Here is a 121896-nt window from a genome sequence, read left to right as displayed (position 1 = left end):
GGATAAAAAAAAAGAAGAAAATGAGAACGGTGATGCCGATTTGGAGTTGGAAACTGAAGATTGCTAAATAAGTTTATTATATATTATTAGTAGTACAGGATACATTCCGGACACCCTGTATTATACTTGTTTCTACAATTAATACGTGCACAACGAAAATACGATTTTTTTGTGATATATGATAATTTTAGAAACGAAAATTTATAATTTTGTTCTCTGAGGTTGGCAACTCTGGCCAGACTTAAAATAATTTGCCAATTGCTAGTCTATTAACAAATCTTTAAAAAATAATATGATTGATTGAATGCCATAGGGCAGGTAGTATAGAGTTAGAAATTCACTTTTATAGGCTTTACATGAAGAAAACCAATTTATTACAACAATATATAACAAAGTGCATATAAGATAAACCATTACCAAAAGAGCTTATTAAATGAATGATATTTACAAGATAATTGAAGGGTTCACATTCTCGTCTTACATGTCAGGACTGTCTATGTGTATTTTTCACCAGAGTCACTAACAGAGCTCTATGCGAGCGTACTTACAGTGCCTTTACGTCCATTGCCATCAGTAACAGAACTACTCCTTCCCAATGTCACTTTTCTACGAAGCAAGAGTGGTAACTAGGAGGTTGATAGATTCTTCTGCACACCTAGACTGAATTGTCTACGGTTTTTATAATACTTTCATTTCACGGAACTGGAATTGTTTTTGTTTTCACTTTCCTAAATTCGTCCGCGTTACCTACAAACGTGCTGTTAGTTCTATTTAAAAATGTTTTCACTCTGCTATATTGTTCTAGAAACTTAGAGTTGATCCGTTAACTGTGTACTTCTATATTATTATTTTTAAACCTCAAAATGAGGAATGTCTTAATCCTCGGTAGTATAGTGGTTAGTATCCCCGCCTGTCACGCGGGAGACCGGGGTTCGATTCCCCGCCGGGGAGCCATAACAAATCTTTAAAAAATAATATGATTGATTGAATGCCATAGGGCAGGTAGTATAGAGTTAGAAATTCACTTTTATAGGCTTTACATGAAGAAAACCAATTTATTACAACAATATATAACAAAGTGCATATAAGATAAACCATTACCAAAAGAGCTTATTAAATGAATGATATTTACAAGATAATTGAAGGGTTCACATTCTCGTCTTACATGTCAGGACTGTCTATGTGTATTTTTCACCAGAGTCACTAACAGAGCTCTATGCGAGCGTACTTACAGTGCCTTTACGTCCATTGCCATCAGTAACAGAACTACTCCTTCCCAATGTCACTTTTCTACGAAGCAAGAGTGGTAACTAAGAGGTTGATAGATTCTTCTGCACACCTAGACTGAATTGTCTACGGTTTTTATAATACTTTCATTTCACGGAACTGGAATTGTTTTTGTTTTCACTTTCCTAAATTCGTCCGCGTTACCTACAAACGTGCTGTTAGTTCTATTTAAAAATGTTTTCACTCTGCTATATTGTTCTAGAAACTTAGAGTTGATCCGTTAACTGTGTACTTCTATATTATTATTTTTAAACCTCAAAATGAGGAATGTCTTACTATATATTAAAATGCTAGGTTTATATGTTTGTCCCCAATCCTTTTGACAACAAGATCTCGAAAACCATACTAGCAATTCACTTCCTTTCTGAATCTACTATCTTTTACTTGTGTGAGTAAGGAAACATGCACAGTGGGAAGGAGATTCATGGTCATAATAGAACGATGTGCTGAGTAGACAGCGCAGGTTCAGCTAGTCTATATATTAAAATGCTAGGTTTATATGTTTGTCTCCAATTCTTTCGACAATGAGATCTTCAAAATCACATGTGCTAGAAACGTGCTGTTGTGGCAGGTCGATTCCAAATTTTGTGTACATTGTCCAGTTCTAATTGAATATTTAAAAAAAAAAACATGACCATTATTTCTTTATTACATTTTTTAGGGTACACTGGAAGTGTTGAAATTTTTAAAAAGCATAATATCCTATGTTATATATTCCACCACAACAAAGTTGTAAACATGGGTTGCATATCTCGTAGACATTTGTTTCATGGTCAAATGATCATGAAAACCAAAGGATATGCATTTCTGCAGGCTAAGATGAATCTATGAATTTATTGTTTGGAGTGTTTTGCTCAATGAACACCATATATCACTGACATTATAATTAATATTGTATGTAATGTATTTGCTTATTACATACAGCATGCAAGAGGAAAGAAAACACTGATCATACATGAATTAGAAACTCCAAGTGGAAGTATGCTCAATCTTATCAACGGTGCGAGATATTGAAAAAATAATCGAAAAAGATCTTCCCTTTATGGTATCCCTTGCCGATTTTTATCAAGATGTCCTGCACTTGTGTCTGTAAAGGAACATGTACAGATGTTGTGAAGAATGACAAGGAGATTCATGCTCATATGTGAACGATGCGCTGTGTAGAGAGCACAGATTCAGCTAGTTTGAAGCTTAAAATATATAAAACGATAATCATGTCCGTTGTTATGTATGGTTACGAAACATGGTCGTTTACTCTGAGGGAAGAACGTAGACTGAAATTATTTGAAAACAAGATCATGAGACGAATATTCGGACCCAAGAGGAATGGGAATTAGGAATGGCGGAAACTTCATAACGAAGAACTGCATAATTTGTACCGTTTACCAAACATCGTAAGGGCCATCAAATATAGGAGGCTTAGTTGGGCAAGTCATGGCCAGAATGGAAGAAAAGTAGGAACGTTCTCAAAACTGAAAATCCAATAGGAAAATGATCTTAGGAAGGGATGGGAGGACAATATTAAAATAAAGATCTCACAGAAATAGGAGTACAGACTAGAGACAGGATCCAGATGGCTAAGGACAGAAATCAATGGAGAGCTTTTGTGAACGCGGCCGGGTTCCATAAGCCATAGTGACGTAGAATCAGTGATGAAATTTTTTCGGAAAATTTTCAGATTCATAAAAACATACTCCACTTAATCCTACATCGTTGTTTAGCCGTTATGTAAGGTGAAAAATTTTCTTCTATATTTTCCCGGAAAATTTTCCGTTCTTAATAAATATCAATGATCAAGTAACAGTTCCTCAGTATTCATAAAATTGATTGAAATCATGTATAGAAATGTTAAAAAGTGAAAGATCGTTTAAAGAATCTGAAAATTGTCATGGCTCAGACAATTTTCAGTAGCATGTAGGAACAAGTGAAACAATTTTTCATGAATTGAAGAATTGTCTGTTCTGTACAGTGATAAAAATTTTCCGGAAAATTTTGAAACGTAAAATTTTCCGATTCATAAAAAAAAAAAAACACTTATTCCTACATCGTTGTTTAGCCGTGATGTGAGGTGAAAAATTTTCTTCTATATTTTCCCGGAAAATTTTCCGTTCTTAATAAATATCAATGATCAAGTAACAGTTCCTCAGTATTCATAAAATTGATTGAAATCATGTATAGAAATGTTAAAAAGTGAAAAATCGTTTAAAGAATCTGAAAATTGTCATGGCTCAGACAATTTTCAGTAGCATGTAGGAACAAGTGAAACAATTTTTCATGAATTGAAGAATTGTCTGTTCTGTACAGTGATAAAAATTTTCCGATTCATAAAAACATACTCCATATATTCCTACATAGTTGTTTAGCCGTGATGTGAGGTGGAAAATTTTCTTCTATATTTTTCCGGAAAATTTTCCGTTCTTAACAAATATCCGTGATCAAGTCACAATTCCTCAGTATACATAAAATTGATTGAATTTATGTATAGAAATGTTAAAAAGTGAAAGATCGTTTAAAGAATCTGAAAATTTTCATGGCTCAAACAATTCTCAGTACTATGTAGGAATAAGTGAAACAATTTTTCATGAATCGATGAATTGTCTGTCCTGTACAGTGATGAAAATTTTCCGGAAAATTTTGAAACGGAAAATTTTCCGATTCATAAAGACATGCTTCATGTATTCCCACATCGTTGTTTAGCCGTGATGTGAGGTGGAAATTTTTCTTCTATATTTCTCGGGAAAATTTTCCGTTCTTAACAAATATCAGTGATCAAGTAACAGTTCCTCAGTATTCATAAAATTGATTGAAATAATGTATAAAAATGTCAAAAAGTGAAAGATCGTTTAAAGAATCTGAAAATTTTCATAGCTCAGACAATTTTCAGTACTATGTAGGAACAAGTGAAACAATGTTTCATAAATCGAAATATTTTGTGTCTTGTATGGAAAAATTGAAGAACTTTTTATGAGTCGGAAAATTTTCATCATTTTGAAGCAAAAAGTAAAAGAACTTTTTCTGAATCGGAAAGTTTTATTGCTCTGTAGAAACAAATGTAAGGAATTTTCATGAATCGGAAAATTTTTATCACGGTGTAGAAACAAGTGAAAACGGTTTTCATAATCCGGACAGTTTTGGATATTATGTATAGTGATGTTAGGTGGAAAATTTTCCACTATATTTAACTGCACATTGAGATATACAATTCCTATAGAGAAAAATTAGACAGCAACAAATTATAATTTTCTAACTAGATTTCGGAAACCATAAAATTTTCTAATATTTCAAGTTGGGAAGTAAAAATTTATATAGTGTTTTTTTTTTCTCTCTCTATTATATCTACTTATTTATAAATGTTGCAGAATGTAAATCTATAAAAGTAGTAAAGCTATGAGAAAACCGTCTTATGCGTATTAAACTGACGAAATCTAATATTGTAAGATCAAAGGTGGATTCTGAGGGAAGAACGCATTGAAGTTTTTAAAACATTCTTGAAATGAAGAATTGTTAGATTTTCACTTCATGAAACTTTTTAAGATAATATTTATTACCAATAAATTTTACAGCTAAACAACGATGTAGAAATAAGTAGAGTATGTTTTTATAAATCGGAAAGCATTCATGACTTTTAATAAATTAAAATTTTAAATAATAGAATGGGATATTTGTACTCTACGAACTCATGTTCTCTGAACTTTGCATACACACACACACACACACACACACACAGAGAGAGAGAGAGAGAGAGAGAGAGAGAGAGAGAGAGAGAGGAGTTGAATTGAATTGATTTTGAGTTTAACGTCCCTTTCAGCAGCGAGACTATATAAGACGGGAACAAATGATTAACGTGAAATCCGAACTACATGAGCTCCCGCTGGGAATCGAAGCCAGGTCTTCCATGCCAAAGGTGCGTATGCTAATTGCTTAGCAACAGAGCTCGCAGATGAAGAGAGATAGAGAGAAACACTGTGTAAAATTTACTTCCCAACTTGAAATATTAGAAAATTTTACGGTTCCCGAAAGCTAATTGGAAAATTATAATTTGTTGTTGACTAACTTTCCTCTACAGAAATTCAATTTTGTAGCTGAATGTGCAGTTAAATATAGTGGAAAATTTTCCACATAACACCACTATAGATAATATCCAAAATTGTCCGGCTTATGGAAAGTTTTTCCCACTTGTTTCTACATCGTGATGAAAATTTTCCGATCTACGAAAATTCCTTTCACTTGTTTCTACAGAGCAATAAAACTTCCCGATTCACAAAAAGTTGTTTTACTTTTTGCTTCAAAATGATGAAAATTTTCCGACTCATAAAAAGTTGTTCAATTTTTCCATATAAGAGAAAATATTTCGATTCATGAAAAATGGTTTAACTTGTTCCTACATAGTACTGAAAATTGTGTGAGCCATGAAAATTTTCAAATTCTTTAAACGATCTTTCACATTTTTACATTTCTGTACACGAATTCAGCCAATTTTATGGTTGCTGAGGAATTGTTACTTGATTACTGATATTTATTTAGAACGGAAAATTTTCCGGAAAAATATAGCGGAAAATTTTCCACCTCACATCACTACGTAGAACTTTGATCATATCAAATTAAGACTGTTATTATCAGGTGAATAATGGTGATAAGAACCTTGAGTATTATCAAAAAAGAAAATTATTCTTAAAAAATATATTTCTGACGTAGAAATTTTAACTGAATAAAAGATTACAGAGGTTCTTCTAAAATCTTTGTATTGGAGCGCATAAATAGGGATGCGCACGAGACAAGATTTGTGGCTGTCTCGTCTCGAAAATGTGCTGTAAAAGTGATGTTTCGACTCGAAAAATGTATATTTTTCTATTGGAAGAGCTGTGTCTCGACTCGAATTTGTCAGGAAAATCCTGTCTCGACTCGTCTCGTGCACATCCCTACGCATAGAGAAGATGCTCATTTTAAAAAAGAGCATATATCTGAGAAAGAAATTGTACTTCAAAGAGAATGAATTAAATTTAACTTTTAAATGCTTGATGAATGAAGCAAATGAAAACAAGTGGCATGAAAGGTAAAGAAATTTCTCGTGTCATCTCCGAAGCGAGTCGAGAACTGTATGTTCAAGTAAGAGATGAGACGAGAAGTATGTGTTCAATTTAGTAAAACGAGACGAGAGACATGACAACTCTCTTCAAATTTTGGAGAAGAGATATTTATCGAGTCTTCTGGGTAAGTCTAAGAGCTCAGTATTACTTGATTCATAGTAAAATTTCATATGTAAAATTATTAGGGCTACAGTGGTTATACGAACACAATGAAGTGTATTTATCAACATTTAAAGATACGCAAGTCATTACATAATACACTTCAATAATAAAATGGTTTAAATGTTGATATATTACACTCTTCGTGGACCTCTCGTGACACGGGAATCGCGGTGGCTCAGTAGTAGAGCACTCACCTCTGGTGCGTGGGGTCCTTGGTTTGATCTCAGCACGCGTCAAGTGAGCCTTGTGGTGGAAAAACACCGTGTGCGTGGGTCTTCTCGGAGGGTGCGAATTCGTCGTGTTCTAAGGGAACAGCTCCTTGATACCTGTACTGCGGGATGGAGACAAGCTGGTGGCGGCTTAATTATGCTCTGGGGAACATTCACGTGAGCATTCATGTGTCTAGTGTAGCTTGATCAAGCACCAGGGCGGCCGAGGAGTATCGCACACTACTTGCAGACTATGTACAGCCCTTCATGACGACCACGTTTCCCAACGGCAGTGGCATTTTTCGACAAGATAATTCACCATGTCACAAGGCCAGGAGTGTAATACAGTGGTCCGAAGAAAACAGGGGTGAGTTCCAATTGATGTGCTGCCCCCCCCCCCCAACTCGCCGGATCTGAACCCAATCGAACACATCTAGGATGTAATTGAACGTGACGTCAGAGCGCATCGCCCTCTTCCACGGAATTTATAGGAATTAAGTGATCTGTGTGTGCACATGTGGTACCGGTACCAACTCTCTCCAGCGACCTATCAAGTGCCATTGTGTCCATACCAAGACGCTTCGCCGTTGTTGTCCGTGCCAAAGATGGACATATTGACAGTTAGGTAAGTAGTCATAATGTTCTGGCTGATGTGTACGTATATTTTAACTCGTATATTTTGTCTCGACTCGAATTCGCGAATTCGAGTCGAGTCAAGACAGAAACATATTTTCGAGTCGGGACAACATTTTCTCGCGACGAGTCGAGACAGGTTTAAATCTCGACTCGACTCCTGCGCATCCCTTTGAGTAAGATACTATAAAAGAATTACATTACTGTATTATAGTATATATACAAAAATCAAACCTGTCATGAAACGATATGAGATTGAATGTTTGAACACTTCCCTTCTTGAAATTCTGCGAATGCTACTGACTTCAAACATATCACTAGTTCACCCTTTAACCCTTTTCCGACCGAATCATATTTTTCTTATTATAATTAGATATGACAGTAAATTATAGTAAATTGAAAGGACATTAGATTATAAAATAAATTTTGCTTCTACTGTTGCCGAACAATGCTGAGGGGAAAGGGGACTCAGGAGTCCCGTCAGGCGGATAGGCTTCGAGATTATAATGCCCACAGGAGAAATGTATGAGCAAAGAAACAGTAGGTTACATATTAATTCCTGTAATTAATTTGGAACCTACTGAGAATTGTGTTATTTTATTCACCCATCCGATAACTTATTAATAGGTGGAGAATTTATTCCAAATGTGTTAAGTGGGGGGGGGGGGTTTCTTCCGTCCTCTCGGGAGTTGCACCCTGAATTTGTTGTACAAATGAATGAATAAATTAGTACCTAAGTAACCACAAATCAATTCACTGACCCTGTTAACCACATAAATTATTGAAGGTTGTTTCAAAGAAAATATAGGTTCGTTATTCATATAATATTTGCTGCTGTTGCTTCTATTATGATAAACAAATATTGCTTCTGTCTTAGTACATTGTGAATGTTCAATCATATACAGTGATCGCCAGTTGAATTAGAGACAGCAGGACAGTTGCGGAAACCGCTCTGCAGAGGCTCCATCAGTCTGTAGAGTCATGTGAATGAAACGCATCGCGCGTATACTGTTGCCGTGTGCTTCCTCTCTCGGTATCCGTGTCAGTGCAGTGTGTAATAATTAAGACGAAGGACCCGATTACATTTCATGGTGGTCAAATCGTAGGGGCTAGACGACCGGGTGACTAGATTTCGGAAGTGGCTGCGGCACTCGGATTTTCAAAGGCAACTGTATCAAGGGTGTATCGTGAGTACTTGGCTTCCTGTAAAACCACACCCGCACATGCAAATTATCGCGGTCAAGGGCGTATCGACGACAGGGATAGGCGCTGACTAGCCTGCATCGTAACAGCCAATAGACGGGCCACAGTGCTTCAAATCGCAGAGAGGATCAATACAGGACAACAACACCGTGTTAGCAACAACATAATCAACAACCCCATATTCGCCATGGGGTACAGAAGCCACCAGCCCACACGAGTACCCTTTCTAACTGCACAACACAGGAAACAATGTATATCATGGGCAAAGGAACACTGCCACCCGACCTGGAAATGTGGAAAAAGCTTGCCTGGACATATGAGTCACGTTTCACATTGGTACATGCCGATGGACGGTACGGGTGCGTCGCCAACCGCGCAGGTCAATGAATCCATCGTGCCAGCAGGAAACTGTGCAGGCTGGTGGTGATGGTATTCTCATCTGGGGCATATTTACGTGGACTGAAATGGGTCCGCTGACACGTGTGACACGGTCCCACACAGGTGAACGCTACCGCGATCTTGTGGATTGCGATGTCCTGTCATTTGCTCGGCTGCAACATCTGGACGGTGACCTTTGCTTCCAGCGGGACAATGCGCCGGCCCACCGCTCTACGATGGCAGCAGACTGGTTTGATGAGCACTCCTCTGATCTGACAATACTTCTATGGCCACAAGGTCACCGGAGCTCAATCCCATCGAACACATTAGGGACACCATGGAACTACTCTTTCGGGCTGTGAACCCTCTTCCGACCAACCTACGGGTTTTGTGGGAGACTTTGCAGCAGGTATGGATTAAGACACCACAACAACACTTCAGGCGCCTAATGGAGTCCATGCGCAGTAATAGAGCGCAGTAGCGCAGTAACAGAGTGCTGAATTCACAATCAAAAGCAGGCGTTATGGTCGGGAAACACATTCTTCTGATATAAAACTCGAAGAGAAGATGCTTCTATCTTCTAATCCTAAATGTGGAAGTTAGAATGCTTAAATAAGTATCTTGAAACATAAGAAAAAAGAAAGAAATTACATTATTATATTTATTATATCAGTAATTTTAATCATATTTGCGACTCATTAGGATGTTTTAAAGGTCTAAATTTTAAATCTCCCCGTTTTTTTTCTGTCTTTAAAGCGACTATTCTCATTCCTATAGTTGTTCAGTGACGTAATATTTCTTTCTTTTTCTTCTCTTTACATCATCTCCGGATATCAATGTTCTGACAAATAGGCTGCAGAGGCAATTTTCAAAAATAAGATGATCCACAGTATTACTGATACCTGTTACGGAGATTAACTTAATACACCAAACAACGAATCGAGAAAACTGGGAATCCACATTACACTGATGCTGAAAAATCTGACCCTGAATGTCATATAGTCATAGACCCATTCTTTAATTCTTTAGTAAGCATATGATAACTACTGTCACATATTACTGTGCAAACTGTCTTAGATTTGAGTATATCATGGTCGGATACTCTGTAGGCGAGATGGAAACGTATTTTTGTCCACGATGATATATAAACCGGATAACAGTGCTACCGTAATAGCTTTGTGCCAATTGAGTTTGTTATATTAATTCTTGGTTATGGGATCAGATACTTAACATCTCTATGAAGTACAATTTTTGTTAATATCGATATAGCCCTAGTAATGATACGTTCCAGATTATTATAAAAATGTTGGATCTACTATCGAGGTATACCTAGTAATTTTAAGAGTCCATGAAGAATCAAAATAAATCAATAACTAAGAGAGAGAGAGAGAAAATATTCTTTCATACCCACACAGGTGCACAAATGAACAAAATCGTAAGTGATTAAAAAACAGTTGAAAATTATTTGATATGTGGAAACTAATACTTGAAAATTAAAAAAAACTAAAAAAAAAAAAACCGGAAAAGAATGGGTTGAACTGAACAGTATATCAAATGCAAAACAGGGACCATTCTTAAAAAAAAAAAAAGTTTGGCTTATCAAAATGTTCCAGATGTCTTAAATACTCTTCTAGAAAATGAGGACGAGATTAGAAAATAGCGTTAATAAAGGCGAAATATGCAACGAAAGACATCCAAGTTATTAATGCATCAAGCTGAAGAAAATATTTATTCCAGAAGGTTTGGCTATAAATATTAGACGCAGTGCGTGGAAAATTGGCTTCAAGTGAATTTCGTGTTGTTGACAAACTTAACGAAACCCACTGACACACATGACCTAACATAAGCCGAGAAAATTAATAGTTGCGATACCTTTGTAATATGTAGGTGTGGCATATTGTTCTTCAACTTCCGTTCTATTTATTCTGTGTTTGTTGTTCCTCCTGCTGAACACTTCAATGTCACTTGATTGAAACGTATGGCCTTGTTGTTTTCTCTCTTAGAATATCACAGTCAGCTTCTTGGCGCACAAGGAAAATGATTCGTGCTGCTACAATCCTTCTTTTCACAACTATTTCCCTGCCACTGGTACTTCTGGCACCTCAAGAGGTAGGTAATAATATTAACAACTACGTTTATTCATGCTTTTATTGAGTATCAAAAATTTACAGTCAATATGCCCTTCCTTGATAGACTACCCGTAGTGCTTTAGGGATTAGCGGGTTAGTCTAATGTTCAGGATGAAAAGATAATTAATCCATGGAATATAACCCTAAAATGAAATTAATGTCTTTCTACTTGACAAATTCAAAAACTGAAATATGTTCTATTTTCAAATATTCATTCATCTTAAAAATACTTCATTTAGTTTGAGGGAAAATGCAATATTTAAGCCTAGGCTTATTAAAGTTTAACTTGTTAAGAAGTTTGGTTTTATCAAAGATCAAACCAAACAGCTTCACGTGGTGTACACTGTGAGACTGCTACTTGTTCTGTTTACATGAACTACATTATGTATACAGAGAAATGCGGTTATTTTAATCTAAATCAGGAAACTTTATGCAGCATGGACTCAGAATTATTAGGAAAATATTTACACTCATGTTTCTCTTAAGGTTTTTTGATGTGTATGTTCCTGTTTGGCCGATTCTTGCTGCCCCGAACCCCTGAAGCTACAGGATTATCTCATACCTGGTTATCGGCCATGTTCGGTGAAACAGGAATTCCTGTTTGACCGAACCTCTTTCACCGATAGTTAGTTGAAGGGAAATTATACTCAGAAAGGGATTTTTCCGAACTAAGTTTCCATTTTCTTGTAGTTTGATTTGTATGGTGCTACCAATTTTTATGGAGGATTGTGCTGATTGGAACCAGACATTCGACTTAGGTATTAATATGTTTTTTTTCCAACAAAATTTCCAAATTAAAGACTAACTTCTGATTGACATCTCTCGTTAACTTTAGAGAATCCAATTACAATTTTAACATTTTATTTTAATCATTTCAGCAATCAAAAAAATTTCTTTGAATAAGATCGTAGAATTAAGAGTGTTATAACTGACAAACAAACAAAGATGAGAGAATTTCATACAGAAATTCCAAAATGTAGCAATTCTTTGCCTGTGGCGAAGACGGTTAGAGATGAGAAGGAAGCCATAATGCCTTTGTTATTCGGTATAATTTCGGCATTTCCTTGATAAGATAAACGGATTATTGGGTGAAAAATTCTTATGATTGTTTCCGGTCACTATTATTGTCTACAGGACGACACAGATTTTTCGTGACGAGACAATGCTCTTCCAGTAGATATAGATACACTTTTCAAGACGAGGCAGCACTTTCAGGACATTTTTCGGAGACGAAACATTCTAAATTTTTATTTGTGGGAATACTATCTGCTATGGGAGGTTCCGATTAATCTAATACACCACACCACATATTAGCAATCTTCATGAAGATAACTTGTCAATTCAATCTAAAAATATTGAGACTCCTCTTGGCTATATGGTTAAAGTACGTGTCTTTGGTGCAGGAGAACCGGGTTCGGATCCCACATTAAGCTGTAGATCCACGTTTCGCATAGCCTTGCTGCTGAAAGGGGTGTTAAACTCAACTTAACCAAAGAGGGGGCACGATGGATCAGTGGTAGAGCGTTTACTTCTAGTTCCTGGTTTCCCTGGTTTGATCCCCAGTCAGGTAGGATTGTGGTGGACAACATTGTGTCTGTGGGTTTTCTCGGAGTACTCCCGCTTCCTTCCACTTTCTCATTCCACCTAACTTGTCTTCATCATCGTCTCCCTTAGCCTAAAGAGGATATGGATGTTGGACTTGTTATTCTTATACAAGTTATTAAATAATAAGATTGACTGTATGGAGTTGGTCTCGAAAATATTACGGATTCCCACTTGCAAAACCAGAGTAGAAAATACAGGGACATTCTATTGTGCAAAAGCCAGGAGCAATATATTATATAAATCCCCTATGTGGAGGCTGTGTAAATTATACAATGATATTGTAAATAAGCTTGATAAAGTGGATGTATTTAGTCTTTCAGAAAACAGGTTCAGATCATATGTGAAACAAAAAATTTTCTGTAGAAATAATTAAGAAATTTATATATGTAACATTTGCTGTATGTACACAACACTGTAATTGGGTATTAAGCCTGTTGTGTTGCATATTAAATAAATAAATAAATAAATATTTGTGGGACGTTAAACTGCAATATTTCAACTAACAATCTAAACATTACATATAATAATGGATAATCATATACAGTCACATAAGGTAAATAAAATTAGTTGTGCGTTCTGAAAAGAAGCCTTGATTATTACACTAGTCGAAAGACTGCTCTCTGAACCGAAAAACGAAGGTTTGTTCTCTATAAGCTTACTAGATGTAATTTGTGAGATTTAAGTTGGCAAACAAAATCAAATCCAAAGAATGAAAAACACTGTATAATCTAAGTTATTAAAAAAAAATAAAAAAACTATGACCACAGTAGAAAATATGTGCACTCATAACTAAAAGCGACTTTTAATTTAGCAAATAAATTCAACCTCAAGACAAAAATGTGCATATATGCAGATTAAGTTTATTATTATTATTATTTAAAGTAATGTTTATATATGCAGACCGCTGACAAAAGTATTGTATATACTATGATCTACGTGCTACTTATTTGTGACTACTGTTGTGTTTTTGATTAACGTATTAGAAAATATTTTTTGTTACTTCCACCTATTTTAGTTGCGTGCTATATATTTGTCGCAATACTTGTCGTTTTTCATTACACATTACTTGCAAAAAAAGATTACAATATTATTGCAGTAGGCTGCTACATGTCATATTGAGAGCTCTGTGGTTCCTGTCAGACTAAACCATCTTCTATATTTCTGTACTAAAGGCAAACTTTAGTTTGATTTTTTATTACTGTCAGACTGAACCTTCTCCATTCATCCTTTTTAAACATTTATTTTATCATGAACAAAAATGCTATGTTACATGAAACTTGGACAAATAAAAAAATAATACTATCTTAATAATAAAACGTTACAACTATCTTCTTTCAAGTTTATCAGGGGTGCCAGCGCAGTGTAAACTTTACCTTATTTTTCTCAATTTTTTGGTTCACTCTGGTCCTATAGATTCCGTGCATTTTTGCATGGTGCAATTTCACACGGTGCCCATTATCGAGCAATTTCGCACTTCCCTGCTTATTGAATTAATCATTCAGCAGATGTACATTTTCACACGGTTCACCTGTTAATCAGTGATTCATCCTTACACCGCTTTTACTATAGGGAGAGGGTTTATAGAGAACAAATGTGATCTGAGTAAGAATAGAAACGGAGCAAAGTGCTACATCCATCTTGACGAACGACTGCAATAAGTCCTGGAGAAGCTAGGAAATGGCAGGGACCTTAAAAAATACTTGAGAACCTTGAGCTATCTGAGCTATGAATTGTGCAAAATGGATTGACAAAGTACAGAAATATGAAGATTCCACCTTAACGACCTGCTGTACGCTCGAAAAATAACATGATGATAATGTTCTTAGAACCGCCTTGGAGTATGGAGCTAATATTGTGTTTCACAAATCACAACGTTGTCCTGTGCTCTTGGGCGGGCACATTTTTTTTTTTTTTTCGATTTTTGAACTTTCTAACTGAATTCTCTCATATGCTGCTTATTGATTTTTTAAAATTTATTTTAATTTGCGATTGTTCTATCTTCTGTTCCTAATTATTTTAATTTTTGATTATTCTTTTTCTGTTCTTATTTATTTTCATTTGCTATTATTTTTGCCTTTATATATTTCAATTTGCAATAGTTTTTGCTCTTATTTTCTTTTATTTATTTCAATTTCCCATTGTTTATGTTACTATTTTTCTCTTCTTCTTTACTATAACATTTGTTTGTTCATTTTTTGTTCTGTGTCTTCTTCTTAGTTATTTTAATTTTAGGTTATTTACTTTATTATTCCTTTTGTAAAAGTAAAACATTTTCTAAACTCTCCTGCTCTAGTATTAGTTGTATTGTTTGTATTTATTTTGTTTCCTCTTTTTCTCTTCTCACTTAGTTCACATTTGTTCTTTGTCCTCCCTCCCCCTATTGTGAAAGCGGTTTTAGGATGAATCACGTAATTGACAGTTGGACTATGTGAAAATGCACGACACTTGCAGAATGATTAATCCGATAAACAGTACCGTGCGAAATTGCTCAATAATGAGCACCATCTGAAATTGCACTGTGCGAAAATGCACGACACCGTCCTATACCATCCACCGAAAATAGTGCCAGAAATACGTCATGTTTGACTTATTCATTGTGCCATGAAGGCGCAAGAGATTTTCCAAAGGGTGTAAGGGATATTTTATTAAATAAGGGTGTATTTAAATGAGCACGTGTTCTTCGAGTGACAACCACGAATTTTTTACTTTCTCAAATAGAATATCTCAAGATATCTCAAATAGGATAATAATGGCGGACGGTCAAATAACACCGTATGCGTGGTTACATAATTCTAAAGGCAGCAGTACACGAGTTACAAGCATTCAAAGGATTTTCTTTTGTCAGGAAGAAATGACTCGTGAAGATGATGCACTGGTTAAACACACAATAAAGGATACAAGTTTCCTTAATTAAAGAGTTCAAATGCTTGTATATAGACAAAATGTCGCAAGTGCTACACATCTGTTCTAATCAATGTCATAACAATAATTAAAATTGTATGTTTATTTGTGGTAGTGTATCTATGTGTACCGTTAAATGTTTAAGCATGTTGAAGTATTTTTATTCCCTACACAAAAATGAATTGAAACATATTATAACGCATACATATATCATAATCAAAAAAGACAGAGCGACAAAAAGCAAAAAGTGATACCATAATTTCATTGACATTACGATCGATATGGTAGAAATCAGTGGCGTATTTACGATTTTGTTTCGGGGAGGGCTTTGCTAACTTTCGGGGGGGGAGGGGCTTTGCCTGAAAATGTGAAAATTCTGCAAGATATTTCATATACTTTACTATAGTAAGTAAGATTTCGGGGGGGGCTTAAGCCCGGAAGCCCCCCCTAAATACGCCACTGGTAGAAATCGATTACTACACTTTTTGATTACTTTTGATTACAACTTCTGCTTGATTTTTTAACGTATTTTTGTAAAAATGGGTACCCTATAATGTTACTGGTCAATAATTGCACTTTTCATATTCATTTATTATGGTTACATGATATCAGATGTGTTACAATTTAGAAAAAGCTGGAATAAGTAGAAGAATTAAATACTAAAACTTTTTAAACTAATAAAATATCTTTAATTGGTGATAACCACAAATGTCGTTGTTCTACATCGAAAACTTCTTCATTATTTACAGCCTGCGTCTCGAATATTCTTCAACTTACCTTTTAGTCTCGGGGCGGCTCCAGCAACGAACCCAGGAAATCCTAATGCAACATCATCTGTAAGTTATAGTCCACTTCGATAATAAAAACTAAAATAAATATTACGGATAAAAATATTTCACGATAGGTGAATTAGCTTAGGGAATTTCAGTTTGCACTTAATAGAGTACTATTATAATGTTACAAATTAATATATTAAGTTCAGGACTGTACCCAAAAAGTTCAATCTCTTGAATATTATAATTTTCTTATATACAGTTATTGACAAAAGTAAATAATGTGTTACACATGTAACTTGTATATAAAATATACGATTTTTCTTTCATTAATGACTGTACAATACAAATATCCTTTTCTCTTAATGATTATTTGTGCTTATTTGACTTATTTAATAACAATAAAAAGATAGAAAAATTACTTCACCTTGACATTATTAAGATTTCCCTTGTGGTTCGGCAGCATCATTTCAGACTTTACTAGGAACAGGGAGTTAATGATCCACCGACATTGACAGAGACACGGGAGACAATCAGAAATACAAGCAATATAAAACTATAAGGTTAGCGTGCTGGTCTTGGACGCATTAAACCCGGGTTCGATTTTCGGCATAGCAGATATGGTTTGAATCCCACATTAGGCTGTAGCTCCATGTCTCATATAGCCCCGCTGTTGAAAGAGACGATAAACTCCAAATCAACCATCCAATCAACTAATGAGAAATTTATTCAACGAGAATGATTTACTTAAATTGTTTATACATACTAGAAATGCCTTAGGAATATTAAAACGTTACGAAAACATTTTACTTAGTGTGTGACAAATAAGACTCGCATCTGAACCTTATAATTAATATGTAAGATTTATATTAGGGTAATCTTTCTTGTCGCTCATTTTATGGAACCATTAGTAATGCTTAACAGATTAAGTTGCCTCAGAGATAACATTGTAATTTTCTTTGTTTTCCCTATGCAAACTTAACGTACTAAGAAAAATGAAGGGAAGGCTCAGAGAGACCACAGTATCTAACCAAGATATTTGATAAGCTTAACCTCGCAACAGTAAGTTTGGTATGATTCTAGTGGAATCTATCTGTACTTTTGTCAAAGAAGCTACATTATGTTTCCTAGACTGTTAGAATATTCATTTTTGTACACACAGTAGCACATACAGAAAAGTTTCAGAAATATGATGTCAACAGGAACTACATATATTCGATATTTCAGTATTAATTAATTACAATAATAATCTATATCTTACATTACCTTAGCTAATTGAGGATATGAAGATACATTTTATATATAACAACACAAAAGATTATGAAAATTATGCAAACTCTATTAAACAGACTAATTACTTCATAATGTACACATGAAAACAATTATAACAGACAGTTTGTTTCGTTTCATTCGAAAATGTTAAATCGGGGATTATTAATTAATGAGCTATACATTTATCTTAAATAGCAAATGTTGATTCTTTTTTCCTTCTTTCAGATCACAGTTGGCGTGGTGCCTCTTGGGCAGGTGCTATACGGTTGGATTACAGGAACAAACCCATATATTATAGGTTGACCAAATAGAAAAGAAAAGATGTTTTTCCATGACTTCAAAAGTATTTATCATTGGAATGTATTAAGCATTATAAATCAAAATAAACTTTAGACATTTCTTATTTTGAATTTGGCTAACCTTATGAAAATTGAACTTTAGGAGATAATCGAGAAGAAAAAAATGACGCTTTGGTGTGAAACCCAAACGACAATGGATGTAAACAAAAGCTCGTGCAGTTTTACTTTACGGATCCATGGTATAAGTAGTAATAGGAGTAGGAGTAGGGGCAGGGGCGTAGCCAAGGGGGGCATCGGGGCCAGGCCCCCCAAATGATTTCCTGCTCCCCCAAATGACCAGCTTTTAAAACATCATAGTAAAATTATCTCACTTCATTCATTTAAAAGTAGCAAAGTTTATTGACAATTAATAATTCACGGTAAAATAGTATGGAGAAATATTGTTTTTCTCTTTACCGATCGAAAAATAGTATGGTATATCTTCCTTATACCGCTCGAAAAATAGGATACTTTTTTGTGACAGCAGAGTACACAATTTACTGCGATTTATATTGGACAGTTTGAAGACAAACGATTTAACAAGGTACTATCAATACAGCCATAAAACGAAAGTACTAAAGTGATTTGTAAGTACAGTATATTTTTATATGCTTTAACAAGTGTTTTAAAAGACATAGAGGATGGAAAATTTGGTGAGAAACAATGTTTTTATTCAGTTTGGATTTCATTCGCTCTCTCTTTTATTTCTACTCAGTGTAATAAAATAATTATGTTTTTTTAGTCACGAATAATAAATAAATATTTTTGTCAGGAAACCCTAAAGAAATTAAGTGAAATTTCAAAGAAAATCAATCTTGTATATATAGGTTCTGTATGCAAGGTCTTAAATTTAAATATAAAGGTAACCAAGAAAAGTTTTGCTTTTTCACCCATCACCTTCGAACATCGATATGTCACCTAACCTGGAAGATCAAAAATAGTCCCCATCAGCATCGACGACCTTCTGGAAACGTTCTGAAAGGCCATGGAATCCATCGCGGTAGAACTTGGTGGGCCATGAAACGAAGAAGATATCAGGTGCATTTTGGACTTTTACTAGGGATTTGAACTGGCGTCCTCTAAGGTGATTATCCAAAGAATAGACAGGTGATAATCGAACGGTGCAATACCCGGGAAATATAGTGGTTGCAATTTTGTTTCCCATCCAAGGCGGAGAATGGTGTCCTGAGTCATCCTAGCCATGTGGGACTTAGCACTGTCCCGTAAACGAGGACCCATTTGCAATTCAGAAGTGATAGCTCCAGAGTTTTGAGTTTTTCTTGAGCACAGCTCACTGCTGAGACTACACAGTTGCATTGATACTCTGACCAGCTGGTAGCAGTTCCCGATGCACCAAACACACAGAAGGACCTTCTTCTGGTGCAGTCCTGGTTTCGGCTGTTTTGAAATCGGTTCATGGGATGCTAACCAATGATGATGGCGCCGTGGAGCTTCGTATAGGACCCATTTTTTAACACATGTCAACACCCTGTCCAGAAATGGCTCCGAAACAGTAAATAAACACAGGCGACTGCCGCGTTGCCTTCTGGCCCGGAGTCAAAATATGTGGGACCCATCGATCCAACTTGTAGTGCTTCCCAAGTTGATAGATGTGCTGCCGAATGGTTTCTCCACTCACACTGAATTGTAGTTCCACGTGAATTGTGTTCCTCTTTGTATTTTTAAATCAAGGAATAGTACATGAAGATCAATTCAAAGGATTTAAAAGAAATAATTAACAGATTTTATTAAATAATTACAGAATCAAAAGTAACGAAACAAAACTTAATGCTTTATGGGCAGGAATGATTCTTAGGCATACAAATTTTGCTTTGCCCGAAGTGTCTAATTTGTACTATGGCAAAATCGATATATTCCGCCGTATGCAGAGTCGTTTTGACATATGATTAGCGTCATATTAAAGGCCTGACTACTGCAGGAAACATATGATACTCGAACTCTCTAGTATGGCACTAATCGCGCGTCAGAATGACTCTGCATAAGGCCCATTATTATTATTTATGGATGGAACTCCAAGAGTGATTGTAAATGATTCATTGAGTCTTAAAGGGTTGTATTAAAAATGTATAACACATACAATAAGGCATGATACACAAAAATATATAGAAAGTACCCAAATTCAAGCATACTGTTACAAATGTTGCATATGGCTTCCTTTCGTCACACACACGTTTATGCGGTAGTCTGTTTCGCCCACACGCGTTCTAGCACATCCCTACTAATGGTCGTAAATACAGCTGTAGTGTGATCCTGGAGTTCACTCAAAGTTGTTACGAGTGAAGGCACTTTACACTGTCTTACACATGCCCCCATGCAATTACAAACTGTCTATGGATAGCATGTTGTACGGTAATAACAGAAAAACCTTTCTCATATTCCAAAACACAGAAAGTTTTCTGGCACATAAACGCTTTTTTGGAAATTTGGTTTGTGGTGTCACCTATCACCGAGGGCCAAGATTACGAATATGAGAAATTTAATTTTTAAATGTGTTCTTTCGTTTTATCATTGACACAAACGTTGTGCTAATAGTTTCCGACATATTTCACTTGAAAATCTGATGACTCATTTATAATCACCCTGTATCATAAAATATCATTGTCAAAAGCATAGAAGCTTGGTTATTTACTTTGAAACAAGACAAAAACTGTGGTTAAAATATCTAATTTTATAAACGAAAGTAATAACCAAGTAATGGAAAGTAATGAACGAATTAATAAACGAAAGTAATGGAAAAAAGTAATTATTTTTATTATAATGAACTCGAAAGAACGACACAAGATTAAGTTCGAAAATCGTTTGATTTTGAATGTGAATACAGTAAGAACGCACACAACTTCACGTTCTATTAATTTTTTTTTAAATTAAATTTCTTACAACATATGTAACCATAGTTAATATTAAAAATACAAAAGCAAACCCTTATAAATAATTCCTAAGAAAGATGATGTTTATAGCATCACAAATAGTATATATAAGTAACTTTAATAAAATGCATCACTTGCTCGTTTACATATCTTTATAGTACTATATTAAATATGTTAGTTTGTAAGATATTACAAAACTGAAATAATTTATATTCAATACCATCGGATTTGACAATTTCATTTTGTTTTTAAGCTTATATTGACGAATATTGAAAGGTAAGGATTAGACTTTTTTTGGCATAAATTTGAGTTGTTTCTAATATGTACAAGAGTTAAAGAAGCAAGTTTAACTTAAATTAATAGCAACAGTTTTAATAATATCTATATCACAGGATCATAAACAAATGAAACTCACAACAACGTAGTATGTTACTTGTTATCAACTCCATTAACGTAATTTATAAATTATATAATAAATAACAATTTTATAAAGAATAAAAGGATAAAATGTAAACTGACTACTTTTGCTTACAAAATTGTTGGACAATGCTTGTTTCGTAGTATGGATCTCTAAAATGTGTCAATTGTTTCCTACAAATAAAATAATTGACTGTTAGGAATACACTGTGTACAGTAACACGTATTTTGCAAGATATTTGATTTGGTCAAAATTTGTAAATCATTTTGATATGACATATTTTGATTTCGAAGTTGTAATCAACATTAAATTAATTAATTTTTATAAAACTGTTGACTTCAAAAATCATCCTAAAATAGGATATAATTAGGTGCAGATTTCTTATTACTATTTTTATTTATTTATGTATATGATAGAATAATTTGAATTACACATTAAGTTATTATAGTAACTTTTTTTTCATATTTGGTGAAAACGTTACTAATATTTCCGACAGATATAAACTTTTGACTCTAAGTTCAAAATATAAGCATGAACATTTCCAAGTGCTATGGGACGTGAACAAGCTTACTTACAAAACTTTGATTTTTACTTCGTTTGAAAGTGAGTTTGTTCTTAGTATAAAGCATCAAATTTTAGTTGAAAAGCTTCCTTGTAAAACAGAAAATGGTTCAATGAAATCTTAGGGTGCAAATTGACTTATGTGTATCGTGATTCAATTAAATATACAGCTCAACAGTGAGTGCTTTTGCTAAAGTTGTCAATAAAGATCTTATTTCATCCAACTGATTTCACTTGGACATAGACATAAATTGGCAAGAAATATTGCCTCCATTATTTTCCAGTCATTTCGATTTACTTTTCTTCTTCTTGCCCAACTTTTTTGATGTGCTTCTTCTACGATACTTCCTTGTACCTTTCTTTGTTTGATTATTTACGACATCGCTGTCATTAACTCTTTCAGTTCCTCCCAGCATTCCAAAGTCCTTCTCTACATTATTTTGGTTGTCTACTGAATCACTCGTAAATTGTTGATTCTCGCTCTTCAGATTTGTCTTGACTAAGATTCTTGCGTTAGCAATACCACTATTGTCGTTATTATTACTATCTTCTTTATCGCTGTTCGCTTCCTCCTCTGCAAGTGGCTTCAATTGCCGTTGTCTGTAGTTCTGAATGTCAAGTTCACTCCTCGTAAACTGCCGATATTTCACGTACATTCGAGTATTCGGAGGTTGCGAGCCTGATTGTTTGTGTCGCTTCGAAAGACGCACTCTGAAAAGAAGTATAGAAAATATTTCTGAAAAACTAGTCTTTTATTTAATAATATTCAGTTAAAAATGAGTAATTTCTCTATGATAAATATTTCTTGCTCAATTTTACTAGAAGATGAAATATATTAATTACTTCGAACAAGTAAGAAAATTACTGAATAATTTCGGTTTAAATAATAATAATAATAATAATAATAATAATAATAATAATAATAATAATAATAATAATAATAATAATAATAATTTGATATTTCTTTAAATTCTTTCTTTAAAAATAGCGAATTTTTAAAATGACAAATTATAGATTCTTACGATATTTTAAATATGATTTCAGTGGGAAAGTATAGTCTGATGACATGTTTCTGTTCAAACGAACGTGATTAATTTATTACAGCAGTAGCTTCATAAGGGATAAATGAAGTATAAAGGTAACCAAGAAAGTTCCGTCGCTTTTTGTAGAGGTTTGTGTTATATTGGCCCTCATACTGTGAATTGAATGCGAATGGAGATAAGGCGAAGGTCAGTTCTTAGTGTGGGCTTATCCAACGTACTACCTGGTTGTGACAATTCAGTTACACCGTGAACTTGCGTAAAGACAGAGTGAACATGGGACCTCCACAGAGCGTCACAAGGGCGTGTATGCTGTAGGAGTTTAAACGTCGCTAGCGGGGCAAAAGATATGCCAGGACTTTGGTAAGGGTGTCGTAACTACGCGGACAGTGCAGCGGTGGGTTAACAAGGAGGGTGACGAAACACTCGAAGGCGCACCACGTGTCGGAAGACCAACACATGTACAAAATGAAGACCTTCAGGCAGCAATTGAGACGAACAGTGGCCAGACATGTGAGGAACTACGACTACAATTCAGTGTGAGTGGAGAAACCATTCGGTAGCACGTCCACCAATTTGGAAAGCAGAACTCTCTCATGGCTAAGCGGTTAGCGTGCGCGTCTTTGGCGTGGGAGACCCGGGTTCGATTCTCGGCGGGAGCTCATGTGGTCCGGATTCCACGTTAATCAGTAGGTCCACGTCTCATATAGCCTCATTGCTGAAAGGAACGCTAGACTAAAATCAATTCAACTCAAGTCAACTTGGAAAGCACTACAAGTTTGGTCGATTGGTCCCACATGATTTCACTTCGGGTCAGAAGCCAACGCGAGCAGACACCTATGTTTCTTTGCTGTCTCCTCTGAGGAATGAGTGATTTCTGGACAGAGTGTTGACATGTGATGAGAAGTGGGTTATGTACTAAGCTCCACAGCGCCGTCATCATTGGTTAGCATCCCATGAACCGGTTCCAAAACACCCGAAACCAACACTGCATCAGAAGAAGGTCCTCCTGTGTGTTTGGTGGATTGTTCGCGGCATCGTGCATCGGGAACATCACGCTACCAGCTCGTCAGAGCATCAATGGAACTGTGTACTGCCAGCAATTGAGTCGTGTTCAAGAAAAACTCAAAACTCTAGAGCGAGCACTTCTGAATCGTAAAGAGGTCTTCCTGTTACAGGGCAACGCTAAGCCTCACGGTGCTAGGTGATGATTTGCAACACCATGATGATTTGTAACACCGTTCTACGCCTTGGATGGGAAAGACTATTGCATCCGCCATACTCCCCGGACATTGAACCGTCCGATTATCACCTGCTCTGTTCCTTGAACAATCACCTTAGAGGGCGCCAGTTCAAATATCTAGTAGAGGTACAGTCCGCGACATAAAATTTGTTACAAAAATTCTAAGTCCAAATGAATAACAAACTCTTGCCCAGTTTTCTTATGCATTCTATCAATCGATTAGTTGCTTCTAGTATTTATTCCAACTCCTCTCCGTCCTCCACCTCTCCTTGTCTAAAGCAGTGTATGTGACGTAGTGCACTCTTTCCATTCAGCTGAAAAAGAAACAGGAATCAACTTTACAACGTTATAGCTTTAAAACAGTCTTTTCCATTCGTTTGTTCTGAAATATTTTTAAGAGCTTAAATTAAAGGAAAGTCACACAATCTTCCCAGAGCTTCATAAATATCTTTAGTTTCATTCTTTTCTTTCTTTAAAGAGTGCAAGCTAGTACGATGCTCCCTAAGAAATCTATGGAAATTGCCAAGAGCTCTAAAATATCTACGGACAGAAACGAGTTTTATTCAATGATTCATTGAATTTCTTTTCAGTAAGTGCAAGAAAATGTTTCAGGGGCGTCATTTGGACAGGACAGGAGGGTGTAATTCCCCCTCTCTTGAGCTTCATAAATACGTATTTTTTGATCAAATGTATAGTAATACACTAATAAAAAGTGAAAATCTTATGTCGCCGGAGAATCTCTTCCTTTCTCTCCCCCCCCCCAGAATAAAGTCTAAAAGACACTGGTTTTAACAACAAACCTATAGAGTTACGATAGCACATTGCTAAAGAGCTTACATTTGGTTTCAAGAGTCGAAGGTTTGATCTCAAGCTATATGACTTCCTGGGTGACAGTGAGAGAGAGAGAGAGAGAGAGAGAGGGAGGGATTCAAGTATGGAGACAGAGAGGGATGATTTGTATACACAGATTTAGAATTGGGGAAAAAATGATCGGACAGCATTCGTATTATGACGAAAATTCTGATTTTGTGAAAGATAAGAAGGGAAGTTTTCGAACTGCGAGGATCACATTAGGCAGTTGTCGAATTAATGTGGAGAACTCTTTTTAGAGCATCAGATGATTACGAAAGGAGAGAAAGATTTTCAGAACTGAGGAATTAAGATTTTTAAAAATCTGATTTCGGCGACGGGTTTCGAACCACGAACCTTGTGGTCATCGAACCATGACTTTATCCATTCTGTTACGGAGAATTCTATTATTGGTTCACATACGTTTCCCTTAGCTGCGTTGAAAGCTACCTTAAGGGGATATTCCAAAAGTTGACTCGGTGGATGCACCGTTCAGTTAGGACGTAAACCTCTTGTAACTTAGTTACAATGTGCAAAATGAACTTCCTCTTCTTCAGGACACTTTTTAAAGCTTTAAAATTTGTTACTATTGTTTTAATTAAGTTACATTTGATAGAACCATCTGATAAAGTAGTGCCAAGCCCTGTGTGTCATTGTCTGTTAGGTGAATGGTTAATGTAAGTTACTTTTACGTGGATGGTCCGAGCTTCCAATCAAGACCATTCTTATTGATTATTTGATTTGAGCTACGCTCATACTGTATATTCCACAAGTTTAAGTTTGAAGTAATGTAGTCACAGCTAGTTTAATTCGAAATAATTTTCCAATATTATATTTGTTACTAAATTTACATGACACTCATCACTTGTTTGTAGCCCTGCATAAATGCAAAATTGTTTTAAAAGTATATTTTACTTTCAAGTATTATTGATTCTTTTTAAATTGTCCTTCAAATTTATTTTATAATTATTTTCTATTTCTTAATTATATTTTCTATTTATATTGTATTCTGTTACACGTTTATTATTTACATTTTATGTCTTACCTTTGAAGAGGAGCTTTTGACAATTCAGAGCAACAGGGACATACACAGGATGCAGGCCTTGGCAATCCAGAACTTTTGCCCCCACGAAATCACTACTTTTTTGTTTGTATATATATATCTAATTTTATAGATGGTGATAGCAGGGGCGGATCCAGGGGAGTGTGTTTGGGGTGATCGCATCCCCCAGAATAGGGAACTTTTTATACTTTTTATTTTAAAAATAAAACATATCCTAAGTATTTTTCATCTTTGTATTATAAACGTAAATTAAAACCTAAAGTAGATAGGCCTTACTTTCTTAAGAAAGTTAATTCTACAGAAGAGCTCTTTCTCATTTTCTATTTTTTCTTTTCTTTCTTTTCTTTTCTTTCTTTCTTTTTTCTTTTCTTTTTTTGCAATCCGCTCTTACCTTGATTTGACTTCGAACGACCGCCCCTCCCAAACAATCATCCTGGATCTGCCCCTGGATGATAGACATTTTAGTACAATATGCCCTCAATCGCTGAAATAAATTCCTGTCAAGCTTTCGATCGCTGAAATAAATTTCTGTTTACGGCCCTGCAAAACTGATGATTTTAGGGAGTGATCAGTTAGTAATGCCTCCCTGGAGCAACGACACTTCCCCAGAAGTCATATCTCCGATAATTCAGAATGTGATTTGTGCATTATCACTTTTCACTCTCAGTGTCTTGAAACGCACCAAAAAGGAACTGTTCTGAAGTATTTACTGGTTCTCCCTATGACCCTATTTCAATATGGCCAACCTTGGACATATACACATCTGAAATATCACCTTTTATGTCAGTGATCCCGAAAACTATCCATTTGACACAAATATAGAATATTTTCGATTCTCGCTTAGATGTTGCTCTCGTCACAGAAAAAGTGATATACAATTATAAAAGAAAAATGAAATGAAATATCAAATTTTTACATCCCACGATTATGCCGACTATGCTAATGGAGAGAGTAATGGTGAGAAATAAATGAAATTGTTTAATGAAGAAAGTGGGAGGAAACGGGAGAAACCCGAGGACACTCATGCACACGGTGTTTGTCCATAGTAAAGTTCATTCGGCGTGAGCTGGGATCGAACCAAGGACCCCATGCACCATAGGTAAAGTTATAAAATAATAGGCGTCTAAACAAATACGGAACACTACTATCAATGAGAGTTGAATAAGATTAAATTTTTATTTATTTCATTCTAAGTTGAAATTTCAATCAATCTTGTTCTTCATTACTGTTCGAAAACTTAAAGTTGTTGCTGCAAGGACGTGATAAATCTTTGCAGTAGACTTCGCAGTCCCCTCCACAGCTTCTTTTTCATGTAAGGCTAAAGTAGTCTCATTTTAGACATCGAGGAAAAATAGTGGAATTACGAATTTTCAATGGGCCCCGTTTTACTCTGGGCTCCCTCAACGCACTGCCGTTAGTTACGTCACTGTTCAGGATGCATGATGCAGCTTCTGCTTTTAGGAATACTTTCTAAGGCAGTACGAGTTTTTTTTAACTGCTGTGTGAATTAAGTTGTATTTGCTAGAAGTGTTGGTTAAAGGAAACTAAAGATCCTACACTCAAACACAAATAATCTCTTTCGAAACTCTAATGGAAAACGAAACGAATCGTCCTAAACATGCTACGCTTTTGAAGAGAAAAAGAGCAAAGCAGTAGTTGCACATACGCTTAATGGTGTTTCTTGGATAAAAAAAATTATAACTTACAAAAGTCATGTTCACGTCATGGTTTGATAGATGAAGGGTTAGTAAAAGGAATTCTTACGCTGGTGGTCGTGGGTTCGAATCTCTGCTCTTCTTGTTACTTTTTTCTCTTAGCTACACTTAGTTTGTGCATTCCAAACCTCGCAGTTTGGTTTGGATTATTTATGAAAGCAGGTAGAGAATTAATTATAGTCGAAATTATTTTCAAATATGAGATTATAATTACATATTTTGTCTTTAACTTATTACGTATCAAATTTTATATCAAATTTTCCAGTCTTTATTTAATTCATCTTCCGGTATAATACAATGAACATTTGCAGAGCGACGTCAGTCGGACGAAAGTACTATATTCCATTGTTACTCTAATATACCTAGGTATTTGTTCATATATTTATAAATTGTTTGCTAAGTAAAAACTTATGGCGGTCCACATTATGTGTCATATAATAGACCGTACGAAGGCGGACATAGCAGAAGGCGTATTGCAAATATCCCTGGTGATAAAAAGTAGGGGTCCCTGGTGATGATACCCCTGGCCACCAAGTCTCGCACGTTAGCCTCTTTATTAATGCAGAACATACTGAGACACATTCACTGGTGTCGCGTAATGTATTTCATAAAAGTTTGTTAATAAGTGGGTCGAATTAGATAGCCCTCGAGAGGGCTGATGGTGTTGTGGGCGAGCATTTATTAATAGTGTGTATAGTCCCCTTGGGACTCGATTACAGCTGCCATACGCCGTGGCATTGAATCCACCAGGCGAGAGATATAGCGTTGGGTGCAACAGATCGACCACGCATCTTCAACACGCTCCCAAAGATCATTAGATGTTCGTGGAGGATTATTCGACCAGGTTTCCCGCAATGTTCTTGCAACAGAGGCCCACATATTTTCAATAGAGTTCAGATCTGCTCCATGAGGAACCCAGTCAACTATTTCGACATCAGGTTGCCTCTGCAACCATGTCTGAACCACATTTGAATTATGTATCGAGCTATTGTCCTGTTGCAAATATAATATGCCGTCACCTACATGAGCTTTTATTTCCGGAAGCGTTTCATCCAGATGTTCCACATACTTGTGGGCGTTTAGGCGATCAGGAATCCTGTAGATTCCTCCGAAATTTGCAGCCTTGCATATCCATGCCCAACAGTGGACAGTTACGTATCCCATTCGACCAGAACGGGAAACGTATTCAGAGGCATACCTTTTTCCAGGGGGGCGGTAAACACGCTTCGGCCCGAAGTTTGCACTGGAAAATATTTTTTCGTCTGTGAAAACGACCTCGTCCCACACACGTGCAATATTTAACTGTGCAAACGCCAGACGGTCAACCATGTGGTCTTCTGTTAGTCGCTCCTTAACAGCTGCCCTGTATGATCTCAAACCAAAGGCTTTGAGTCTACGACGGACAGTGGTAACATCGCCTGGGAAATTGGTTTCCTCTCGTAACTGTCGGGCAGACATGAAAGGGTGCTCACGGCATTGGGCAATTACACTCTGGTCTTCTTCGGCAGAGGAAACTCTTTGTCGCCCACTTCCTCTTTTATGTCTTACATCTCCTGTTTCCTGATATCTCCTCCACCACCTCCGTGCTGTAGCACGGTTAACGCCATATCTCGCGCCTGCCTCGCTATAGTTCATGCCTGCATGCTCAATTAAAGCAATCACGCTGCTTTTAACAGAAGCTTCGTAGTGAGCCATTTTCACACCAGAAGCAAAATGATAGCTTTGCTTAGGTGTTTGAACGGAACGTGCTTCATGTGACGTCACGTAACAAGGCGGAGTTTCCTCTCATTGCTGTAGACAATATCGTACGCCCTCTGCTGGGTATTTCGTGAAGGAAAAAGTGCTTTTAAGCAGTTCATGGCGACCGCTTTGAAATCAAATGTAAAGTATGAGAATTAAATTTGTCATATCTGTAGTTTGGTGTAGAGACAAAACAAAATTGGAAACCAAAGGTTTAAGAACAACTCAGATTATTAATATAAAACAAGTCAAAGATTATTAACTTGTATTATCATACAAGAAATGCGAGAATTTTGAAACAAAGAAAAATAACTTAGAAATTTGCAACTGAAGACAAAAAAAGAAGCTAACTTAAACACACTAAAGGGTATGAGTAGGGGGATTAATGGGGACGTCAGCAATGAGGCTATATGTCCCCGTCTCGATTAACGCGAGGGATGGATTTTACCATTTCATTTTGACGGAATAACGTAGAGGATGGAGAGGAGGGGGAAGATACATAACAGCTATAAATATAAAAATAAAAGTGACAATGTTCGGTGGTGAATAACTCTTGAACTACCCGATCGTTCTCAATCACATTTTGAACATAGATGAAATTCGAACCTGGGAAGCTTTTTGTTATTTCATTTTGATATTAGAACTTGCGGAAGAGGAGGGGAGGGTAAATATATGAAAATGAATAAAACGTAATAATTCTTGAACAATCCGACTGATCCCAATCAATCAAACATTCAATATAGATAAGGTTCGGACCTGGGATGTTTTCATTTTGTGCCTTGACGGCACAATGTAGGGGAGGGGAAGGGGGGACTATGTAAAAAATAAAAATAAAAATGCTGTCTTGGTGACTTCATCACGCTTAAACCACCGAACTGATATTAATCAAATTATCAACATAGACGACGTTCGGGCCTAGAAACTTTTGTTTTAATATTTTCACTTTGACGGTAGAACATAGGAGAGGATAAGAGAAGGGGAGATTAATATATAAAAATAAATAGAACAACTCTTGAACCATCCAACAGATTTCGATCAAATTTTCAACGTACATGACATTCGGGCCTGGGATAATTTTTGTCATACCGTGCCCCCAAGAGGGGAGAGGGATACATAAAATCATCGAAAATGACCAATATCAAAGAGTACTTTAGTAATAGTAAAACCATAACATATTACTATTTTTCTTTAATTTAGCCCAGCGAAATCGGGGTGCGACTTAGATTCGAGGACGTCTTAAGTTCGAGTAGTTATCGAGAAATAATTAAAGATATTAACGTGTTATTGAATTACTTTGCTAATAATAGTAATAATAATAATAATAATAACTATTATTATTATTATTATTATTATTATTATTATTATTATTATTATTATTATTATTATTATTATTATTATTATTATTATTATTATTATTATTATTATTATTATTGAAGATTTGATCATTCAAATATTGAAAGATCAAAATATTCAAATACCTTAAGACAATTAAACGTGTGTCATCGCCGACTAATGATCACCAAAAATTCTAAATTTAAACAAAATATTCACACATGGTTCCGACTTGAGAACCTTCAGATTATTAACTAGCGCCTTGAGCACAGATCCACGCTCTATATGCGCTAAATGGTATGTTTTAGCATGTTTAAATTAGATTTCCTTGCCTCCAGTTACAAAATTCTAAGTTAGTATTATTCGTTCTTTCAAAATTTCTTTCGATTTTCTTTTTAATCATATAAGTCAATAATCTTTGGCATAGTTTATATTAATAACGTGGTTGTTCTTAAACCTTTCGTTCGCTATTTGGTTTCTTCTCTACAGCAAACTACAGATATGATACGTTTAATTCTCATACTTGTCATTTGGTTTCAAAGCAGTCACCATTATCTGGTAAAGCAATTTTGTTCGCCACGATTCATGAGTTTTGTAACAAAACACGTCAAGAAATGAGTTAAATGAAGGCTGCAAGAGTTTATATCAAAGTTGAGTATTATGAGCTAGTGACAAGCATGTAATAACGTCTCGTATTTGAAAGTAATGTTAGCTACTTTTAATTCACTAACTGGTATTAGATTTAATTCAAGCTTAAAGAATTGGAATGAACAAACTCAGTGTAGCTTAAAGAAACAAAACGTAAGAAGAACGGACGAGATTCGAACCCTGGACCACCAGTACAAAAATCCTGTTCACTAACCCCTCACCTAACAAGCCATCAACTTCTATAAGTTTTCAATTTGCAAGCAAATGATACCATTATACGTTTGTACAATCAATGTTTTGCTGTTTTCCTCTTCAAGAACGTAACATGTTTACGACGATTCGTTTCGTTTTCCATTAGAGCTTCTAGAGAGATGATTTGTGTTTGAGTATAGGATCTTTTGTTTCCTTTAACTGACAGTTCTAGCAAATACAACTCAATTGAAACAGCTGTAAAAGAAAAAAAACTAGTACTGTCTTAGAAAGTATTCCTAAAAGGGAGAAACTCCATCGTGCACCCTGAACAGTGACGGGAGTGCGTTGAGCGAGGCCAACATCAAAATGGGGTCCATTGAAGATTCGTAACTCCACTTTGAAGGGTTTTAATTAATTTCACACTTTTTCCTCAATGTCTAAAATGTAACTACTTAGCCTTAGATGAAAAGGAAGTTGTGAAGGAGCTATAGACTGTGAAGTCTACCGAAAAGATTTATCACGTCCTTGCAGCAACTATTTGCAGCAACTATTTCCAGCAAAAGGGAATAAGTACATCAGACCTAAGTTTTCAGAAACGCTAAAAAACCTTCCCGAGGCGTATTTGTATTTGTTTCAACACGTGTATAACTGATTAATTGTAGCAAAAGAACTGACAAACTCTAAGACAAGAAGAAGAATCTTGTATTGTAGCACTGCAATTGGTGAGAAAAGCTTAAAAGTGGAAAAAATATTTTTATGTACTTATTCCCTTTTTCCAATCAGTGGTTCAATTATGAGCCTATATTTTTGAGGTGTTAAAAATAATAATAAGAAGAAGAAAACTTATTAACTGGTAGGTTACGCTGGACTCTTAATTGTGTATATGGAATAATGGAGCGTGGGGTTATACAGAGGATTTTGGATTTCTGTTGGCGATCAATTAATCTTTACCCTAGTAGGGAATACTGGTTGGTCCGGATTTCGAACAGTAATGAAGATCAAGATTGATTGAAATTTCAACTTAGAATGAAATAAATAAAAATCTAATCTTATACAACTCTCATTGATAGTAGTGTTCCGTATTTGTTTAGACGCCTATTATTTTATAACTTTACCTATGGTGCATGGGGTCCTTGGTTCGATCCCAGCTCACGCCGAATGAACTTTACTATGGACAAACACCGTGTGCATGAATGTCCTCGGGTTTCTCCCGTTTCCTCCCACTTTTTTCATTAAACAATTTCATTTATTTATCACCATTACTCTCTCCATTAGCATAGTTGGCATAATCGTGGGACGTAAAAATTTGATATTTCATTTCATGTTTCTTTTATAACTGTATATCACTTTTTCTGTGACGAGAGCAACATCTAAGCGAGTATTCAGTAAATTAAACCACTAAAACCAATATTCATTGCACAATAGTGCAGATGAAGTTTAGCCCTTTGGCAATCTTCAGCATGGACAGCAAAAAAAGCCAATACATTGATATTGAAACAGTAGTTAACGAATTCCTCTGCGAAAAAGATCACCCGTACTGTTGTGCTTTAGATGATAATTTATAATTATACTTAGTTGGTTGAAATTTCTCCATAGTTGTGGGAGCGAGATACTGAAAAAATCCCTACCAAGAGGTGAAGGTGACATGTAAAAGTAGTCAAGTACGAACGAAATTAGTGTCGAATTCATATGCAAAGATGAAAAGTGACACTGTGGATGCTGCTTAAGTCCAAAATAAGCCTTGGTTGGCTTCGAGTTGACAATGGGAGGGTGACAGGAATAAAGAATCGAAAATATCCTATATTTGTGTCGAATGGATAGTTTTCGGGATCACTGATATAAAAGGTGATATTTCAGATGTGTATATGTCCAAGGTTGGCCATATTGAAATGGGGTCAGAGGAAGAACCAGTAAATACTTCAGAACAGTTCCTTTTTGGTGCGTTTCAAGACACTGAGAGTGAAAAGTGATAATGCACAAATCACTTCTGAATTATCGGAGATATGACTTCTGGGGAAGTGTCGTTGCTCCAGGGAGGCATTACTAACTGATCACTCCCTAAAATCATCAGTTTTGTAGGGCCGTAAACAGAAATTTATTTCAGCGATCGAAAGCTTGACAGGAATTTATTTCAGCGATTGAGGGCATATTTTACTAAAATGTCTATCATCCAGGGGCAGATCCAGGATGATTGTTTGTAGGGATGCATTCGAGTCGAGTCGAGTCGAGATTTAAGCCTGTCTCGACTCGTCTCGAGAAAATGTTGTCTCGACTCGTGTCTCGACTCGAAAATATGTTTCTGTCTCGACTCGTGTCTCGACTCGACAGTCTCTGTCTCGACTCGACTCGAATTCGAGTCGAGACGTCTCGAAATTCGAGTCGAGACAAAATGTACGAGTTAAAATATACGCACACATCAGCCAGACCATCATTACTACCTACCTAATTGTCAGTATGTCGACTTTTGGCATGGATAAAAACGGCGACACGTCTTGGCATACACGCAATGATCCTTGATAGGTCGCTGGAGAGAGCTGGCACCACATGTGCTCACTCAGTCACCTAATTCCCGTAAATTCCGGAAAGGGGGGCGATGTGTTCTGACGTCACGTTCAATCACATCCCACAAGGGACATCACTCAAATGTCCGGCTCCAATTTCAATGAAACTTTTTTTTGCTGATAGAAGGCATGTATGCATCATTACTTGTGATGACAAATTTTTGCCATGGTGCATGTTTTCTATTTTTTTTAAATAACTTTTAAGAGTTGTCATGTGGTTATTAGAGATTACTACAGAAGTCCCTTACTACCCTTTGTAAACGGAGCGTTAATGAAGAAAAGTGAAGAAAAACCATGTGGATACATATAAGTCCTGGGGGGAAGTCGTATGGTAGATATGACCTTGATGGCAGCCATCTTGAAATCCACCATTTTGAATTAAGGTCAAGTTTTCAAAATGGGAATAGGGTAATATGATACCATTATTTTTCTAATTAAATTCTAGCCCGAAATTATGTGAGATTAGTTTTAAGATACACCCATTTGGGGGAAAGTTACCGGCATATTAATTGTTTTTACTTACTGTGTGCGTAAGTCCCTTCTTACTTTCGTCTCAAGACCTGTAAATCGATCGCAACGGCAGAGCCCGGTTTCGCACTAGTGTTTAGAAATCTTTAAACTCACTTGAGGCAATATTTGTGGATTATTGTATTGTATTTTGCCTTTAATTAAATTTGAACCCACTTCATGATCTTGTGTAAAGTATCACTAAAAGAGAATTTCTGTTTTTATGGAGAACGTAAGCATAGCAATTATAAAAGGTGAGTAAGGTGCGTATGTATTTATAAGAAAGTTTATTTTACGAGTCTTTTGTGGTTCCGCCAACCTATTCTTTAGTTGTTTTTTTTTTTTCAAAATACTCATATCTCATAAATAAAAGAGCTATTATAAAATCTCTTACCACTATTCTTTAATACTTATAAAATTTTATTTATTGTAAAAGCACTGGCGAGATATTTCTTATCGCCCACTAAAATTATGGTGGAGCTCCTTCGTGGCTAACGGTTAGCATACTTGCCTTTGGCGTGGGAAACCTGGGCTTGATTCCCGGTGGGAGTTCATGAGGTTCGGATTCCACGTTAATCAGTAGGTCGACGTCTCACATAGCCTCGCTGCTGAACGGGACGTTAAAATCAGAATCAATTCAACTCAAAATTAGGGTTTTGACTTTATTATGATGTCATTAGTTTAAACGCCCAACTGCCCAGTAATTATAAACATTGACTATATTATAAAATTGTAATTTGTGACGACTAAAATATCAGAAATTAAAGATTATTCTTTGGGTTTTGGAACATTTTGAAAAACGTGAAAAACTGGTACTGCACCGATACAACACACTTTTTGGATTTGTCATTGTGTAAAGTGATACAAACTAAAGAAGAATTACAACTTTATGAAATTGTATTAGGACTTATTATTTAGAAATAAACACCAAATAAGTGTAATAGTTCATATCCGTATCAAATACCAAGTTTATGATAAATCAACTACACAAAGTAGGATCCAAAAACGCTCATTGCAATTTGTTCCATCCTTCAGTCGAACCAGGAACTGAAACATAAAGAGTGACATTTTCTTTTTAAAGATACTTTGTCCAGCTAAGTATTGTGAAGGTTTATGTCAGTAGAAGGAATTGCATTCCATTATACAAGCGCAATTTCACAACTTTATGTACACATTACTAAATATCGAACACCCTTGTCCATATGATTAGCGTACGCGTCTTTGGTGCGGGAGACCTAGGTTCGATTTCCGATGGGAACTCCTGTGGTTCTGAACCCACGTTAATTTGTAAGTTCACGTCTCATATAGCCTTGATGCTGAAAGGGACACTAAACTCTAATCTAATACTAAATACAAATATTTAAAGAAAAATGATGACGCACCAAGATGACGTGAATTTGGCTATCAAATCCATTTTGTGTTTTCAGTTATTTTCTAGTAGTATTTTTTCTAGGCATCCTTTCAAAAGACAGTGATACAAATTTCGTAACTGCGAATTCCTGTTAGAAGCCATGAAATTATCCGATTAGATGCAAAATTTCCCGTCCACTAAAATAGATACCGTAAATTTACAATATCTAACAATAAATAATTTTGAAAGATATCGCTTTCGAGGGAAAAAATGAAGTGAAATCTTTGAGTTTTACGTCCCACGCTTATGCCGGTTAGGCTAAAGGAAAGGGGTGATGATGAGAAATTAGTGAAATCGTGGAATGAAGAAAGTGGAAGGAACGGAAGAACCCCTAGGAAACCCACGCACACGGTGTTCGTCCACCACAAAGTTCACTTGGTACGAGCTGGGATCGAACCAGGGTCCCCAAGCACCAGAGGTGAACGATCTACCACTGAGCCACCGCGGCCCCGCTTTAGAGAGGCCATGACGTATAGTTGAACTCATTCTCGTAGTATGAAAGGCATTATTTATAATTGTGCATGATAGGATCACAAACAAAATTTAAAAATATTATGTGCACTTTCTTTTAACAAACATTATATTGTCTTTTATGGTGTGGAAGGGAATGTTATGTTCGAAAAAAAAGTCCTTAACACGATTCTTGTTGCTACACACTGCATGTTTCTAGCCACAGAAAAGATGCAGCGATAGGTAGGCTATTTTTCAATTGCTTTACATTAGCTTGATGTTTCAAGTCTTTTGTGTGTCTGAAGTTCACTTTTACCACAAAAGAGCTCAATATTAACATGTCTTACATAGCTTTGGTTCGATTCTCAACACGAACTGCAACTACCCGTTAAATTGTGCATCCGAAAGGCACTCTTTGTTAAACCTCGCTTATCACCGCTCATCTTAATAATATATATAACTTCACCTCGAAGCAAATGTTGCATTTCTCTCTTTCATCCTAACACAAAACAAAACTAACCACAGCTGTGACACGAAGGAGCTATTTCAAAAAGAAACAAGCTGTGCTTCATAGAGATGTGTACCAAATGATAGAAGTATAAAGTATTGTTTTCTTTCCTGTTTATTGATATCAGTTGGTGTTCTTAATGAGTTTACTCATTAGTTTAGAAAGAGTATATATGGAATTTGGACATATGTTGTACGTATTCTCCTGAGAAATTGATGAGACCAGAAAAATTATAAGGACAGATGGAATAGGTTTAAGCGCATCTACGTGACTTTATCAAATATTTATTCTCCATAATGGTACCACGCGGAAAACTTGGTATAGGCCTACTTTTATCTTTGCCTCCCTCTGTTAGCTGTTTTGTATCATATATATCGGATGGTTTTGATATTTCTTCTGATCATTAAAACAACAATGGTACCTGTGTGCGTGCAGAAATGCAAAAGCACAAGGTAACTTCCTATTTGTTTTGGAAACAACAAACCCATTTCGCGTGTGAGAGAGAAATTGAGCACAGCGAGATCGGGTGTTTACTCACGGTCAGTTCGCAGCAGGAGTCCATGGTAAAAATTTGGCTATCTCGAAAACACTCGCAAAACCTTACGAATACAAAAGACTGCGCTTCAAAGAAAGTTTAGACACAGATGTTTCAATTTTCTTTTAGCATCGTTCTTCAGCAAAAGAGTCGGTTCATTGTATTCGAAAAAGAGAAGGGAGAAAGGGTGAATTTATATTTTATGTGGGGGGTAACGTTGTAAGTAGTATAAACAATACATACCGCTTCCGACTCTGTACGCATACACTAGCCGCGGAGTCCACACACACACACAGAATCAGAGTCCTCACACACCAAGGGTGAGAACTGTGCCACTGAGTTACAGCGACCACGGGGCTAGGTCGAGTCCACTTTACGTTCATAGTTTCTTAGTACATAAATGTTACGATTATGAAATAGATTTTCCTTAATGAGCTGCATAAAAACAAAAGCTTTCGAAATGCATTAAACAATTAGCTCGATTTGAGTGTGAACTTAAAGTTATATTAGAGTGTAAATACGGTTACGCACCAAAGCTCGAAAACTTAATACACTATTTCTCCTATATAGTCAGCATGTATTAAGCAATCATTCAGCTTTCATTTAAGAGGATGGAAATCGAAGGCCCCTGAACAACTATGTTACTAATGTGCGGAATGTATTTACCTTACAGTGAACTGCTTTGATGCCAAGTGGCCTAACTCCAAAATTGAAATTTTCCAGGAGTGAAAGTTGAAGTTCAATATCTCATGAACAATCCATATTTCTTTTATGTTGGGAACCAAAACCATAACTACTGTATGTAGTTCATTGTTTTATAACTTAGTGTTTACAAAAATCCTTTTAAAAAGTACCTATTCATAGAAGTGGATGGTACTTATCTGTACTAGTTCTTGGCATCCAAGCAGTCCATTTATTGTAATACTAGCTTAATATACCCATTCTTCGCATGGGGGCTGTATTTGGAAGTCAACACCTGTGGAAGTATCACCATTCATTTCAGTGACCGCGAAAACTAAGGATTTGACACTAGTATCAATCAATATGGGCTATTTATACTTGTCTCGGTATTCCTCACCCGCTGACACCCGGCCCGCATACAGTAGTAGCTGAATTTGCAAGTCATCGCTGATGGAAGTGTCACCATTGATCTCAGCGACCGTGAAAACTATGGATTTGACACTAATGTCGATCAATTTGGATTACTTTTACTACATGTCTCGCTAAACGCCCCCCTGAGACCCCCTGGTTCCAATTTTGACAAAAACGCTTCGCCTTAGACTGGGACCTGGACCAAGGTATCCGTGACCAAAATTTGGTAACTCTCGGTCAACTTGTCTGGTCCCCAGGTCGGACCCAGTAAACGTCCCCCCCCGAGACCCCCCTGGTTCGAAATTTAAAAAAAAACGCTTCGTCTTGATCTGGGGCCTGGACTAAGGTACCCGTGACCAAATTTTGGGAACTCTCGGTCCACTCGTCTGGTCCCCAGGTCGCACAGACAGACAGACAAACACACAAACAAACTCTTTATTTTATTTATATTAGATAAGATATACTATGTAAAATAGTCTCGTATCATAATATGTGATGTACAACAAATGTTACATTATATATTATCCGTAGCTCGTGATATGCTGCAACATATTAAAGCCTCAGAATAGTTGGGCAAGCGAATAATCCAGAAGTTACGTAACCCTATTGCGTTCATGGGAACGAAAACACAATAATTATAACTATGCTAAATTACTATAGACTACCAACTGCTCATTCAGAGAACTTATGAAGTTCACTTTATCGCAATAGTTTTATACAAACTAGATTTAGACTACGGATAATAGTTTTATACAAACTAGATAATCAATTATTATTATTATTATTATATTTACACTACAACCAAATACAACGACATTAACTATTAGCTCTAATTAACTGAATTGAGCTGAAAATTAAATCTTGATCTTTAAAGATTAACTATTAATTTTATGCGTTCTGTACCTTTCTAAAGGAATAAAAGCTGGAATTGGTTTCAAGGCTGTTTCTGAGTGAATACTTTCTTCAAAATAATATTAAAAATTATAGAAAGATTTTCGAGACATTCGAGTCGAGTCGAGATTTTTAAGAGCTGTCTCGACTCGACTCGTGTCTCGACTCGAAAATTCGAGTCGAGAAATACGTTTGTCTCGACTCGTCTCGAATTTTACAAAGTGTGTCTCGACTCGAATCTCGACTCGAATTCGAGTCGAGTCGAGTCGAGATTCGAGACATGTCTCGACTCGAGCGCATCCCTAATTGTTTGGGAGGGGCGGTTGTTCGAAGTCAAATCAAGGTAAGAGCGGATTGCAAAAAAAGAAAAGAAAAAAGAAAGAAAGAAAGAAAGAAAAGAAAAGAAAGAAAAGAAAAAAATAGAAAATGAGAAAGAGCTCTTCTGTAGAATTAACTTTCTTAAGAAAGTAAGGCCTATCTACTTTAGGTTTTAATTTACGTTTATAATACAAAGATGAAAAATACTTAGGATATGTTTTATTTTTAAAATAAAAAGTATAAAAAGTTCCCTATTCTGGGGGATGCGATCACCCCAAACACACTCCCCTGGATCCGCCCTTGCTATCACCATCTATAAAATTAGATATATATATACAAACAAAAAAGTAGTGATTTCGTGGGGGCAAAAGTTCTGGATTGCCAAGGCCTGCATCCTGTGTATGTCCCTGTTGCTCTGAATTGTCAAAAGCTCCTCTTCAAAGGTAAGACATAAAATGTAAATAATAAACGTGTAACAGAATACAATATAAATAGAAAATATAATTAAGAAATAGAAAATAATTATAAAATAAATTTGAAGGACAATTTAAAAAGAATCAATAATACTTGAAAGTAAAATATACTTTTAAAACAATTTTGCATTTATGCAGGGCCACAAATAAGTGAGGAGTGCCATGTAAATTTAGTAACAAATATAATATTGGAAAATTATTTCGAATTAAACTAGCTGTGACTACATTACTTCAAACTTAAACTTGTGGAATATACAGTATGAGCGTAGCTCAAATCAAATAATCAATAAGAATGGTCTTGATTGGAAGCTCGGACCATCCACGTAAAAGTAACTTACATTAACCATTCACCTAACAGACAATGACGCACAGGGCTTGGCACTACTTTATCAGATGGTTCTATCAAATGTAACTTAATTAAAACAATAGTAACAAATTTTAAAGCTTTAAAAAGTGTCCTGAAGAAGAGGAATGTTCATTTTGCACATTGTAACTAAGTTACAAGAGGTTTACGTCCTAACTGAACGGCGCACCCACCGAGTCAACTTTTGGAATATCCCCTTAAGGTAGCTTTCAACGCAGCTAAGGGAAACGTATGTGAACCAATAATAGAATTCTCCGTAACAGAATGGATAAAGTCATGGTTCGATGACCACAAGGTTCGTGGTTCGAAACCCGTCGCCGAAATCAGATTTTTAAAAATCTTAATTCCTCAGTTCTGAAAATCTTTCTCTCCTTTCGTAATCATCTGATGCTCTAAAAAGAGTTCTCCACATTAATTCGACAACTGCCTAATGTGATCCTCGCAGTTCGAAAACTTCCCTTCTTATCTTTCACAAAATCAGAATTTTCGTCATAATACGAATGCTGTCCGATCATTTTTTCCCCAATTCTAAATCTGTGTATACAAATCATCCCTCTCTGTCTCCATACTTGAATCCCTCCCTCTCTCTCTCTCTCTCTCTCTCTCTCAATGTCACCCAGGAAGTCATATGGCTTGAGATCAAACCTTCGACTCTTGAAACCAAATGTAAGCTCTTTAGCAATGTGCTATCGTAACTCTATAGGTTTGTTGTTAAAACCAGTGTCTTTTAGACTTTATTCTGGGGGGGGGGGGGGAGAGAAAGGAAGAGATTCTCCGGCGACATAAGATTTTCACTTTTTATTAGTGTATTACTATACATTTGATCAAAAAATACGTATTTACGAAGCTCAAGAGAGGGGGAATTACACCCTCCTGTCCTGCCCAAATGACGCCCCTGAAACATTTGCTTGCACTTACTGAAAAGAAATTCAATGAATCATTGAATAAAACTCGTTTCTGTCCGTAGATATTTTAGAGCTCTTGGCAATTTCCATAGATTTCTTAGGGAGCATCTTACTAGCTTGCACCCTTTAAAGAAAGAAAAGAATGAAACTAAAGATATTTATGAAGCTCTGGGAAGATTGTGTGACTTTCCTTTAATTTAGGCTCTTAAAAATATTTCAGAATAAACGAATGGAAAGCTATAACGTTGTAAACTTGATTCCTGTTTCTTTTTCAGCTGAATGGAAAGAGTGTACTACGTCACACACACTGCTTTAGACAAGGAGAGGTGGAGGACGGGGAGGAGTTGGAATAAATACTAGAAGCAACTAAACGATTGATAGAATGCATAAGAAAACTGGGCAAGAGTTTGTTATTCATTTGGACTTCGAATTTTTGTAACAAATTTTATGCCGCGGACTGTACAAAATGCACTTTGCTACCTTCTTCGCTTCACGGCCCATCAAGTTCTACCGGGATGGAATCCATGGCCTTCCAGAACGTTGGCAGAAGGTCGTCAATGATAATAGGGACTATTTTTGATATTCCAGGTACGTCTTAGGTGACATATCGATGTTCGAAGGTGGTGGGTGAAAGAGCGACTGAACTTTCTTTGTTACCTTTATAATAACATTGATTGCAACCAGTATAGACTGTTGTGTACAGATCAGATTATTTTAATCCTTGTTTTACATTCATATTTCCCCTGCTCGGTTCGTTGTTATATTACAATCGGCAAACTTCAACGCAAATTCTTGAATTCATGCTTTTAAAATTTGTGCCACCTGCAATGTTACTTTGTTTCCCTTCCTATAATACTGTCTATATAAATAAGAATAAAAATGATCTTGGTAACTGAATCATGAGAAAACGGCTGATCCATTTGAAATGATTTTTAAGACTAGCCCAGGACCCCTTCAAATTATGAAGATGAAACTTGATATATAAACTCTTCATTAAAAATAATTGGACACGTGTCCGAGAATTTTCCAAATTTCCGTTTCCAGTGGAAGTGGGCAATTTCTAAGCTATTTTAATTTCCACTTTCTATGCATAAAATGGCAAAACAGAGGAAACGATTGAACTGTTTAAAGCGAGTGTTTGAACATAGTTAGCACTTGGATTGACCTGTGTTTTTATCACCACATTTTGATTTAAATATTTATCCTATGGAAAGGAAAGAGTTATATTTTTCACAAAGAGTAAAGGCTGTATAATGTAAACTGAAGTTTTGAACATAGCATTGGAGTCGAAGTGAGCTTTTGTTATTTCATTTCCATTTACATATGCATCTTTGAGCGACGGGGAAAGTTCATTATTTCCATGAATCTATTCTTCCCATGCGAAGAGAGGGTATTTAAGCTAATTTCAACATAGATCCTCATGTTGTACGAAAGGTACATGATTTCATGTTCTCAAATTTGAAATTTCTACTGAGGAAAGTTGTCTAATGAGGAATGTATTACTATTAGTCGTGTACCTTTCGAACTGCTGAAAGGAAAACCATGAGATTGGAATATTGATGCTTCTTGATACACAGAATACGAATTTATCATTCACTTATGCTGATTCAATATGCAAAAGTACAAAAAGAAGCAACAGTGTCACGTGTACATCACGTGATAGGTGTTTTCTTTATACGGTGGCGTGATATTTTTTTTTTAGTTAATATTGAAACCGAGAATGGTAGTAGTTTTCACCCATTTCCGCTATTGGTAGAAATTTTAGAGTGGAGTTCAAATATATTGGGACACTTAATCGATTGCAGGAAACCGCTTCTCGCTATCTATTACCGTTTATGTTCTATAGTGATCGACGTAAAAACTGGAAGTATTAATATGTACTACTCCCGATTTAAATAATACGTCCATCAATAAACTCGATTTCTAATTTTTGGTCCCTTATATCCTGGCTATAATTGGTGTTATATCAAGTAATTTTTGAGATTTTGTGCCTTCGTACTGTAGTTTAACACTGAAACGAAACTCACTTGTTATAAAATCAGTACTTAAAATTTCCTATCCCACAATTGCGGGAATAAGTCTGCTGCAACAGAAAGTTCTGAGGTTCATGTTCAAGGCTAATATAGTTGTTCTCGATAAATTATAGAAATTAAGTCACTATGTATACGTAGTATGTATATCACTTACTTCTTATATATTCGATATTGAGGAGATAGGTTTTCGCTGGCGATTTTTCAATCATAATATAATAATTTTACTATATACAATTCTTTAGATCAAATCAAAATAATTTTGGATTTTAACCAAGAAAATTCTCTATTCTATTGTGAATCAAACTTGGTACCAACTATATGAACTAAAGGCACGTACACTAATCATTCGAATACCCAACAGTATACACCATGCTTAGTTCCTTAGTATTACTCATTTAACGTTTCTCTTTATAATACACAAAATTAATGAACAAGCATGAGTGAGCTTCTACCAGCCAATTGAGCACGCACTTCTGTAACTGTCTACAATTCACAATTTTAATGAAACCAAACGTGAACTTTTTTCAGGTTTAAGAAATACGAGTTGGGGTGGAAATAGATCAAGAATAAGGAGATAAGTTCAACCTCAATTTGTGTGTTCCCACATGTAAATAATGTAATAACTAAACAATTTTTCAACCACTTTAGTGAAAAACAAAGTTTTTTAATTTTGAAGAAACATACCGTGTAGTTTCTTTCAGGCTTCTCTATCACCCACATTGCTTAGGGTTTAGTTCAAGCAGGAACAAGAGGACAGACAAATTATAAAGATATAAAGCGTTTAATCATATATTCTCTAGAAATTTTCGGATTTTCATGAAACATGACATGTGTTTTGCTGGTGTTTACTCTGAGGAACGTTTTGCACGTTTATTTTAAATATTCTATGTAATATTTCACAAATATGTTCTCGGTAACTATGAATAACAAATTCCAATGACAGAAACTAACGAAACGTAAGTGCATTAAACCAATAATCACATAATTTTATGAGTAAATTGCAGTATTATTGCATAAATAATAAACATATTCTGTGTTTAGCTTCTCGTATTAGAGAGAACATTCTTTTGTAGTAATAGGTAGTACTCGACCGATCCCAGTTCGATTGATGTGCTAAGAATCTGTTTGCTAATATACACTTCAAATCGTTTGCTCAATAGTGTATTTTTCAATTTGTGCCTAATCACTTTGGTCAAATTTAATTGATCGGACTTATATTTTGATATCACCTGCACACTTCAGCGCTATAATATGAATTATTGATGCTTAATAATGCTAGTAACTTGCGCACTGGATAATTGAACGTCAAGCCCTAGCCTAACATTCCGTACAAAGCTATATGAGACGTCATCATATAGTTGAATCATAATCTTATGACGAAAGACAAAAATCAGTTAAACACAATGCAAGTCTACTTAATATTACTTGCCCTTCTTATCCCTGATTTTACTTACTTTGAAGAAGCGAGTTTTTAATGAATCTTTTTGAAACGACTATTTCTGTTAGCAAAATGTTTCTGAAAAGTAAGCTTGACATTTCGAGGAGTTAATTGCTAATGAATGAGAGCTATTTTAAAAAGGACAATTTTTAAGTGCTAGCCAGTCAGGTCAGAGCTGTTGTTTACGTTGAGAAATTAATATTCTTTACTGGATCTTTGTAAGAAAATTTCCTCAGACATTAAATATTCCTCATCGATTGCGCGTAGGCAGAACGGGAATAGGCCAAACGGTAACACCCGTTCCGTTCACAGACAAGATAAGACGGAGATAATGAGATAAATTGTTAGTTAGATCATTAGGAGAAACGGGAGTAGACCAAACGGGAGGGACTGGATGAGTGCATTTATTGAATTCAGGGAGCCTTGTTGCTCATCGTAAAGTCTTTCAGAAATAAATTCTTTGCAAATCAATATTACTTCTGTCCTTATTGTGGACCAGCATTTCTTAGTGGGGACAAGGTAGTTGACGGTACGTCTTTGGGGAAAAGATTGGGAGGATGTGGGAGGGTGACTGCTCGTGTGCTTCTGGTTATGATTGAAATGTATAAGCAAAATAGTGTTCCTGCTCTTAGGTTTTAACTGTGAGGATTCCAGATAAATCACGTTCAAATTTCCAATACATATATTCCTGTTGTGCCTTTCTTCACGCCGCCCGGAAGTCCGACTTTTTGTAAATGTAGTCCACTTTTATGGGTAATTGTACATATTCTTTAGGAAAACGAAAAGAGTAACTGATTTTTTTCTCAAAGATGATGTCGATTTGCCCGTACTATGGATTGTCACTAGGCGACACTAGCTCGCCACTAGGTGACACTTTTGTCGCCTAGTTATACCTTATTTTACGTACTGACATAACCTCTATCGAGTTCTGACAAAAAGTTCGTGATTTAGTATTCTATACACATGGCACATTTCGAGATTTCTCAATTCTGACTTCACAGCTCGACTCGTAGCATGAAAAGCATACCAGAAAGAAGCATACATTCGTTTCTCAAAATTTGCTCTATCGAGTTTTGGAAAAACGGTCCTCAATTGCTAGCATTCTAAACGTACAGTTTATGCTAATTTATATCCTCACCTTGTTTCGATCTTATTGTAGAAAACTTCATTTCCTCTGAACACAATGAAGTAATCTTCTTCGTATCCCTTCATTCCCCTGTTCTTCACATTCCAATCATATTGGCGACACAGTTTATACTCATATTCATGTCCTTCTTCATATTCTACACTTTCTTCACTCTCTTTACGACGTTTAGATATTGTGTCTTGTGTAGGTAAGAAATAAGCAACAAACTGTTCACCAGATTCATCTCTAACACCTCTGAAAATGGAAAAGAAATACTTTTAAGTATGACATACTGGCAAAACAAACTATTACTTGCGCAAAATCAAATTGTCCGTCACAATTGGAAATGAAAATACACTTGGTGCAGCATTTTGTCAAATGATGACTTCATACATTTTTTAGGTTATATACGAGAAGCAGTTTTACACTTTATACATCAGATTAATTTATCAAAAAAGTTAACACTAAAAAGAAGAAAATTCCGTTTTGCACAGAAGACCATTATACAACGCAAAGTATCGTCAAATAGCACATATTGATTAACTACAGATAGAGAATTAGGGTGGAGAGCGATTAATGTTTAGCATACAACATTTTGATTATTATATTGATAGTACTGAAAGTAAGAACATTGAACTAAACATTAATTTGCAATGATATTGATTAAGAAGTATCTACTTTTATTCAAAATTAACTTTGGAGCTCCTTCGTGGCTAAGCGGTTAGCATACGCGCCTTTGGCGCGGGAGACCCGGGTTCGATTCCCGGCGGGAGCTCATGTGGTTCGGATTTCACGTTAATCAGTAGGTCCACGTCTCATATAGCCTCGCTGCTGAACGGGACGTAAAACCCAAAAAATCAATCAATCAATCAATCAAAATTAACTTTGATAATTAGGCAAAGGTTAGACATATTTAAGATTCACACAAATTTAAAAGTTTTCGTCAATTCTTAGGGAGAATGAATTCGGATGAAACAAGCTTCTGGGGAAACTGGTAGACCTTTAAATTTTTTCTACCTACGAAATGTATGGTTATTACTAGAAACCGGATGTTTAGGCATTAAAAACCTAGAAAATAGGCAGGCAAATAGGCCCTTAAAATTTAAAAATAGGCAGTAAAATAGGCACAAAAACGTAACACGAAATAATGAAGATAAATACTCAATACAATTAAAGCAATAGAATCAACTCATAGATAATGTTCAAAGAACCTAGAAGTATACCATCTTCTTTTACTATACAGGGTGGCTCAAAATTAGGTATACATCCCTGTGTTAATTAAGTATGACATTTTAGTTTAGTTGCTCTGTCTGTTTCGAAATTATGTATAAGTGATAAGAAATTAACAAAAACTAACAGAAACTAAGCCAACATCTGCAATTATGTATAACAAAAAGTAAATTATATAAAATGCCATGAGCCACTAGTATGGGACTGTATACCTACTTTTGGACCACTCTGAATATAAAAACGAAGCTTGACATGTACTCCATATATGTTATTTATATTTTATAAATTATATATTTTCCCAATGTAGTCTTATTTTGAAGAAAATGCATAGAATAGGCAACATTAGGCACTAAAGTAATTATTTAGGCAGTAAGGAGCAAAATAGGCAAAATAGGAAAAATAAAATTGGCTTAAATTGAAACCATAACCCACCATATAACCTTTAAAATGTTGTTTTTGAACGTATCTTTAATATTAAAGAATAGGCATTTTGCCTAACATCCGGTCTCTACTTAATACTTATCTAACGAGTTCGTGCGTTTATTTTGTGGAGTCGCTGCCCTGTGTTTACATGCTGTCATTGGTTGATAGGTTTTCAAGAGGGAATATGTGAGTGCTTTTCTGCTTTATTTTGCAAGGTTGCCAGAACATATGAGCTCTAACACACAGTCTATTTTTTGGTTTGTTCTATTATAATATTGTTAAAGTGATTGATGTAATTCAAAGTGGAAAATGGAATCGACAAAAAAATCTACACAAAGTAATGCATTCCGATATTAGAAGAAATACATATAAGGTTAAAATTTTGTAGAAAACAAAAGTGGACTAATATTGCATTTAATAAAACACAGACACAGCTGCCTGTGCAACAGAAGTGTAAGAACTGTTACTGAAATTGGTATATTTTATTCAACCATTGGAATATTTTGTTAAAAGTATATGCATAAATTCACTCTGTAGACGAATGGTGTAGGAAAGGGGCTATCGCGCTTAATGTAGTATATTCCATTTGTGATCCTCGATCATACCGCTTTCCTCTTAATTTACTACGAGTCAGCATATTAAAAAGAAACCTTACTTCCCAGAAGTTCACTTTAATCTTACATAAGATTTTAACAAATTGTTTATGTACTGAATTATCTTCTTTTGGCGGAAGGGGCTCTTTGTCAGCATTAACATCAAAATATACTGTCTACGGGTGCAAGTAAGAACACAAAAAAGAAATAGATTGCACAAGTTTTTTTTTTTTTTAATTTATTGATCTGCTTAAGTGAATTGTTAGCACACGCGACTTTGTGTGTTTCCCTGGTTCTACTCCCAATTGGGCCACTAATATTTTCTAGTGTCGACCCATCATCATGAAGGGCCGCGAAAACTCAGTTGTACAGCGCTTCCCTTTGGTGCGTGAGGTCTCTGGTTTGATTCCAGTTTGCCCCAAGTAGCTCTTCTAGTGAACAACCAACATTGCACGGGTTTTCTAGTATTCTCTCGTTGCCTCCCACTTTCTTCATTCGACCGTTTCGTTCATTATCACTACTTCGATTAGACTCGAAGGCATAGTAGTGAGTCGTTAATCTGAAAGATTTCATTTCATTTTTTCATCACCATGAGACAATTGGGGAACTGCGTGAATTAAGAAGTAGCGAACTCAGGTCCAGAAAGTCAGAATTAATGAGACCTGAGAGGTGATGCACTGACCACGCATCACCGCGTTGAACTTGCTATATAACTCTTCATGGATTGTAGCAGCAGTGAGTTGATTTCTTTCTGTCTGTTAACTAATGTCATCACTATTTCAAACCTGTATGACTATAAAGAATGAGACTTACTTATCTCTCCCCTGTAGTTCGAGGGACACAATGGTAGAGCGCTTACCTCTGGTGAGTGGGTCCCTGGTTGGATCTCCAGCCAAGGATTTGTGGTGGACATCATGTCTGCGGGTTTTTTCGGGTACTCCCGCTTCCTCTCACATTCTCATTCCACCAATTCTCCCATCATCACTCACTTGCTCTAATCGTTTGTCTCCCTTAGCCTAAAGGGCATAATCGTGGGACATTAAACTCAAATATTTGATTTCAAAGATTTCACCCTGCAATTCATCTCACCACCGTGCACAGAGGCCTAATCACTGCGCAATTAAAATACCGCTAATTTTACAGTAAATTATGTGATATCTTCAAATAGATAAAAGATAATCGAAATGTGGAACAAGAGCGCCCTAGACAATATTATTTTGCATGAGGTACCGTTATCACGAGTCACCTAGTAGCTTTCCGTTTGCAGCCACTTTAAAACGCGAAAATAAATGCCGATTTTCTAAATAGCTAGAAATCAAAAGCAGATAAGTGAGTCGTGATAACGGTATCTCATGTAAAATAATATTGTCTAGCGTGCTCTTATTCCACTTTTCGATTATCTTTTATCTATTTGAAGATATCACATAATTTACTGTAAAATTAGCGGTATTTTAATTTCGCCGTGATGGGTCCTCTTGTGTACGTGAAAATCTGTTCGGCTATGCAGAAATGTTTCATCGGGTGACGTATGGTTAGTGCATCGGTTTATATACATATATGCTTATCTACGCCTTCTTTGACATAGCAGTTTGTCAGCGCCGTGACGTTTTCCTGTCTCCACTACTGCTGTAGACGCATTAAGTTAATCCTTTTTAATATTATTCGATATTCTTATCATATTGATATTCTTTAAGTAGTATTTTCATATGCGAAATTTAAGTTGCAGTAGTCTACATCCTTTAGTGTTTCATCCTATGTTAAACAGTTTTACGCATTCAGGACACAACGGTAAAGTATGTACACGACTGATTCCATTAAATTTTATTTGGTTCAGGGTATCCTTTTGATTTCCTTTTTAAAAATGCCTATGAAAGAAATTTCAAGTAAAACCAGTACCTCTGGCAATCCTGCCATGGGGCTGACGTCACTTGTAAAAAAAGGAAATTAGCATTTTGCCGCACGCACAGGTAAGTCAAACGAGATATAACAATAGCAAAAGAGCAAACACTACATGCATACAATGTGTCTGTATAAAGTTTATAATCACCCTTCCCAACACTTCTCTATATCAGACCATTTTCTTATCATTACTATGGATGCGCACGACACGAGTCGAGACAGAATTTTCCTGAGAAAATTCGAGCCGACACACAGCCCTTCCAATAGAGAAGAATACATTTTTCGAGTCGAGACATCACTTTTACAGCACATTTACGAGACGAGACAGCCTCAAATCTTGTCTCGTGCGCATCCCTAATCAATATACCAGTATTTAGGTGAATATTGACAAAGTCTTAGGAAATGTTCGGAAGGGTATAAATTTCATACCCTAACAGCAAAATTTAACATAATGGCAATATAAAACAGTAGCATAAATTTAAAAAAAATGTAAAAGAGAAGGAATTAATATCATTCATAAAAAGAAACGAATATCAAGTAAGCAGATTAAGTCCCTTAAAACGCTGTTAAACACTTTCTACGTTAAATCTGACGAAAAACAAACACATAAACAAAAAATAATATGAAAATAATATTATATTGTGCGACATCTGTTTCAAGGGAATCATCGAGACGATTTATCCAGCTTTAACCAAATCTTGTAAAGCCATGTAATGGAATTTATAGCTGCACTGATGTGTTTCCGAAGATCATTCAGGGTTCTGGGTAGTTCAGCTACGTACACCAGGTTCACTGATATACGGATGTTAATGTAACTTACTTACTCTTGTCTTTGACTATAGAATTGTATGTGAAAATATAAGCATGAGAATAAGACTTACCTAATCAAACCTTGTCCCAAATACTCTTTATGTAAAGCCATTGGTATGTTTCGTGGAGTTGGTTCCTCATGAAAACGTACTTCGGCAAATGTATGTTTCCACAACTGCAACAAGTAAAGCATTCTTTAAACTAGACATACAATGAAAATGAAGGTGATACTAATAGAATTTTAAAGTGTTCATTCTCATATAAATATTTTACAAGTATAAGAAAAATGGAACTTACCATAAACCCAATAAGTATTTATATAAGATTTCCATAAAACAATGTAGCGCAATTGAGAATTACGTTGAATAAGCGGCTGCTGATAATTTTAACATTATTAAATTAAAATGTTTTGTTCTCTAGGTTAGTCAATTACATCATGTTTTATTTAACACATACAGTAATATAATTACAAAAATAATCAGACATTTCAATAAGGACAAAGCGATATTTTATATATAGGGGAGTGCAAAAGTAGGTATACAATTATAAGAGTTCTTGCCTTCTTTATTATTAGTTATGTATTAATATGTTTTTGATTATGAATAAACAATAATTTTATAAAGTCAAAATTAGGATGATGTACAAATTAGAGTTAAGTACAATCTCTTAGGTTTTCAAAGTGCCGACCTTCAGCACTTACATAGTCCTGTAGTCTAGTTTCTGCACTCAAACACAGTTTGGTACAGAGTTTATATTGTTCTTATAAAATTAGTCACATCGTCAATAGTGCGTAGTTTCCTCGAAAATCCTTTATCTTTGACAACATCTCAAAATAAAATACATTGAAGTGAGATCTGCTGGTCATTGAACTGGTATTCGTCGACCATTCCAACGATTGGGTAATTTGTTGTCAAGAAATTCGCACACTGTATAGCATAATGGGAAGGAATTCCATTTTGTTGTAAATAGAAGTCATCATTATCATGTCGTCGTCATAGTTGTGGAATAATAGTGACTTGTAGCATCTGAGATGCAGATTGTGGGTAACAGTTTTATTTAAAAAGGAAGAATGAACTCTTTACACGAAAGGGTTACCCAAAGTATAACTTTAGGTTGATTCAATCGTTGTTGGAGTGTTACATGGGGGCTTTCTGTTGCGTAATAGCCACAGTTACGCCTATTAACAACGCCTGAAACTTTAAATCCGCTTCGTCCGACCAACACATTTTTGGAATGATGCCATCCCCTTGTCTTTCTGCATTCAACATTTTACCTCGCAGAATTATAGTCAGCGACCTGGATCATCCTCTAATAATCCATGGAGTAATTTTCCCGATACATTTTCGAACTTAAATGTTGCATCAGACGCCCCAAAGATTACGGGAAATATAGTCGTAGAAAGAACAAGAAAGCTCTCCGTGGGTGGTTTCGGCAATGTCCGATCACTCGTATCCTCTTACTAGTGACATTGTAAGTAAATGTGTATCCACCAACGTTGCCGTAGTTTTGGTCTCTGTTATACTCTGATTTATGACTTACACACGTGGGTTTAAGAGGTCACTTTCCTCTCTTTCTCTTTCCCCCTTGCCGTGGATTTGGGATTTCACTTTGCTCTTTTCTCCCCCTCGCCAACGAAAGGTACATGCTCTATTTTCTGTTAATGCTAGTTAAAAAAAAAAAAAAAAAATTAAGTACACGACCATTAATATTTCAGAGTACACCATATTTTTATTGTCTGATCTATCTATAGCAAGAAATCATGTGTAATATTCACTATTTAATGCAAATGTCATAATTTATTCTTAAAAAGTATGTATTAAAATACAAAATATACACCACTTTCAACTATTAAGGAGAATGAATTCTGTTATTATTTATTTATTTTGCTTATTTCAACTTTGTTTCGATAAAATTAAGAATATTAATTAAATAATGAGTAAAATATTTGCTTTTAAATGAGTAAAACAAAAAACGGCCTTTTGCAATCGATTTAGTGTCCCAAGAATATGTTTTAATCTCCTTCTTGAATTCGCATAGTTTGAAAGTTTTAATTACAGTAAAACGATAGTCACTTGTTACGTCATCAAAATGTATATGCTAAGGTGGAGGAATAGGGTTTAAAATGTATATCAAGAATAGGATATTTCGCGACATGTTAGGGAGATGAAACAGTATATAAACTCAGTATTAAAAATAAGTGAACATTTGCTCCAGCATTTTGTGAAATTCCACTTTAAGAGGAAAAATTCTATAACTATTTTCTCAATATGTAATAAAAGATACAGGCCACTCCACTAAATTTTCTCACTCCAATTTCTTAAAGTATATCATATTATGCTGCAGTTATTGCTTAAACATGAAATATTCTACGAGCGACATGTTTTGAGGAAATTTCATTCGAGGAAAGTTACCTTCATGAACTTTTTTTATAAGAAGTGACTTTACCTACACTTTTTATAAGAAGTGTATATACATGAACTTTTTTATAAGAGTCGGATTTCTTTCATGTCACTTTCATTAAAGGCGTATCCTAGGGGGAAAGGGTTCAAATATAGAATATGTCAAAAGCTGTTAAAAAGTTTAAAATCGATTTTTGAAAATAGCACTTGGGTCGTCTAACCTTTTATAATTTAATTTCCATTTAAATACCTGTTCTAAATGCGAAAAAAAGGGTTCAAATATGATTCACATTTCAAATATTCTCCATAAATCTACTCTTCCCGTGAACACCGGTTCTTCAGCCAGTTAATAAATAATTTTATGATTAGTGGTAATAAAAATAATAATTTAATGTTACAACGAAGGCAAGTTGTGTCATGTGTAGTTATCACATTGCTTTCTTGATTGTTGTTCTAGGCCAAGGTTCCCTCTTTCTTAATTCAATTATCTAAAGATGTAGATTAAAAACTGAAAATCCTGTGTTTGGTCGGGAATCAATCCGAAACAAAGCATATTAAATTAACTATAATAGTAAAACAACATTTCCTGGTGCTAAATTTCACATTACAATTGGAAAGTTTACAGAATTATGCGAGAAATCTTGACAGAATTGTCCACGATTTTCGTTTTCCTCCCAAACGAATTGTGAGATACTACCTTTTACTTGTTATTTGTCAGCATCCTTTCCAAATTTTTCTCCATTTCTCATTATGATGTTAAAATTCATTCAAACTATACGTAGATCTCTATTAAATACGTAAATACCTCTCAGCAATAATAATAATATAATAGATAAGAATAGTTGTTTCGCTAATAACTAACCATAGTCATCCTGGGTAACTCGATCTATACCCCGTGGCCTATACATAACACTATCAAATAACGAAGAGAAAGAAGGAAATTTAATATTAGGTCTATGTTCTTCCGGTGTCATGAGGAAAACTCAATAAAAGAAAATTAATTTAGACGGCCTATGCTCTAGTGAAGAATTCTATAAAAATAATCGATGTAAAATATAGTGTAATTATGTAATAAAATAATTAAAAATAATGTAATTTAATAAAATGTAAAATATAATTGAAATACACTATTCGTAAATTTTTGATATCTTGTTGCCTTATCTATTATGTAAATGAGAAAGTTACTTCTTCATCATGCATTTCAGATATTGTTATTCGACTAGAATTGAAGAATTGAAGATACTTTTATATAGAATAAAATCTTACTCGTGCTTTTTTTCAATAGATGCATTCATGTTTATCTTTTAAAAAAATGCTAAAATGTATTTCTTGCCTTCTTTGTTTATTTCATTCTTTCTATATAGAGAACAGGGAGATGAACAAACATTGACCAACTGGCCTGCACATATGGTTAGCTCCTTCTTAACGGAAGAAGAAAGATATTCTGTTGAAATGTCAAATAACAAAGCAACACGAAGGACTCGCAGCTTCCAGGCTACTTTTTTCTTCGCCAAAACATTTAAAACATTCCATTCCTTACTCAAGTAACGGAGATCAGCTTTTACTCACCCCTCCTATTTTAACTGAGAGCTGTCATGGAGTTCGAATTTGTTGGCAACATCGGATTTCAGAAAAAATATCTGTTTCACTACCATATAATGGGCGGAGAAGGGTAATAGGTCAATTTTCTGGACCTCACCCTAAGGCCGTCATGAAATTTCCAAAAGTCTATCTAACTCACGAGAAGCCCTCCTCTTTGCTTTTTTTTTCTTTGGATAACTGCCTGCGCAACTAACATTTCATTGTCTTAGGTAGTAACACTGACTGGCGACCACTCTTCGTCGCATTACAGACGAAGAAAGTTTCATGAAATTTAGTGCGTAATATTAAGTTGTAGTGTACGTGGTGAGGTGTATCAAATTATGTAGGCTGTAGGCTTTCCAGCATATCAACTTCCGTTGCCCGAAGATTAAATTAACAGCCATGATGATCTGACAAATAATAAATATAATAAATACAATATAATTACCAGCCATGATTATCTTAAAAATTATAAACCGTATATCTACTTTTGCACACCCTGTATAGAGAGTTTATTGATGTAGCACAAGTAAGATACAGTAAAACCTGTCTTCAACGGACCCTTTATTAAACGGAAAACTGTCTTAAACGGAAATATTTCACGGTCCCATGAATTTTGGAGAACTAAACGTGTAAAAAGTCCCTTCATTAAGCGGAAACTGTGTTACGCGGACAACGGAAAGAAAAATAAACATTTAACGGAAAATTCTGAGTTCCGGACTACAGCGTTTAGAAGATGTTTAGACATTTTGTGAGACATATACATTACACTGTCTGCGATAAAATGTTCGTTCTTTTGTTAAATATGTCTGAACAGTGTTGGCCTTCCTCAACCACTACTCATATTCACCACCAAAAATTGTCCTTAATCCCCGCAACTTAATCAAGAATCATACGAAATGTTGGAAAGAAGAAAACGAGATAGAGGAAGAAGAAGAATACGATACCGAGTTCGGAGAAGAGTGTAGAATAAATACATACCAAGATTCTCTCAGAAGTTTAAAGGAACTGCAAAAATTTGCATTACGGAAAAATGATTCTGATTCACTTAGTATAATTTCTCAGGTTAAAGTGTATGCGGAAAGTCAAGCAGCCAAGCAGCAATGTACACAGAAAACCCTGCTTGGCTATTAGAAAAATAAAGAAAACGTGTGCATAGCATATTTTGTATTCATTTTAATTTTTGTGTATTTATTCGTAGAAGAAAGAAGTACTGTAATCGAACAATGTACGTACAGCAATATAAATGGGCATACTGAGAAAATATAAGCATGTATTTAAAGAAAGAAAGAAAGGAAAGCTGTACCTCCACTAACCGGAAACCTGACTTTAACGGAAATTTTTGCAAGTCCCGCTCGCTTCCGCTAAAGACAGGTTTCACTGTATTATTTTGGACGCAATACGGTCATTTCTAGTTAAACGATACCAGATGTAAAGTTAAGATTTTCAACTTTAAGAAGTGAGGATATGAATCCTTTTAACTTTTATAATAGATGTCGCGAAACAAATCAACCAACTACTAATACTTCCTACCAGCGGAAAATTTACTCTTCAACTCACCTCAAAGTCAGGAAAAACAGGTATAATCTCCAGAGGCACAACGTTAGGCTTGCTATAGTGCTTCGTGATTGGCTGCTGACTGTCTTCAAAAGTTTTTTCAATCGCTTGAATTTGTAAATGCCGGTCTAAGTAGAGTGTATTGTCCTGAAACAAATAGAACAGCTTATAAAATTTATCTCGTGCAAATTACGGACCCACAGCCTAGACACATAGCGTACGTAGTTGTTCATAGTGAGGCTTCACCATCAACACTCCTTTTTCAGAGAATAACTTAACATAATTTTCTGAACCTATTTGTTCGAATGTTGATAGACTTTGGATTTCTAAGTTCATTATTTTATAAGATAAACATATGTAGTTGTACTAAGAATGTTACCACCTCCGAGACGAAATTTCTTATGGAACGTCTCGTCCTCAATTTCACAAAATGTTTTGTCTTATGAGCATGGGCGGCGATTAGGGGGGGCAAAGGGGGGCAGTTGCCCCTCCCACTTTTTTGAAATGGCCCATTAATGTACATCGGCGCAAATCTGTCTTCAACATTGGGGGGGACAGATAAGTACGTTCCCATATTATATATATATATATATATATATATATATATATATATATATATATATATATATATAAGCGATGTTCAAAATATGTATGAAGTTGAAAATCAATGCTGTGAAGAATCAGGAGACAGAATTGTCTTCAGTGGCGTATTTAGGAGGCTATCGGGCTCAAGCTTCCCCTGAAATAAATTTGTTAGTTTTTCGCATTCCACGTACAACAATAATCCTTCTAACCATTTCTGTTTCTTTCTCTTGACGTTACTTTCTTTCATTTCGTCTATCATATTTTACCGACCATTGTTAGTTCTGATTCAAGTCGGCCGTCATCAGTAACACCAAAACTAAGAGGAGTTGATAAGCGAAACTGGTGTTCCACACCAACTTGCGCGGATATCAACATGACAGGACTTTAGTTATTATAACAAAGGAAAAATTATATCGTTTAGTTATTTTTAAAAGAAGGAAATGTTTAAATTTAAAAAAAAATCAAAACGGGGGAATAATTAGCCCGGGAAATTAGGAAGGCCAAGAGGATGCTTCCTTTTTCTTGTATGAATAGAATAAAGGGTTAGATTCACTCCTAAATTTTTTGTATCATATCACATAGGATTTATCGGTCTGCAATTCTTGCCATTATAACCTCAATTTATGCATAAAGTAAAATATATTTAATTCTAAAACTCAGATAGGCAATCGCCCACTTCCTTCCTTGTGTTGGTCATAGCCCCTCGAAACAAAATCCTAAATACGCCATTGGTTGTCTTCAACATTGGGAGGTGGGCACATTTGAGGCTTATTCTAGAGAAGGGAGATGAAACTCATATTACGGTAGATGAATCTGATCAACTGTTGTAGAGTATATTATATATTAGGCGATGTAGATGAAGTAGTAGTACATATCAGTATTACAAATCACTGCCGTAAACACATTCTGAATACATGCATATTTATAATTGGTATGTTTCTAATTAGACATCCACAAAGATCTACGTTAAAATTGTTTTATAATAATATAAATAATGACTTACCCAAAACTATGAAGAAAAAATATCAATTATGTATGACGCAACAATACTCTTTGAGCAAAATGATGATAATCTCAATCAAGGACGCCGATTTCTCTGTAATTTGGGGGGGGGGCATTCATAAAAATGCATAAAACAATACATATAACAAGAGAAAATACATATTAAAATGCATATTCATAATAATACAGGGAATCCACGTGAGCTTTTGGGGGGGCCTCCGACTTCCCAGGATCGGCCCCCTTGATCTCAATAACATTAAAGGAATCGTTACAGGAATCTAACGCATGTCATTAAGATTCTGGAGAAAAATATTCCAGTAATTGAATTCTTTTCTTGCTTACGAAGCATCCTCTCTCAAAAGAAAAATTGGGACACGCGGAAATACGTAGCAACAAACCATGGTTCGAACGAGCAGAAAAGAGAAAACAAGCAAAATTACGTTAGCTACAAAATCCAAATGAAATAACCACACAAAATTTCGTAGACATCAGGCGGGAAACTTCCAAAACTTTTAGAACAAAGAAACGCAATTTTTTGAAAGCTAAAATTTAGAAACTTGAAGATAATATTAAAAATAAAAACATTCTGGACATGTATAAAGGGATCAACGAATTTAAGAAAGGCTATCAACCTCGTGCTTATATTAAAGAAATCTGATGGAACAGTTCTCACTGATACAGATAGCATTTTAAAAAGATAAAAAGATTTCTTTAACGATTTACTTAACACGCAGCAAAAACTAATGTGCGTGGAGAAAGGAAGATACATACCGCAGAAACGTATATTCCAGAACCCAACCGAATAGAAGTAGAAATCGCTATAAAGAAATTAAAGAAACACAAATATCCGGGTGTAAACGAAATTCCGGCTGAGTTAATTTTAGCTGGAGGCGAAAAATTGTGGAAAAAGATACACAAACTTATTCTCCTTATCTAATACAAGGAAGAATTGCCACAAGAGTGGAAAGAATCAATCACTGTTCCAATCCACAAGAAAGGTGACAAAACTGACTAATAATTATCGAGGCATCTCTCTTCTGTCAACATCCTATAAAATACTTTCAAACATTCTATTAGCAAGATTGACCTTATACGCAGATGAAATGATTGGAGATTATCAGCGTGGATTTAGACAAAATCGATCAACTATCGACCAAATATTTACCATTCGCCAAATACTCGAAAAGAAGTGGGAATACAATACCCCGGTACATCAACTATTTGTTGATTTTAGAAAGGCTTACGACTCGGTTAGGAGAGAAACATTGTACAACGTTCTTACAGAATTTGTAATACCGAAAAAGCTAGGTCTAATTAGATCTATTAAGGCATATTTAAATGAATCCCAAAGTAAAGCCCGGGTAGGAAAATTTTTGGCCACGAGCTTTCACGTCGAGAATAACAAGGAGATGCGTTGTCGCCATTATTATTTAATTTTGTGCTGGAATACGCTATAAGGAAAATCAAAGATAGCAACCAGGGCCTAGAATTGAACGGTATTCACCACGTTATGGCATATGCTGATGTAAATTTAATAGGAGATGATAGTTGAACAATAGAAAGAAATGTACAGATCTTATTAAACGCTTGCAGGGGCATGGGTTTAGAAGCAAATGCAGAGAAAACTAAATACATGGAAATGCGTCGGGACCGTAATACGATAAATTATGGATGCGTTAAAATATTAAATAATACTTTTGATAAAGTGGATACTTTCAAATATCTAGGATCAATATTAACAGACGAAAATCATATTCACGAAGAAATTAAATGTCGACTAAAAGCAGGGAATTCGTGTTACTATTAGGTTCAAATCTTATGTCGTCGCAAATCCTGTCGAGGAATTTGAAGCCTAAAATATATAAAACGATAATCATACCTGTTGTTCTGTATGGTTGCGAAACATGGTCGCTTACTCTAAAGGAAGAACATAGACTGAAAGTATTTGAGAACAAGATCTTGAGACGAATATTCGGACCCAAGAGGAACGGCAATGGGGAATGGCGGAACTTTATAACGAGGAAGTACATAATTTATACGGTTTACCAAACATTGTTAGGGTCATCAAGTCTAGGAGGCTTAGGTGGGCAATTCATGTAGCCAGGATGGAAGAAAGTATTATCGCTTTCAAAGTGTTAGCGGTAAGACCATCGGAAAACGACCATTAGGAAGACCTAGGCGTAGATGCGAAGACAATATTAAGATGGATCTCGCAAAAATAGGAATACAAAGTAGAAACTGGTTCCAGTTGGCTAAGGATACAAGTCAGTGAAGAGCTTTTGTGAACGCGGCATTGAACCTCCGGGTTCCATAGGCTATAGAGTTAGCTTACGAAGCATGAGTAGATGCCTAGGCTGATACTACAAATAGATTAAATTCCCATTTACTGAAAAGATGGGTTCTACTGACATTGGATAGTCTGTATATTCTTCGTGTGCTAGGGTCTAGGGGAGAAAAGATTTCATATCAGGTTACGTTACGCACAGTCGCAAGCCTTCATTTTTATTAAAAATGAAAAAGCCAAGAGAAACAAAATTTTTTCTCACTTTTCTTTGTGGCAATCGGACACAAATCATCACACTTTTCTACAAAAAGCAGTTTTGAAATCGGATTATTGGGAGAGCCTCCAGTTCCAATGTTGGTGGGGGGGGGACATGTATCCCCATTTCCCCGGAAATTGTGCCCGTACCTACAGCTGAGACAACTTTTCAGCATGAGGAGAGGGGTATATCCTCCTCTGGCATCACAGGCGTGCGCCTTGGCACCCCCATTAGACAAACTTTTTTTTATGTAGAATTATTACAAACTGAGAAGAGATTACATGTTAATTATTTCCCGTCTGCATGTGTGCAGTGCGTCGCCGACGCAGCGTTGGATGCAATGATGTCATCTTTTCTTAGGGGAAAGGGGGGGGAGGACGACATTCCATATGGTGGTACTTTAGATCTGGGACCAACATTCCCAATGTCCTGCGCACGCTAGTGTCTGGCATTTATTGCAATTTGTGCCCAAGTAGTGGAAGTGGAATTAATACATATTGATGAGACTACTAAACGCACTACAGCACGAAGTTCAGTTTGAAATACTACAGATTACGATTCTTTTAAAAAAATGGAAAAGCCAAGAGAAATCAATTTTATCTTACATTCCTTTGTGGCAGTCGGACACAAATCATCAAGCTATCCCAAAAAGCACTTTTTAAGTCAAATTATTGGGGGGACTGTCCCCCCCAGGTGCAGCATTGGGGGGACATGTCCCCCTCGTCCCCCCGGGATTTGCGCCAGTGTTAATGTATATAGTTTCATCTCGAAATATTAAGTTTTTGTATGTATTAATGGTTCATAGAATAACAATTGTGCCACAAAATATTTGCCGTCCCATGAGTACGTTTTGGTTGTCTTCCGGTTCAGTTAAGAAAGCTACAGGAATTGCGTTTTAATTGCCACGAAAAATGGCCCAAAAATTAACCTATTGGAGCGCCATAATTCGAGTGTATTTTCATTCTTCTTACAAGGGCTCAATATGTTAGTCAGCCGCTTTTGTACAAATTGAGACAACATTTCGTACAAAAAAAGAAGTCCTTCACAACTTGTGAATCACAAGTTATTCTTTAATTGCACAAAAATCGAAAGTTCCTAAAAGTCTTTTCATCTTTCTAATACTAAGGAACATTTTGATTTGATTTTTTTTTTTTTGAGTTTAACATCCCGTTCAGCAGTGAGGCTATATGAGATGAGGACCTACTGATTAACGTGGAATACGAACCACATGAGCTCCCACCAGGAATCGAACCCGGGTTTCCCACGTCAAAGGCGCGGCAATGTTTGTAGTGTAATATACGAGTTTAGGGGTGTACATATACAATCTTGTATATACAATTAAATTTAGTGAATTCAACATAATTGTATGTTTTAGGGTTATTTTGTATAACTGGAGTGATTCTAAGTATTGTTGATTTTTGATGTACTGTACGTATTCCTAGAAAGTGAAAACTGTACATGCAACGAACATGCTTCGGGAAACTGCAAAAGTACTTTAAATGTCGCAGCATATGCTTCTAGTATTTACCATCTTTCTAAGAGTAATAAGATACATTTAATAGCATGTGTGGAATTAACAATATAAGTTGTTCATTAATCCCTGGTTTCAATGTAACTTTTGCAAAACAAGCCTCATTTTTCATTACTATTCGATTAATATTATTTTTTCTGTTTATTTGTTTTGCAAATTTGTTATTAAATAGGCCCCTAATCTGATCAGACAATTTTCCAGACAGAATTTTAAAATGTTCTTGAGCAAGGAATCAAATCTCTTCTTACACCTTCGTTGTTTAAGAGTATAAAGGGCTAGTATCTACTTGCGTTGCTTTTGCCAATTTACTTAAAAAATATAAAACACGATATACGGTATTTTAACTGGAAAAGAGAGTATCCTAATAGTTATACAACCTTTCGTCAAACAAAATGTTAGAAGAAACTAGGAAAACTAACATTGATATACAACTATTGAGATCATGTCTTGCCCCCCCCCACTTTTAACGTCCAACCGCCGCCACTGCTTATGAGCAACCACATTATCAACATTGGTTCAAGAAGAGCATTGACTAAAGAAAGGAATTATGGAAATATTGCATGGAAAGAAATTAAATAATTCTTAACATTTATATAATATTAATACTTTCGTAGCGTAAATTCCTTATATTATAAGTAATATGGGATTTCAATTCCATTGCAGTCAATAATAACACGAAAATAAATAAATATGAAAACTCATGCGAAATAAAAATTAATTCTTGAAAAAGTAAAATAGAAATTAAGAAATATGTATTGACAAAATTGTGATTCTTAAGGATATTGAATGATTGCCTTAATTAGAATTTAACATCCCTTTTTAACACTGGGACTATATGAGACATAGGACATACTGCTTGAAGTAGAATCCGAAGAACCACTTGACTTTGTATATAAGGGAAGTGCCTACTGGTGCTTGAACTCGGAACTACATGCACAGAAAACACGTGAGCCACTTGACTATAGTAGTGTTGTTTATAAGACGAGAACTACCCTTTTATAAATTCACGAAGACACGTGAAACATTACAATTCTCGTTTAGTTTTCGAGACAAGAACAGAAATTTCACGATTCTCTTGGAGAAACAAGTTCACTCTAATCCTTATATCTCAAACACTGTTTTAGTGTTACATGATCCGTAGTGCAAAAACTTCAAATTGATGAATGCAATCAGGAACATTTATCAACATAAGATAGGCAAGTCATTAGACAATATACTTTAATAAATGGATCAATGATAGAGCGCTTACCTCTGGTGCGTGGGATCCCTGGTTCGATGCCCGACCAGGTAAGTTTGTGGTGGACAACATAGTGTTCGTGGGTTTTCACGGGGGTACTCCCATTTCCTCCCACTTTTTATTCCACCAATTCTTCTATCATCATTCACTTGTTTTAATCATCGTCTCCCTTAACCTCACAGGCATTATTGTGGGATATTAAACTCACAGACTTCATTTCATTTCATTTTGTGACGAAGAAGGATTCAGATAACTTATAGATGACATTTAAGAAACCCAATCCTTTTTGTACATAAATTTTCAAAACAAGGAAAGAAAATTTTCCACGCAAGGCGAGAAAGAATTCTTCGAAAATCGAGACGAGACTTCTACAAAATTTACGAGACGTGACGAGAAAATCTAATTTCTTGTCTCCTGAGCAGCATTGCAGTTGAAAATGACGGAGCACTTCATATCAGTATAGTTATGCAATTTACGAACCCCAAGTTGCAATACTAATTTGAAGAGAATAAGATAGTACCTAAATAACCAATTGAGACTTATTTCCTTTGGAAAACCAAATTTAATACATACGGAAATAAATGAACAACCCACATAAATCAGGTTATTCTTACAAACATAAATCTCTGATTAAGACGGCTATGTCAAATTAACAACTTCTATTTTAAGGAAAATAACGTTCCTTACCAAGAAGTGAATGTTATAGTGCCTGCTGTATGATATATACCCACCTTCAAAAGAACCTTTTTAACATTATATCCTATTTCTGCTTCTGCCACGTCTGCACATTGAGACTGGTATTTTGTACGCTCTGTGGAAATGTACTGTGGGCGATGTAACCATGGATACTTTTTGTTGTGGTGACCAGATCTAGAAAAATAGAGAACAAGTAAGTAGTCGCAATATTTGTAGAATGTGATTCTCTAATACAAGAAATATTTTCATTTCTTTATATACTTGATTTATACAGTATAATGACTAAGGATCGCGTTTCTATGACATACATATTTTTATTCTGGTACCTTTCTACGTGTCTAATTAAATTTAAGCATCTTCCTGGCTCTTATGAACACAACAATACGTTTTTTTTTTCATATAAATATATATTTTAGCTTGAGGTCATATTTGGGCGCGAAGTGCTATAAAAACATATTTTAGGTCATATTTTAGATGAGTTTTGCTTATAGCTCAGAAATATATTTGCCAGTATTAGCAAAGAGACTATCTAGAACTTCTTTTCTTGTAGATACTTGACCTTGTGCTAGAATATGAAGAAATACTGTACAGTGTAAGGAATAACAATATGCCATTTCAACGGAAGCTACCTGGGTCGCCAAGACCTAAAAGGATCATGCAAGTCCAACTCCGGGAGAAAGTGCTTCTCTTTGTGTTTTTTTCGACATGTTCGGAATCGCAAATCACGAATTTGTCTAGTGGCCACACTCTGATTAAGGAGGACTACATAGTTGTGTTACAACAGTTACGCAATTCTCTTCATCCTGAACAGCCAGACAAATTAGCAGTTGGACAGTGGCGCTTGCACCAAGACAATGTTCCGTGCCATACTTCAGAAATAGTGTCCGACTTTTTGATCGAAAATAACATTCCCGCCGTACATCGTCATTGGATTTAAGTCCGTGTGAGTTTTTCCTGTTCCCTATACTGAAATCCGCCACAAAGGGAAATCGATTTGACATAACCCACGGCATCAAGAGTAACAAACGAGGGAATCCCGGCAAATTCCACAACAGGTGTTCTAGGACTGCGTTAAGCGAGGCGACAACGATCAGTTATATGACATCTTGTCCAGATGAGACAGCCTCAACTCGTAATTAACTCTTCTGCCTCTTTAGATTCTTGATCGCCGACTGCACATTGCACAGAATTGGCAAATACTGACGAGAAATGTCTAATTACTCGATAATGAAGTATAACTAGTAAGTAGAAACTCTTTTATTAAAAAAGGGACTTCTCGTATGTCAAATTTGATTATTTTTCTCTTTGTTAGTTACGTGATTTTGTAAACAAAGATAAAAAGCGATTAGACGAAATAAAAAGAGCAATACAATATTTACCTTTTAACACGGTCTATGGTATTAGTTTCATCCTCCAAAAGTTTTTCATCTATTGGATGGTAAGAAGTTGGCATTGGCTGCTTTACATATGCATCTTCATGGATTAAATCAACTTCAATTCCTAAGTCCGGCTCGGTATGCATTTCATACTTATAGTTCCTTTCCAAATATGTTTGTTTGTATATTATATACCTATAAATGAAAGACAATGTAAAATAATTTGAAAATAAGTTATAAATACAATTTATATATATGGCATGCACTACGTAAAATACATATAACTCACAACAAATACAAAACACAAAACTACATCAATAAAAAATGAAACATAAGCGCCATAAAATGTGCATACAAATTGCAAACAAGAAAAGGATACAAATTAATAATAGAACGTACAACGTCCTTCCGACAGGACGTAACGTCCTAAAAGTCCTACCATGTTTATCTATAAATTAGAGTACCGGTACTTTGTATATTTCAGCAGGATAGAAAGTTCTCCTGGTGGAAAGAGCATGAACTCTAGTGTTGCAGCAGAAAAAAATCATGTTGGTACGACTGGCAGGACGGCGGCTCTGTACAAAAATCCTTCCGAAAGAGCCTTCCAGAAGGACGTTGGCTTATACGTTCTATCATTAAATAATCAAAGAGACCATCAAGTCCTTCCGTCCTCTCAATTCACTATTTGACGCATTCAATTCACAAAGGAATCAAGTGAATTGGTCATTTGAATATATTTCACCTTTAAGGCATCTTTCGGAAGCTCCTTTCAGAACTTAAAAGATTTATGCCCAGATATTGTTAATAACTCTAATAACAATGTTAACTATTCCATGTATTTTAGCATACTATATACACTTCGTCTCTTTTTCCTACAACTTCGGTAATTTGACTTAATTTCCTTGTGCTCTGAACGCCTCATTTCTTTCTTACGCGACATCAGCATCTATTTGCCTCGTAAAATCTTTGGCAATTAAAGTGTATTATAACGGACGTCGTCCCTCCTTCCTACTAAGACATTGATATAAAACAACTTCCCATCATTCAGTTTTCTCTACCACGTTAATACAACCTTTAAACCTGAAAGTTCCCCTAATATAGAGCGAAAATTTTGTTTTAACTCAACTGACAAGATATACAAATATATGGTCATAATTGAAGGAAATTAAAATTGAGGTGTTTAGCCCAAAACCGGATAAGTTCACTTTGGGAAAATTGAGAAAAATTAATTAAATGACCTATCACTTAAAATGATGCAATGTTCACCTACCTATGGAAGGATCTCACCTATGAGACCCATCTGAAGGAGAAACGTGTAGCTGCCAAGAGCCCATAGCAGTGTTTGGACTTGTAACGCCCCTATATAATCTAACTAGTATTGTAATACTAGTGTAACTTATAAGAATACTTCTTGTAACCAGATTGTAGTTGGCAACCCTGTAGAAATATCATGTTCGCGGGCGCGCGCAAAGGATTCAGGGTACTCTGCAAGAAGATGGAAACGTAATGGGTGTTAGTATTTTCACCTGTCAACCCATTTTCGATATATCTTGGTTAATAGGGCTCATCTGAGTCTCTAGCGTTGGTTTAACTCACATGGAAGTGTGTAGAACATTTCATTCTAGTTAGTCCATGCAATCAGCATAATTTGAGGCAATATTCAGATGGTGTTGGGAAACTGGCCTTCGCTTCAGTTCACCACGTGAGTTGGCATTGTGTGAAAATTTCTCACGTTGCTTACAGTGTCTTCATAGAAGCATCTTTTGCAGTTGGTGTACTATTTGTGATCGAATTTGTCATGATGTCAATAGTCGTACACAAGTTTATTTTCCAGCATAATTAAGCAACAACATGTACAGCTAAGCTCTTATTAGTGGGGCCCCCAACCCATCCACGTTGTCAATGAAGTAACGCAATGGTTCAGTATCCTATCTACATGCAGTATTAGCCTGCTTTAATTCTACTCTTCACTATGGAAGTCCAAGGACCTTATTGTCAACCCATCAGGGACAGACTAACTTTTGTGAGTGTGTTTCAGGAAGCAGTCAACGCAACATGCCGAGTGATCCGTCAGTATTGATATGTTCTTATCGTGTTATTATGAAAACCATGAATTCATCACCCAGCTGTTTAAGCTCATGTAACCTTATAATCAATCTGAGCAATTGCATTCATTCACTACGTGTAAAAGTGAAGATGAAGTGCAACGTCATTCAAGTGAGGTAGGACCTTGTGCTTTGGATTTATATATTTCCATGCCATGAAGTTTACTTGTACACGTCTTCTCTGGCTTTTCTTCAGTATGTTGGTTAAAGTGGCCAGTCTTAATTTTGTTGTGATGACCCAATGTTTGTGCTTTTCATATAACTTACTCAGGCGTATCATCTTAAATCAGTGTGTAACCTTATAATCAATCTGAGCAATTGCATTCATTCACTACGTGTAAAAGTGAAGATGAAGTGCTACGTCATTCAAGTGAGGTAGGACCTTGTGCTTTGGATTTATATATTTCCATGCCATGAAGTTTACTTGTACACGTCTTCTCTGGCTTTTCTTCAGTATGTTGGTTAAAGTGGCCAGTCTTAATTTTGTTGTCATGACCCAATGTTTGTGCTTTCCATATAACTTACTCAGGCGTATCATCTTAAATCAGTGTACAGTCACCATATCATCGGGACTGCCCAGTACCATCCAGGAAGTGGATGTACCACCGGCTCCTCCCTGCCCGGAAGGTCATTTGCAATGAGGACGTTTCCTTACAATCAAGCTCCAGCCTTGAATAGTCAAGAGGATCAACTTAGTGATAGTGAATTATCTATTTGCCCAAAATCTATATATATATTATGTGTGTGAGTGTTGCAGCAATTCGTGTGCCTAGTGTAATCAGTATCCTCTCTTAAAGTGTTGCTTATTAATGTAGATAGTGCAGCTAAAAAAATGATAGCTGGATAGATTTATCCAATGCCCGCAATTGGGGTAAGTATCCTCATGAGATAAGCGCCTGCCTTCGTAGCTGGCCAGTAATTCTGCTTCGCACAGAATTTATTATCATTTACAGTGATTTATTGTCACAATTGTGTACGCATTGCACCCTTGTTGTGGATTTGCAAGTACATTATTAAAATGTTGGTTTGCGGGTAACTATTTGCAATTATCAGAAGTTTTAATCGTATTATAAGCATTTCATGAGTAAGATGAAGCGCATGATTAATAACTGTCTTTTGAGATCATTATTGTTAAGCCACGAGCACGTCTCCACCATTTAAAGTTTGCTTGGCCACTTAGCACAAGTTGGTTAAGAGTGTTGCCCTCTTTGGTTATCATGGTTGTGTTACAGCTGGTTTAACTCTCTGTAGGTTCATATTGCTCCCTCTCTAGTTCTTTTTTCTTAATCTCTGCCTGAAGGTATTCTCGCCGCAGTTGTGTTCCACGGTAGATTGATTACATGGGTCTATATTATGGTATGTCACAATGTTACTTATCATGGCTCGTCACAATGTCTCTATAGCCATGTTTGTCAAACTTGTCCATCTCCTGTCCACCTTAGAGAATCCTACCCAGCTAGGATCGTTTGTCGTTTTTGGCAACGTTTACTGCGAGTAGCATTAATATAACATGATGTTTCTCTTAAAAAGGGTTCATTCATCTTTTAGTAATAAGTCAGTGGCGTATGATGTTCGTTTATACTAATGCCTTATCCAATTCTATGTCCACCCGACTAGTCGTGGTTCTTAAAATTAAATTGCTCGAGCTATTTTGTTTTAAGTATGTACTAAAGCCATGGTGAACTTATCAATATAATGTTTTTTTTTTTATGGAGAGTGTATCCTTTGTGTATTTGTTTACCCTTGTGGTATGTTTATTTGTTTTATTTTTATTTCACGCAGTATAAGTCTGTTGCATGACTGTGCTAATTCAAAGTTCACAGAAATTTTATGTTAATTGATTATAGTCTCAATGTCAGAAAACCACATTATTCCATTTACACGTGTATAATAAGTATTGAATAATTTTGCCTGTGAAAATATACTCAGTCAAATAAATATTACAACCCATATAATCCCAATTTTTATATTTAGAGAAACCAAACCTCACAGGTGTATCTTTAGTGGTTGAGTTTTCCTTGGTTTATTATTAGGTAAGGAAATCACGGCACAAGGAAAGGGCTGTTCTCTGTGCACTCGTAGAGTGTACAGGTGGCAGTCTCGCACAGGTTGGATTCGTTTACATCTATTAACTCGGTGTTCCGGCACTGAGCGTCAAACCTAGCCGTAGCCTTCCAGGGATTAGGGCCCTCTGGGGCGCTACAGACTATGAAGCAGCTTAGTTGGACTTATTTGGTTTTTGCACCTAAGTTCTCAATTGAAATATTAAAAGTATGAAAATTAAGAAAAAATTGTTAACATTAGTCTTAGTATTAGTAGGGCTGTTCCGATAATCGAGTAATCGATAACAATTCGATAAAATTTCAAAACCGTTTCGTCGATAAAGAATTTTAATTTTATCGAATTATCGAACTTTCGAGACTCTCGAAATGTTTGAGACTCTCGAATTGTTTTGAGACTCTCGAAATGTTTGAGACTCTCGAATTGTTTGAGACTCGAAATGTTTCAGACTCTCGAAACATTTGAGACTCTCGAAATGTTAGAAACATTCGACGAGTTTGAGAGACTCGAATTGTTTGCAAGCAGCAAATACTAAAAGATCTAGAAGAAACAATGCAATCAATGTTATCATAGGTGTAGGCCGACATGTGTACTACATATACGCAGGGTGTTCATTTTAAAAGTTGCCTCCCTTGGAATGAAGTGAAAGAAAAGTTTCTACCCATGTCTTTAAGACTAATGTTTATGTATGTACAAGGATTAAGTAGTCTGTCAGGGAAGGGAGAGAGAGAGAGAAAGGAAGGTAAAACATGCATTACCCGAACAGGCTTGGAATCCAAGACACAATGGGCCTTATGCAGAGTCATTCTAACCCGTGATTAGTGCCATACTAAAGAGTTCTACTAACATGTTTCCTGCAGTAGTCAGAAATTTAGTATGACGCTAATCATACGTCAAAACGACTCTGCATAAGGCCCCATTAGTCTACAAACTTCCACTTTACTGATTGCGACAACAACAGGGTGGGCAGAAAAAGGAAAATTTTGTATCTGGTTTCGAGGATTTAAATTAAAGTTCTGGAGGGAGACAGCTTCTGATATAGGTAGAGGTAAGGAAGTTCGATAAGGCTGAAGACTTATCGAACTTCGGTTTTGAGAATTCATTATCCGGTACTTGAAACCCTTATAGTATTTGGCTAATATCTGAACTTCGAGTATCATTGAAACACGCTTTGGGAATTTTGGGTGCGAAGCTCCCTATAGATCGTGCTGTCTGTTTGTATGTGATGTCCGACGATAACTTTCGAACTGATTGCACGATTTTGATAGAACTTACTTTAAAATGTTCCTCTTTGCTCTCTGTTGTGTTTGGTTGCCTCACGACAAGGGGAACTCCCTTGAATTCGAGTATTTGTTCTTACTTTGAGCGTATTCGTGATGTTATGACTATTATTAATATTACTGCTTTCTCAATATTAATATTACTACTATTTCTATTACTATTACCACTATAATCTTTTACTCTCTTTTTCGGATCTGACGTTTAATACGTTTCAGTAGTATATTTCAGCCTTTTTCCTTTCTTTATAGTAGACTCTTGGTATTATGTAAGTTATGTGAAGTAGGTAGATTTCACACCAAATTATTGATATGTTTTAGAATAATTTAAAGTTATACAACCCAATTAAATTTTAACAACAATCAAAAAAGGCGAATACTGCAATGGTAATAGAAAAATAAATTTCATTACATTGCTAAAGATCTTCCAACAAATACTTGCTGCATGTGAATGAAAAACAAGCTAGACCCGCCCTTCCGCCAGTTTTCTCCTTTTGTTTTTACCACCATCTTGTTGCCCTCCATTTTCTTCTTTGCTACCATTTTCAAATCCCTATGATCACGTACTGCAGTACTATGTAACGATTAGAAATCGGGGCTTCCCTTATATTTTTAGCGCGCCTTTCTATGACAAAAATTTCCCTTTTGCCGCCATCTTGAAATACGTACCGCAGTAATCGGACCCATTACCCCCTCCGATAAAAAGGTTGGCAGAAGAACGTTCATTTTTACCGTTTTCAAACATTCCTTTTGGCATCCGCCGTAGCCCGCCCCCTATGAAATTATAAGCCTGTAACTTGTAGGTGACTAATATCAGTAATCGTGCAAAGAATCACGCGATTCGGTTCATCAGCTTAGAATATTAGCATGATTATACTTCGTCACTTTCCTATTGCTTCCATTTTCTTTTGGCCACCATGTTGAAATGGTACGACTGACAACTTTTATCGTGCCGGTTCTGTTGTCTGTGGCATTAACTTACAATGTTAGTGCCTGCAAAAGCGCATTGCTCTATCTGGTACCCTTTGCATGACACAGACACACACGTACACGGCGCGAGCCGTTACTTTAGCCCGTCCCTTCTTATACGGTGGGCTAAAAAGGAAAGAAAGAATGGGTCAGAGTGGACTGCTCAACAGCTATAAGATTTGAATTCAATTTTTTTGGTAAGTCATGTTAACATTTAGTAGTATCCATTCCCTCGGCTATGGGCCGATATTGATAAATTCTAAATCTTTCAAATTACAGGTAAAATATCAATCATTAATAATAACTTTTTCCTTCATACCTGATATAATTAAAAAAAATATTATTAATTTCTGCATTGTTTTCGACACTTAAGATTTCATGCCAACCTTGCTAGCAAAGAGGGTTAGCTTGCTGCACTCCGAAGCTAGGGATCCTTGATTCGAATGTCAGTCAGGCATATATATTTCTTTTTGTGCCATTAGCCTCGCGCATAAGAGACGAGCCTAAAACCATATCAATAAAAGAAATCATGATTGACAAAATTTAGCGACATTCGAAAATTTTTGAATACTCGACCAATGAAGTTTCGTAATGGTTCGACAATAACCGAAATGTCAGTAATATTGAAAGTTTGGATAATGCTCGAAATTTCGATAATATCCAAAGTTTCGAGAATCCAGAAATTTTGTTAATATTCGAAGTTTCGAGTACACCTGAAATTTCTGTAATATCAAATTTTCAAAATTACCTGAAATTTTGATAACACTAGAACTTTCAAATATCCGAAACTTCGATAATATTTGAACTTTTGATAAGGCTCGAAACTTTGATAATATTCAAACTTTCGATAATACTCGAAACTTCGATAATATTTGTACTTTCAATTAGTGATAGGTAGTTCCGGAACGATTCGATCCAAAACAACGAATCCTTTAGTGGAATGAAAGGATCGAATCTCTGAAAGGAGCCGGATTGACTGGCGGAATCAAAAGACGGATTCGCTCAGAGGAAAGAAGAGACGGATTGAGACAGTGGATTCGGCTAATGGAACTAGAGGACGGAACCAAACAACACAAGTTCAAGAGTAGACCCAGTTCATGGATTGATGGAATCAGACAAAAGCAATACTGCAGAACAGATGGACAATGTATGACAGAGAGAGAGGGCCTACTGCTCATGCCTACAAATACCCAAGCTTTCTTTGTGATTTTTGTGTCCCTTCTAAGAACATTCTGATAACGAAACTTCTCTACCAATCAAGGCAGTGGGGAGGGTGGCAGCTAGTCTTATCAGAATGATTGTTGACTTTCTTCTCTTCCATAGGTGTTCAGGATTACCAGGTCTACTGATTTTTTTTTTGTATTGCAATTCAGAAAATGAGTTTTTTTGTGTAATCTATATTGATGCATCGTCATGTATCCTAATGTAAAATTCACAATCGATTGTTTGATTGGGTATTAATGTTACAGTTCAACATAAAGGCTATATGGAATAAGCCCCATTTCATAAAGTGAGATTAAAAACATTACTCTGACTTTTCTCAAAGACAAGCATCTTCATTGGGATCAAAACCGGAACCATACGAATATTAACCACTTCGCTTGGCTCTAAGTTAAACTAAAAGTTTTTCATTACGAATAAAAAATGGTTAAAAGGTTAGGATATGTAAACAACAAATATTCTGTAAAACATTAAAACACAGGGGAATAATGTTTGACAGAAGATTTGTTTCTTACATATCCTAAACTTTTAACCATTTTTTAATCTTCCTCCCATGTTTTTTTAAGTCCTTTTTGGAGTATATCACAGGCTGAAGAAGGAAGTTGCATCTTCCGAAAGTACTACATTTTGCATGTAAAAGAAAATTCTGCTACATATATTTTTGTGCGGTAATAGCCTTTATGCTTTTTCTCATTGAATATAATCACCCCTCGCAATATTGTAAGATTTATTTCCATTTTTCATCTTCATTAAACTCAGTGATGATTTCAGAGCTTCCCCTGGGTAGACTTACCATTCGTCCAGGATTCAAGCCTGTGTAGGGAAAATTGTCTGGAATTGACTGTCAAATCTTAGGGGAAATGGAAGGCCGGGAAATTTCGCTACGTTTGGTCAAGTGGTTTGCAAATTGTCTTGTGTTGATATTTATGAAAATCAATAACGATAAGTTGTTCTTCGGAAGAATACTTTACTCAGAAAAATAATTGAGACAATAATATATAAATATGTTTCAAGTAAAGAAAATGAGCATAAGCATTTTTGGAACTTAAGGTTAGACTTTCTTTTAACTTCTCAATAAACACACGCCATTCTTTTTTTAAAAAAATGTCTAGGATTGGTGTCCAGAAATTATGCTAATCATACCCCGGGAGATTTTGAATACACAGAGGGTGAAAGTAGCAAAAATACTGGTAACCCACGGTGAACACGATCAGAGATAAATTTGTGGGGGAATATCCCTCCTGAACAACCCCCTGAAATCGCCACTGATTTGATTAAAATTTATTTTACTGAAAGGCAAAACGGGGAGTTTGCGCCCAAAGCATCATCATATCTGATTGCGGCAATGTGTGAACTAGAGACCATTGAGAGAGAGAAAACATGACAGAAGATAAAACATTTGACTTAAAAATAGAATTTTCCCACAAAATTTTAGCAACACTGCACATGATTAATATGGTTGAGGTGTTGGACCGTGTATTATATCGTACGAAGAGCAAATTACCGTATTTGTACATTTAAGACCATATGTCTGGCAACACTGACACGATAGGGGGTCAGCAAATAACAAACAAGAGTTAGAATTCACGAAGAAATTAAACTTCCTGTGTGTGGGGGGGGATGTAGGTGTGTGTGTGTGTGTGTGTGTGTTTGTCGAAAAAGCAGTCTCTTTCTGCATGCTTTCTTTTCTCTTCACAAATACAACTTTGCATTAACTAATCAAATGATAAAAGTTGTCTGACTAGTTTGGCTGCAAGAAACTTTCGATAATACTCGAACCTTCGATAATACTCGAAATTTTGATAATACCCGAAACTTCGATAATGCTCGAACTTTCGATAATACCCGAAACTTCGATAATACTCGAAATATCGATAATACCCGAAACTTCGATAATACTCGAAATGTCGATAATACCCGAAACTTCGATAATACTCGAAATTTCGGTAATACTCAAAACTTCGATAATTTCAAATACTCGAACGGTTTCGAGTAACCGATGACAGTTCGATAAATTTTCACTCCCGAAATTCGATAGGTCCTCAGCCTTATCGAACACCCCTAAGTATTAGATGGTTTCAAATTTTATACCAGCTTATAACCAAGAATTTATACACAGAAGACTCTTGGGCCGACTCATGATTGAGCCTATTCCGTGTCTCCTCATAACAGCCTCAGCCTTGAAGAGCAACCTCTCAGCCGGAAATGATGTTACGCTGAACAAATTCCTGGCCATTGAGCTTAGTACTGGAAAGCCATGTTCATGGAATTATCGCCACTTTAATATATCTTCCTGGCCATCACATCGTGGAAGTAAATGGTAGCTCTTCAACTCATCATACCTGTCGTCTTTCTTTGGCCCCTTTTTTCTAAATATCAAATTCTTCAACGTTGTCGTCTGATTTTAGTCTGTCGCCTGTCGTCATTTTAGTCTTTTTCTTATATTGATAAGTCTTCAACAATTTCATAAAAACTGGATGTAAGATTAAAGGCTTCCGACTTATACCTTGCTAGCACTAGCACATTATAACGAGTTGGTGAGTCGGTAGTGTTTGACATTTTGTCCTAGCACTTTGAAGAGCAAAAAGATTATCTAATCTACAGAAATCCCCTCTGTTTTGGTACCGTATTTAAGTTCATCATCTGTTGTATTTTGCGAAGTACCATATTTACTCTTACGAAAATTGACGGAGTTGTCACGTATTTATTTCTCCCTAATTTTCTTTCAGGAATTTCTGAACCCCTTCCAAAATTGACCACTCCTTTTTAATTTAAAAGATTTCAGATATTTGTTATTATTATGAAATAAGCAATTAAGGCCATTTTTCAATTTCAGGTCAACTTCCAGCATTTTGTGGTTCAAATTCCATCTCGTAGGAGCGTCCAATGGGACGGAAGTGTCAGTCAGAGCACCCGTTTGATGTTTTGCAAGCACGTTTTAGACCGATATCTTAATTGCTCCGAACTTTTGATCTTTTTGGAAAGCGTTCTTACTTTCTTCATACAATTCTTTTCTTCTACGTCCACTTATACTACTAACCACTCCGAACCACTGTCAATTTCATTCTCCATTCTACTTGAACTTACATAATCTCCCTTGTTGATCTGAAGATTCAAAATTCATAGCAATCTTGCACCGTGAGGTTGAGTACGTGAACCATGCATCTAAAATGCTGGTTTTCACTGTAGAAGCTAGGAAGCAGGAGTTTTAATTCTTGTATAAAGATAGAATTCGCAGCTGCATTGCTCACAGTAATTCCTTGAAGTTCCGTGGGCGCGTAGTGTATTAATAAACAACTTCGCTATGCTCTTTCTAGTGCGTTGTCCAAAGAATGTAACAAAATCAATAGCAAGTGACCGGAGCCTCCAGTTTTTATCAATGAAATAGGCGGATATACCGTAATAAGATTTAGTATTAACAGTCGTCCATTAATCAACAGGAAATTAGATGTTACATTGATTGTTTTACAGTATTTTCATAACTTCTTTCTGCATGTTGCTGAAGCAAGACAATACTATTTTATTCAAAGATTATGGTCCTGGTATTTTCCTTGATAAATTCAAGTGGTGAAAACTGTGATCTTGACCGTGTGATCTTGTTATTTAAAAAGCAAAAAAAAAAAAAAAAAAAAAAATATCACTTGAAACCTAATTGGAAGTTATTAACACATTTTGATATGTAACAACAATAAATTCACACATTGAACTTTAGTGACAACTCATAGTCTAAGATTAGTAGTGAAAATTTCAAACTTTTTGATTACTTTCAAAATTTTTGGTTTGAATATCTTCAAAATTCTGTTAAAAAATGATACCTTCATTAAAGATTTTGAAACATTTTTTATTAAATTTTCTATTTTAAAATATTGTCGCACTCATTTAAAACTTTTTAATTAATACTTTCAAGTTTAAATTTTTAAAAATCAAAGTTTTGGAAAGTTTCATGTAAAATTTTCCTCGCACTGTCTTTTAAATTTTGTTAAACATCTTCGTAAAAAGGTTTCACATTTTTATAATCATTCAATTTTTTTAAAAAAATGTGAAATATTTTAGTTTGAAAATTGTTTGAACTTGTTGAAATTTTTAAAGAAGTTTTGTTTGAAAACTTCGTTTAAATTTTCTCATTACCTGAAATATTTGTAACTCAGTCAAAACTGTTATATACCGATGAAAAGAATCGTTTTTGAAGAAGAGTAACTGTTCAGAACAAAAGGGTCTGGCACCATTATACACAAGAAATGCTACGTCATAATGCAATTGTACATGTCAGAACAAGTTTAGGCAACGTCAGCAGAATGTATCATATTGGCTTATGATGTGTTCATCATTATTGCCGCATATAAGTATCGTTCAAAATAGGATCCGTTATAGCGTCATCATGGCTACTTGTTTCCAGTTTTTAAACACTTGTGATGTGAAATCGTTCACCAATATTTCTACTTTGCGTCAGAATACATCTTATAGAATTATATCTAGCAAAAATATTTCTACAAAGTATGAATCAAGATTACTTGTGGCTCTAGAGGTTGATAAAATGTTATTTAAGTGTTGGATATGAGACTGGTATGGAATGAAGCTAGGTCACGAACTAGTAATCTTATGAAATAATGCACATGCTTATATTATGATATTCAGTTGCTAGGCTTTATGCTGTGAAAATAGCGTGTTTAGAATCGCAAGCAGATAGGGGTGGATTAGTATTCATGGAATAATTTGGATGTTCTCTGTTTGGTAATTGACTCTATTATTCAATGATGTTAAGTGGATTATTCGTGGCTTAGTTATAGCTGATTATTTGTCGTAACTCAATGCAGAAGAATGGAAGCTATGGAGTAATAAATATGTTAATTGGATTTTGTTCTTAAGTCTAACACGTAACCTAGTAACGTGTCTTTGATGAAATTATAGATAAACTCAATTGTGGATTATAAATAAGAATAGTTCTAGTGTAGTTCCAATTAGGGCCTTCCCTTTTAAATTAATTTAAATTGCATTAAATCAAATAACAATTACCTTTAATATATTTACCCATAGAATTTGAAAAACAGGAATTATTAAGATTTTTTTACATGCCAGTACCATACATTTTTGAGAGGACTTATTGGAAGATTCCGCAAATTCAAATTTAGTAACCGAACACCTGAAATACCATTACATGCTAAAGTTAAAAAAATGTTTAGTAGGTCTGCTTTGTGCGTTGGCTACGATAATAGATCTTACAACATGAGCATAACGTGGAATACTTGCTGAGAAAATGACGCTTCTACAAAAAGTAAATTCGATATGCCTCACAATATTGTGTGATTGTCAAGAAGTGAATGAAACAAATTTATAACTACATTGCAGTGTGTGAAAGATTCTGCTGAAGTGAGTTGCAAAACAACTTTATTTTTTAAAATACTATTTTAGAAAGTTGTAATGTATACAACATTTATATAGACTATGTAAAGCTTGTCGTCAGTCTTCGTGGATACACACTTGTATTAGTACACAGTTTATCTGTGATAACATAAACATTTTTCCACCAATAGATATTACCATAGAGAAGACTTCAGTCCGAATAAAAATTAAAATGTCAAGACAAATTGGTGTAAGAAGTGTGAAATAAACTGCGTAAACGAAATCCAAATCATTTGTTTAACATGGATGTATGCTGTTAACCAAGCAGTGCAATTATAGGAAAGTAAAATAAAATTATAATTTAAGATAATTTGTGAATTTTCTGTTTCAAGTACAACCCAAAGGTTTTAAAAGTAGCTATAAACGAATGTGATGCAATTCTGCTGACGTTGCCTAACTTATTCTCACATGTACTATTTCATCATGATGGTGCAATTATTGGGTACAGTTTTGCCCAATGTTTTTGTTCTAAACAATTACTATTCTTCAGAAACGGTTCTTTTCTTCGGTGTGAAAACATATTCACTAAGTTACAAATTTGTGAGGTAGTGAAAAAAAATCAAATAAACTAAATTTTAACAAAACTTTGTAAAAACTGCTGAATAAGTGCACACAATTTTCAAACTAAAACATTTCACCATATTTTTTTTTCAAATTTATCAATGGTTGTAAACATTTTCAAACTTGAAAAATTTTAAACAAAAATGTTGAAAAAATGTATAAAACTGTACTTTTAAAGTTTTACAAAAAAACAATTTCAATAACGTAGAAATCTTTAAAATTTAACTTCGAAACTAGTTATTAAAATTTTTTAAATGAGTTCAAGAATATTTTAAAACATAAAATGTAATAAAAAAAATCAAAAGATTAAATGAGGGTACAATTCTTTACTCTGAGGATTTTAAACAAAGATCTTCAAACAAAAAATTTTGAAAGTGATCAGAAAATTTGGAACAAAATTTCAGTTACACCAAGGATAGCTTTCCACTAATGAAATTAGATTATGAGTTGTGACTAAAGTTCAATATGTTATATTGTTGTTACAAATCAAAATGACTTAGACTATAAGTTGTGATTAAAATTCAAAATGTGAAATTGTTACTGTTATAAATATATTAATCGGTTTCAATAAATACATATTTCGTTTTAAGTTCTAATTGTTTTACACAAATTACCTTAGACTATGAGTCGTAGCTACACTCCTAAGGTTCAACAATCTGTAAACTAAGATTTCGAGTAACTTTAACTAAAAATTTTAAACAAATATTTGAAAGTGATTACCCAATCACATTATATCAAGAATAACTTTCCAAATGGCCTTAGACTAAAAGTCGGAACTACAATACTGTTCAAAAAATTTTCAAACCAAAACTTTTACATAGAACTTTTCAAAAATTTTAAAGAAAGATTTGAAAGCAATTAGCCAATCAGGTTGTGTCAACAATAATTTTACACCAATGATTTTAGATATGAGTCGTAATTATAATACAGTACTAAGTCGTAATTATAATACTTATAGAAGAGAATGGACTTCCATACTCAACTCTATAGCCGTACACTTGATAAACGAATATCAAAGTGGGTAATTTAGGTCAAAACCTTCAAATTATGAATTTTTGGCGATTTTTAACCCATAACAGGGAACAAGAGGGATCACCCAAATTGATAGTGGTATATATTTGGGTTCTAAAGAATATTTACAAAATTCTGTTTTCTAACAATTCTTCCCGATACCAAATTTTACGAAGAGTCCAACAATGTACCCATATCTAATGAGAAGGAATGGACCCCTATATTCACTCACATAACCATACAAGACAATAAAGCCTCATCATAGGGGATAAAATAGGTTACAAACCTCCTAATTTTGAATGTTTAGATATTTTTAGCCATGTAAGGGAACGAAGTGAACCACACAAGCTTACAGAGGTACATGTACCCTGGTCCTATGCTACCATACCAAATTCTTAACTTGGCAATTTCCAAATTTTTAACTTGGCAATTTCCAAATTTTAAGTGGTAGACCTATGTAACCCTCTCAAAATTTAGGGGTACCCTTCCCAAAATTTAAGAGGAGTACATCAACGTACCTATGTCCAATTAAAGAGAATACACCCCTGTACTTAAACATAAACACACATAACGTGTAAACTCTGATCAAACATGATAAATTAGGTCAATAACCGACCATGTGACAATATTGATATTTGACAATCTTTACCCGTAGAAGAAGGAAGTAAGACTAACCAAATTTATAGGGATATATGTTTGGATACTAGAGAACATCAAAATTTGTTTTACTGACAATTCCCAAATTTGAGGGTTGGTCCTACGTATCCCTTGTAGAGTCTAAAGTAAGCATTTCTGGGCCCCATATATTTCTTAATTGTTCTTCTTTTTCTCTATATTATTATTATTATTATTATTATTATTATTATTATTATTATTATTATTATTATTATTATTATTATTATTATTATTATTATTATTATTATTATGTGAGAACTGTGAGAACTATGATTTTTCTTGTATAACAGAAACGTGGTATAAAAAGGAAAACTGTTATCGAAAAGATAGAAATCTAACCGTCACAAACAAGTCTAAAGATGGGGGTGTTTACTTTTAATACAAAAAATGAATATTCTTATGAAATCCTTAATCCCCCTGACGAATCCTTAGACATTATTATAGCAAAAATTTTGATTTCTGACAGTACACCGTTGATTTTATGTTTAGTTTATTTCCTTCCTGACATGTTACTTCAAGATTTTAGTAGCTACTGTGACTGTCTATGTTCTTTTATGTTGACGAAAGATCTTAATGTAATTATTTTAGGAGATTTAACGCAGGAGGCATAGATTGGATTTCAGGTAACATAACAACTGATAATTATTATTTGAAGAAAAAAGCAGAAAATATTTGAATCAAGCAATATTTTAAATTTAAACCAGAAAAACAAGTCATATGATCATAGTAATCCGGGAAGAGTATTAGATTTGTTGCTGACAAATATAGATACAGTTTTATACATTTTGACATCCCACCACTGGCTAAAGTCGATCACTTCCATCCCCCATTTATGTTTGAGTGGAAAATTACCGACAGCGGCAAATATGATCCAGTTCCTCAGTACTGGAAGAAAACAGCAGAAAATTTTTGAATCAAGCAATATTTTAAATTTAAACCAGAAAAACAAGTCATATGATCATAGTAATCCGGGAAGAGTATTAGATTTGTTGCTGACAAATATAGATACAGTTTTATACATTTTGACATCCCACCACTGGCTAAAGTCGATCACTTCCATCCCCCATTTATGTTTGAGTGGAAAATTACCGACAGCGGCAAATATGATCCAGTTCCTCAGCACAATACATATAATTTCAAACAAGCAAATTTCCCAGGCATTTACAAGGGCATTAGGGAAATTAACTTAATAAATTATTGCAGTAACAGTCTCAATGAAGCCACTGACCATTTATATAATTTAACTTATTCTGTATTAGACGAGCATGTACCTAAGAAGTCAATTGGTTGTAAACAAAAATATCAGGATCCATGGATGACGCGAGAATTGAAAGCACAAATAAACAAAAAGCTAAATATTTTGTTAAAGCCAAAAGAACAAATGATGGCGTATGGTATCAGAGATATTCAGATTTAAGGAAACTTGTAAAAAAGAAATACATTGAAGCAAGAAAATCTTATTATTCAGGCTTAGAAAATAGTATTTTTAAGAACAGCTCATATTCTTGGAACATTTTTAAAAAGTTTGACTGTAAACAAGTACCAAAGCAAATAAATTGTAATGGTATGCTAATTCAAGACACTGTCGAAATTTCTGAAGCATTTAAGAGTGTATTTTATGAAGCTTTTAACTTAGACGTAGGTCAAGAGGTATTGCCTGAGAATATCGTTAGTAATAGTGCCCTAATCGGAATTCCTACCGTTACTGAATTAGATGTAATAGAAGCAATTAAACTAATTAAACCGAACACTACTCCAGGTCCAGATAATATTCCTTATTATGTAATAAAAGCTTGTGCAACTGAACTTTCAACTAGTTTAGCAAATATATTTAACATTTCATTACGTACAGGTGTATATCCTTCAATGTGGAAGCAAGTATATGTTGTTCCGATATATAAATCAGCTGATAGACAGAATGCTAGCAACTACAGGCCAATAACTCTTGTCAATGCATTCTGGAAGATATTTGCTAATTATACATAAACACATATATTTTAATGTAAGACATATCTTAAATGAGTCTCAACGTGGTTTTTATAAGGGCAAGTCAATTGTAACAAATCTAATTCATTTTACAGACTTTACCTGTAACGCACTGAAAAATAAATTGCAAGTCGATGTAATATACATAGATATATCAAAAGCTTTTGACTCTGTCAGTCATAAATATCTCATTAGCAAGTTAGCAAATATTAGTTTGTCACCTTTGTACGTTCGCTGGTTTGAAAGCTATTTGTCAAAGAGAACATACAAAGTTAAAATTGGACCTGTACATTCTAGTGTAGGCTATGTAAAAAACGGAATACCGCAAGGGTCGCTCTTGGACCTCCTCTTATTTTCTTTATTTTTAAATGATCTTGCAGAAAAAATCAAATACTCTAAAATTCTGCTATATGCTGACCATATGAAGTTGTTCAGGTTAGTCAACAATGAGTTCAATAATTATTTACTGCAACAAGACAAATGCAGTAAACACGTTGTGTAGAAACAATTCTCTAAAACTTAATCATAAGAAAACAAAATTTATGACATACACCAATAAAACTCAATATTATGTCAGTAAATATGAGGTCAATGGTGTACAAATAGAGAAAGTAAGCATTATTAAAGACCTGGGTATTACATTTGACTGTCAGTTAAAGTTTTCTAATCACATAAATTGTATTGTACAAGATGCCAGAAGGATAATATGTTTTAATTTTAAAGTGGCCTGTATTTCAAAGAGATAAAACGTATGTATTTCTATATAAATTACTTGTAAGACCAAAATTAGAATTTGGTTCGGTAATTTGGAACAGCATTTCTAAAACTTTGACAAACAAGATTGAATCTGTGCAAAAATGTTTTATTCGACTGCTATGTTTTAAAATGAAAATGAGCTACTACTCACATAGCTATGAATATTGGATTGATTATTGAGGTTTGGAAAAGCTTATGAATAGGCGAAAAAATTTCGACAGAATATACATGCAAAAAGTACTAGATAACGTTTATATCAGAGAATTTGTTTACAAAACATAGGTTTTAAAGTACCAAATCATAGCATAAGAAAAAGCACGATTTTAGTTCCTCTGAATTGGAAATGTGAAATTTTGAAAAGATTGACAGATTCTTTAAACTCATTTTAGACTTACTGTACTAAACAATGTGAAAGCTTTATGTGATCTGACTGATAGTTTTTAACCAATGACGTTTAGAGACATTTGAGCCAAAATGTAACTTAATGACTGCTGTTCTTAGGTCCTTGTTGTTTTAGATAGATGGAGAACTTGGTATTTTTTTACTGCGTTGACAAGGAATTATTTCTGTTTAACTGACTTTTATCTATATTGTGTTTTATATTAGTACTAGTATTATTATTCCATCGCAATGTAATTATCTGATACCACGTGCTGTATTTTTGCCAAAAGCTGTTCGCGATACTATAATAAAGATTATTATTATTATTATTATTATTATTATTATTATTATTATTATTATTTTGACCACAGGATTTCATTTAGTAAATTTTATGGCTAGATTTTGTCCCACGAGGGTTTGGCCATGCAAGATTTCGTCCCACAAAGTTTTTGGACAAGCGAAATTTTGGGCGGCGATGTTTTGGCCCATGCGAGATTTTGACCCTCGAGGTTTTGGGCGACGAGGTATTGGTCCTCTGACGTTTTGTGTGGCGATATTTTGACCATGAGAGGTTTTGAGTGGCGAGATTTTGTCCGTTTTCCAAATGAATGACTAGTTCTTAGATTGGTGTCAAAACTTCTGCTCCAGATGCGTTATTTCCAAAGGCCCCATTCCTAAAGTTTGAAAACTAAATTTGTGGATATCGTGCTGGTGAGTATGACCAAGGCAAAAGTGTAAGAAAAATTAGATATCTCAAAAGAAAAATTGGAGAGCAAAGAACTTAGTACCAGTAAAACTAAGACAGAATATCTACATTGTCCTTCCAGGAAAAATGTAATACAAAATACAAGAATACGACTGGAAGAAAAAGAGGTAATAATGACGAAGAAATTCAACTACTTGAGATCAATGCTACAGAGCAATGAAGGATTTTTGTTTACGGAACAGATATGGGGAATACGGTGGGTGGGAAAGCGTTTTATATTGCAAGTCATGGAGATCTTGCACCGTCTCACGCGCGACAGCATTATCGTCTTACGTGAAGACGTCACATCTGTTGACTATTGCGGACAAGTTTTCGATACACTTGATGAAGGTCAGCATTGTAACTATCTGCCTTGATGGTCTTATCTTACCAGTATAATAACAAAAATTTCACCAAACAAAATTCTGGGGTGATATATTGTGTCGTTGTGTATTAGTTTCCAGAGCCATTGAATCTATATTCGCATCACTGTGGCCTCATTCCTTTGAACACGACTACTCCTTAAGCATAATCCACAATTGCTATATGCCACGATTCTTTCTGAATCAAACTCGGAAATATTCTGGAATTTCTGTTGCACTCGACGACAAGGCATTATTCAACCATCTACACATACTCACTCAGGGGCGGCTCTGTAATGTAGTTATAAAGTCACATGCCTTCGCAATTAATCCGAAGAAAAACATTTTAATAACAATTAAGAACGTTTATTCATGTTTGTGAATGAAAAATGACCCAACACAAATTTTAGTTTTTTTAATATGGAGCCTGCAGCTCTGATTGATGTTCATACGAGATATGGCAACATAACTCACTGCTTGATGTTACACATTATTCAGATGCTCTGGCTTGGCTCTTTCTAGCATCCACTGCTGACATAGAACAGCCTTTTAAATACCTGATCTTGCGTACAAAATAATCGCAGTTTTCGTCACTGCGAAGTCTTTCGTTTTCTATCTCCTTGTGGCGACCGGGAGAGCAGAAAATTAAATAGTGTCATACTGTAGGCTCCATGGTAAAGGCGAAAAGACACTAGCCTATTTTTCGGTGCGTAATTTCGGTCCGTAAAATGATGTAAAGTTCGATCTGTAAGTTGGCTCATACATCTAGCGTAAAAATAGGCGCGTAAAAGAAGAAAAAGAAGCTTTTATTTTTCGCTCTTCCTCTTGCCCGCTGTTTGAACACGCGGTAATTTTCCAGTTTACTCAAGTTGTTTCAACAGGATGGATCTATCTAAATACATGTTTTTAAGTGCAGATGCTATAATCATTTTGCTATCAAGGAAAAGAATAAAAAGCAAGAGCACAAGAATAGGAAGATTTGGACGGGAAGTGATATTCAAAATGGAATATATGACCAAACATATCTTGAAGATGTTAATTGTAGTACCTTTTAAATACTGCGAGCCCTAGTGTGATGGAAATAAATTATTGGAAATCCGAATGAATTTTTGTTGGGAAATGACTTGATATTAGACCGAAGTATGTTTATTTTGTGTTTGTTTCAATTGTAATGTCAAACGGTTTTCTTACAACAGAGTCAATCAATTTTCCATTTCCTTGCAGGTATATAAAAAATAAAAATCACGCTCATTTTTATTAAAGTAGATGCAAAAACACTGCTAATAAAACTGTATCCTAGTGATTTTTCCAAGAACAAGTGGAATAACCTATCTAAAATTTATGATGAAACTTGAAGATATAGTTATTCTTCTTACATAATCTGTTCGAATTCCTAAACAATGCGAATGCAAGGATGCTTCAAGAGTGAAAGAACTTTGCAGTAGGTTTTCGATGTGACTTCATATGTATAGCAAATTATTATGAAGGAAAAAATAAAATACTTTCTTCATGCCCTTTAGGATTTCGGAATTTAATAAAATCTTTTCTTTGTGTACATTTTTCTGCAAGTATTTAAGAAACGAATTAATATTCTTGAAGTACATTATAAATTGATTTATATTTGATATGTTAGTGTGAAGACTGCCTACACACCGTTGCCTGCGAAGCTACAAACAGATATGTGTTATGTACAAGTGTTAAATTTGTAATTTAAATAAATAGTTATAAAATACAAATAAATAGAGAATAGCAAAATACCAAAAATAAAATTTTAAAAATTTACAAAGAAGCAGACTACATAAAAACGAGTCCCTCTTGTTTTTACTAGCCTAAAGGTCAGAATTGTTGTGATTTTTAGCCATTTGTTGTAATTTTGAGACAATTGCCAGATTAGTGGATGGTTTAGTAAATTCTGTCTCTGCTAGAGGGCAAAACTGTATAACAATGTTGGAGCTTCCTCATGGATATAATAAGCAAACGCGTTTTCAGTATGGGATATTAGGGTTCAATTTCTCCTAAGAGCTTGTGTGATTCAAATTCTGCGTTAAACAGTAGGTTTATATCTTAAAGCAGAAAAGAAATACTGGGATGAATTACTCATTAAAAAAACATTCGACATCAAATGTCTACTTGAATTTCAATGCACCATGAAAGATTTTCATGTCCCTATTTTACAAGTTAATAAATATTAGAAATGTACGGTACGAGAAATGATGCTAGTTTTATTTTCACAATTCCGTTCCAAACTATACTGGTAATAATTATGTAATCCATTGTTTTTTACGGAATCGATTAAGCAAGTCAAATTGAAGAAATAGGTTGAGCAATATTAGCAACGTCAAATACATTTCATTTCTTGAATATCTTGTATTCTTTGTGCTGAGCAATGCATTTAGAATTAAGTTCAATAGTTCTGTATGTAAGACATATAGTGATTACAAGATTACAATGCCAAATTCTTTGTTATTTTTTCTGTAATATTTTGTAGCACACATCAGAATATTAAAAGATGCTTTAAAGTCAAAAATCACTAGAGATCTCAAAGCCGAAATGTTGCGGGGAGGGGAGGAAACTTCGGTATTACCTGCCTCCAGTTCCTGTTTCAGGAGGTGTGTCGGCACGCATGCAGTGGCGTCACACATAATTTTTCGGTACTTCAGAGTCGTTTGTTGTTAGAAAATTGTATTCTAGAATTCTTTCAGTATTCTAAATAAGAAAAACTATAAAAAGTCATTGAAAGATATATATATATATATATATATATATATATATATATATATATATATATATATATATATATATATATATATATATATATATACCGTAAGACGGGGCTACTTTGCACAATATTTAAGCCATTTTAAAGAAAGTTGCATGTAACTTACAAACATAATGATTTATTTGGTCTAGGAATTAATTCGTGCGGGTGGACAAGAGATGGCGCAACGAACGGAGCGTCCCACAGTTCCGTGTATCCACACATGTGTTGCAAACCCCTGTCATCGCGTATCGTTCGTAGTATAGGGCAGTGGATTAAAGCGTCAACAACACCAGTTTGTAGTTAAGTGAACATGGCGCAATTTGTGCCTGATAAAGTGTTTTTGCGGGGTGTCCTGCTGCATTACTTTAACATGCAGAAAAGTGCGACTGAAAGTCATCGTATTTTGGTGGAAGTGTATGGTGACCATGCTCTAGCTGAGCGAACGTGTCAGAAGTTGTTTGCACGGTTTAGAAGTGGTGATTTCGGCTTGGCAGACCAAGAGCGAGCTGGACAGCCAAAAAAATTTCAAGACGAAGAATTGACAGCATTGCTCGAGCAGGATTCGTGTCAAACGCAGGAACAACTTGCAGCAGCATTAGGCGTTGATCAAACAACATCTCCAAACGCTTGAAAGCCATGGGAATGATTCAAAAGATGTCACATTGGGTTCCACATGAATTGAAAGACAGAGACGTTGAAAGACGAAAAACCATTTGCGAATTGCTGCTTCAACGACAGAGCAGAAAGGGGTTTCTGCATCGAATTATTACGGGTGATGAGAAGTGGATCCATTACGAGAACCCTAAACGAAAATGGCCTGGGTGAAACCAGGTGAACCAGGTCCATCACAACCAAAACGAGATATTCACTGTGCAAAGGTTATGCTGTGCATATGGTGGGATATGAAAGGTGTGGTGTACTATGAGCTGCTGCAACCGGGTGAAACTATGAATGGAGAACGTTATCGACGACAATTAATGCGTTTGAAGCAAGCTCTGGCCAGAACACGACCAGAATGGGAGAACAGACATGATAAACTTATTGTTCAACATGATAACGCTCGCCCACATGTCGCAAAACCGGTCAAAACCTATTTAGAAAATGTCGGATGGGAAGTTTTACCCCACCCGCCGTATTCACAAGACGTTGCTCCTTCGGACTACTACTTGTTCGATTGCATGAACAACGATTTGATTGGACAGCGGTTTACTTCTTCAGAAGATATCGAAACATGGGTCTCTGACTGGATCGCTTCCAAGGATGAGGACTTCTTTCGCCACGGAATCCGTACATTGCCTGACAGATGGGCGAAAGTGGTGGCTAGCGATGGACAATATTTTTCTTAAGGTATTTATGTATTTTGTGTTTGTACTACAGCTTCAATGTGTGCGTACCAACCGCACGAATTAATTCCTAGACCAAATAGAACACTATATTTTAAACATATAATAGCTAGATATATAAGGAAAACATTAGTGTAAGTACATTCAGTATAATCATAGTATTTGAAATATAAACTTTGGTGCAAAGTAACCCCATAGCTGGAATTACTTTGCACAACATACAAAAAACTATGTTCCATATACGAACATAACGTTTCTGTGCAATGTTTTTCCTTCAGTATTTATACCTTTTACCTTCTACACAAAAGTGCATGGAGTCTACAAAGATTGATATTAGAGTGATGGTACCGGTATCAGTATTTAGTTTGAATTATCGATATTTGTAAAGAAAATTATATATTTTCTGCTACCGGCACAGGAACCGCATTCTAATACTTTAGCATATGTTCCACAAAAGTGCCAACTCAGAAACAGAAAAAATCCCCGTGAACTGATTTGCCTTGGTTATTCCTTATGTCCAAGAATATCATCCCAACCGTAATTATTTTGAGATTTACGGGACTTGGAACTTTTAGGCTGAAACCCACCCAAACTGCATGATTTCTTTTTTAAAAGATCTAATGCTAGTCATTCCTATGCATATAAGCTGCAAGCCCCCCCCCCAAAAAAAAGTCTAGTGATTTCTAAAAAAAAAAAAGAAGTCTTTGTGATTGAAGCCTCTCTCAAACTACTTTTCTGGATCCACCATTGTTCATAATTTATTTTCCAACAAAAAATTCATTCCGGTATCTTCCTAAATAGGAAATTCACCTAAATTTAGAATGCAGGAGGTTCCAGTAATAATAATTTCCTATCTAAGCGGTATTTTGGACCGGTGCAAAGTAACTTCGAATAGAGGCTGAAACCGCCTTCTCCCAGTTTTACTTTTTTATGACTAAAACGTTTCACATTTCAATTTCAACTATTGCATCAAAGTTTCATTATTCACAGTAGTATTCTACGAAACTGAATTAACATTGACGGAAAATCTTGTACATGACATCTTTCAAATTTGGTCGGCCTTTACACTGACTGCTTTTCATACCTCTACAACAATGAACCCTCCCGGTAATTAGAACTGATGTTAACCGCCAAAATTATAGCCAAAATACAGTTCGATGTTCTATCTTACGGTGTCAGTTGAAACTTGTAGTGCTTTCCAAGTTGATGGAGGTGTTATCGAATGGTTTCTCCACTCACACTGAATTGTAATCTCTGTTCTTCACATGTCTGGCCACTATTCGTCTGAATTGCTGCCTGAAGATCATTATTTTGGATATGTATTGGTCTTCCGGCACGTGCTGTTTCGTCACCGTTCTTAATCTTGTTAAAATACCGCTGCACTGTCCGCGTATGCACGACACCCTCACCAAAACCCTGGCATATCATCCGCCCCGCTGCAGCGGCGTTGGACCCCAGTTTGAACTCGTACAGCATACACGCCCTTATTGACGCTCTGTAGAGGTCCCATGTTCACTCTGTCCTTACGCAAGTTCACGGTGTAACTGAACTGCCACAACCAAGTAGTATGTTGGATATACCCACACGAACAACTGGCCTTCCCCTTATCTCCATTTGTATTCAATTCACGGTGTGAGGGCCAATTGAACACCGACCTCCACAAAAATCGACAGAACTTTCTTGGTTACCTTTATAACATCAAATCTTTAGGCTTAGTTTTATCAAAATATACAAGCGAATGTCAAGAAATTTTGAGGGGGGATCCGAACCCGGAAGATTCTCCGTATGGGTGCGCCCATGGTGCTCACACCAGTTAAATTCGGCATAATTTTAATTTGTTTTACACAATAATCAGGTCCACTGCTAATTCCTTTCATATAGGACACGAGAAAAGCAAAACAATGATATTTTTGTTTCATAACCTATCAGCCATTTATTGTTTTAAATTAACTTTGAAATTTCGACACAGTTTAGTTGTCACCTCCAGATGATAGTTATCTTCGAACTTCTCTCTAAACTTTCACAGTTCGTCAGTGCACTAAAAGATATACAGTAGTTTGCAATTACTCAAAAGAATCCTGTACAAAATAGGGTAATGACGAGATTTTTCTACAAGAAATATTCCGAAAAGTGCTTCCGTATCGAACAGGCCTTAGATTCACTAGTATTGAGAAAGTATTTTAGGAAAACCTAACACTACAAACCTTTCGAAGAGGGTATACGAGAATATATTGCACATATTCTCTTAATTTCTTTATAGTTCAGCATATATTTACTTTAATTGGGAAATGTAATTCAGGTAAAAAGATGGATATAAGTTATAGTTTTGAAAACGGTCGAGAGTATATCTACCAAAAATTCTAACAGTACATAGCTGATGGAAATTATGGACAAGACATAATAAAAACTAGCAAACACATTTATAAATCAATTAGTATACCACCACACAACAAGTTTTCACTTTCGCCACTTTGAAATACACTGAGAGAATAATGTTTCTGCGTATGAAGTACGATCTCCGAAGTAAGTTCCGCCCCCTCCAAAGGCAAAACCTTTCCCCGTTTTTAAGAAGTGTTACAGCTGAACGAACGTTACTGCAAGTATTATTTTTTTTTCATTTTGCATGTGTTAAAGATGAATGTTGAAAAAAATCAGTTCCAACATTTCCTTCAGGTTCCCGCAATACAGAAGGTAGGATCTTACCGTTGTAGCAATGTTACCAAGTACCAGGGGCGGATCCAGAGGGCGACTCCCCAGAAGAGGAAACTTTCTTATTTTATATATAAATAAAACCCATCCCAGAGTTTGGACCTCTTAAAAGTAGCTCTAAGTAGCAGTATTACAACCCACAGCCACTCCCAGAAGTCCGTCCTGCATCCGCCCCTGCCAAGTACAGTTTGTTTTGATAAGCTATTCGCTTTTCCTACGAACATTTAGTTTAATTAGGCAGGAAATTCGTAGCCTAAAGAAAAGTCAGAGATTATACGTATTTCTAGAAGAAGTCTTGAAAATATTTTTTTTTCTGCCTTATCTTAAAAATCTTTGAGGAAGGGTTCTAAACCTTCTATTCTCCTTGGTATGACCTCGGAATGTCGTAATTTTGTTTGTTCCATTAGTGTATATTTATTACAAGAAATTCAGATAAAAAAGAAACGTAGATAACTAATTGAAAGAATGAGTTATATCCTACTACTATATTCTTCTATTTTAAATTGCAGTTCATTGTTTGATTCTGTTGAAAGAACCACATTACTGGAAATAAGTCAACAACAGCTGTCAATGCTGCTCGTAAGATTTGAACTTCAGGAGACCGCAATCCCTCCCCTTAGCTGCCCGCGTTTCCCTTCTGTACTACTGCTGTTGCGAACGTGTTGTGATAATTGAATGCATATACGCAAGGGGTAAAAAAAAACAAAGAACTGAAACGAAACGAGAATATATTCTAAATATTATTAAATATCTTAAGGAGCAAGAAACAGAACACGATACTTGGTGGTTCAGTGCTCTTGTAAACTGCACAAGGCGACGCCACAGCACGCAAAATGGGTTGCGGAGTTACATTACTATAATTTTAGTTTGAATCCATCCTCAGAAAATTCTATAAATATGGGGTCAATGCAATAACTCTTCCTTCGTGTTACATTCTTAATGCCCAATACTATTTTAGAATGATTAAATCTAATCTGATAAATCACTTTATTAACTAATTATGCCATCCAATACTTTTAAGTAATAAAAATGGTTGAAATTTATTATAATCATTCTAAAGAATAGATAATACTTTATACTTTACCTGGTTGGATCAAATGGATAAACAACAAACTTCGTTAAAAGAGGTATGTCAGGTAACGTGTTTCCATACTTTACTCGGCATACAAAATCAGATCTGGAAACAAGTATTATCCTATATTATTACAACACATCACTGGTAATTATATTTCTGCATATTTTCTCTTACAAGATCTTATGTTTAGAGAAAAAAAGCAGTTTCTAAATTAGTCATTTACTAATATAGACATTTTGGTTCAATTAAATCATAAATTTGGAGTGACTTTTAGGCTTCAAATAATAACAATTAAAATATTTTGTTCAGTTATATAGTAAATATTTTGGATATTCAGATTGCTTAATTATTCCTTAAAGAAAAGTAGTAATTTATGATTTAATAACTTCGTCGTACAACATTTGCATAGCATTAATCGGTTTTTTGAAATGTAAGGAAAATGGAGCTAACGAAATTAAACATCTTTATTTCGGATAATTGTAGCTTCTTGTTACCTTTTCTTATCTGTTCTCTTCAAAATAATGCGTTTATTTTCCACTATTTCAGTTTGAATTGTTGGAGCCATGATGTGTTGGAAAATAAGATTAGAAAATTATTCTATATGGCATATAACAACGTGTATTGCTATCTAAACAAACGTGGTATCACAGATTCAAAGAAGACACATAAAAGATTAATTCATAAAAAATTGGATATAAAGATTTAAGTCGCAGCACCTTGGTCAAGTCGACTATTACAGGAAGGTTACTATATTCATCAAGTGATGAATCAAGCAAGGATAAGATTCCTAAGAAAGTGCATGAAAACAGAATCAAGATCCACGGTATGAGTTTATTTCAGTTTAAAGAATGCTTTCGTTTGACAAGTGAGCAAGACAACAAGTACTTCTTTGTCTTCACTGACAAGGAATTGATGCTCAAATGCACAGATTAGGACAAATGCTCGGTGTGTCAAAAGCAACTATTTGCAGAATAGTACTTGGTGCTATGAACTCTATTATAAACTAAGTTTCCAGATATAGTAAAATGGCCAAATGAGAGAAACAACATTGCACACTTTTTTTAATGGAAAGGTGGTTTAACAGATGGAACACATTAATATCGGTGCTCCATCGCAAAATGAAAAGGTGTTTGTAGATAGACATGGGAAACACTCAATTAACGTTTTGATTATATGTTGTCCCGATTGTGTATTACAGTGTAAGTGCAAATTAGCCTGGAAGTGTACATGATAATCGTGTTTTACGTAATTCTGCGGTAAGCCACCTATTTGAAGGAGGTTGAAAACCGTTCTCCGGTGCAGTTTTACTTGGTGACAGTCAGGCCCTTAGATAAGTTCTATTCTGTGCTCGAGCACAGGGCAGTAGAATTTAGAGGTTGGCAAAAATTTTGATTGTTTAAAAATTCAAACAAAGTAATATTAAAACTAGCAATCCGCAGAGTCCCGCGCAAGGGCGAGAAAATATGTTAATATATTTAATTTGCTCTAATTACAGTAGTTACTAATTAGCTAGCTTATCTAATTATTTTTAGAAAGTCAACCTCTCCCACCGCCAACTCCCAGGTGTGAAGATAAACTTGAACATCATGAAAACTGATACCGTTAAACTCAGTGACCCCAGAAACTGTCAATTCAACTCTAATATAGGTCATTTTTGGGAAAGGGGGACGGCAAATTTTATGTGAGGAACGGCAAATTCTTTTGAGCACAGGGGCGCACAATATATAAATATAGACCTTGTGACAGTGCATATGGATTGAAGGATTGTCTTATACCACCTTTGCAATAGAAATCTAGAAGATGCGTCTGAGCAATGTTTCAATAGAGCCCACAAGAATACACGGAGAATTATTAAAAACAGTTATGAGTAGTATTTGACTAAGTTTCTAGTCAAATGCTTTTAAATGGGGAATGCCTCCCCCTCTTTTTGACGTGGTTAAAGTAGAAACTTGTTAGTGACAAAATGCTATTGTAAAAGAATGAAGTATCATAAATCCTATTGTTAAAAGACAGTTGGTATTCTTTGACGGTATGTAAACAAAGGAAGAGTAGAAGAAGATTGAGGGTTGTGTGGGAACGTGTATACATTGCTTTGGCGGGATTAAATGTAGAAAATAAAAGAATGTGATTACATCATAGTTTAACATTGATGCTTTTAAAGAATAGATGAATGCAAAATAAAGAAAGAATTTTTTGCGTGATATTTTTAAAAGAAAAAGAAATTGATTATTGTAAACAAACACATCTGTCTCTGTTGGATGCTTAACGGTTTTAATATGTACTAAAGCGAATAATAAAAGAATCATTCCTTCGGCATTTATGAAAAACTGCTCATGGACTTACCGTATGTGCACGTTGAATTCACCCATAATACTACATACTGGTATACGAAATTGGAAGGTGGGAAAAAATGTTAGAACACGCACTCTGGCAGCCGGTGTCGCAAACGCGGCGGGGGTGCGGGAGCGCGAACGGGAATACCCGAGGGCGCGGGTGCGTGACGTCATTTGTTATTTTTCTTACAATACTAGTGTTAAAATTTACATGTATAGTTTTGTTAGCCGTGGAGAACCATCAGTTTATTGAAGACGATGTTGAGAAGCGGAAGTTAGACACTCAGAATGCCAGTACTTGTAAAAAGAAAGCAAAGTTAGAAGACTATCCAGATTCTCCGGATTCATCGTTTAACGAAACGGAATTAGAAAGATATGGAAATGATAATGTAGAAGTTTATCCATGTTTGTAATCAGATAGTGAAAAAACACATGATTTACCCGACGAGGAAGTGTACTAGTTTTTGGAGGATAAGTTGGATTCTGAGGCGAAATCAAACGAAGCCGTCGTATCAAATGTGGGTACGCCGGCACAATCACCTACTCCAACGTAATTAACTTTGAACTGTGAATGTTGTGTTAACTATGTGTATGTGAACTGTATTAGGGACTGGATTGTGAAATAGATTCCTAATGATTATCTCATATGTTTTGCATGTTATCGGATTGATACATTTTAATGGGTTCATGAATATTTTTACTGCGACGATGACATTTTAGGCATACGTGCTTGGTCTGTGCTGGTGAGTACTCATGTGCAGGACGAATTGTGTTATATTTACGAATTAACTCATGCTATTTGACCATTAACAAGAGACTATTTTATTACATATGGTAAACTAACGACTGGTATGAATACGAAATATCTTGTGCGTATATTACTTGAAAAAGACAGATTTAATTCGTAAAGTGAATTTAAGTGAATTGTGTTAATAAAACGTACTGTGGAAAATGTTTTGCGACACTAATTTATGTGTATTGTGTAGTGAAGATCATATTAGTGAAGTATCTGTTTTAAAAATTATAAGTGCATACTTATGTTAATTTAACATCATACTTACGTTAAATTATAAGTGCATAATAGTATTTCTTCTAAATAATGTACGTTAATCTTCTACATCATTGCTAATTCTTCATAATGTTGGAACTTTTGCCGTACAGCATTTATCGAATGAAATAACTCTTGTTGATTTGTGTGAAGTGTTTTAAAAAAACCTAGTAAAACTTCAAGTATAATCTTTATACGAAAAACGTGTTAGCGTTTGAAGAACACGAAATTCGTTGGAAAAATTATTGTGGTTTTCTTGCAAAGTAAACATGAAATTTCAGCATGTGTTAATCAATACATTATTGACATACAAGAATTAAGATTTCAAATAGTGAATATATTATTTGTGAATTTGTTTAACTGCATGCGATGATACAGTAAATTTGCATTGTTTAATAAAATTACCAGTAGAATATAATTTACTTGTGTTAGATTTTCAAAAGAAATTGAATGGTTAAAATTCAACTTACACGAAATAAGTTGGAATGATAAACGCGGTTATTCTGTATCACATATACGTAACTGTGCATCAACTTTGTAAACAGGATGGAACTTTTTACTGCAAAGGTGCAGAAACTTACTTTGGATTAAAAAGATTTTTGCACCAGTTAATGTTATTGATTTGGAAAGTAAACAATGTCATCCATTAAACACATTGCATGCGAGCGTATTTATTGATTATTGCACTTTTCATGAACAAAATATAAAACTTGAAAAAATCAGAATGTGCGTTACCTAATGCACAACAATTATGTTTTTGGTGGAAGTTCCAACGTCTAATGACATTAACTAATGCATTCGCCAACTTGTAATACGATAGGGTTTTGTTTTTTTCTTGTAAATAAAAGCACAAGATTTAAAATTGTATATAAAAGAATTCTTAATGCAATCTAGTTTTTTTTCTTTTCTAATATATTGGTTACATGATTAAATACAATTTTATCATTTTATTTAAGCTTATTTTTTGAATAAATTTAAACATGCTTCAAAACTTTTCTTGCGTACAATATGATGAAGAAAATATAAAACAAAATCTCCATACAAGATTGAATTTTCATTTTGATAATTGGAACTATTTGGAAAATATATTAAAAGTTTACAGATTTTAATTAAAAGATTTATTTCTTTTGGAATTGGTAATGCGAAGCTATCAAAGTAATATCCTCTTTGATTTTCATCAATGAATACACAAACTCAAAGTGATCCTGTAGAATTTGAACTGTCCAAGTTTATTATAAGTCCAGCCAATGGATGTACACTTTTAGGCATTCTGTAGATTGCATAAATTCCATGCACATTTGCACCAGTTAGTTTATCACAGAGTAACACTTTTATTATATCAGCGGTATACATCACTTTTCTTTTTAAAACCATATCATACACGTGAATATGTTGGAAGACTTAGTGGCGTATATGAAATATTCTGAAGAATTGAAATAACATATTGAAAATATTATTCACAGATTTTTATAACTTCCAAAACTTATGAGTGGTGTTAACTCCAGGAAAATAGTTTTGAGACACTTCATGATATGATATCTTGCAACTCTTTTAATAATAATAATCAGGCAGTATATCACAATATAGAATGTCTAAAACAGTTTGTATCAGTAGGACACGTAATTTAAATACTCAGAAGGGAACAGTTATACAGTACTTCTTTTACTAAAATGATATTAAAAAGTATTATCGGTATATGTATATTTCTATCTTTATCAATTTGAATTAGAGAATGAAACTGAATTTACAGGACATGTTATAGGTTCATTTAAGTTTTCAGAAAAGGAAACATATTTACAGGTGCATCACGCACAATGTCCCAAGCACTTTCATCTAAAGTTCCTGTCGGTGATAGGATAAATGCACAAAGAATAAACCGTGGGAATAATCTTCAGGAGTAATAGTATTTGCATCATCTTTATAATATAAACCTGTACCGGAAAACAGAGAATGGTAACTTAGAAGGTACAAATCATTTTCGAAATCGAGGGTAAAACGATTGGGAGAAAAAGATTTTAATCCGACCTGTAGCCGCAGTTTGTTAACGTTAGTGTTGAAAATGAAATGGATTTTCTTCAGATTTCCCATTAAATGCCAAATAGAAACAAACCCGATAACCAGAACTTTAGGTACGTTACACAGGAAAATATTAAGTTTGTATGAATTAACATATGCAGGAATAGTATATGATCTTGTTTGAACTCTTGTGAGGGGATATTTTATTGTTCCACGAACCATGTTAGTACTGATTTCCATTGCCAAATGAGGTGCAACATCTATGCGTCTTATATATAAAATAACATCTTCAAGTTTTACTTTATAAGAAGTATTTGCAGGAGTCATTAAAAAAAAGCATCTTTTGTACGGAGTAATTTTATAGGGAGACTTATTTTATTTACAATTACTCGTGGCAGTCCAGCAATATCTGAATACAGGCTACCATACATTTCAAACGATTTACTATTTTTAATTAAATTAGCACGTTGTAGAAAATCTGCATTATCAGTACTTAATGTATCAAGTTGTTCAGCGGTATATTTTTACCATATGCTTAATTTCAAATGTGTATCAATAGCATCCCGGGAATAATTTAATAATGCACCAAGGTATGAACAATAAGAATAAAATTCTGATGAAGAAATAATTAACTTATCATTTAATGAAATGTCAATTTGACTGAATAATGAATGTAAGAAATTATTTGTTGGTGCTGCATCATTTTCACCTAAAGGTGTATAATCAGGTTTTGTAATTTTTCTACGTACGTTAAGATAAAATGTACAGTATAAATAAATTCACCTGTTTCACCCGGAAAAGAAAATTCAATAGGACCATCGGAAGTTGATGCTGAAGTTGGTCGATATTCTGCATTTATTGAAGATTCAATTGCAGTTTGTGTCATTGGAGTAGTAAATAAATCAAAATCATTGTTGCAGCATTCTACATTGTTTGAAATAAGTCATAACATTATGAGAATATATCTCTAACACGACTTATTTTCCTTTTTCCTTTACTTTTGTTTTGCTTTTACTTTACCAGCCCCCGCCAAGTGAACTTTGTGGTGGACAAACACCGTGTGCGTGGGTTTTCTCGGGGTTCTCCCGTTTCCTCCCACTTTCTTCATTCCACCATTTCATTCATTTCTCATAATCACCGTCTCCTTTAGCCTAACCGGCATAATCGTGGGACGTAAAACTCAAAGATTTTTTGCTTTTACTTTTTTGTGCGCTTACATTTTGTTGGAGGTCCAAAACGAACAATTGCCGGAGCTTTCTGTTTGCTTGTCCGTCTCTGACCACTTCCAGTTAATAACTGACCAACCTTGTTAGCAGGTTTTGCCTTTAATGCTTCATCAGTTTCTTTTACACATGCGCGGACAGATTATTTAAATGGTTTATCTTCTAGTAAATAACTCGCTACTTGTATCCCCGTTTTACATGTTTGACGACCTAAAGTTTTTGCACCATGTTTAAGAAATGGTAATGCAAAACGAAACAATCCCTGGAAAAAACTACCTATAACATGTCCCCGTTCATATACAGATCCTGAAAAGAATGGGATACCATGTCTACATTTTATTTTGAACAAATTAATTTTTATTAGGAGGGCGCTTAAAATGAAGTGTAAAGCTTAGTGTCCCAGAACGAAATGGCAAATTTCGCCCTGCGTGGACTTTTAATAGTATTTAAATAGTGTTAAAGGAAAATTTTGCAAGTGGTAAATAATAAATATCTTGAAATGTTATTATTCGCACTTTACTGTATTTAATACTCGATATTGTTGCAATACTTAGTAATGGTGCTTTTGTATCATCTAAAAATGGATATTGTATGAAATCAGTTTAAATAAAAAAATGTTGTGTATATCCAATATCAACATACTGTTTCTTCTCTTGAAATATAGATACTGTTTCTCATATACATTAGAATATTAAGAATAATGATGAATGATAGAATATACTGAATATATATGAATACTGATATATAATGAAAGGATTAATGGATTGTTAGCCAACAAGTTTATTGCGTGAATTAAATCTACACTGCATCACATTCTGCGTAGAGCTATTACAAGGCACAAGTACAGGGGAATATTTATTCCTATTAGTAAGTTTGGTGCTTTTGGCATATTCAGAGAATTTTTCACAAAACAGACAATAAACACATTATAATGAGAGCCGTAACAAATTAATGAAATCAAACAAATTAATTAATCTAATATTCGATAGCGATAGTAGTATATCTAATTGATTTAGCCTGTCTGTGGAATCTCTACCAACAATCTGAGATAGCGAAAGTCATCATAACAAAATCAAGAAGGATACGGAAAAGATAACTTACTGGCCAGAAGAGTGCTGTCATTGTCAGTTCTTCAAAAAGCCAATCCAAAATTCAGCTATCCAAATCATAACTTGTTATGGAGAATGAAGCTTTAAATATTGTTTTGGCAAGACACTTTCCCATTCACCAGAAGTTGTTTACAAAAGCCGATGCAAATCGATGACGCTTTTGCTTTTGATTTTATACTTTTCAAATGAAGCTTAAAAGTTTTAATTATACTCAAATAATTTCAATAAATTTTCATTAAACAACACAATACGGTTGTTTAAATCCGCGAGAATGAAGTACAAGATTTTTATTTTCAGGAAATTCTAATTATAATGCTAATGGTGGTGACAATGTAACCGATCCAACACGATCAGTAAATTCTACTTGTACAATATTGGATACAAAAAATTCTATCTCTTGATACTTTATTTAATTCATCAACGATCTGATGTACGGACGGATAATATCCACTTACAATTTTTCTTTTCTCTTTTCTGCGGTTCTTCATTTTTAGTTTATACCAAATACCATTTTCACCATCGGTAACATTATAACACGTTAAAGGAACATGTAATTCACTTAATCCTACATACTAATCGGTTTCTGATAATTGAATAATATTTTAGTTGATTTATAATATATGATTGATTATTTTAGGATGTACTTCACTCAGGGCCGGATCCAGGAGTGTCTGAAGGGGGTGCACCAATAACTACCAAAATATCCAATCACTCTGAAACTCTTCAAAATGACATGACAATATTCTTTACCCCTGACAACACTGATGCATAGAACAGAGGATATTATTTTCAAGAGCATAGCAAGGGTTATGGAGGAAAAAATGTTCTCTCCTCCTGCCTTCTGTTTTCTTCCCTATTTGACAATTGCTGTATTGTTTTGCTTGGTGAATCCTCTTTCAATCTTCTGAAAATCAACTTAAACCATACCTTTTACAAAGCTCTGCTTTCTTTTAAGCCTCAAACGGAATCATGATGGCAAAAAGTTTCACAAAAGTGTTGCTATTTTCACTGGTATCTTCTCATTTTATATAGTGTATATTTACAACGAACGTGGGGTGCACGTGCACCTTTGCACCCCCTAAATCCGGCTTTGATGTCAGTACTAGCGTCTGATACGAGTGTAATGTAAAAGCTTTATCATCTATACTTTCAGAAAACTTTTTTTCTTAAAGTGTAGTGTCAAGTTTGAATTTCCAAATTCAAATGGCAATTTTAAACTGTGTTCTTCTTTTAAGTTACCTTCAATCGTCTTAAAATATGAATTTCCAACTTTAACATTAGTGTGGTGTGTGAAATCGAAAACATTTTATATGTCCATGTTCAATATTATACGCACCAACTTTACGAATATTCGGTCCAATATTTTCTTGTTGTTTCACAATATTAACCATTAATTTGGTATATAATAATCTTTAATTACAGGGAAACTTTGCACGTGTTATTAGTGGAACTTCTTCATTAGCAGGTTTTAGAAAAACACTATCTTGAAAGTCGGTTGTGCTTTCTTTTATAATTCCACGTGAATGTTATAATCCGTGTGTTATGCCAACTATACAATAATCTTTTAATTTTAAAGAATGTTTTAACACAATTTGGATTTAATTTTTATAGTATTTTAAGATGCGTACGTGTTCAGGAATCATATCTAAAGTAAAATGAAAAGAATATTAATATCCTGATCTTATATCAATATCGTTAATTTCAAGTTTATCATCAATGATGGTTTGAATTACATTATTTTCATTTTTACGAACATTATAAAAACTAAAAGTATATTAAGTTGTGTTAATGCAACATACCAATCTCCCTCACCTAAGTGAATAGGTTATGCAAGCTTTACTATGAATGAAGAAGTTGTATTGTTACTAAAATCTCCCTAACAGCATTTGAAGGAAGAGTAGCAGAAATCAGATTTTATCGTTGAACTCATTTTGAAGACTGAAGAGAACCTGTTTTAATCCATGAAATCATACTTGACGGATATTCTAACCATTTTACATACATCACAGCTTTCTTTTGTTTTAATACTTTTTCAATTAAGTTTTGTTTGAATTAAGATTTACTTTTTGTAATTCTTGGATATAAAATATACCTTTCTTTCCCATTCCAATCTTTTAATTTATAAGTAATAGGGTTTGTTGCAATACATTTATCAATGATAAAAATTCCTTGTGACCATTTAGGTAAATATCCTTATTCTAACTTATGTTTATATTTAGTAACACGTGCATAATCAGCGGATAAAATTTACATGTTAATTGCTTTTTATAAATTTTATCCCGCACAATGTATATCAAACTTTATCAACATTAGAATCATTTACATCTGCAGGTGTCATTTTAATCCTACTATGATACATATGATTATAACTTATACAAATTAACCTAAAAATCTATATAACGATATGGATTCTTAGCAGTAAGGTAACGATACAATTTTTCTTTTAATGTTCATAAAAATCGTTCTGCTAATGCACATTTAATTTCTGAATGGACACTATAATGATTAATTTCATATTTTTTAAATTATCGTTTTCCATAACGATTATATAATTCCGTACCTAAATCAGTTTCTACATTAAACACGGGTATTCATTTTTTTAAAAAAATTTTGTGATTGTTTTTGCCATTTCAGACCCTGCTTTTGTTTTTAAGGGAACACAATACGCGTAACGTGAAAATATCTATGCTACGTAATATATATTTATAATTTTTGTTATACTTTGCAATATTTTGCATATCTGCTAAATCCTTTTGTAAAGTTTCATTAGGTGCACTAATATGATATTGTTTACGTTCAAACACTTTACGTGTTGGTGCATGTAATTTTGCATCTTGAGATGCTAACCAATCTTTAATTTTCTTTTTAAATAATTTTGCTTTGTGTTGTAATGTTTTATACTTGATAAAGAAGGATTCGTATAATCAAAATATTAACAATCTTACAAGTTTTACATTTTATAATCTTTCGAATTTTTATATATATTTGCTACTATTGACGGACTTCTCCATTTTTTATCTTTGCTATATGATTTTACTACAGGTGTAGAAATAAATTCTCTCGGTACATTAAGATCATCTAATAGACTTTTACATTCATGAATACCTATCGAATTCCTTGAATATTTCCGTTTACGTACTTCATCGTTTCTTAAATCTATAATAATAGAACCAGAACCTGTTATTGTTTTTCCTTGAATACCTACTGTTCCCGATTGAACCCAATGAATTTTGTCAGAACTTGTTAGCTTTTGATAATGTATCCGTTTTTCTTCGTTGTGTGTTCGGTAATGATTGCAAAATGTCAGATAAAAAGGGTAAAATAGATTTCTTCTTTTCTTCAGATGATGATGATGTTTCACGAACATCTTTTTCGATAATAGGTAATATAATAGGATTTTGTGAAATTGTTGAAGTATAAATTAAATATTGTTGTGATGCTTGTTGATACAATTCCCATTTATAATTAATACTAAGATAATTACGTTTTAAGATACTATTCATTCTTTCACGCGATTCATGTCAATCTATTGATTTCATATTTGTATGCATTTGTTGTATTGCATTTTCAGGAACTAATATCACTTTTCGAAATTCCGACATAATTACTTTCCAAATAAACTACTTGCTACTGCACTAAGTAATGGTCCTAAGATTAATGGTAAAAACGCATCACTTTTTGTAATAAAATTTTCTTTTTCTTCTTAAGTGCTGTACGTAGCGCAGATAAAGCACGCAAGATATTTTGCATAATTTATCTTGCTATATATTGTGTTTGTAATATATCACGTGGATTTTAAAGCTATAATATAATGTGCATTTCAACTTATATAACGAGCATGTTTTCTTTTCTGAAATAAATTTTATCATGAATATTACAGTTATTTTTAAGATATGCGTATTTTGTATATAAGTTTTCAACATCACCATTTGTTCCAGACATTAAGTCATCTAATATTACTTGTGAATTTTCTTGTATTTCAAAACTATTCATATCAGGAATTCCTTCTATGAATCGACTTTCCGCACTTGCATCTAAGTTTGGTATTACTACACCGTAACACCATATAATTTCATTAACTTTCATGGTAAACATTTGATCACTTTTATTTAATAAACGATTTACAAAACAGGTTTTATCTGCACGTGAAGGACCAGCAATTAAAATGGTAGAGGGAAGTTGAAACTTTAACCAGCAATTAAAATGGTATAGGGATGTTGAAACTTTAACATCATGTTTTAAAATGAATGCATATAACAAATATTTTACATACACACATTCACACATTTAACAAAAAATTAAGATATAATTAAAGAAATAAATTAAGAATAAATTAATTTTTAATGATTCACACTCAGAGAGTGTACTAGAGAGTTTCCACAGAAAGGAATTATTTGTAAGTTCACAGCACAGGTGTTCTTATGAACTTCCATGGGAGGTGATCCGTCAAAGATATGAAGTGATCGAATAAAAATACACTCAAACATTACCATTTATAGGCCAGGCTAAAATTATTGTACATAACAATGAGGCAAATTTCGTGTCTTTGGTATAGATCCGTCATTCTGTATATCGTCAATTTGTTTTCGTTTTTTGTTTACCTGCTGGTTGGTTTTAGTTTCTTTACGTGAAAAGTACTCAACCCTTGATTTCGCACGATATTATTTAGATTTTCTATTGTTGTTGAATTAATTTCGCAGTCACTAATCCATAGAATCTCTCAAAGTTTATTTTTAAAGAGGTTCTATCATTTAGTGTAATTCCCCTAATATTGTGAATGTATCGAAATTCCCTAGAGCCGTTTCTAAGCCTCATACTATAGTTTTTGGGCATAGCCCAATAAACGTTACAAACTCTCACCCTTCTTCTATTTCACCAGTCAGATTACCCAAATAGTTTCCGAGTTTCAACGCAAGTTCCTTATTTGTTTTACACGTAATCATGATACTGTCTGTGTCACAGTAAATAACGTCGTCAGGTCTTGAGCTGTAAACAAGTCATATAATTATAGCCTTGTCCATGAGGAAATAAACCCAGGAAGTATGATGTTGGAAAATTCCAGAGGTACATTCTCAGTTTCCAGATCTTTATATGTGGCAATGAGGTGTTCAGCACCAACTGGAATCACACTATAAAATTCATATCTTGGTGTAGTAAGATACCTATGGAACTCTGCCCCACTATCAACAAGTAGTCATTGCTTCATATCTGTACGTTGTCCCTATCTACCGTGAAAGCAATTGATGTACAACTTAGCGCAATGTATAAGTCCTGGGTTCGTCCTTTAGTTTTCTTTATTTAATTTTATGCCTCTGTGAGCAGAATAATCATCAATATATTTTTGTTTGTCTTCTTCAATTTTGCACTAAGCAGGATAGCTTCGGGCTTCCTGCATCATCTGATGAAACGTATTCACATAGTCCCGGAATAAACTAGGTAAATTCGATCTTCAGAACCCATAAGTTCGAATTCCCAGATATTTCAGATATTTTGACGATTTTTAACCGCTTTGAAGAGCACGTTGAAGCTCTGGTTGCCAAAAGTTCCAGTCAATGCACGTTCAAATTCCCTGTGTGCAATTATCATTAGTTTCTTCTTCCACATCTTACCTGCAAAGCCCAAATAGTAATTGTTCTATAGTCACGTACAGTACAACGAGAAAGAAGAGTTGTTTTGGGGCCAAAACGGTACATTTTACAATTCCATTAGTTTTTCCCACATTTGGGAAAACCGGCCCCTTATGTACCTTGGATGGTCCCACTGGAAGAGGTTGCCATAAGTGAATAACGATGTAATATTGTAGTAGAAAATGTTTTCATCGGCCGCATCAACAACAATCAACAATCAACATACGAACGAAAGACTTCTGTACGTCCTCCGTTGTAGCAACTTGAAAAGTTGCAAAGTTGTAGCAACTTGATCGCCAGTACCACCAACGTGATTTGCGTATTAAAATGTATATATAGTAATTTGCGAATACATAATATAATTTTAAAGCCAAATTAAATAATGATTTGTAATTATATTAAAATAATTGATATATATAAATAATTATTAATAATAGTACTTATATTAGAAAATGGGTGTTCATATTAAAGGCCAAATAAATTACTAAAAAATACTTTCTCTGTCTTAAAATCACTTCTCTTTACAAAATTTCAACTTTCGAATCACACGCCCTAACAGAACTAAAAGCCAAGAGTTCAATAACTTTTAAGCTAACATAGTTGCTAACCAAAAATAAAGGGTAAGCAAAAAATAAGTTTATAGTGTATATTCTATATAAAATGAAAAGTAAAAAAATAAAACAAAATTAGGAGCATTAAGCAGCAACTATTGATACTTCCAAACTCACTCTATTGTTTGCGTGTAATAACGCAAACTTTTGCTAAATTAATGCTAATTATTGCTAAATTTTTGTTACAATAGGTATTAAAATTTCAATCTGTCCTCATCTTCACGCCTCCGAGGAGGACCCTTAAGTGACGCTTGGCTAGTTGGCGACCCTGACAAAAAGAAAAAAACATGGATTCAATGTCAAGAGTACCAGATTCAAAGGGTATATTATTAAATTATATTCAATATTACAATATTCTTAAAAATTTCAATACCAATTTAAAAATGGTTTACGCAACCGCAAATCAATATTTCGTTTCCAACATGCTTCCTATTCAGTCAAAAACTTTTCTCAGCCACTTCTATATAACGGTGGGTGATGTGTCTAAAAAAACAACTCACTACCTAAAACATTTTTAATTAAAATTTAAGGTAATTAAAACGAAGTTTAAAACATACTTGTAGGTAAAAATAAATTCAAGTGTATGAGTAAATAAAAAAAATAAGTAACAATACGTAAATTTTAAATTGTTCACAAAATTTATACTTATAACGTCGTCTCAAGTACAGGTAGCACATCACAAAAAAGTCATAAACCCCAAAAACAATAAAAATAAAAAGTCTATGACTTTAAAAACAAAAAATAAATAAGATAACTCAAAAGTAAATTCATAGTAAGAAGCCAATTCATCAACTTCAATTGTATTTTCTTCTTTTTAAAAAAGATTTTTACCTTTTATTGAAAGTAATAATACAAATATAAATAATCAGTATACCCTTTGCAACGGTCAGTAGGTTAACCAAAATCAGTTAAAAACGTTATCAAAACTTGTAAAAATTAAAGAATACTAAATATTGTAAAAGTTAAAAAAATAATAAAATCATTCTTTAAAACCGCTTTAAACCTGTAATAAATAATAGTACAAGTAACTGTGTTACCAAACAGTCATAAATATTCCGGAAAAACTATGCACACATATCTATATATAATATTTATATATATATATATATAGAAAAGTTAACAGTTATTAGCCGCGCTATAAAAAATGCAAAATTATAAAAACCTAAACACCTATTGACCAGTTAGCCTGCATCAGTAAACTTTTTCTAAAAAACAGTATAATGTAAGCAACATATAAATCACAATAATTTCTTATTTATCGCATGAAGCCAACCTCAGTAACCACGTTCCAGAACACAAAACTACTATATCAAAGGAAAAAAACTTTGTTATAAGCCGTTTGTAAAAATAACATATTCATCACTCATCAATAGAAAAGATGTCAAAGCAATAACAAAGCAAAAAACAAAAAAAATTAACCGAAAATTAAAAAAATAAAACTTAAAAACCACAATAATCACTTAGAGTAAAAAGCGCCAAAACCAATAACTAAAAATAAATCTTATAAATATATGAATATAAATAAACAAAAACCAAAAGTAAATACTTTTGCATGTTTTCTAATCTCTTTCAAATATATCGCTTGGCGAAATCCCAAAAAAAGCTATTAGCTTTCTTTTTTCAGTATTAAATTAACTTTCATCTAATGATAGTTTCATCTAATGATGATCCTCTAATAACAAACAGCCAAAACATTAAATTGTAAAGGCTATACCAAAAAAATCATCAAAAAGTAAAGTAACTACAAATTTTAAACTCGTGTAAAATATTAATTTCTATAAAAGTATGTTTAACTCGTTGGCTGCCATGTGTATGGATTTCCATACACATGACTCCTTCATGCAGCGTCTCGTGTATGGTTTTCTATACACATAAATATATATTGCACTTTTTCATGTTCGCTCTATAGGTGTGTATGCTATTACATACATTTGGCGTAGAAGTCAAAATTTAATATCCACGCCCCGTGTATTTAAAACCATACACAGAGAAAATTATACATTTGTGGGGTTAAAACAAAGGCAAAAACAAACTATTAGTGGTGGATTGTTGCCCGTTACGCACAGATGAGAAAGGTCAAAATATATAAGCCCATATTCATAAAAAGAAGGATAAGCTTATATGCGTAAACTATGAAGTAAATCCTTCAATCTGTGTTCATAAAGATTCAAGAACAACTTTTTACTTTTAGAGTATAAGCATATCCTATTAGATTGATCCTTGTACTCCACATCGAAGTAAAATGGTATTCATAACCTCTACCTTTTACTTTAATTAAAAAGCATATCCTTCAAAATTTATGAATGTGGTCAGTAGCAAACTCACCGTTGCAGTTAAATGTTTCCGAGTGTAATTGCGGATGTTGTTCAGTTAAGGAATGTTCAACATTACAAACGCCGGTTACTTACACTTGTTCATGATTTTAAACAACTATACCGCTTTGAAGAAGAGAAGTTACTGTGGCTTACAGATAGAATTATTGATAAAAATCCAGAAACTCGGGGAGGCGCGCTGTCCTTCAGACATAAAATGAAAATACGTTTACGCTATTTCGCTGATCCCGGCTATCAAAAAGAATCGGAAAGGAGCTTAATGTTAGTCAGGCTACGGAGTCTCGGACTGTAAATGCAGTGGCTGACATCATCATCGCGCAAGCACATGAATGGATAAAGTTCCCTTCTACCAACAGTGAAATAATGCAGGCTAAACAGTTATGGCAAAGCAAGTTTAGCTTTCCCATGGGAATTTATATAGTTAACTGTACCCATGTAGGAACACTGAAACCAAAATTTCATTTAGTACATAAACCGCAAAGGTGAACCTAGGCTGAATGTACAAACAACTTGTGACGCCAGAGAAATGATCACCTGGATTTGTGCACGATTCAAGAATGTGGAAAAATTTACATGTTAGGTTATTATTAACAAACAAAGTGAATGTTGCACTACTTGGTGATAATGGGTATAGGATAGAACCATGCCTCATAACTCCATTTACAAATCCTGCTCCTGGTGCTGAACTGAAATGGAACAAACTTTTGAAAAAGGAGAGAGGAATAATCGAACAATCTAGATGTGTATCTAGATGCTATTTGTATATGTAGATTTTTTTATCTATTTGTATGCTATTTGTATATTGTTTTGACACCATTTACCTTAAACAATGAAGGATACCCTTGCAAGTATAAGGTAATCATTATTAATAACGAAAAAATTATATGTTTATACCTCTACCTCACACCCTAATTCACAATCTTTTACTTCAAGCTTATACTTGAAAGGATATCCTTCAACTTTATGAATACATACTATAGTGGCGGCCAACGTGTTAAATTAATTGTCTAAATCATTGTTTTATATTTTAATTCATATGAATTCCAATTATAGCTTTATTTATGCTTTAAGCTTATTATGTAAGTGCATTACAAGTGTCATTGTTTGCTGCATCCATCTCTCATGTGATAAAAAAATTTTAAATCTATTTTTTGTAGTAACTTTAGGTAACCACTTAACCATGGGCGGTGATTAGGGGAAAGGGGGCAGTTGCCTCCCCCTCAGTTTTTTGAAGTGACCCATTAATGTATATAGTTTCATTTGGAAATTGAAACGCTGTTTGAACACGGCCAAACATCTAACTACTAACTTATCACCGTATAAAGTACATATGGGTGTGTCCGAAACAAAAGAGGTCGTTAAACTTTTTGATGTATCAAAAGTTGAAAGATCAGCTCATGTATAATATCACGTAAATATAGCTAAAAATTTAGAAAACTAAAAAGCATAATTTCTTGTGTAAAACATTTAATGAACAAATGCTAAAATCTCAAGAATTACTCTCTAGTAAAATTAATAAAACAAATTTAAAAATTCAAAACATGCGTAAAAATTTTAAAATGTGTAGAAAGCTCTTGAAAGTATACTATATAAAGCACAAATGATTCAAAACAAAAATTGCAAGAAAATTTAAAACCACCACCAGACAATTAAAGAAATCGTTAGGAAATATGAACCGGAAATTAGAAGCGACCGAAAATTCAACTGAACAAACTAAAACGGATCTTAGTGTTCAGAAGTAAAACAAGAAATATACAGGGTCAGGTAGATCAAACAAGGACAGAAATAGAAGAAAGAATACAGGAAGTAATCTTAAAATAGGGTGGATTAATCCAACCTGAAAGCTATAATCTTTTAAATGATTACAACCATCTCAAAAGTAAAGTTAAATACGTTTGCATGTTTGGTAATCTTTTTCAAATATACCGCTTGTCCAAATCCAAAAAAGTTATTAGCTCTTTTTTCAGTATTTAATTAAAGTTTTATTTAATGATAAAAGATCCTGTAATAACAAAATAGCAAAGAAATTAAATTATAAAGGCCATAACAAAAATCATCCAAAAAGCAACTATAAATTTTACTTACGTAAAAAGTATAAATTTCTATAAAAATTATTTAAATTGTCTAAATTATTTTGGATTAATTTTATATTTTAATTCATATAAATTCTAATTATAGCTTCATTAATCCTTTAAGCCTATTATATAAGTTCATTACAAGTGTGAATATTTCCTCCACGCATCTCTCATGTGCTGAAAAATTTAAAAATATATTCTTTGTGGTAACTTTAGGTAACCATTCAAAACCGCAATCCAGCTTTAAACATAAGAAAGCCTTTAGCAAATTCTTTAATAAGAAAGAATAAGAAAGTCCCTTGCATTAGTGCAAGCTTCTTTAAGAAACTTTTGCAACTCTACATCTGTGTGTACGTTATCATCCCAAGAGGACTCCCATATCTCATACAAATTCATTTGTAGAATTTCCGTGAAATGTTTACGACGGAGTTCCACATGTTCGTATCTTTTTCGAATGTGTTGTACGGACAATGTGCATTATCTACTACGACATTACGGTTATTCGGGAAACAAAGTGGACACTCATGCCAGTAACATCCCATGAACTCAAAGATAGCGTTGAGCTCTGCGTGGTATCCATCAACTGTATACCTTCCTAAAGATTGTTCTCCATTCCGTCTAGCATGCTGAATTTCTATACCCATTTCGTGTTCCATACATTTAGCCAGTTCATTGCTTTTTCACTGGTTATTGTTTTATAATGGAACCCCAAAGGTCGGATAATAAAGTTACTTTCTTTTGGAAGATATAATGTACTATAAGTTTGCATGGCTAAACTTCAATTGTCGACGAAATAAGTAAATATTGTAACCCGCCCGTTTTCTCTAGTAATATTTGTGTTTGATAACTACTTCTGTGAGAATTCTCAAATCGGTTTCGCAGAACTCCAGAACTTCCTTTTGCAAATTAAATGTCATAAAATTTTCGCCACGCGTATGGATTGACAGGTCGCTACAACTTGTCCCCGTAAACCGGCAGTAAGGAAGGGAAAAATAAAGAAATATTTCCGCTACTAATCCTCATTGAGAAAACACTTCATTCATCAGAAACTCAATGACCAGCGATCAATGAATGATTCCCACTTCCTCTTCTTCCCCATACTAGCCCTACGGTAAACAAACCTCCGCTCATATTCAGACATTCATCAGTTTATACCTGTTTGAGAACAACTAGTAAATACCACCTCTTATTTACTTCTTTTCCTCTGGTCGCTAGGAACGACAAACGTGTGTATAATTGATACATATTTTAAGATAAAATGAATAAAAAATTAATATAATTAATTATATTTTCTTCTTCTATGAATTACAAGTAAAATTCTCGTATATTTCTTCACATTTCCCGAACTAAAAATAAGATCAATTGTTTCTAATAAGGTAAAACTCAACTACATAATACTACTCTTCTCTTATGAACCATGTTTACAATGGGCACAGGTTAATTTCTAACTCTGCTCCAAATTGTTTGCTAACACCCATATCTTCAATACAACAGTTCGGACATCGATTCCACGAGAGATACATGTATCTTATACAGTATTATCCTAATAATTAAAAAATAATCTGAATTGTACGTAAAACGCGTACCTTCGGTGCTAAAAAGTGCCCGCTAAATTCAAAATCATCCAATAATTGTACTTACTTGAACCGAATCACTTTTATCACAATGAAATCCCGTTGACACTAATAAAAAGTTTTAATGATTTATTACTCCAAAAACAAAAGAACAAATAGTCGATGGTCAAAAAATAGGCGCTAAGGGGGAAAATGAGTAAAACACCCTCCTTTTGTCAAGATATATCTTACTTCACATTCGATATGCATAAAATAATTAAAATGTCTTGCCTTAATTTTGTTTTAATCAATGAAGCAGTTGCTTCATCATACAGATGAAGTTAAACACAGAAAAACAAATATGAAATTAAACAGGCAAGAAACAAATAGCAGTTCAAGTAAACCAACGCAATACTGGTTGAATAATAAGATGTGTATGCCTCTTCAACTCTTTTTATAAACACAAGTTCCCCTTTCCCCTCTGCAAGGGAACTTAGGCTTCCTTTTTTCACTTCGCATTGCAACACTAAAAAGAAAAAAGTCACTGGTTCTTCTTTCTCATGGTCAAACGCAAGATCAATTGGGAAATCATTCTGAGTGCCATGCGGCCTTTTTTCATCACTTTTTAAAAAGTTAATTTTCCAAGCCAAACAAAACACTTTTCTTTCGGGTCACAAGAAAGGGACATGTTCTCCTTCCGTGCTAAAGCGTTAAAAAATTGACTTCAAAAATACAAAATGTGTCTGCACATTTTTAGTAAACAAAGCACCCTTTCCTGTGTCAATCAACAATGTATTCTCCCATCCACTTTGCTGGTAATCTACAACTATTCAAGTATGCTTTAATAAACAAATAACATCTTTACGACACAAACCCTTTCAAAGTAATATTTTGACTTCCAACAAGAACAAAAAATTACTTTCTCACACACCATTGACACCAAAAAAGCATTTTCTTCCGTAAATAGTAAATAACGATTTTCCAATAAAAATATTTTCACATAGCAAATATACTTTTCTCTTTTTCCCAAACTACCCTTTCTTCCGCAAAACATCTGTAGGCAGTCTCCCAAACAAAACAAATTATCCAATGTCCAGAATTTTTTCACTCACATTACGTCTGTAGGGTTTCTTTTCAAGCTAAAATTTCTAGAATTGCTAATGCCAAGAATTTTCTCACACTTGCAAACTTATAGATAGTTGTCTGACATAACGACAACAATAAATAATGTAGTCAAAACCTTACATAAGCCTTCTAACAAGCCTCTAACCTATTAGTTTAAATAAAAATGGTAGCTAAATAGCTCACGAATCACAGAAACCTCTTCCAACAATTACCAAACGTTGTGCTTCGTAAATAAGTTGAAATTTTTCTGCATTCTTCTCCCCGCCAGAACATGGTGTAAGATTTCTAGTGTAGTGTTGCAACCCTCTGCAGGAAAATGGCCATCATCACAAATAAGTCACTGAATGCAAGGTGCAGTCAGATCGAGCACACAATTAAGAAACTCGAAGATAAAATTACTATTGCACTAAAACAACTAACAGGAGAAATTCGGGACAGAATCCTGAGCCGAATATCTCTACGCAAGTTCAAAAAGAGTTACTACAGCTCTCTGAGGACTTAAAACTACTCAAGAAAGAAGTATCCGATTTGAAAGTGGAAATAAAGGACCAAGGCGAGTGCATCGATCAACTGGAGCAATATAGCAGGAGGTCGTGTTTGTCCTCCACGGATTAGCTGAAACACCAAATGATATCCCACAGCACTTGCTCTTGAGACTTTCAACAAAAAGCTTGGTGTAAATCTCACCGTAGACCAAATCGATCGTTGCCACAGGCTGGGTTCCTTTGGTCGTAGTCGAAGTACTGCAGAAGTTGTGCGTAAGGGGTCCCGTCCCATCATTGAAAAATTTGTGTCTTATCGATCTCGGGACCAAGTTTGGAAGGTAAAAAAAATATTGAAAGGCAGTGGACTTCTTACCGAATCCCTTACCTCCAAACGTCTGGGCCTTCTACGACGCGCCAAGGATGCATTTGGAGTACGAAATGTGTGGACAAACGACGGAAAAATTGTGATCCTCATCGGCCGTGAAAAAAAGTCTGTGACAAACGAGCGTGAGTTGCTTTCTCTACTTCCAAAATGAAGCACATTTTAGCACATGGTGTGTGTGTGTGTGTGTGTGTGTGTGTGTGTCAATATGAAGGATATATTTCGAAAATACTGCAAAGTTGAATTAATAGTTATTCATGTGTTTAGTGTTACGTGTTTTTTCTTACTTCTCCCCTACATATTATAGTGTTGTTAGTGTTCTTCCAGTGTATGTTTGTGTTTGTGTTTGTAACAATGCAATGGTCCTCAGTGTCTCCTCACAGTTACAAAAGCAAAAACAGGGTTAGTACAATTATTTAATTTCACATTATTTTTTCTGCTATTTTCCAATTAAGTTATGTGAAATGCAATGTATTCAATGTCATGAATTTTCATCATATAAGATCAGGTTCAATTCTAATACGCGGTAGAAAATGTCCTGCTTATTCAAAGACCTCATTGGTGAACAGAAAAACTCATAAACAGTGTACATTACTATCGTCGTTAATTACATAATGCAGAGTAACAAAGTAGATAGATTTGCAACACTGAGCCAGGGGTCTGCATTCCTTGGGAAGTTGTGCGGCATCGACCTTGGTGTCAATGACCGCACTCTTCCCTCCCTCTCCTGCCCTTCTCCCCTCACCCCCGGTCTCCAGTCAACCAGCGAAATCCTCAAAAATGAGATGGCAAAGCAACCATATGATCTTCAGCTTCTGCACGTAAATGCACAAAGTGCCATAAAGCACCACGATCAAATTACAGCCATCCTTAGCCCTCTCTCTGTGCATGCTTTGCTGGTTTCTGAATCTTGGCTGAAACCTACCTTACCCGACTCATTAATAAACATACCCAACTACAGGGCTATAAGATGCGACAGAATAGGGAAGGGTTCCGGGGGCGTCTTGGTATATGTTAGACAAGACGTTAAAGTGAAAATACTAGATCAATCCCCCAGTTTATATTCCGCTTCTGCAGAATACCTCATGCTCGATCTGAATATACAAAATAAACATATTCTATTGATCTCCGTTTATCGCCCACCTAATAAAAACTTTGAACATTTTGAAGAAGCGATCTCGCAAGTTATCACCCAGTACAGTAACATCATAATTATGGGTGACATGAACTATGATCTTTTGACGTCTAAATCCGAGGTGCTGCGATATAAAAGCTATATTAATTCTCTAAATCTTTCTTTTTGTACGTTACAGCCCACTCATAGAACTGAGACGAACGAATCGTTAATTGACCACATATTAGTCTCTGATACTTGTAAAGTAACAAATGTAGGTCAAGTATCCGTGCCAGGTATAAGCCGACATGACCTTCTTTATTTAACTTATAACATAACATGTCCAAAATACGATACGCGAGTAGTATATAAAAGAAACCTAAAACAAATAAATGACAACGCGTTATACGAAGACACAAATCTTGTGCCGTGGTACTTAGTTTACTGTGCTCCCACTCTGGATCAAAAGGTAACACTTTTTAATAGTTTTGTGTAGCAATTATATAAGCATGCCCCTTTGAGAAGGAAAAAAGTACGTAGACCCCCAATCCTTGGATTAACGATGATATACTCGCGCTCATGGCTCTTCGAGATTCTGCCCACAGACGTTATAGAGAGTCTTTAAAACAAAAATCAAATATCTCATTAATGCAGGAAGAATATAGAAAATTACGAAACCTTTGTAATCAAGAAGTTCGTAAGGCGAAAATCGAATTTGCTAGAAGTCTCCTGAACCATACGTCCCAACCACGGGAGCTATGACAAAAACTGAAGTTCCTTGGTATTGGTGTCAAAGCCAAAATCGATAAACTTCCAGAACAGATATCACACCAGATAAAATCAATACTTTGAAGAATATTAAAAACACGAGCCCTGTAAAAAATATATTTAACCTTCACCTCGTCACTGCTCCGGAAGTCATGAAGGCAATAAACAAAATCAAATCACTTGCTTCAGGAGCTGACGACTTGCCAATCATTCTTATTTAAAAATATTACCGTTCATTGTAGATGTCATTGTGCATATTTTTAATAGTTCCATCACAACCGGAGAATTTCCATCAATTTGGAAACTCTCACGTTCGCCCATTATCTAAAACCAAAAATCCAACAAAAGCAGATCTTCGCCCTATTAGTATACTCCCTGCACTCTCCAAAGCATTAGAGCATATAATACATGACCAATTAACTAAGTTCCTCGAAAAAAATAACATCTTAAATCCGTTTCAGTCAGGTTTCAGATCTCAGCATAGCACTTGCACTGCTCTAGTAAATATCACTGATGATATTCGTGCTGCTATGGATGAACGCCAAGTTACACTGTTATCCCTACTAGATTTTTCTAAAGCTTTCCAAACTATAGACCACGACATACTGATTGCCAAACTGTCTTCCTTCTACAACTTTTCCCAGTCAACTTTATATTGGTTTAGCTCCTATTTATCAAATAGAAAACAAAAAGTTGTCACTAATAACATATGTTCCAATACGAAGCTTGTTGCATGTGGAATCCCGTAGGGCAGCGTCCTAGGACCTCTTCTGTTTTCCTTATACATCAACGATTTACCTGAGCACATCACCCATTGTAAATATCACTTATATGCTGATGATATATAATGCTATTTAACCACTAATCCCCTAAATTTAACCACCGCGATTGATCACTTAAACAGTGACATTGAAAGTATCTGCACATGGGCAAGTAAAAATGGACTGCAAGTAAACCCAACCAAATCAAAATATATCATGCTTGGTTCTCGTACTATACTCTCCACAATCAATATTACAAGCCTACCGAAATGTTCTTGTAAGCAATGTAGCCATTCCTGTAAGCGATAGCGTCAATAGCCTAGGACTCCAGATCGATAAATTCCTAAATTGGACAGACCATATTAATAGAGTATGCAAGAAAGCTTACGGCTCCCTCCATTCTCTTCAGCGTTTAAAAAAAATTCTTCCGGAATCCATTAAAGCGTCCCTGGTTCAGTCATTGGTAATCTCTCATTTAGATTATTGTGATGCACCATATGTTGATTTAACCGAAGATCTGGCAAAACGTTTACAGCGCATTCAGAATGCCTGCGTTCGATTCATATTTAATAAAAAGCGCTTCGACCACATCTCCCATTGTTATCAGAAACTAGGATGGTTCTATTTAAAAACCCGCCGCCGCATTCATTCTCTAACACTTTTATATAAAATAATTAATAGTAAGAAAGCTACTCATCTATCCTCTAAATTTAAATTTCTCGGCGATACTCACCCACTAAATACCCGTTCTAAAGGAAATACAACACTCGCCGTTCAAACGCACAAATCTAATTTCTTTTCCAAATCTTTCACACTATTTGCCACCAAAGCTTGGAATGACACCCGTGAAAGCATCAGAAACTCTGGTTCAGTGTTGACTTTTAAACGTCGGCTTAAAGAATATCTTTCTAATGTAGGTCTTCAGTAAGAAAAAATGTTACACACGAAACTATTCCTGGCGTTACCATGCAGTCGTTTGCTTTTTTCTCCTTCTATTTCTTCTCATTTTCTTTTTTATTCCCTTCTGATACATGTGTATGAATGTATACATTATAGACAATCACTTAAGTAGGTGTATCATTTTATCTATAGATAGTGAATCATAGGAATGTATTTTGTTATATATAATCAAGATTGACGTCTTTGTTTCTCCTTGTATAGTTTAACATGTCTTTAGCCTTGTCTCTTGTTTGTTTTAGTGTTTATTTTATATGTAATAAGTTTCATTTTCATTTTTCATGTTTTATTTTCTGTATTGTTATATATGTCGGTAACACTTTAACGTGCCTAACTATATATAATTTTTACTCTCGTCGTAAAAAAATGAGATCTGACTGTAAAAGAAAAATGTAAATGGTTGAGTGGAAGAAAATATTATGCTTTAACTCCACCATTTTAAATAATAATAATAATAATAATAATAATAATAATAATAAACTTTATTTTACGTGCTGAGAACAGCTAAAATACAGCAAAAATACAGCACTTTGTCCTATTCTACATTATTTTAGCAATGAATATATAGTACTAGTGATAATTATTATTACATCTATATCATAAATTATTAATAATAAAAACATAGACAGTGTAGTGTACGTCAATTATTAAAACAAAGAAGTGTCACAAATTAAAAGTAAAAAAAAATAAATAAAATAAAAATAAAAACTACTAAGTTATATTTAAAATTCTAAAATAAAGTCATATTTTAAGATATGCATTCATTATAGCTTTCTAAAATCCTACAGATTAAAATATGTTTTCTATTATGCGGTTGCAATAAAATTTTTGCCCTTGTACCATATATTGGAACTTTAAAATCAACATTTTTAAAAATATAGTCTGAGGTATATTGGTTGTCAAGTAACTTTCCTACAAATACAGATTCAATCAATTTTCTCCTGTCAGCCAGTCGTTCCAAATTAAAATGCGTTATCCAATATTCGTACGTGCTAGAATAATAGTCAAGTCCTAACTTAAAACAAAGTATTCTAATAAAACACTTTTGCACCATCTCGAGTTTGTTTACGAGAGTTTTTGTTAGGCTGTTCCAAGTCACTGATGCATATTCTAGTTTCGACCTTACCAGTAATTTATATAAGAGTAGATATGTATTTGATTGACAGAAAGCAGGCCATTGATTAAACAGGTAACCGATTATTTTTCTTGCTTCATTACATACATTTTGTATATGATCACCAAAGCGTAGTGACCTGTCAAATGTTACACCTAAATCCTTTATTGTGTCAACTTTCTGTATTACAGTACCTTGTATTTCGTATTGACTTACATAGTATTGCGATTTGTTACTGTAGGTCATGCACTTAGTTTTCAGACAATTGATACTCATACCGTTATCCTTGCACCACATAATGATTCTATTTAAGTCATCTTGTAGCCTATCGTTGTCCTCAATATTATTTACTACACTAAAAAGCTTAATGTCATCATCATAAAGTAAAACATTTGAATGATTTAAGACTGTTGGTAAGTCATTAATAAAAATAGAGAAAAGTAATGGGCCCAGAGGAGAACCTTGAGGAACACCGTTACTAATACTGGCTGAATCTGACATGACATTTCCAATTTTAATTTGGTATGTTCTACCAGTCAAATAGCTTTCAAAAAATTTTAGGTACAATTCGCGGCAAAAAACCTGCAACATGAGCATATAAGTTTATTGTGAAATGACGAAGTCTTTTGCTCCAAAATAAGTATGCACGGGAGGAGGCCGAGGTTTATCCTGGCGTGATTCGTTTCACTTAGACGTTATGTTCATTCCCTGTGCTGTTAGGCGTAGTTTCACAATATACTTACATCCTCATGTTGCAGGTTTTTTGCCGCGGATTGTACAAGGGTGTTACACCTGTATTTGACAGTTTTTTTAACAGTAATCTATGGCCAACTGAATCAAAAGCTTTACTCATGTCAATGTATATGACATCAGTTTGTGATCTACTTTTCATTGCATAGTAGATAAAATCCGTTATTTCACAGAGATTGGTTACAACTGATTTCCCTTTATAAAAGCCATGCTGTGATTTTTACAATATATTTTTTACATTAAAAAACAGGTGTTTGTGAATGATGGTTTCAAAAATTTTAGAAAATATGTTCAATAAGGTTATCGGCCTGTAGTTGTTCGGATTTAACTTGTCATTATTCTTGTAAACCGGTACCACATGTACATGTTTCCATTTAGATGGGAATGACCCTGTTCTTAATGAGGTATTGTATATTTTTGACAAGACTGGAGCTATTTCTTTCGAACATGCTTTGAGGATATAATTTGGAAAGCTCCCAGGTCCTGAAGATGCTAATGGCCGAAGTTTACCTATTACTTCAGTAACATCATTTTCACATATTACTGGAATCGTTATATTATTGCTGTTCAGATTACTAACTACAGCACAATCTATGGTATTAACTTTTAAATTAAAATTATTGTAAAATACATCTTTAAAAACTTCAGCAATTTGCTTTGTCCCTGTAATGGTGGTACCATTGAACAAAATTCTATTTGGTACACTTTTGTCTTGAGACTTTTTAAAGTTATTCCAAAAATACACTTTGTTGGTACAAATACTATTCTCCAACTGCTCAAAATAACATTTTTTAAGTTTATTGTACATTCTTTTAACATTTTTTCTTAAAACCGAAAATTTTTCATAAATGACTAAATCACCAGTTTTCTTAAATTTTACAAAATATTTTGTTTTTTTATTAATTAATGCTTTTAACTCTTTAGTAATCCAAGGAGCTTTGTATTTCTTCTTTTGTACAATATGCTTTCTCGGTACATTTGCTTTCAATATATTTTCCAAACAATCTTGCAATAATTCCGTACTGTTATTTACATTTCCTGAAAACCTATCTACTTTCATCTCATTTTTAATGTCCTCGTATAATTGATAAAAGTCTGCTCTTACATAGTCATATAACTCACCTTGAGCTTGAGCTGTATCTGCATTTAAGAAATTTAACTTTTCGTCAATCTGCCATTCGAATACGAAAGGTGGGTGAAACCTATCTACCTTGACTAATGGACTCACATCAAACCATATTGAGCATTCAGTAATATCAGTTAGAACAAGATCCAATATATTATACGGCAACTGAGAGTCGTATGGTTGATTATACTGCTTTAAGCTAAATATAGACGCTAACTCTAACATCTTCTCAGCTTTTGTTTTTAAATAAG

At 34.7% G+C, this 121896-nt stretch overlaps 1 protein-coding gene, 1 long non-coding RNA gene and 1 other non-coding gene across 3 annotated transcripts; 2 read left to right on the top strand and 1 right to left on the bottom strand.

Moving 5' to 3' along the window:
- Positions 1–879: 879 nt before the first annotated feature.
- TRNAD-GUC (transfer RNA aspartic acid (anticodon GUC)) lies at positions 880–951 on the top strand. The gene has a single exon. It is a non-coding gene; the product is annotated as a tRNA-Asp (tRNA).
- A 9978-nt stretch (positions 952–10929) lies between these two features.
- On the top strand, positions 10930–18733 carry LOC145679673 (uncharacterized). The gene is made up of 3 exons (XR_014130499.1): positions 10930–11068; positions 16344–16430; positions 17865–18733. It is a non-coding gene; the product is annotated as an uncharacterized LOC145679673 (long non-coding RNA).
- A 2088-nt stretch (positions 18734–20821) lies between these two features.
- Positions 20822–93787, bottom strand: LOC145671728 (RNA polymerase II-associated factor 1 homolog). The gene is made up of 8 exons (XM_081740934.1): positions 93630–93787; positions 93145–93237; positions 65741–65932; positions 64397–64535; positions 56774–56917; positions 51305–51408; positions 46291–46533; positions 20822–22555 (listed from the first exon to the last, which is right to left on the bottom strand). Exons 1-8 carry the CDS (start codon positions 93698–93700, stop codon positions 22129–22131), a joined length of 1413 nt encoding a protein of 470 aa, XP_081597060.1. The 5' UTR covers positions 93701–93787; the 3' UTR covers positions 20822–22128.
- Positions 93788–121896: the final 28109 nt, after the last annotated feature.

This window comes from Thermobia domestica, chromosome 2, assembly GCF_964235325.1.
Source record: "Thermobia domestica chromosome 2, izTheDome1.hap1.1, whole genome shotgun sequence".
In the NCBI taxonomy this organism is placed as follows: domain Eukaryota; kingdom Metazoa; phylum Arthropoda; class Insecta; order Zygentoma; family Lepismatidae; genus Thermobia; species Thermobia domestica.
Note: the sequence above shows the minus strand (reverse complement) of the source record. Positions and strands in the feature narration are given on the sequence as shown.

Coding starts and splice junctions, on each gene's coding strand:
- LOC145671728 (XM_081740934.1), bottom strand. CDS start 93,700: ATGGCTCCAACAATTCAAACTGAAATAGTGGAAAATAAACGCATTATT. Junction 64,536..65,740: donor ACCATAGACCGTGTTAAAAG/GTAAATATTGTA, acceptor CTATTTTTCTAG/ATCTGGTCACCACAACAAAA. Junction 56,918..64,396: donor TTAAAAAGGTTCTTTTGAAG/GTGGGTATATAT, acceptor TATTTGTTTCAG/GACAATACACTCTACTTAGA.